Source organism: Electrona antarctica (assembly GCF_951216825.1).
Source record: "Electrona antarctica genome assembly, chromosome: 2".
Classification (NCBI taxonomy): domain Eukaryota; kingdom Metazoa; phylum Chordata; class Actinopteri; order Myctophiformes; family Myctophidae; genus Electrona; species Electrona antarctica.
The window spans coordinates 37,089,293-37,210,659 of NC_136807.1; the positions used below are offsets into that span (position 1 = coordinate 37,089,293).

The 121,367-nt window shown below is 42.3% G+C and overlaps 6 protein-coding genes and 1 pseudogene across 23 annotated transcripts in view; 3 read left to right on the forward strand and 4 right to left on the reverse strand.

The window, feature by feature from the left end:
* Nucleotides 1–11,105, forward strand: part of LOC306915009 (protein-glutamine gamma-glutamyltransferase 2-like) — a 15,175-nt gene extending 4,070 nt beyond the window's left edge. For 2 of the 5 annotated variants that reach the window (XM_079492255.1, XM_079492254.1), the window contains 14 exons: nt 59–244; nt 1,216–1,449; nt 2,103–2,221; nt 2,719–2,847; nt 4,672–4,843; nt 5,395–5,527; nt 5,786–5,889; nt 6,110–6,198; nt 7,275–7,428; nt 7,582–7,670; nt 7,806–7,989; nt 8,944–9,104; nt 9,404–9,540; nt 10,055–11,105. In XM_079492255.1, the coding sequence (XP_079348381.1) occupies nt 59–244; nt 1,216–1,449; nt 2,103–2,221; nt 2,719–2,847; nt 4,672–4,843; nt 5,395–5,527; nt 5,786–5,889; nt 6,110–6,198; nt 7,275–7,428; nt 7,582–7,670; nt 7,806–7,989; nt 8,944–9,104; nt 9,404–9,540; nt 10,055–10,208 (2,045 nt within the window). In that variant the 3' untranslated portion in view covers nt 10,209–11,105. Of the gene's footprint in view, nt 1–55; nt 245–1,215; nt 1,450–2,102; nt 2,222–2,718; nt 2,848–4,671; nt 4,844–5,394; nt 5,528–5,785; nt 5,890–6,109; nt 6,199–7,274; nt 7,429–7,581; nt 7,671–7,805; nt 7,990–8,943; nt 9,105–9,403; nt 9,541–10,054 lie in introns of all 5 variants that reach the window. The other 3 variants (XM_079492252.1, XM_079492253.1, XM_079492251.1) reach the window with 2 other exon arrangements.
* Nucleotides 11,106–16,762: 5,657 nt separating this feature from the next.
* Nucleotides 16,763–28,441, reverse strand: rprd1b (regulation of nuclear pre-mRNA domain containing 1B). Of its 2 annotated transcripts, XM_079492407.1 has the most exons (8): nt 27,730–28,441; nt 25,502–25,631; nt 24,978–25,108; nt 24,590–24,622; nt 21,248–21,375; nt 20,393–20,519; nt 18,660–18,835; nt 16,763–18,212 (listed from the first exon to the last, which is right to left on the reverse strand). In XM_079492407.1, exons 1-8 carry the CDS (start codon nt 27,878–27,880, stop codon nt 18,063–18,065), a joined length of 1,026 nt encoding a protein of 341 aa, XP_079348533.1. In that variant the 5' UTR covers nt 27,881–28,441; the 3' UTR covers nt 16,763–18,062. The 2 variants fall into 2 exon arrangements, with proteins under 2 accessions (XP_079348533.1, XP_079348534.1); XM_079492408.1 differs by lacking the exon at nt 24,590–24,622.
* Nucleotides 28,442–32,702: 4,261 nt separating this feature from the next.
* Nucleotides 32,703–37,766, forward strand: tas1r1 (taste receptor, type 1, member 1; the record flags this gene model as incomplete). The annotated part of the gene is made up of 7 exons (XM_079515306.1): nt 32,703–32,742; nt 32,923–33,079; nt 33,326–33,647; nt 33,840–34,604; nt 35,474–35,695; nt 36,033–36,153; nt 36,841–37,766. The coding sequence occupies 7 exons, from the start codon at nt 32,703–32,705 to the stop codon at nt 37,764–37,766; spliced, it is 2,553 nt and encodes an 850-aa protein (XP_079371432.1).
* Nucleotides 37,767–40,554: 2,788 nt separating this feature from the next.
* LOC306933198 (transcription factor HES-5-like) lies at nt 40,555–41,147 on the forward strand (the record flags this gene model as incomplete). Its single annotated transcript, XM_079515320.1, has 2 exons — nt 40,555–40,620; nt 40,776–41,147. The coding sequence occupies 2 exons, from the start codon at nt 40,555–40,557 to the stop codon at nt 41,145–41,147; spliced, it is 438 nt and encodes a 145-aa protein (XP_079371446.1).
* Nucleotides 41,148–43,464: 2,317 nt separating this feature from the next.
* Nucleotides 43,465–47,581, reverse strand: LOC306935814 (transcription factor HES-5-like). 8 transcript variants are annotated; one of them, XM_079519039.1, is made up of 4 exons: nt 47,289–47,581; nt 45,773–45,824; nt 45,181–45,223; nt 43,465–44,734 (listed from the first exon to the last, which is right to left on the reverse strand). In XM_079519039.1, the coding sequence occupies exon 4, from the start codon at nt 44,708–44,710 to the stop codon at nt 44,327–44,329; it is 384 nt and encodes a 127-aa protein (XP_079375165.1). In that variant the 5' UTR covers nt 44,711–44,734; nt 45,181–45,223; nt 45,773–45,824; nt 47,289–47,581; the 3' UTR covers nt 43,465–44,326. The 8 variants fall into 8 exon arrangements, with proteins under 8 accessions (XP_079375165.1, XP_079375163.1, XP_079375162.1 ...); XM_079519037.1 differs by having other exon boundaries at nt 45,181–45,245; XM_079519036.1 differs by having other exon boundaries at nt 45,181–45,269.
* A 2,655-nt stretch (nt 47,582–50,236) lies between these two features.
* LOC306940173 (transcription factor HES-5-like) lies at nt 50,237–51,640 on the reverse strand (annotated as a pseudogene). Its single transcript, XR_013792495.1, has 2 exons — nt 51,362–51,640; nt 50,237–51,240 (listed from the first exon to the last, which is right to left on the reverse strand). The product of XR_013792495.1 is annotated as a transcription factor HES-5-like (transcript).
* A 5,601-nt stretch (nt 51,641–57,241) lies between these two features.
* On the reverse strand, nt 57,242–118,692 carry ubr4 (ubiquitin protein ligase E3 component n-recognin 4). Of its 5 annotated transcripts, none has more exons than XM_079530169.1 (106): nt 118,566–118,692; nt 115,095–115,192; nt 114,227–114,330; nt 113,438–113,567; nt 112,558–112,703; nt 112,216–112,318; nt 111,893–112,034; nt 111,606–111,730; nt 111,267–111,391; nt 111,037–111,096; nt 110,650–110,840; nt 109,722–109,821; nt 108,995–109,132; nt 108,757–108,874; nt 107,470–107,511; nt 105,192–105,379; nt 104,480–104,636; nt 104,279–104,364; nt 103,794–103,963; nt 102,864–103,143; nt 102,029–102,161; nt 101,708–101,787; nt 101,349–101,477; nt 100,945–101,127; nt 100,521–100,643; nt 100,193–100,422; nt 99,661–99,779; nt 99,269–99,366; nt 97,998–98,155; nt 97,525–97,731; nt 97,204–97,305; nt 96,925–97,025; nt 96,269–96,656; nt 95,794–95,857; nt 95,471–95,662; nt 95,239–95,309; nt 94,732–94,879; nt 93,829–94,062; nt 93,359–93,529; nt 92,955–93,137; nt 91,904–92,062; nt 91,660–91,812; nt 91,274–91,501; nt 90,757–90,914; nt 90,017–90,191; nt 89,483–89,684; nt 88,601–88,764; nt 88,230–88,446; nt 87,899–88,115; nt 87,474–87,506; nt 86,923–86,986; nt 86,389–86,523; nt 85,880–86,054; nt 85,618–85,746; nt 85,159–85,280; nt 84,560–84,671; nt 84,219–84,346; nt 83,747–83,924; nt 83,111–83,215; nt 82,326–82,463; nt 81,992–82,160; nt 80,605–80,809; nt 80,108–80,221; nt 79,601–79,810; nt 78,837–78,986; nt 77,828–78,055; nt 77,504–77,582; nt 76,705–76,938; nt 75,936–76,104; nt 75,614–75,758; nt 75,356–75,441; nt 75,159–75,246; nt 74,371–74,564; nt 73,885–74,124; nt 73,513–73,651; nt 73,031–73,156; nt 71,860–71,988; nt 71,411–71,760; nt 71,128–71,218; nt 70,931–71,015; nt 70,641–70,768; nt 70,381–70,510; nt 70,110–70,267; nt 69,888–69,997; nt 69,521–69,662; nt 69,271–69,352; nt 68,791–68,964; nt 68,154–68,275; nt 67,656–67,853; nt 66,934–67,014; nt 66,659–66,746; nt 66,182–66,309; nt 65,523–65,630; nt 65,024–65,140; nt 64,353–64,543; nt 64,031–64,204; nt 63,815–63,914; nt 63,347–63,565; nt 61,510–61,623; nt 60,806–60,948; nt 60,424–60,549; nt 60,050–60,244; nt 59,553–59,777; nt 59,287–59,377; nt 58,831–58,993; nt 57,242–58,687 (listed from the first exon to the last, which is right to left on the reverse strand). In XM_079530169.1, the coding sequence occupies exons 1-106, from the start codon at nt 118,688–118,690 to the stop codon at nt 58,623–58,625; spliced, it is 15,537 nt and encodes a 5,178-aa protein (XP_079386295.1). In that variant the 5' UTR covers nt 118,691–118,692; the 3' UTR covers nt 57,242–58,622. The 5 variants fall into 5 exon arrangements, with proteins under 5 accessions (XP_079386295.1, XP_079386293.1, XP_079386294.1 ...); XM_079530167.1 differs by having other exon boundaries at nt 94,687–94,879; XM_079530168.1 differs by lacking the exon at nt 87,474–87,506 and having other exon boundaries at nt 94,687–94,879; nt 109,707–109,821.
* Nucleotides 118,693–121,367: the final 2,675 nt, after the last annotated feature.

A 121,367-nucleotide genomic window follows, 5' to 3' on the forward strand; every position in this document is an offset into this window, starting at 1 on the left:
AAGCAAGTTGAATTGCTTAAATAAACTTGCCTTGTTTTTTGTTCTGTCCAAAAAGAAGCTATGGACATCGAGCGCTGGGATTTGGAGATTAAAGCCAACAACATCAGCCACCACACCGAGCTGAATGGAGATGAGCGTTTGATCGTCCGAAGAGGACAACCCTTTATTGTGAACTTCTATCTGAAGCCTGGTGGGCAGAAGTTCACCCCTGGCAAAGCTAGCTTCACCCTCATAGTGGAGACAGGTACCAATGTGGCTCCCACAGAACATGCTATACTGAGAGAGAGAGAGAGAGAGAGAGAGAGAGAGAGAGAGAGAGAGTGAGAGAGAGTGTGTGTGTGTGTGTGTGTGTGTGTGTGTGTGTGTGTGTGTGTGTGTGTGTGTGTGTGTGTGTGTGTGTGTGTGTGTGTGTGTGTGTGTGTGTGTGTGTGTGTGTGTGTGTGTGTGTGTGTGAGAGAAAGAGAGCAACAATGACTACATGTTTTATATTGGTGTGTGTGTGTGTGTGTGTGTGTGTGTGTGTGTGTGTGTGTGTGTGTGTGTGTGTGTGTGTGTGTGTGTGTGTGTGTGTGTGTGTGTGTGTGTGTGTGTGTGTGTGTGTGTGTGTGTGTGTGTGTGTGTGTGTGTGTGTGTGTGTGTGTGTGTGAGGTCTGTTTAGTCTCTTGAGTGACAGGTTGCTGGATCATGTTGCAGAGACAATACTTTGTCCTTAAATGTCCACACACCTTGTTGAAGCTCCTAAAATATTTGAATCCTGTGGAATGTGTTTGGAAAAAACTTGTTGGAGTAAATAAAGAATAGAAAGTGTGTGTGTGTGTGTGTGTGTGTGTGTGTGTGTGTGTGTGTGTGTGTGTGTGTGTGTGTGTGTGTGTGTGTGTGTGTGTGTGTGTGTGTGTGTGTGTGTGTGTGTGTGTGTGTGTGTGTGTGTGCGTGCGTGCGTGCGTGCGTGCGTGCGTGCGTGCGTGCGTGCGTGCGTGCGTGCGTGCGTGCGTGCGTGCGTGCGTGCGTGCGTGCGTGCGTGCGTGCGTGCGTGCGTGCGTGCGTGCGTGCGTGCGTGCGTGCGTGCGTGCGTGCGTGCGTGCGTGCGTGCGTGCGTGCGTGCGTGCGTGCGTGCGTGCGTGCGTGCGTGCGTGCGTGCGTGCGTGCGTGCGTGCGTGTAATGATGCATCCGTATCCATACACAGTGTTCATCTCACTGCCTGCTCACTCCATCAGGTCCCTTACCCAGGAAAGAGTCTGACACAAAAGTTTGCTTTGGTCTGAGAGACTACACAGTCGACACGGAATGGAGTGCGTCCGTCAGTAATGGTCCCACAGAGGACGCAGTGTCTGTGTCCATCAGTTCCTCCCCCAACGCCCCCATAGGACTCTATTCTCTAACTCTGGACCAGGAAGGAACAAAAACCAGACTTGGGGAATTCATCTTGCTCTTTAATGCTTGGTGTCCCAGTAAGTACTAAACTACACACACACACGCACGTGTGTACACACACACACACACACACACACACACACACACACACACACACACACACACACACACACACACACACACACACACACACACACACACACACACACACACACTTCTACCACCAGTAAGACGCCTGAGGGCGAGAAGCGACCTCGCCCCGTGCACACTGCACACATCCGCCTCATTGACGGCAGACTGCTGGGCGAGCGCTGGTGCTTTGGCTGCCAGGCGCGGCTGCGCTAATGACTTTGGGGCAAGCCCGTCTAGAGTTTGAATGGACAGGTGGGCCTGTTGAGAACTCTAGTTTTCGCCGGCTGACCAACTCACCAACTGACGGGAAATGCGATTCTATAGTTAACTTTGGCCTTTGGCTTCCTGTGTCTAGGCACACTTCCTTTATTTTAGCAACAGCCCTTTTGGGCACTTTGCAGGAACAGCAGCAGCAGTGAGGGGTTAAATGTCTTGCTCAAGGGCGCCTCAGTAATTATAATGAGAAGAGGACAGGATCATCTGCTCTATTGATATTATTTGATGATATTGCAATTATCAGAAAGGGGATTCTTAGCTTTCTAATGATGCCAGTGTTAATGTTTGTGCTCAGTGCTGTTTTGTTTGTACTTGCTCATAGGAGATGCTGTTCACATGAGGAATGAGGAAAAGAGGCAGGAGTATGTTTTAGCTCAACATGGGTTTGTCTATAAAGGCACACCCAAGCGAATCAAGGGGACACCATGGAACTTTGGGCAGGTATTAAACAAACTCACTCACTCATCTAGATTATCATCATTTGTTTTATTTCATTTTTGTCACGCTAACCTAGGCTTGTAGTTAGGAGCCAGCAAAGCAGGAAAGCAGGCAGCGGGAGTCGTAGAAACGATACTTTTACTAATAACTTTAAAACACAGGATTCCGCCCGCAGGTCAACAGAAAGTAATACTCAGACACAAACCTAGGCTGGAACAGCAGTGACACGAAGTACAAACTGAGAAGTCACACAGAGAACAAGAAGGCAATCAGTTATATACCAGTGTCTGTACGGTGGGGAAACACAAACAGGGCAGGCAGGGGAGAAACAAGAGGGTGGCGGTCCAGGCAAGGCACGTTCTGGGACAGAGACTGACAATTTTTGGAATAGCAAAAGTTTTCATTCCATCATTTGTACTTTGATATTCAACTTTTAAAGTCTGATAGGGACACAAACTATTAAAGCGTTTTTATTTGCAAATGTGTCCATTTCTTTGCAGTTTGAGACCGGTATTCTGGATGTGTGTCTCAAGATCTTGGATGAAAATCCTAAATTTGTGGCTGATGCTGATCAGGACACTTCTGCCAGGAGGAACTCGGTCTATGTGACCAGGGTGCTGAGTGCCATGGTGGGTCTGTGTCTGGTCTGTGAAGGGTGTTTGGATCAGTGCCATGGTGGGTCTGTGTACTGTCTGTGAAGGGTGTATGGATCAGGGTGCTGAGTGCCATGGTGGGTCTGTGTCTGGTCTGTGAAGGGTGTATGGATCAGTGCCATGGTGGGTCTGTGTCTGGTCTGTGAAGGGTGTATGGATCAGTGATTGAATGGAATGATTGATGGATGCAAAGATAGACAGACAGAAGGCAAGGCAAGTTTATTTCTATAGCACATTTCAACATTTCAAGGCAATTCCAAAGTGAAAAATAGTAAGAGCATTAAGAAACATATTATAAAAAGAGCACTTTAATACACTTACAATTGTTATTAAAAAGTTCAAAGAATAGAACATTTGAATACATTCAAATAAAACACATGAAGATTGTAAAGTTACAGTGCAGCACAATAATCTAAATCCTCAACAAACTTGCAGGAGGTTGTATGGATTATCTGGAATGTGAATTGAATGTGCACCATAGGCTACTAGTCTGTGAATAGTAATTCTTTACAAAAAAAGAAAAAAAAGAAACGAAAACATTGCCAGGATACCCCATAAAATGCTGTTACTCAGATACACACTGTCTATGTGACCAGAGTACTGAGTCTGTTTAAACTGGATGGATGGATGGATGGATGGATGGATGGATGGATGGATGGATGGATGGATGGATGGATGGGTGGCTGGATGGATGGATGGATGAGTGAATGGCCAGTATAATAATTAGGGAGTTAGTGGCTAGACCAGTGCACTGGAACCATCCTGCACTTAGTGAGCCCCATGCAACCAAGCTGTGAATAGTCTTTTGAGTCGTTACAAAAGACGTTACCTTGGTACCACAGCAAGCACTCAGTGTCTGCCCTTTTACTACTGGATACACACTTCAGAGTTTCTCTCTACACCCTGTTGAAGTTGAAGAAAAGAGTTTAGATTTCTGGGGGTTCCAGCGGGTCCCCTGCAGCAAAATGAGGAACAGATTAACCATTTAAGCCCTATTTTATCCATCATCGGAAAATGAGTTGTGCGAGCTTGTAAATCGGAGACTATTTTTTGAGTGGTGCAACCACTCCCTTACGGACTTATGTGTGTGGGCAGCCAGGCAGCCTGCCTGCCTGCCTGGCTGGGTATGAGCATGAAAACAGCATGGTTGTTTTTCACCACCTGTGCGCAACCTAACACGCACACAAACCCCCACACGGAGTTGCACCACTCACTTCACACGGGTGTGATTTATGAAGATATTTGCCTATAATAACATGTCCAAAATAAGGACCCATATTGAAAGTGGTTAATTTCACTATTATTTCACTGGCTAGAAGTTAGTCCAACGTGAGAACGTATAAGAATGACTATTCACTTTCACCTTTGTACTAAATCAAATTTAACAACAAGCATCTTGTTTTTTGGGGTCCACGGCCTAACACGTATCGATTTGGGGGTCCTTGACGTGAACATGTTTGAGAACTAGGCTACTTCCTTAAGGAAGACCTCATAAAACATGACTCATGAATCATGATAGCCACACAGCTCCAGGGCTATTTCAGGTCAGCTTTGACAGCCATGGTGGTAATGTGCTCTATACTTAGACTGTTAGACTGAACTGTGTATACTTCAAAAACAATTTAACAAATAGATGTGCAGTATGAGAATATGATGAAGTTTACTTGTGATATACCAACATATTATCGTCTACATCTTTCCCTCTCTAACTTGCCTTTCAATCTTTCTGTCTGTCTATGTGTCTCGTTCTCTCTCTCTCTCTCTCTCTCTCTCTCTCTCTCTCTCTCTCCCTGCCCTCAGATCAACAGCTGTGATGATAGGGGTGTGTTAGTGGGGAACTGGAGTGGTGACTATGAGGATGGAGAACACCCAGGCCACTGGATAGGCAGTGGAGACATCCTGAGAAAGTGGGCCGAGAGTGGCTCTGTCAGCTATGGCCAGTGCTGGGTCTTTGCTGCCGTTGCATGCACAGGTGAGGGTGTGTGTGTGTGTGTGTGTGTGTGTGTGTGTGTGTGTGTGTGTGTGTGTGTGTGTGTGTGTGTGTGTGTGTGTGTGTGTGTGTGTGTGTGTGTGTGTGTGTGTGTGTGTGTGTGTGTGTGTGTGTGTGTGTGTGTGTGTGTGTGTGTGTGTGTGTGTGTGTGTGTGTGTGTGTGTGTGTCATTCCAATTGTCATTAATACATCGATCGGCTTTAAGGGCAATCAATAAATGCCACTTGCTCCTCCTCCACACTTTTCAAATCTGACTCCCATCATGTTTCACATTTTTCCTGTCCCTGCTCAGTTTCATGCTACACTCTCCTATCTAAAGAAAAAACACCTGCATGTTTCTAATCTTTGTTGCCTCATAAAATTACCCTTTATCTTGACCCTAAAATAGTATCTTCCCATTGGGCCTATCTGCTTCCTGTCTGTCACTTTATTTGATGTTTGTATTGCTTAACCTCCACAAGACTAGAGTTATCTCAAGTATCTTTTTCAATACCCCCATTTGTTGACGTGTGACTTTCCCTTCTCTCCGCAAGTGTCCCGGGCACTGGGTATCCCCTGTCGAGTGGTTACTAATTTTGGATCAGCACACGATACGAACGCCAACCTGTTAATAGAGAAATTATACGATGAGGACGGGAAACCACTTGATGATGATGATTCTATATGGTATGTGTTTAGTTACAGTATATTATTAAGGCAATGTATACTTTGTTGTACGGCCATTTTAGTTGTTGACAATCCATTATTTTAACCCAGGGGCACAATCGCATGACAAAGTATATGTTTAGTTACTTCTCAATCTCTCTCCATCTCTCTATCATCTGTCTGCCACAAACCTAACAGAAGAGAAATTTTCAGTATATTTCAAATTAAATAATCTATTAATGCATTGTTATGTACCTTATATCTTAAAAACATGAACAGGAACTTTCACGTGTGGGTGGATAGTTGGATGAGGCGACCTGATCTGGGTCCAGAGTTTGATGGATGGCAAGCCAGTGACCCCACCCCACAGGAGAAGAGTGAAGGTGACACACAAAACAACATTTTGAAATTATTTTTTTAAGTTGACGATATTTTGACTTTTGTTGCCTGTCCGTTGTTCTGTTTTATCTAATGTAATAGATAAAGTTAACGGATTTCTGTATGTCTGTGAGAATCAAATTAGAATACCGGTAGGACAGAATAGAGAGTTGCATTCTATGTTTGAACTTTGAAGTCTGTCTTTGGTCTCTGTGTGTCTGTCAGGTGTGTATTGTTGTGGACCTGTTCCTCTCAACGCCATCAAAGAAGGTGAGATGACCAAGAAGTATGATGCCCCCTTTGTTTTCGCTGAGGTGAGTTTGTTCCACAGCTTAAACACTTAACATTTAATCCTGCATATTTTGTCATGATAGAAATTAATTAAAACCTGAAACGTACAGTATTTCTTTTCCACTAACAAAAATTAAGTAAATAATCAATGTTGATAACATTTCAGTTAAAAACATACAGTACTGAGGAATAATAAGTATAACTGACATAGCTGGAAAATTTAACTACAAACGTAACATTGTAACATTTAACCACTGGACCCACTGAAAACTCTCCAATTAATTTTTCCCATAGAGATGTACAAAAATATAAATATAAATTATGCTAAGCCTAGAATCAAGCCATCCAGGATCGTTTTTAATTTTAATTTATTCATAGAATCAAAGGTTTTGTCATAGCTTGATTCTAGGCTTAAAATAATTGATATAAATATTTTTGTAAATCTCTAGGAAAAATGAATGGTCGATTTTTCAGTGGGTCCAGAAAACCACGCCCACGTCAAATAGTGAAAATAGCAGATCTTTAAGCTCACAAGGCATCTTGCTACATGTTGTGAGCGTGTACATCTGCTAGTTTTGACATAATGTTAAAGGAGCAACAGTGCCACCATGTGGAACAAAATGTATGACTGGTTAATAATTATGTTTATGCCTAGTAGTCCTCACTAGGAATCATGTATACCATGACATGATAGATATTGATTTTCATGGATGAATATAACGAACATTTTAAGTTAAACTTTGTCACAATGCTTGGAAGACATACAATTATCACAGCAAAAATAAGTATTGTTTTTCCACCAGCTTATACATACATGACATGTACATCCATCCATTGATGGATCATAGGCCTGTACAGTAGTCTACCTTACAACATAGGATTAGGCCTATATATTACATATATTTATATTTAGATATCCCTAATGCAAAGGCTGACGATCCATTTTGTATCCTGATTGAGTAATAATTTAGATAATGAATTAATTAATTAATTTAATTAATAATTTAGTTTATTTATTTTTTTGTTTTAAAATGTCTGACTGATGATTTCATCACTATCAGGATGTCATCTTCATGATTGTATTTGTATTTGAAACCAGGTTAACGCTGATGTTGTGGAAATGGTGCAGCTCGCAAGTGGAGAGCTTTATCAGTTCAGTACAGAAACCAAATCTGTTGGAAGGTGCATCAGTACCAAGGCTGTGGGCAGTGATACAAGACAGGATGTCACACACCAATACAAGTATCCTGAAGGTACCGTAGAGCCTACCACACACACACACACACACACACACACACACACACACACACACACACACACACACACACACACACACACACACACACACACACACACACACACACACACACTTATTTCAGCACTTTTTTTTCCAAAATGTTTTTCAGGGTCAAAGGAGGAGAGGCAGGTCTTTGAGAAGGCTCGACACACCAACAAGCTTCAGCAGCGAGGAGAGGAGCCAGGCATCCAAGTCAAGGTTAGTAGAGAATGAGATATATGAACACTCAGGAATTTGCTGTGCAATATTATTTATTTATTTTTAATTATTAAAGGAACTATGTTAGTACATCAGCAGCTTGGAAATTTATATTTGTTCCATTCTACCTTTAAGATCAAGCTGGCTGATAACATGACCTTGGGCTCAGACTTTGAAGTGCATGCTCGCATCGCCAACAACACCATGGAGGCCAAGGTCTGCAGCTTCATGCTATTTGCCTTCACCGTCAGCTATGATGGTAAACGAGGAGAGCCCTGTGGATTCACCTCAGAAAAAGTGGAGTTGTCAATTGGGGAAGGTAAGTTATGGATCCCACAGGGGTGTCGTTGCTCCGAGCCTCCGCTCCTTTTTTCCTCTTGACCAAATCTCTTTGCCGAGAATAGGTGATCTGTCACATCGCCTATTTTTGGCAGAGAGGTTTAATCCCTGCATGGGCAGGTCAGGCCCAGACCCAGGGGCCCAAACATCAGGGGGCTCTCTAAAATAATTGGGCCAACTGAGTGGGCAAGGCCCACTTTTCCAGAGCCTGACTCTTATTTTCAGAAGCTGAACTAAAAATACCCCACAGGCCCACACGTAGAGATACTTTTTATGAACAGGCAAAGTAAGCAATTCAAGATTGTCCAAAAGGCCCCATTGGATTTTTCTTGTGAAAGGCTAAACATTTAGTTTTGCTGTCCTTTATGGTTGCCCAGGGCCCTGGTCCTTCTGTATACTGGAGAACAAATTGGTTGTTGATGGCACATGGCCAATACATTCTCACATTCTTTGTGTCAAACACATGACGAGTTGGACAGATTTGACCATGCCGCACGCAGCACCCGTTTAACATGCCTATCGCATGGCGTGATGACAAGGACATGACGATTTACTGCCTGTCGGCAGAAGTGGACTTTGCACCTCTTGACAGGGCTCGGCTAGCAACTCGCTTGGGGATGCCTTTACAGGGCTCCAGTCCGTCTTGTTTTAAATGTTTTTTATCGGAGGCAACCTACAATATGGGAGTGAGTGAGTTGACAGTTCAGAGTTCTATTCTAATAAACTGTGTAGTGTTTAGTTAGTTTGAAGTATCATAACTCTTCCCATACTGATGTTCTTCTGATGTTGGTGGTACTGGATATCACAACCACACCGCATGCCTTCTCACTTCCCTTGTAATCTCTCCTCTTTCTCTCCACTGTTTAACTCTAGTAAACATGAAAGATTATAAGACCATTTCTATTAGTGATGCACATTTTTTGTGTTTCCTCAGAGAAACGCATCCCCCTCAAAGTGAAATACACCCATTATGGTTCAGCACTCACCCCTGATAGGATGATCAAACTGTCAGCCTTTGCCATAGACAAGGAGACCAGGCAATACCACAAGGCTGACAAGACCATTGTTCTGGATGAACCAGATCTAGAGATTAAGGTATGGAAGGATTGAAAGAGGCTAACACAGACTATTAAAACGTGAATGGTGGTTGAATCAGACGTAATAATGTATTGGGCGCACAGGTGTCCACTGTACCACAACATCAGAGACACATACTTCCCACAGCATCGAGTGAGCTTGGTACATAAGCAGATTCTGATTTTCAATTGTACATCATTTTTGTTTTAATTGTATTGTTTCACTTTTTGCTTTGGCAATGTAAACATATGTTTTCTCATGCCAATAAAGCCCTTTGAGTTGAATTGAACTTGAATTCTGATTATCTTAAAAAACAGCTCCTGGACGAAGCCACAGTGAACGAGTCTACAACAGCAGAGCTCTTCATGATGAACCCTCTACCAGAGCCCCTCAAGGACTGCTGCTTTAATGTTGAGGGAGTGGGCCTCACACAGGGCAAGATGCTCACAATGAAGTATGTCAGGAGTACTCAGTTCAGAGAACTTGAAAGTCAATCCATTCACTGTGTGTGTGTGTGTGTGTGTGTGTGTGTGTGTGTGTGTGTGTGTGTGTGTGTGTGTGTGTGTGTGTGTGTGTGTGTGTGTGTGTGTGTGTGTGTGTGTGTGTGTGTGTGTGTGTGTGTGTGTGTGTGTGTGTGTGTGTAATCTGTGTATGTGTGTGCGATATATGTAAATGCTAAATGTGGTTCTGTTACAATAACATGATTCACTGCACTGGTTATTTGCAATGCTTCCTGCCTCTATTATTTATCTTTTCCTACACACTTTCCTATACCCTTTGTTTATCTTTCCATTACAAATATTGATTGATATAGGCCTACTGTACTTTAATAATGATATCAATGATAATAATGTCTCTTCTCTTCTCTTCTCTTCTCTTCTCTTCTCTTCTCTTCTCTTCTCTTCTCTTCTCTTCTCTTCTCTTCTCTTCTCTTCTCTTCTCTTCACATTCTGTTCATCTTCCTCCAGGGTTGGAGCTGTGGGTGCCAAACAAGAGGCCAGGGCCAAAGTTGAGTTCACTCCAAGCAGTGCGGGAAACACTGTGCTTTTCGTGAACTTTGACAGTGACAAACTGAAGAACATCCAGAGCTCTATCAAAGTTGTGGTCAATGACACAGAGTGATGAATTGTATCTCAGGGAGACCCCAGACTAACACAGAATAGATCCAACACATTTACACTTAATTGAAATAATTAATCATTAATAACAAGAAATGTATTCATATAAATAGCAATACATCCACATATTCAGCCATTCTGACTTTAAGAGGTAAATAGTTTATCAGCTTCAGAGCCATACATGCAAATGCTCTCTTATCTTAGTCAGAGGGACAGATAAAGCCCTTGTTCTGATGATTAAAGAATAAATACATATTAAATGATGGTATATGTGCTATGGAGGGCCTTGTAATTAATTAAAATACTTTTAAAATGTATTCTAGAACAATGTAAGGAGACTAGAATAATGCTAATAGCAGACCATTTAGACTTTGTTAGAGGTGTCTGGTGGCAGAACTTTTGGACTAGCTGTTAAAGATGACCAAGTCACACAAGTAAAAAGACCATTGCAATATTCAAAATTGGAAGTGACAAAAGCATACATACTTTGTTTCTTGAAATGGCAGGCAAATGTCAGGCAAAACCTTGCAATATGCTGACTAAAATGCAATTAATCATAGCCTATAGATATAGATTGTTGTACTGCTTGTATAAATTGTACAATGGAGTCAGGAGTCAGGACCAATGACTACCTGTCCGATCAGCATTCATTTACCCAGAGGGAGTTATGGGCCGTTCACCCTTGGATTTCAGAAAGGCAAATTTGTAAGATAGCCTGCCTACTGTAAATACATTAAGGCTAAAATACAAGCAGAATAGAGGGTATGTTGTATGTGCATGACATCATCATCAAACCCGGAAGTTAAGCGGGAATGCCTACTGAGTGGCAAAAAACTACTTTCTGGTCATGACAGCCCATACATTCAAACAGAAAAGGCACCCCACATGAAATTGAATATTCAGCTGGGCCAGAGATGCCGGTCAGGGGTCTTAGTATGCCAAGCCACTGTTTCAATCTATTGATTAAGATGTCCTGATAGATACAAGAATACTAATACACTAAATAATACTAATCCTGGTCTTAATACTTAATACTTAATAAATACTGGTTGAAATAACGTGTTCCTTCCACACAGTATGTCCTACCAGGGAAACTCCTCCCGTCAGGTGAAACGGCCTGCCCGCTCCTCATGCATTGAAGAAAGCATGAGCTCAGTTCAGTACTCTCCCCAGGTTGGCAGAGGGAGAGTCTAGGATTGCAGCTTCGGCATTGGCACCGGGTGAAAAAAACAATACTAATACATAACAGCATCCATCAGAATGTAATTTCTGACAGGGATTGGAAAGTCTCAGTGATGTGGTGCTGACGAGAACCTGGGTGAAATTTAAAAATGTCCCTACAATTTCTGTCAGCTGCTGTAAGACCACTTTTTATAAGATTTGGAAATTGTTTTGTAGTACTGTATTACCTTTTATAAATAGTGAAAGAAGTAATGTGTGGGATGTTCATGTTGCCTGAACGAATACAAATATTATGACAGAAGAGAAGCTGTCTAGAGTGCTACTAGCCTACTCAACCCGCCCCCACCATGCCGTCATGGTCATACTAATAAAAATACAATTAGTTATTGTCTCCACCAGGCCGAAGGCATGGGGAGAGAGTATGTTTTGCACTCCGTCCGTGTGTGTGTGTGTGTCCGTATTTTTATTTTCATTGTTTTGAACAAGACAAATGCGGGGTAGAACAGTAAAGTTACAGCTATAGTTTTAAATGCTAAAGCTTAAAAAAAACTAATTTAAAGCTCTAAAAGAAAGCTCTAAAAAGTATTTCAACTTTACTACGGCTAAAACATAGGCTATACCACGCTTCTAGAGTGTAAAAAATATCTGCTGAGAGTGGATGATTCGAAACTGGCCCCCGTTTTTACCTCCTCTATGATGATTTCCTGTTTTTGGCTATAAATGTTTTGATGAATTGAAAATGGTGGGCCCTATTGTAAACAAGTGTAATGCTTTATGGTGTCACAGTTAACAGTTTTTGTATTGAGTTGTCGGGATACTGGAATTCTGCAAACTGTTAATAAATCAATCAATCAATCAATCAATCAATCAATCAGTGATATCACTCAGCACTCTCAGCAGATGTATGGTCTAATGGTCAGACTCTCAGCCCAGACATTTCATGTTCAAATCCCAGTCCTTTTACAGTTCATTGCTTTTAAACTTTACCTAATTCACTGCTAAAATACAACAGAATGCTTCAAGAATACAATAAAGATCTGCCAGGAGTGACTGAGAGATGGTGTACTGGTTTAATGATCAGGCTCTCAACCCAGAGATTCCGTGTTCAAGTCCCACATTTCCTTGTTCAATTCTGGAGGGAGTGGGCCTACTTTGAATTTATAAACATTGCACAAAGATGTTAATAATTATGATCTATTTTCTCTGCACAAATTAGCGGACGGCCACACAACGTCCAAGTCAGATGCATAGCATAGCCTATAATGACATTTAAAATTGTGTCCTATAAACCCAATGAGGGTGCCTGGGTTGGGCACCTGTGTGCTTGACACAAAAATTAAATAATCAATCGTAGCAAAAGGAGTTGAGTGAACGCCGTCCAGTTGAAAGTGAACTACGCCGACACGCCGTTCATACGACGTTGATACGCCGACCTCTCTCTGGACGGCGTATCAACGGCGTATCAACGTCCGCTCACGCTGTCGGACTGTTTTTGTGAAATTGAGAGATTTCAGACTGTTGAAAGTGAACTGACAGTGAACTACGCCAACACGCCGTGCATACGACGTTGATACGCCGTCCCTCTCTTGGACAGCGTATTAACGGCGTATGGACGTCCGCTCACGCCAGCAGTGTTAGTCTTTAGTGGATTTATTTGATGCAAGAGGTGGAATGAATAATTACAATACAATAGGATTTATTTAAACGGATGACAAACACAATGAAAAGAGCACTATTGAAATGATACATTCACATTCCTGTCAGAAACAGTTACAAGTGGTGATTGATGGTGATGACGATTGCCTGGATGAAAGAAGTCAAATGTCAATAAACATTTATATATAAATGTTATTTATATCTTATTTATTTATAAACCGGACAGTGAAACAAATCTCTGCCTAGGCTGGTCTCTTTAGTCGACTGGTAACGGATGCGCCTTGTTTACACGAGTTCCCGGGTTCGCCTCCCGGCCACATGTAACAGAGCGTTTCTTTCTACATTGATAGCAGTATTAATTATTTGACTAATAGGCTACAGCCGCTACACCAAAAAAATAAAAACATTTCCCCCACCACTGAGTGGAATCAAACCAAGGATCTCTAATCACTTAAAGACGGGAGACCATACTGTAAGATTTGCGAGTTCAAGGTTTAAAGTTAACTAAATGCCTACAACAACTTAAATATAGGCTACAGGCTAAACGACAGAAATATAGCCCTCTGAACACTGGCCACCTTCTAGTACAGCGAGTGGTAGGCTACATAAGAAATGCATTCATTCAGAATCATTCATAATTTGTTCCCCCTGAGATTAAATCCAGCTGGTGTCATCATAGAAGAACATATTGTCTACAGTCACAAGGGGGCGCTCTGTACCAAGACAATCTGACGACGAGTATATAACAGGAAGAAAAATAATGAGTGTGTGTGCTGGTCCTGCTGATCTCTCGAGCTGAGGCTGAGCAAGAGGACATCCATCCATGGGGAAGTCAGAAGCAGGTGAGAAGGAGGAAGCAGCCATGGCGTCACATTCCCTTCAGCTGTATGGATGTAGGGCCTATACAGTATGTGACAATCCACTCTCTGGAAGTGATGGAAAAGGAACACACCAACCCATCATCAGCCACACTCAACTGATAGGCTACAGGTCAACTATAGGCCTACTATCAGTATCAAACATGAATATCCAAACAAAGATTGAGTGTAATATTATTCACCTGTGATAATCTGTTCATATGTTCTCTTCACATATGAATATGTAGCCTAATTTTGTAACTTCATCATTAATCAAATGTTTTTGTTCGTTAAGGTTTGGCTTTATAGATGAAAATGTAGTCGTGTAGTCTGTTACAATTTTACAAAATAAATTTGTAAACGTTTCAAAACAATACTGTCGCTTGCGGCCCTTGGACTTTTGGAATTTTGCTGAGTGGCCCCTGAGCCATCTTAAGTTAGGTAGCCCTATTCTAGGTGATTTGTTTTAGGTACCAAAATCTTCCATTGACCTCCATTAGTTTTGCCAGCCAAACGACAAAAGCACTAAAAGACAAATTTGGAGAACAGTAAAGTTTTTCAACTTTACTAACTGTAGGTTACGCTTCTAATCTAGAGTACTAAGAAACATCTGCTAAGAAGGGCTGAGTGATGGCATTGTGGTCTAATGGTCAGACTCTCAGCACAGACATTCAAATCCCACTCCTCAGTTCAATGCTGGAGTATTTAAACTTCCCTTTACTATTACAAAAGAATGCTTCATTGACTGAGAGATGGTGTACTGGTCTGATGATCTCAACCCAGAGATTCCATGTTCAAATCCATGGGGCGTTTAAATGACTAAAAAAAAACTACGAAACATTTCAAAGTAGAAAGTTCCGGCATGTGTCTCCACAGTAAGCTGAATTATAAAAAGTGTGAATGGAGTTTCTAGGTGAAAGTGCTTTTTTGACGTGCCATAACCTGCCATTGAGACCCATTATACATTTCTCAAATTTGAAAGCACTATATCTCTAAAACTATGAAACATTTCAAAGATTCATTTTCAGGCAAACGTGTCCACCATAAGATGAACCTAAATAGGTTTGAATGGGGTTTCTAGGTGTAAGTATGTAGGACTAGTAGCTTGCCAAGGTTTGTGCTATTGCCATTGAGAATGCATTGGGTGTTTAAGTTAAATAACTCAGAAACTACAAAACATTTCAAAGTAAAAAGTTCCAGAATGTGTCTCCACAGTAAGCTGAATTATAAAAAGTGTAAATGGAGTTTCTAGGTGAAATTGCTTTTTTTTACGTGCCATAACCTGCCATTGAGCCCCATTATAAATTTCTCAAATTTGAAAGCACTATATCTCTAAAACTATGAAACATTTCAAACATTCATTTTCAGGCAAACATGTCCACCATAAGATGAACCTAAATAGGTTTGAATGGGGTTTCTAGGTGTAAGTATGTAGGACTAGTAGCATGCCAAAGTTTGTGCTATTGCCATTGAGAATGCATTGGGCGTTTAAGTTAAATAACTCAAACTACAAAACATTTCAAAGTAAAAGGTTCCAGCATGTGTCTCCACAGTAAGCTGAATTATAAAAAGTGTGAATGGAGTTTCTAGGTGAAAGTGACAGAAAAATCTGTCATTGACCCCCATTATACTTTTCTCAAATTTGAAAGGACTATATTTCTAAAACTATGAAACATTTCAAAGATTCATTTTCAGGCAAACATGTCCACCGTAAGATGAACATTTTAAAGTTTGAAGATACAAAGGTTTATTCAAATGGTTACGTTTTATTGGTATCCATTGAATCATTTCTTTACAGAAAAAAAAATATTTAACCACTAGTTATTATGCCCGATTCATACTGTCTTACAACCATGTCACTTGCCGAAAATTGCCAATCTGCAATCTCACGTATCTTTGGATGCTACGAATTGTGAGCTTGTAGATCTGCTATTTTTTGTGAAATGACAAGAGCATAAATATGGCATTACAATCTTGAAAGTTGGTAGCACAGTATGATTCTGCAGAGAAACACACACCACACAGTGATTGGGTAGGAAAATACCTAGAATCTACAGTAAAGCACATTGGGGTCAAAACAGGACCTTCCTAAAATCTTTTGTAATGTCAGTGCTTGGGATTCACCAATGCCTGCCTCTAGTGAAAGGTGAAGATGGAGAGCTGGTCATATCCCACTACTCAGATTTCATGGTTGTGGATGATTTTCCACAGCCATTTTAGTCAGATTCAGATGTCTTTGAAAGACAAGTTACAAAACTGCATTTGAGAGTTGGCTGCAAATACATTTGAAAGGGTTGATAACCTTTTAACTCAGGGTCAAACTTCAATCTCACAACCCAAAATGTGCTCATTTATAAAGATTATGCGACCTGCACTCATGCAAATCGACCGATTTTGTCATAAGAAATTAGCAGCCATTATTCTTACATTTTAAACAATTTTTAGGTTTCAATCTAATCAATTTTCTTAGAGAACTGTGATCTTAAGGAGAACAATTGTGATTCAGATTTTAGCAGCCCGGAGGACTATATTTATTGTCACAAAGTGGACACTGGACAGTATGGTAGGTCTCTAGCAGATGACAACTCATACCTGCGGTGCCACACTGGCAAAGACCCACCAACAGATCTATAAGGTTGTGCAAGCCTTTCAAACCTTGAGAAGACTTTACTACATAGCTCCTGGTTTTATTTTATAAAGTTCCCTATCAGTCAATTCATAAAAATGTCTATACACCTAGAAAACTGAAAATGCAATTTAGAGTCTCCAAACTATATTCTCCTGTTGTCTTGACAGAAAACTTAGAACATCTGGATTTCAAACTACAAAACTACTAGTAAACTGAAAAGGTAATTATCATGGATTGTCAACCGTTATTAAAAAAATATGATCAATCCAATGGACACCTGAGAAAAGGGCGTAACTGTGGAGGCTATTTGTTGCATACAAAGCCAAACAGTCAAAGATTTAAACCATTTCAAAATTCTCCTCTTAGAAGAGCAGACGAGTGAAGCTGAACATACAAAGCCCAATTTTTACACATTGAACAAGGGACGTTCAGGCCGGGTTTTGAAAAGCAACAATCTGTTTAATTTTCTTTCATGATGTGTGCCTTCACGGCAACCCAACTCTACTACTGAGCAAATACACAGTTGCCCAGTGAGTATAGGCTTAATCCTCATGCCCAAACGGGAGCACGAAACACTACTTAAATTATATGAATAACTTTGATTCATGAGTGACCTTTTGTGCTAGTTAATTACTTAAACCAAATGCTTAAAAGGAAGGACAGGGTAAAACGACTACATAATGTTACTGTCATATTAAAAAGAGGGGATAAAAAAATGATCCAGGCCTATCTAGTCACTGTACTTGAACTGCACTCAGGCTTATAATACAGAACAAGATCAATGACACGATGAGTATTGAATGTATGTTAAAATAAAGCAAACGAGGAGTTGACTAAGTCAATAACCCATCATTTACACAAATAATTGAGTTTTGTTGTGGGAGGGATAGTAACAAATATCTCAGACTAATGGCTAAAGTTGCTGTATTGAGTGTCTAACAGCTACTGACTGAACATTCAGGACAACAAAAAAAATGACACCCCCTCTACAAACACACAAACAACCCAGTGAGCTGCGTCAATTAAAAGCAACCAACTTAAAGCCAACTGAAGGAACATAACGCATATGATACATTATCATCTCAGTGGATTCTTATCAGCTAATACAGTGACAGCAAACGGCCCAGAGGACTTTGTCCACACTTGAACAGGCCATGAAGAAAATAACACATAACCAATAACAATAACAATTCTTTTAGCTTAGGTTATTTGCCTTCCCCTCTTCACAAACACATAATTGGATGGCTCACATTCTCGTAATAAAAATGAAAAGATAAAGAATAAAAACTAGACAAAACAGTAAGCTTTGATGATCCAGGCTGGTGATGTAGCATCTTTGACATATCAAACAAGAGAGCCAAACTCCTCCGACTCTCCTCCCAAATGTGTGTGTTCTATGTTGTCACCAAATGTCCCTTTCTTCATCCCTCTCTCCCCCATGTAGAGTTAATAGAGGTGGTGGTGGGTAGGCTTTTAGGGGGAAAGAAGAGTTTCAACAGTGTTTTCCTGGTTAGTGGACTTGGAGAATATCTCATCAATCTGTTGAGAAGAGATCGCCAGCCGAAGGAAGGGGGGCCAGACCCCCTGTTACATTGGGGAGAAGCGAGAGGTCTGGGAGACTCTGGATGTGAGACTTGAGCTCTTTCCGTACTTGGGTCACCCTTGCTAGCTTCTGTTTGTACTCCTGTTGAGGATAATAAAGAGGACAAGTCATGATTATATGCGAAATCAAAGTTTCTATAGCGACGTGTTTGCATTGCTGCCCAGACAGATTCAAATAAAAATATTTTAAGAACACATTTAATGAATACAATTGGCTTTTAATATCCACCATTTCCACTCATATGAAATTCAGATTAATCATATAAAACTTAAAACATTTTCCCCATCCACACTATGTATGGCAGAAGCTATTCAAATAATACTAATTATGTATTTTAGTTTATATTAAGCACAGGCAGTTTTCCTCGAATTTCACGTTATGTTTGGTGAGTTTTGGGCTACTACATCAAAAGTACAGTGAGATCCTTATACTAGCTTGAGCTACATTTTCAGGCCAACATCGAACTACACTGAAGTGTTGAAGAAAGTGGATGTGGCATTTCCAGTCATTTTGTGGAAAGTCCCTTACATCTAGTTTCTTTTCCCTCTCGCCGAGCGCCTCCTTCTGACTGCTGATATAATCTGTAAGCATGCGGGCCAGCTGTCTCCTGTCCTCCAGTTCGGCTGCTAGGCGACCATTGTACTCCGCCAACAAGAGACAGGCCTCGTCCACCGTCTTGGACAGTCTGTCTGCCGCCTCCTTGTCTGGACAGACAGAAGGAACTTTATGTCATTACACACACTCTTTTCATTTCACAATGTTGTGCCTCCTCCTCTTGTCCCTCTTGCATTATCCTGCCTGTGACCCGGAAATCGATCTCAGTGCACCTGTGGACCATCATGAAGTATGCTTCACTTCCTAAAATGCATTTTGAGGAAATTGTACAATATGCAATATACAATAGGAAATATACCCAGAAATGTACAACCATGGTGGGAGGCGGCGCAAGTAATGTATTTCATTCATCAGTTTTTTTTTGTGTCAAAGTTGAGAAAAGCTCACTATATTTCAGATAGAACAGCAAGCCAATCAGAAGCGCTCTGAAGTTGACATGGAGTAGGCATACTAAGTGTATATGGAAGTAGCTAATATTGATGAAAGTTTTAAACTAGCAATTGCAGATGTGAAATGAATCAAGGCTGAGCAACTAAATGGCCAATTTCTTACCTAAAATGTATAAATCCACCCAGCACCCCTAGTTCCCGTGGCTATGTGCCTGTCAAGGTGGGCAGTATAACAGACATACAGTATGTCTGAGGTATCCATTAAGGTACTTTCAAACGGGTAGCGATTAACGTGGCTACTGGCTATTAATTCATTTTCAATGAGACCTGCGTTTCTTTTTCTGTACACGCAGAGAAGTCGAAGGGTGACAAAACAACGCAAGCATATTTATGTGAGCGTGGTCCCGTGAAATTGTTGCACGTGTGCTCATTTCGTGCACACACCCACAACTGACTAGACCTGGATTCTGTTGAGCTTTTTTTCCCCTTCGCTTGCATTGTCGCGCCTCTCATGAGCAGACCTGTCGTTGATCCAGGCGACGTCGCCTGCGTTAATCGATGCCCGTCTGAAAGTAACTTTATACCGTTATAACATTCTATCTCATGATGCGATGCACATGGAGTTGCAGCTGATGTCTTCCTTGGAAGCTAGTTCCAACACAGTGATCTAAAACCTTGCCGACAACTTGACAAATAAACCCCCATTAAACCCCCTTATTCTGTTCTTTATGGTTCATACAGTAGTGGGGTGCGCGTGCACGAGGGAAGTTACCTCCTGTCTAGGACGTGCAAATAGCAAAGGACATTTTGTGCGGGGGAGAATAAGATTATTCACCCGCTTCGAATGTTATGAACCAATAATCACCAGTATGTTCTTATCAGGACCATGCAATGGAGTTATATCTGGACATTTCCACAATGCCTACAGCGAGTAGGCGACTAGGAAATGGGGAGGTGAAATTATTGCCACTGAAGCGAAAACATAGTGAAAATGACTTGGGGTTAGATTTAGGGTTACGGTTAGTAATTATCGGCCAACGCGGCCAACAACGCCACATCGGACAATGGCTGACAACAACGTCAATATGTGGAAATGTCCATACTGGCTGCATTGCATGGTGTTGATAAGGTCTCGCAGAGATGAAATCATCCGATAACAGCAGAAGCCGCTATTGCTAAGCTGATTATTGAGATAGAGAGATGTTTAACAGATGAGTACAAAAAGTACTCCGCTCAAAGTCAAGGCTTTGGTCTTACCTGTGATCTTCTCTAGCAGAGACACATCCTGGACCTCTTGGGGGAGCGAGGCGATCTTCTGTCGGACAGCTGCATCCCCCGAAGCAGCATTCTCCAGGTCCTGCAGAGCCTTCACCAACTCCTCTGTCTGGAAGCACACATGTACGTGTATGAATATGAACAGATGGAAAACATGGTAGAAGAGAAGAGGAAAGAGTTGAAAAACAGGGACAAGCATGAAGCAATGCTTTAACAACATTGTAGTCAAGATAGTCAAAGGGGCTCTGCCATTAGCCTGGGCAGCATTCCTTCTCGGGTTTATGATCCGGTTTTGTAGTCATAAGGCCGGAACCCTCAATCTGGAACTTCCTTTCCCTCAAACCGATCTTTCCCAATAAAAGCCGCAGGCTACGAGAGAACGAGTCATGATTTTATTGTTATTCTTCCAGTTTGAGGGAAAGGAAGTTCCAGAGTGAGGGTTCGGCCTGATGACTACAAAATGATGACTACACTCTGACATTAATGCTCTCATTACCCTCATACCTGACTAACTACCTCACCAAAGTGAGTAACACCCACAGCCAAAATACTAGAGGGAGTGACAATAATCTGGTACCACCCACCTACAGAACAAACGTGGGTAAATTAGCTTTCTATTGCACTGCCACCAAAGTGTGGAATGCCCTGACCCTTAAAACATGTGGATCACTGGCTTCCTTCAAGACAGACCTGAAATATTTTTCCCCCTTTTCTGACTTGAATACATGGAAACAAGTCCCTATGACTTGTTGGTGTTCTTTTTTTTGCTCCCTTTTATTCCCAGATTTTTTTATTAATATCCCCCGACTATGAACTGACAATTAATCTGACTCCTACCAGCTGCGCTGCCCCGGAATCTGTGTTGCGAGGGGAGGTGTGGCTTCTGTAGTCATCATCCTCATCCTCTTCCTCCTCCTGAATCTGAATCTTCTGGTAGCTTCGTTTCACCGGCTTCTTCTCTTCTACTAGAAACGCAATTCACAACACTTGAGAAACTAGTTTTGTAGGCTGTTAAAGCACAACCAGTACAGTGACTAGTCATATAACAAACGCCTAACTAAAGATTATTTTCATAGTCGATTCATCTGTCGGAGCAGCTGAGACGAATAACCAAAACCATATAAGTCCATAATGTATTCGGACCCCTCCCTGAAAAAAGGCCATTATGGATAATGAGTTATATGGTTATTCGTCTCAACTGTTTCAAATATTTGTTTAATGTGTGCAATACATTTTGACCATAGAATTGTGGTAAAATAAAATGCTCATAAATTATCTGAACCTAAACAGACATCGTTAGCAATAACCCAGCAGTAAATAAATTGTATTCATGGACAAGACAACGCAAGCATTCACATGATGAGTAAATGGGTATTGATTATTCTATTTAAAAAACAATAAATATTATATAGTCATATTTGTCAGGTGTAACAAACTCCGTCTCCGTTGTGCGTCTTTCCTGCTGTCCAGTTTGCTCATAATATTAGCCGGTGTCATCAGGCGCTCCGCTGCGGTATTTATTAGTTGGGTCGTTTACAGCAGTTCCGTTTCTCAATGGATTTGTCATCTAGGAGGGTTATTAAACAAATTGAGCCCCCATGTACCTTGCAAAAATGCAGGGGAAATTCATGAGGACCCCTAATCCATATGGTCACCATCAAAAACCTGTTAAGGCACAATAAGGCAAAATTACCTCAAATTCATTCCGCTTTCAGTAGCATGTGACATGTCAAACTAGAGGGTTTTCATGATTCGGAATCCATTCCAAGCATTAGTTTTGCACAAAAAACACCCCTTGGGCTAAAAACAGCCATAGCCGTCATCACAAACGTGATGAGGTCAGCACATTTGTGCAAAACTAATGCTTGGAATGGATTCAGAATCATGAAAAGTTTGACACGTCACATGCTACTGAAAGCAGAATGAATTTTAGGTAATTTTGCCTTATTGTGCCTTAACAGGTTTTTGATGGTGGTCATATGGATTTGGGGCTCTCATGAATTTTCCCCACATTTTTGTGAGGTACATGGGGGCTCAATTTGTTTAATAACCCTCCTAGATGACAGATCAATTGAGAAACGGACCTTTGCTCTCCGCGGTCACGGAACTGCCGTAGACAACCCAACTATATGTCTATGGTTGAGAGCATAGACATATGAACGTAGACACCCTTTCCGGCTCTGAGGCGCGTGTCAAAATTGAATGCACAATTTTCCCGAGATTCATTGCGAAGCTGCATAACACAAGTCCCAGAAAAGACGCGCTGTGATTGGCCAGTAGTCTCTTGAGTGACAGCGAGATACATGGAGGAGTCGCATGGGTGACGTCACTTGGGCAGCGACGCAGCGTGCCTTCAGCGAATGCCTTCAGCACTTCTAAATAAGCTGCGAAAACTGTTGCTTTGTGTTCACTCTTTAATGTTTTCTGCTCCCCTGGCTCTAATGTTGTATTAATAACTTTGTTGTTTGTCTTGTTTTGTATTGTAATGTAGGCTATTGTACCATGTCCATGACTATAGAGAGTATGCACATGCATGATTTTCCCATCAGGACACGCCCCCCTCATCTAGACTGAGTGGCAAAACATTGAGCAGCATGGAGTGTTGGAGTTTGGAGGTGCTCGTTGGACATCACTCAACCGTCCTGCGTACCACCGGTTTCTAAATGTCACATAATGCAGGAGGCAAACAAGCACTTCCAAACTCAGACACAGAAAAATAATCAAATGCAGGGCATTTCTTGACAGAAAGGAGCTCATAACGTTTCTATGGTGGATTTTCATGAAACAAAAACTTTGCAGATAGAGAGGATAATTCAAGCTTTTCGTTCAGCTGCAATGTTGGTGAGTTTAACATTGTTTAATGCAATCAGACAGGACTTTTCTGTTGGATGAATGGGGTTGTCAAGGCCAGAAAGTCGTTTTTGCCACTCAGTGGGCGTTCCCGCATAACTTCCAGGTACGATGATGTCACGCACATACCCTCTATTATAAAGATTTGTTAAAAAAATAATAATAATTAAAAAAAAAAAGCCTTAAGCACTTCCGCTTGACTTCCTCCCTTCATTGGAGACACGTCACTCCAATGAACTGCAGCGGCCAATGAGGCATCTACCGTATTTTTTTTTTTAGATCCATGGTTGAGTGTGGTCGGAGGCAGCCAATCATGACTAGGTCGCTACTACATGATTGGCTGGCGGCGTTTAGGCGGCATGGGGTCGACTCACATTACATTTCATGAGCTTTCACCTGACAAAAAACATTTTCTGTCGACTGATAATTGGACACCAAGTCACCAAGTTAAATAAATCAGAGGATATCATTAAGATAGGCCACCAACTGTCACCAGTATTATTCCCAGTACAACATTCGGCTTTGAGACGACACAGTAACTGTGATTTGTCTCAGAAATACTTGTACATTTTATCTGACATGTAACAATACAATTAGCATAAAACATTGGATAAGCAACATCACAGGCAGGGAGATTAGAGTGCAAGCATCAAAGCCACCGTCTCCATTCAGATTAATATAAGAATGACAACTAGGGGTGCAACAGTTAATCAAATTAATTAGTATCAATTATTATTTTTTAAATAACATTGAGAAAAACACATTCTTTTTTGTGGGGGTCAGTATAGGTGAAGAAATAATAATTAAAAATACCTAAAATAGCCGACAAAGAAGCTCACAACACCTTGTCTTGCAACATGTTGTGAACTTGTTAATCTGCTATTTTCAGTACTTTGTGCAACACCGTTACACAAAATCATGCATTTATAAGATCGTGTCAATTATTGTAAAAGATTTGTTTGGGGTCGATGATGTGATTCATAAAAATCACACCCGTGTCTGATAGTTACTGTACTGTACTGTACAGTTTTATTGTTAGTTATACTTGTATTGTTATAGTAGTCAGTGTGAATGGGCCTGTAGGCTGCTCAATAGTGCCACTTGAGGTCACCCAACGGTACTGTTCATACCCCAAACAGACAGACACACAGACACAGGGACACACAAAGCCAGGCATTGGAGTGGTGTGCACCACTCAAAAATTAAAATTGGAAAAAGTAAATAAGAAAATAATAGATGGTGGCAACCCATATAGTTAACTGTCAGTGAATAGTTAGTAGCCTTTACCAGGTGTGGTGAGAAACAGGTCGTAGAACAATGAAAACTCACCGCTGTCTTTGGTGATGACGGCTACAGCCGGATCTAACAGACAGTCAAAGGCATGTGTCACTTAAAAACACACACCAATCAAAAGCTTCACACACCTGGGTCTTATATCCTTCACCAATACCATGAAATATTTTGAACATTGAATGGAACAACATGTTCAACTTTGATTTGAGTGGCTTAACTGAACCTCAGCTATTTTAGTTTACTCTAAGAAACACCATGCTTTTTCAAAGAAAGAAAGAAAGAAAGAAAGAAAGAAAGAAAGAAAGAAAGAAAGAAAGCAGACAGATGGATGGAACAGACTCAATGAATGAATGGATTTGTACTGTAGTATATTACATTAATGAATGTCTAACAAACAGCATGCCCTTAAAGCCAGTAGACCTACCTGGTCTGGGACTGTTTGAGTCTTCTATGGCCAACTTGAGCTGCTGGATGAAATCACCTCTGTAGAGACTTCTCTCCTTCCAGATGTTTAGCAGCCTCTCCATGTGTTTCTTAGAGTTCTCATCTGATTCACTACAGCGAGCCAGGGAACCGGAATGGCGCACATAAAGAAGAACAGAACAAGGCAGGAGAATACAGTACAATAGATTGTTTATTTGTTTACAACAGTCAACAAAGCATTGAATTCAGGGAATTTTTGTTGTATAAGCAGGCTTCTATTACACAGTGCATTTAGATAATGACTAGAGAATAGTGTGTAACGGGTCTCCTGTTACACACATATCCCTCTATTTTCTCACAGTCCTTCAGTGACGGTGACAATCAATGACATATGCCAGCACCCCATATGCCCCCAAAGTACTTCCCGGCTCAGCCCCCTGCACCTACAAACATTTGCCCATAATTGTTCAACTATCTCAAGCCATGCAAACTAAAGGCTGCAAACATTACTAGTGGCTCACCTACCGTGCAACATGAGAGCAAGCATCAACGAGGACAGACTCAAAGTCTTTAGCAAACTCTGGTCCTTTCTTTTTACTGTTCTGGATGACGTCATTGGCCAGATAGAGGAATGTCAGCTTCCTGTTGCGTTTGGCTGAAAAACACATGAAGAATAAGAATTAAATCAATATGATATTTTCATCATCCTAAAGATTTTATGTTTGAATTTCACAACAACATTAATGCTATTTTATGTTGTGTGAGCCAAGCCATGGCTATTTGCTCTGTACTAGATAGATACTACAGTGGAGCCATCATGGCGCACGCACCATGATATTGAGAATTGAGTATGTCGGAACACCAATGGAAACAAGCTGAAAGGCTTTTTCCGTTTTCATCCTTTTAGCAGACCTTGTATTGTACTGTACTTCCCTAGACTTGTGTAGCGATACTAATATCACTGCGTGACTAATTGGATATTGCCGCCCCATATTTGCATACTGGGCCCTAGCTCTGGTCCATAGCCTTCTACTGCTTCTACGATTCTGCCCTGCAGTATAAGGCTATGGGACTTTCGGTTTCAGACCAGCCTCTCCTCTTTAGCGTATTTTAAAAGAACGTTTTGGCTACTTACCAAAACAAAGGCGGGTTGCGTCATTAGAAAGCCCACTTTCCTTAGTGGACGCATTCTGAGCCCCCCACCACACGTATAAACGGTACTTTTTGGCCAGAAAGGGATTTTTTTTCACCAGAGGAAAAATATTCTCTATGAGGCAGTTCTCTGGGCAATATCGGTAGAGGGCGCATTGGAGTAACTAAAAGTATTTTTTTCTCCGGTGGAAACAAAATCCCCTTTCGGCCAAAAAGTACCGTTTATACGTGTGGTGGGGGGCTCAGAGTGCGTCCACTAAGGAAAGTAGGCTTTCTATTGACACAACCAGTCTTTGTATTGGTGAGTAGGTTAAACATTCGTGAGATTTCCACTAAAGAGGAGAAGCTGGTCTGATTTTGATTTGAGATTTAAAACCGAAAGTCCCATAGCCTTATACTGCAGGGCAGAATCGTAGAAGCAGTAGAAGGCTATGGACCAGAGCTAACTGGGCCCTAGTTGGTTATAGCCTAGTTCCAGTCTTCCAGACGAATCTGGTTGGCTTGTCACCATTTCGGCCGTTTAGTCCTCCCAGTCTAGCCTAGCCGCAATTTGCAACTCTAGATTTGTTTACAATGGGATGAATCTAGAGTTGCAATACCCTCCATTGACTCCCCACTCATCCTATTTGGTTTGTGATCTGCGTGTCTTAAACAACGTTAAACTCACAAACATTGCAGCTGTAGTCCCAGCTTGAATTATCCTCTTTCAATCTGCCGAGCTTGTTTTTCATAAAAATCCCCCGTAGACATGTTATGAGCTACTTTCTGTCAAGACATCCTCTGCAGGTGATTCTTTTTCTAAGTGTTGCAGTTTGGAAGCACTCGTTTTTGTTAACGGGTCGCGCTGCTGCCTCCTGCATTATGTGCAAATTCGAAACAGGTGGTACGCAGGGCCATTCAGTGACTTATGACGAGTGCTTCCAAACTCCAGCACTTAGAAAAAGAATCACCTGCACAGAAAGTAGCTCATAACATGTCTACGGGGGATTTTTATGAAAAACAAGCTCGGCAGATTGAAAGAGGATAATTCAAGCTACAGCTGCAATGTTGGTGAGTTTAACGTTGTTTAAGACACGCAGATCACAAACCAAATTGGATGAGTGGGGAGTCAATGGAGGGTATTGCAACTCTAGATTCATCCCATTGTAAACAAATCTAGAGTTGCAAATTGCGGCTAAATCTAGCCCAGACATAATCTGCCTGGGGCAATATGCATTGCAATTGCAAAGGCAGATGAAGGCTGGCTATGCAATGTTAGTACTTCCCTGTGCAGTGCCTGTCCTCGCAAACTGTTAATAAAGTATTTAATCAATCAAACTCATTTTGGAAGCACGTACACCCATCAAAAAAAATCTGTCCATCTCAACAACAGCATCTCTGTGTGCACCTGCCACCTACATGCTGTGAAAAACACCTATGAAAAAGTTACTCTGGAGCCCTGGCTATGAGCCATGGTCACAGTCTGTGTGGGGGGGGGTCATTGGCTTTGCATACATAAATAAAAGTTTGAGAACCACAGCATACATGGCTTAGGTTGCCTAATCACACATATCGCAATGTAACAGTCACAAACACGCATTACAACAATCATCAAAACTTACATTTTTTCAGTTCTCTGTGCCAAACTTTGACAATGAGAGCCGCGTGTTTGCGGTGATGGATGATCCATAGCGACAGAGTCTGTACGCTCTGCTGCGAATTACTTAGCTCAGACAGCTTCTTCTCCAGAGCAGACTCGGAGAAGGACGACATGCTGATCCTGCCTCACCTCAACCTGCGGAGAACGTACAGACCTTCGGGGCTAGCTGGGACAATCTAGCACGGTCATCAAAAATAAAAGTTGTGACGCTAGCTAGCCTTGCTCGGCATGCAGCGTAGCGTGATGTCTCAAAAATGCCAAAATCCACCGTATTCCGCAACGATTTAAATGAACGTTTAGTAGATATTTTCCCCAAAGCGACCACGCTTACTTTTAACACTGTTTGCCAACAACAACATACACTATCAACACTGTTTGTTTACAGCCAGAGATAGCTAGCTAAGCTAAGCAGCCATCGCCGGACCAAACCAGCACCGAGCTAGTTAGCTAGTTAGCACCACAAAAGGCAAAATAACTCGGTCCTAAATAACACAAGCGGACCAATATCTGAAGTTATTCAATAAAATAAAGGTCAAACAAATACGCTCCAAAATGATGTTGAGATACGCTACCCTAAACTAATCAGGGAAAATCTCTGCGAAGATGGCCACTTGCCCTTTCACCTCAAACATGTGCGTCGCACAATCATTGCGTCACGACTCATCAGAGCGTGCGCACCATGGCTGCTGTGGTTGTGATGTGCGTTGCCATAGAAATAAGGCTGCTTGGAATCCGAATCAAAACAAACACACACACACACACACACACACACACACACACACACACACACACACACACACACACACACACTCGCATACCTTTTCTTTAAATTTGTCAGTAAAATTTGCTTTTGCTTGATATTTTCATGTTTTCAAATACAAGAATCAGTAATTGTGTGATCTTTTTTTATATGCAGTTTGCCAGTTTCAACAGTAGTACACTGAAACAGTGCTGTATTTACTGTGTAACTACCTGTTACTGGTATAAATAATGTATCATTATGCATTGGTTTCATGTATTATATTGGAATTACATTTGACTATAGGCCTAAATCTTTTCTTTAAACCAGTAGTTAATTTCAGCATAGCAAGTACTGAAAGTAAAATAATCTTTGAGACGTGAAACTTGTTCTCCAACATAATACATACAATACAATACCAAAAATAGATCTTAACATAGGCCTACATTTAACAATGTCCAAATAGGTTGTCATACACTGATCTGCATGGATCATGGTTCGATTGATTATAGGCTAAGTTTCATTTAATTACATTTATTATAGGCCTACATAAAGTATAATTTTATGTATTGAAGTTGTTTTTGTCAAACGTACGTATGTAAGTACATATAGGCTTTAGCCCTGTGGTTCAGAGAGACCCAGAGCAATGCAAATGTTTTTCACTGAAATCTTCATGTTTTTACAAACATGGAAATGCTACACCAGGCATGCAACTCTTCTTTACCTGGCCATTTGACTCCATAATACTGTGGTTGATAAAATGCACAATATTGCTGTCAAAACAATGGGTCTGAGTGGCCTTAGACAAAGGTAAGGCAAATAGTGTGTCAGCAGAGCAGGTGTGTTTACACATTTGGCAACAAATATCACCCAAAATGCAAATTTACACAGTAGGTAGGAAATGGTTGATTTCACCAGCACATCCTCTGTTTACTTCGTATTTACTGTTTTGGGAAATTATGAAATGGTAACTATAGGTTAACAAACACCAATGGCAGAAGAAGTACAACATTTATCCACTTTTATAAAAGTAGTAAACATCAGTACAGTTCTTTTTGGGAGAGCCATTTGCTCAGTACACTGACCATAACAGCCTAGATCAGGCTGCACATTCCCACTGACATTCAGAGCATCATGTAGACTAGAGTGACAAAAGATTGAAAACAAGGCTAAAACATAGAAAACACTGGGTACGTTTACATGAGGTCTTTCAACCCCTCTTAATTCCGAATAGAAGTTAAATCCTATTAAACGTTGTCATGTAAACACCTACAAAAACTTAAATCCGAATGAAAATGCTCGATGCAATTTAAAAACCATTCCGATGTCACTGGCCGGATTATTCCGATGTTCAATGCGATTGAAAGAAAATTGGACTCATGTATACACTGCTTCGGATGTAAATTCATTCTGGTCTTTCTGAGCATGCTCATTTCCAAGGCGCTCCAACTCCAAGGCGCTCATATCCAAGGCGCGCCGAGGAGTTTGCACATAGAGCGCGATATTTCGTGCATTTTGCAGATCCGAAATCCACAAAAAAAAAACGTGGAGCAGCAGCAGCAGTGGTGATGATCCCCCTGATCTGTGAGTGTTCAAAGATCCAACCGTCCCGAGTTGGGTATCACTCTGATAATTTTCAAACATGTTTGAAAGGCCTATAGGTTATATAGCCAGCCTATATGTATCTGGATGCTTCATGCTACTGTAGGCTAAATGCATCGGGGGACTCACAGAAAGACGGAGGAGAGAGAGGACTGCCGTCAGTCCGCTGTTCAGTAATCTCTCTCTCACACACACACACGCACACACACAGTCCCAAGAATACGCTATTATCGCTATCCTATGTCCATCCTATCCCTTTAAACTTTTATAACTTGCCTATTCCAAGTTGCAACCAAAACGTCATGAAACATAACGGCTTTGCAGTTTAATTGTATTGATGACCAGCTGCCTGCAATCAATCTAGTATTAAACACCCAATTGGTAGCCTACTTTATGCCATAATGATGCGGCGATGGTGTATCGTGCAGATAAGCTATGCATTATATGCTTTATGCGATGTACAGATGGGACACGTTGTCAGCCTGTAGATCAGCGCTTACAACGCTTGGCGTTAACTTTGGCGTGTGTTGTAGGGAGAGGGCACATATGGGGCTAGGCGTGTGTGTGTGTGTGTGTGTGTGTTCAACAGTCTCTCTCTCTCTCTCTCTCTCTCTCTCTCTCTCTCTCTCTTCACGTGAATTAACATGTATCATGTCTTATATCACATCTCCTTGTAAACGCTCATTCAGAATGACCATTTCCCATGTAAACACGCAGCAAAAAACATTACTTCGGATGCATTTTATTCGGAAGTATTTATTCGGAATGATCAGCCTGCATGTAACCGCGGCCAATGAGGCAGGTGTGACAAAAGCAGACTTTGATTGATTGATTGATTGATTGAAGAATTTATTAACAGTTTGCAGAATTACAGTACATTTCAAGCACAAACTCAATACAAAGGCTGTTAACTGTGAGTGGACGACCCAATTAAGCATTACACTTGTTTCCAATAGGGTCCACCATGTTCAAATCATCAAAACATTTAGAGACGTACAAATAGACACTTCTATAGACAGAACAGGAATTCATCATAAAGGAGGTAAAAAGGGAAAAGAAATATATACAGTGAGGGGAAAAAGGGGGGGGGCGGGGGGGGGGGGGATTCAGATTTTACGGGGGCCAGTTTCGAATTGCAGCCATCCGTAGGTGCCCTTTGAGAGCGGTTTTGAAGGAGTCAAGGGATTCGCATGTCTTAATGACAGTTGGTAGGGCGTTCCACATTTTGGTGGCATAGGAGCGAAAATAATTTAGTCCCTTGTTTGTGCCGAATCTGGGTTGTACATGGTTCGTTGCACTCCCTCTGGTGTTGTGGGTGTGGACTTCGTTAACATTAAGGAAGTATCTAGACAGGTACATGGGTATCTTGGTGGTGTATCGAATCTTGTGGACCAGACCCATTGCAAGATGCTGTACTCTGTCGTCGACCCTAAGCCATTCCAGCCTGTCGAAGTGGGCAGGGGTGAGGTGGGTTCGGGGGGCTAGATCAAGTAGGAGCCTGACCAGTTTGTTTTGGGAAGTCTGGAGCCTGGTTTTAAGGGCCTTTGAGGTGCTGTGGTACCAGGAGGTGCATGCATAGTCAAAGAACCCCTGTACAAGGGCTCCTGTTAAGGTCTTCAAGGTGTTTTTGTTGACCAGTGAGGAGATCCTGTAGAGGAATCTTGTTCTATGGTTGACATTTTATCACCGGAAAGATTAGCCTCCAGGATGGAACCTAGGTAGGTAATTTCATCTTTACGTGTGATAACATTGTCACCCACTCTAACCAAGAAGCCATTTGCCTTGCTGAGATTACTAATAGAGCCAAAGAGAATGGATTCAGTTTTTCCCAGGTGTAAAGATAGTTTGTTATCAGCGAGCCAGGTGCAGATTCTACCGAGTTCAGAGCTGAGGGCATTTTCAACCTGCAGTTTGTCCCTGTTTTAACCTGTGAGGCATGCCCAAGTGAGTCAAGAGCTGCTGCAAGCAAGTGCCCACACAGAGTGGTTGAGGACCGTGCTGTCAGTTGCATAGCTTAGACCGGGAATCAGATATAATTTTGTCATCATCAACATGATACGGTAAAGGGCATCCTCAGCGTTATCATCGAATATCAAACATACCCGACCAAACAGAAAAATATAGCATGTATGAGATGAGCCCTGGGTTATCTCTTCCCTCGCTTTTCTGTCTCTCTTAATTGTTCTATCTCAATAAATCAATAAGATTCCATCAACAACATTTGTTACTTTTTAGTTAATTCAATATATGCACACACTATAAATTGCTTGCTTCCCATTAAATATTATGTACATTTCTGCTGCTTATCAACCAAATAACAAATTATTACAGACTGGTTGAGTTGCTGGAAAGCATTCACTCAAGAAGAATTTAACCGGCAACCTTAGGAATAATGGAAAGCCTATGTACAACTGTGCCACAGGATGATGTTTGTTCTAGCTTACTGTTACATGTCACTTATCTGAGATTGATGAAAAAACACCGGTCTATCCCTTGTTCACGGATACCCTTGTTCATGGGTAATTACATTTGTGCATCTAATTTTAATGGGAGGGAAACTCTATGGTCAAAAAACAAAATACCTACACGTAAATATGCTTTGCTCGAATGACACTCTGAGGAAAGATGCAAAATGTGGGTGGCCACATTTCACTCTTTCCCTACTGCCCCCTCCCTCCGTAGAAACTCTTAATCCACCCACCACCCTGCCAAAAAACAAAATAAAAAGAGTGAAGTGTTCTATGCTATTGTGTCTGAGGTGTGGATAGGGAAGGATGGATTCCGGTATGTATAGTGTTGTGTTTCTTTCACTAGGTTGGCTGACACTGGCACTGGCTGTGAGGAAACCAGACTACATCTCCCGGAGAAATGGACTTCAGCTACTGGGTGACTTTTCCATCACTGGCCTCTTTCCCCTCCATTACACAGATTCACCTGATAATGGTTTGCCTGCCTTGGGAGACTGCAATAAGTGAGTCAACCTCAGTTTTCTCAAATGTATCTCACGTGGTTTGCCCTATGGATATGTTATTTATTTGTATTGGGTTCATATCAGGTGAATTAATTATATTCAGGAGAATAATAAACATTTTCCTGAATGGAATGAATTCACCTGATTAAGTACTGTAGAGTTGACTGTGCAATAAAAAGAGGGGGAGACCGTGGAGTGTTTGGAGCATGGGGCTTTTCTTCAAGTCGATATTGTTCTGTTCTCTAGGGGTAGATCCAACAAACATGGCTATCACCTGATGCAAGCTCTCAGATTTGCTGTGGAAGAAATCAACAACGGCACGAGACACCCACCTCTATTACCCGGAGTGAAGTTAGGATATCAAGTCTATGATATCTGCTCAGTGCCGGCCAGTATCCTGGCCACACTGGACCTGCTGGAGCAACAGTACCAGAGTCCTTCTACAACCAGAATCAACCCAGACTCAAGTTCATACTCAAAGCAAAAGGCAGTGGCTGTGATTGGCCCAGATAGCAGCAGCAAATCTTTCACCCCAGCTGCATTACTTGGGACCTATCTAGTACCACAGGTACATTTTAACCTGACCTGCAACAATATAACTTTAATGTAAACATGAACTTGTATTGTAAGCAAACAAAATATTGAAATATTTAAAAGTTCAAGTTCCTTTTATTTTACATCAGGGAACAAAATTATGTTGCAATGTTTCAGTATTAAAAACAGCATCCAAAAGTAATTCTTCCATTGTTCTCCCTTACAGATATCTTATGAAGCAAGTAACGAGATGCTGAGTAACAAGTACCTCTACCCAGCATTTCTCCGCACGATTCCCAGTGACAAGAACCAGGTTGCAGCCATGATCGAGCTTCTGGTTTACTTCAAGTGGACATGGATCGCTCTCCTCGGCAGCGACAACTCCTATGGCCTCCAGGGCATGCAGAGTCTGTCCGAGCTAGCCCCACAGCATGGCATTTGCATTGCATACCAAGCGGTCATTCCCGCACACACTGATGACACAGTCATGACAATGAAGAACATTGTCAAGGGCATACTGAAGACCAAAGTCAACACCATTGTCGTCTTCTCAAGCAAGAGCAAACTTAGCAAGTTCTTCCCGTATGTGGTTGACCGGAATGTGACAGGCAAGGTGTGGATTGGAACGGAGGATTGGTCTGTTGCATCTCTTGTGTCAGGCATACCTGGAATCCACACTATTGGCACGGTCATAGGTGTGTCCATTAAAGATGCTGCCATGTCTGGTTTTAAGGAGTTTGAGAACAAGACAGGTTCTGGACAGCGAAACAACACTCAGGAACTCTTAAATGGTACTCCGTCCCTAGGCACTGATTGCCTAAAGAACACAAATCTTTACAGTCTTGCAGGACAAGACTTCTCTTTGGAGAAGTATGATATCACATCTTCTTTCAATGTTTATAAAGCAGTGTATGCTGTGGCCCATGCTTTGCATCAGGCACTAGGCTGTGATTCAGGAGAATGCAACAAAAGAAGAATACAACCCTGGCAGGTGAGTTGAATGTCAAATATTACAGTTCCGGCCCTGAACATTGAAATGAGAATTGATGCTACACGGTGTGAGAGTGCTCTGTTTATCCTGAGGTCCGGGGGCATAATACACACACAGAGATTGCCCACTACCCAAAGCTTTGATCTTCTAAATCATCCCACCGTACAATGAAAGGCAGAACTCAGTGTTACCAATTAGCCCCACACTGGCATATATTTATTGGTTACATGGGGGCACTCCCCTAAGATGAATAAGAACAGCATTTGAATATGAGTAACATATATACGACCTGTTATTTCGCGAATCATATTCGCTCCATATCAGCTCGACGGTCGGGGCCCCTGGAAGCAGGACAGAAGGCTTGTTCTGTCATGGAGAATTCTGACGTGTCTCTACTTTCTCAGACCCTATATAGAAATCTTTCTGTCGCTCTGTGACCTTGCTTGAGCACATGCAGCTAGGGTGCACACTCTGTTAATTAATGGTACTGCTTAAAGGTCTACATTATTACCCACCAGAATATACTAAGAAAGAGATGGACAAAATGTATGCTGCATGAGTATGGTTAATGTAGGGGAGAAAATGTATATTGCCATGGTGGCCTACCCGGAGGCCTACCCTGCATTGCGTGCGCGTGTGCGCACACACACACACACACACACACACACACACACACACACACACACACACACACACACACACACACACACACACACACACACACACACACACACACACACACACACACACACACACACACACACACACACACACACACACACACACACACACACACACACACACACACACACACACACACACACACACACACCAGATTAGAGACATTTTTCCATTTTCCTTCCCTTCAGCTTCTGACATGGCTTAAACGGGTGAAATTCTCTCTCGGGAACACATCTGTGTACTTTGATGAGAATGGAGATCCACCCGCAGGATATGACATAGTGACATGGATTTGGAATGGGACAGACTGGTTTCTCAGAGTTGTGGGCTCGTTCACACAAGACCCCACTGTTCTTCTCACTGTGGACACTGCTCAGATTGAATGGCCAGGCACTGGACCCTCAAGATCAGTAAGTCCAGTGTTTACAAACTAACCAGCATTTACTCAAAGTATTAAAATGCTGTGTGTGTGTGTGTGTGTGTGTGTGTGTGTCATTCACTTAACAGATTTCTTTCAGCTTGAAGATTCCAAATTATTTTGTATTTATTGGAGAACGACACAGTTAATTAAATCAGGCTTAACTGTTTCTCTCTTTCTCTGTTTTTTTCTACAGTTAATTGGTTTACGCTATTTATTATAATGATAAGAGTATATCAGAGTATATAAGAGTATAGTCTTATAATACATGGATAGGTTTCCGTTTTGAAAGTAATCTTTCCCAGCACTTTTTGTACTGTTCTCCACAGGTGCCTCTATCCATCTGCTCCTCCGAGTGTCCTCACGGCCATAGGAAGCTGCAAACAGGACAGCATAAATGCTGCTTTGACTGTCTGGCCTGTCCTGCTGCCACCTTTCTCAACAAAAGTGGTAAGACGGCATATTACAGAATGCTTGGCGAATGGTTAAAACTGTCTGAAGAGAATATCCTGCCATAATGGTGGGTTAAAAAATAAGCAGGGAAATATATGCAGACTGTTTTGTAAATGGTGTCCCTCATTCAGGGGCAAACAAACTGCTGTCCAGGTTTGATAACAAAAATGCAACAACTTCAACAAGACCACAGTATTTTCAACTGTAGTGTGCAAGATTAACCAGCAGGGGGTGTAGGGGGTCTAGAAGAGTGTTCATATTAGGCCCCTGCTTATTAAGTGGCTGCAACTGTTCTTATTGTGTAAACTCAAGAAGGGATACATTATATGAGTCCATAAAATTACTGTTGTTTCTTCTCAGTTGTAACCATAAAATGCTCAGTTCAAACACCGTCATGCAGAAAACCCCACCGCAATCCAGTCTCTACACTTCTACAGTCTCTACTCTCTACCCATCATTAGTGTGGACTTTATTTAAACTATATCTGATTACCTGTGACGTCATGTGGGTCAATACATCATCATCATCATCATCATCATCATCATAATCATCATGTACTTTAGCGAGCTACTCGAGGGAAATTGCAACCACACTTGCAATTTCCCAAAATGGCAAATTCTCTAGTTTAAAATGGTCTCATCTCATTGTATCCATATTACCCCCATCCCCTCTACTCCTCCTCAGGATCAACTTCCTGCCAGCCGTGTCCCTCGCAGCAGTGGGCTCCCCCGCTGAGCGAGCAGTGTTTGAACAGGACCGTCCTCTATTTGGCCTGGGACGCCCCACTCTCTATCCCCATTCTCATCCTCCTGGTCTTCTCCGTCCTCCTGACCTCTGGCTCAGCGCTCATCTTCCTGTTCAACCTGGGAACCCCTGTGGTCAAGTCTGCCGGAGGGCGCACCTGCCTCCTGATGCTGGCCTCCTTAACGGCCGCAGCTGCCAGCGCCTTGTGCCACTTTGGCCGACCGTCTCGGGTGGCCTGTATCCTCAAGCAGCCCCTGTTTGTCTTCAGCTTCAGTGCGTGCTTGGCCTGCATGACCGTGCGAGCCTTCCAAATTGTCTGCATCTTCAAGCTCAAGTCCAAAATGCCACAAGCGTACGACATCTGGTCCAAGAACCACGGTCCCGAGTTTACAATCCTCCTGGTGTCTGCCACCATCCTGCTGATCTCCGTTTTCCGTGTGGCTCTCGACCCGCCTCACCCCTCCCAGGATCTGGCCTTCTACTCCGACAGCATTGTTCTGGAATGCAGCAACACCCTCTCTCCTGGAGCAGGCCTGGAGTTGGCCTATGTGTCGCTGCTCAGCGTCCTCTGCTTCTCGTTTAGCTACATGGGTAAAGACCTGCCGGCCAATTACAACGAGGCCAAGTGTGTCACGTTCAGCCTCATGGTCTACATGATTTCCTGGATCAGTTTCTTCACCCTCTACCTCATGAGCAGAGGCGAGTTTACCATGGCCATGCACGTACTTGCTATTCTGTCCAGCGTGCTAGGTGTTTTCGCTGGCTACTTTCTGCCCAAGGTTTACATTATTATTCTAAGGCCACAAATGAACACAACTGCCCATTTTCAAAACTGCATTCAAATGTACACCATGAACAAACAATGATGCCCTGTTTTGTAGAATTTTTGTAGAATTAGATTTTATGAAAAAGGGAGTGTTTATGCTTATATGCATAGTGTAAGCCTATTTATAATACTGGTAGATGTTATGATTAGAATGACCTTTATCATTTGACTGACGTCTATGCACAATGCTATGAGATGCATGTTCTATTCCGACTCATTTTGTTCTTTTCCATGCATCATATCTTCTGGGCACAGGCATGTGTCCAGTACTGTATTCTCTGTGTGTAATAAACTTCAGAAGAAGCAATCGTGTGATAACAACTGTCTGGTGTCATCATTTTCTCTGAGCTGTCACTCACCACCCTTAGTTAGAGGGAGAGTCTCAGGACCACGGACGGTCAACACTTATGTCCATCATAAATATATCTGTCTTGGCCCGGTCCGGCCGAGCGGTCCGGGCACCTATATAGGCTCCTCTAATGAAACCTGACAGCACATCGCAGGTTCAAGTCCCGTTCCTGATTAACTTTGCTGTATGTCACTCCCCGCCTCTCTCTCCTCGTCTGTCTCCAGCTCGGCTATTTTCGCCGAATGTTCATCCAGAGAATATGGACGCCTAGGGTTCATGTGGTAAAAGTCACTAATATGGGTGCGGTTACTGAAATATTCAAAATTAGAATTAGATCGACTGAAAGATAAGCCAGTGAGTTAGGTGAGACAGATCATTTCATTAGTACAAAGATAATCACATTTTATAAAATGTGTGATTTAGGAAGCAAGATACATTACATCATCCCGATGACAGAAAATAAGATTTAAGACATCAATGACTAAAAATGAGGGGGGGGGGGGGTTATGTCCTGGTGCGTACATTTCAATTTAGGGCTGGCCTGTAAAACATGATATGACATGTATAAAGATTAAGTAACAGACAGATGGTGGTCACACACCCCACCCCCAAACAGCCCAGAAAATGGTCTTGTTCACCATTACTGCATGACATATAATATAAATACCCAATTGGTCACACTTGCTTGTGTATGACACACACACACACACACACACACACACACACACACACACACACACACACACACACACACACACACACACACACACACACACACACACACACACACACACACACACACACACACACACACACACACACACACACACACACACACACACACACACACCTTGCTGTGGTCTGTTGTCTGTGGGCACAGGGATGAAAGGGTCTTTTGTGGCCAAGAGGTCAGCCTTATTGACCATGAGATGTGTGAGTAGAGGCCGTGCTTGGCTTTCCCACAGTCTCCTGTCCACTCCCAGCCTAATCCTCTCAGTGGACAATAGAAGCGTGCCATGGGTGAAGAGGCTGCATGGCCGAGTTTTATTTCCTTTCAGCCACAAGAACAATGTAAAAGGTAAGATTTTCCAAAATTTGGAAAATGTAAAAAAAAAAAAGAAGAAAAAACGTGCCCAAAATATGGACACCACAGTTAAAGTGGTTATATTGGGTCCATCACATTTCTGGATAAAAAGGCTCTATGTTCATTTTGAACATTTTCAACAAATTTTCACATGCAGTCGCCATTATACAGAACATTAACCATCTCTCTGTGTTCTTTTCACGGGGTCTAGCAGGGAGGGTTACTGTTATTTTTATTTATTCCGCCGTCACAGCATTGAGATACTCAGTACTCAGTAGATAGCGCATAGTGAACCATGCACACAGGGAACCCTGTACAGTGAAAACCTGGATGTTCAGGTGCAGTAAGTGATTCTGTTTTATTTGTTTGTTTCAAAAAATAAGTTTGTTTAGTAAAGTTATCCCTGTCTCCCTAGGTATTTACTTAGTAAACAGAAAATGCATTTTCAGGTCTGGGACCTGGGTTTATTCAATCAGGAGAGATACATCATACAGATTACATGATAAATTGGAAGTGATGAAACAAAGAAAGGAACAGACAATTTTTAAACTGAAACAATAAAATGGAGGCTGATAAATGGGTTCACTCTCCTGTATCGACTACATTGGCAAACCACCTGAAAATGCATTTTCTGTTTATTATAGGGCTGAAGAGACAGGGACACCCTTGGTATTGAACAATGGTTATCTGAATTAAATTATCTGAATATAGGTTTAAAAAAAATGTTCTAACCAAAATGTCACTTTCACTACCTTTAACTATTAAACTAACACCCAGGATATTGTGCAGTATGCAACAGTTCTGTGTATTCTGTCCACAAAGGCAGCTAGAGAACAAAAATGTAATAATACCTTGGTTATTCCCTTGGTCTTTGCTGGAGTGGGAGAGATAAGTCATATGCTCAGATAAGAGTTCAATTACAGAGATTATATTATTCCTGGTCTAATCAATATATCTTAAACAGTTATCTATACTGGCCACCCTGCAGATACAAACATTCAGTCATTTGACCCAGCTGAGCTCTCTTTAATAGCTCACCCCCATCCCACCCTCCTCAGGGATACTTTCCATGATGTAAGTGTGTCCCATCTGCTTGATTCATATCAAGGACTAATTTCATTCTCATTTCAAACTGAGCATATCATATGACTGACGATGATCAGGCAGATAACATGTTCATTACCTGTTGCATCTCTCATCCCTCCCATATAGCCTACTGCCCTCTGAGTTATTGACATGTCTCCCATTGTCGTGGTGGGCGGCCCACTGGTCTCAGAGTGTGGGAACCCCAGCCTAGACTGGCCACATGGCTTTGTTATGCTAATCTACCAGTATAAAATGGAGCAGCGCTGCTCTAGTGAGTCCAGAGGAGCTGATCACTATTTCCACACGGACATGGCTCCCTGTTCCACCACCTATTCCTCGATTCATCATATCAGATTACCTGAAAGAGACATCAAAGTGAGTATTGAATGGTCTTGTAATAATAATAATAAAAATACATACAATTTATATAGCACTTTTCTAGGTACTAATTTTCATTATTTGGAATTTGCTGCTTCAAATTCCTGACGATTGCTTTTGTTTAACAAACTCTCTCATCTTTGCACCCTCAGGTAAGAAAACCCTTTGTGGAGAAAATGCGACGGGATCGCATCAACAGCTGCATTGAGCAGCTCAAGCTCATCCTGGGGAGAGAGTTCCAGCAGCAGGACCCCAACGCCAAGCTGGAGAAAGCTGACATCCTGGAGATGACTGTGAGCATCCTGAGGCAGCAGCTGCAGTCTGGCCGCCACAGCCAGGGTTACTCTCAGTGCCTCTCTGTCAGCCCCAAGAGGGAGTCCTTCCACAGCACTGCTCCTCTCCAAGGACTCCAGCACCAGGAGGAGCAGTTTCATCAGGCCCAGAGAGCCAGCGGTTCCTCCAGCCTCAGAACTACCACCATCCAGGAGAACAACAACCATGATCCGGTCTGGAGGCCTTGGTAGTGACACTATAACAGACTGAGACACCATCAGAACCTGAGGGGAAACCCTTTCTCCCTCACTGAGTAGGAAATATGCATTTTCCATTCTGCTCAGTCACTGAGTGTCAAGGTATATTGATTCATCATATTGATGGACATGTATTGGGTTATTATCCAAACAAAACGTATCCAAACTTTTGTTTAGTAGTACATACTCCAGTCCTGACCCAGTCCTCAAATTGGCTATCTTTATTATTGGGTATTGAGTATTTAAATGAGAACTATGTACAATGTTTTGAAGCTATTGACTATGTTGATAATATCTCTCTATCTATTATGATTTGCCTTTCATAAAGGCTTCAAGTAATTGAATGTCAAGGACAGGTGGTGTTTGCAGCAACAGCTGATTCATTCCCACTTGCGTGTGTTGTGCACTTTGTACAGTCTTCCCAAATGTGATTGCCTATTATTGTAGGACAATGTTATTCACAACTCAGAAAAATAAACCTGTAACATTAAGTAGTAAATGTTCTGTTTTGGTATATAGCTTGTTTTTCACATCCACAAATGTCAAATAATAATAATTATTATTATATTTGAACTATCATCACAATAAATCACACTAATAAAGAAAACACAAAAGGTGTTGTGTGATGTCACTCAACAGAAATGGAACCAGGGCCTTGCTAAAGAATCGAAAGATTGGAAAGCTGTCGATTTTGGTGTGTGCATTCCCACAGCACACCAGTTGACCAACTGCCACTAACTTGGCACAAATAACGCTCATAGTTCTGGCCTTTTAACGGACTACTTTTCCCATTTTCAATTTGCACATAATTTGTACACTTTGCAAAAACAGTCCTCGATGAAGAAGGAATCCAATATCATGCTTGGTCCGTGCTGCACACCTTTGATCCCATGGAGATATAGATTGATATGTTAGTAATACCAGTTCAGCCTAAGCATCTGGCAGCACTTCATGCTTTCCTTTCCTGGTCAGCACTCAGTACTGGTCTTCTCCCAGGGCCGGAGACATTAGAATCTGAACCGACCTGGACTGGTTGACCATAATAAAATACAGACCTGATCCCAGGCATACGGGTCTTGGGCTTTGATGGCATGTTCTGTTTGTGTAGAAGCGTGAAGGCTGGGTTCACATAAGCGAGGACCTGGGTTGATCACATCATGTGGTCACCATTGTTAAAATGGCACTATGACGCTTTTTTAATTGAATAAAATGAAAATTCGTCCAATCTGTATAGTACTTATACAATTGGGGTGGTCGTATTTTGACCTCCCTGTTCTTCTATTTAGATATTGTCAAAGGTCACGTGACGTCTCACCTAGACACAGGATCTGACACGAATGATGGTCAAGATTCAATGTATCCCCTGAGCAAGCAGGCAGGTCAATGATTAGATCAATGGTAAAAATGTCAGCACTTGCACAGGAAACCAGGTTCAAATCCGGGGTAGAAGAGGAAAGTTACATAGTGCTTTAAAGTGGCGAGACAACGGCCAAACTGGTATGGATGGTATGGATGCTCTATTCACAAGGCTCTACAGAGCGTTTTTCTTTTTTTTTCCTTCTTTTTTAAAAATCTGAGAATCTTAATTTTCCTTTTGCTGATATACAGAAAGAATACAGAAGGCATATTATATTCCTTAATCAAATATTTGAGATACAGGGCCAGCAATGGCATCTTTGTATGAGGAATAAAATGAAATGAAAAGTGCACGTTTCTGTGGCTACCAAGGTGGGGGGACTTTTTTTTAACCGGCCCACATGTGCATTCATCGGCCACGCACACGCGGAGACCAATGATAGAACCTCGGAATTTTTGACAAATTGTTAACTGAAGAATTTCTTAACGCCAATTAATCGATTAAACTATTAACATCCCTACAATGGAAATAATTTGCAGACATTGTGTTTTATCCTTTGCCGTTTCTGTGAGAAGAATGTACCATGTGTTTTTCTTTTAAACATAATGTCTAATAAATCAAAATCAAACAACACATCACAATTCAAGCGCATTTGTCACATTTGTTTTGATAATAAAATGACATTCTGTATTCATAACAAATTCTGTACAATGTACAGTGTACGATGAGTTAGGTGATGGGGACATCTGTGTCAGGGGTACAGGTGTGTGTGTATATGAAGGGGCCAAATGTGGAGGGGCACCTTTTTCTATTGGATTATAGCATTTTAGCACGACACCACCAGAGCTCTTAACTGTTTGTTTACATTACAAGGCGAAAGTGATTTTGGAGTGCTCTAAAAGACACTCCACTCTTTTATCATGAAGGAAAAGTGCTATAGAACGAATGTTTCAATGATTGTATATCGTTTATTGATAATTGTCATACAAATGCGTTTTAAGAGCCAAAATGTGATAGCAATGTAACAAGAGCACCAATACATAATAAAAATACAAACGCCCACACACACAAACCCACACACACACACACACACACACACACACACACACACACACACACACACACACACACACACACACACACACACACACACACACACACACACACACACACACACACACACACACACACACACACACACACACACACACACACACACAATAGTGCAGACCATGTGCTCCTTTTGAGCTGCAAGGAACCGAGTTTGAATCCGACTCCCAGTCTTGACTTGCATGTCTCTCTTTTCTCCATCCTTGTTTGTCTCACTACACTCTCCTATCCAGTAAGAAAGCATAGAAATGCTGTAAAAAATAACTTTCTCTCACACATACACACATACCACATACCACAAACATGTGGCTTTAGATAATTCAAAACAGAAGAGAAATATTCTCAAAAACAGCTGTCAGTAAAAGTACAGTATTTGAAGATAGTAAGATACCATTACAGGCAGACCAAAGATTAACTTTGGAGTAAGAACTAGAGTAAGTGATCATGTTACAATGGTTTGGGTAAATAAAATAAAATCAACATCACAAACCAGTCTGATTTAAAATTAAGGCAAAAACAATCTTCAATAAGAAAAAGTGAACGCCTTTGCTTTCAATATTGCTATTTGTCCATCAATGTGATGAGACAATAAGATTAACCCACCAACAAATGAGCAGATTAGGGAATGCAAATGTCCTACACAATGAGGGAGAAAGGTTTCCCCCTCAGGTTCTTGAGGTTTATTCTTATACTAGTGTCATCATCACTACCAAGGCCTCCATACTGGATCTTTGGGGAAGCTCTCCTGGAGGATGGTAGTTCCGAGGCTGGAGCAGACTGGGGAGGAACCGCTGACTCTCTGGACCTGATGAAACTGCTCTGCCTCCTGCTGCTGGAGTCCCTGGAGAGGAGGAGTGCTGGAGGAGGGCTCCCTCTTGGGGCTGACAGAGAGAAAGTTCAGAGACTCTCTCCAGCAATGGGTGTAGCCTTGGCTGTGGCGGCCAGACTGCAGCTGCTGCCTCAGGAAGCTCACAGTCATCTCCAGGATGTCAGCTTTCTCCAGCTTGGCGTTGGGGTCCTGCTGCTGGAACTCTTTCTCCAGGATGAGCTTGAGCTGCTCAATGCAGCTGTTGATGCGATCCCGTCGCATTTTCTCCACAAGGGGTTTTCTTAACTGAGGGTGAAAGATGAGTGACTCGATTAGACTCGATTAGGCTTGTGATTACGCCCATGGTACTACCGTACTTTGACCTTTCCACCCTCACACTGATTGTACTTTTTGGTATATATATTGTTGAAGAGTCAGACCTTATGTGTGACCTTATGTGTGAAGAGGATTAAGTAGTAACTTTGTATACAAACGTAACATACTGTATGTATACCTGAAACATGACTCTATATTTCATTCATATTCTATGTAAATATATTTGCACAGACTATGAACAGTAAATAAATGTAAATAGCATGTAGGAAGCTTGCACAAAATAATGTAATCTTGTGGAGTGGAGTTTGATTGTAATAACAAAAACAAGCTTAAATTAAACAATCCATGCATTTCCTACCAGTAGATGCAAAACATTACAAATTCACTTATAAGCCCATTGAATCGTGAATACTCACTTTTATGTCTCTTTCTTGTCTGATATGGTGGATAGAGGAGTAGCTGGTGGAACAGGGAGCCATGTCTGTGTGGAAATAGTGACCAGCTCCTTCTGGAATACAATGTTTATCTGGGCTCACTGGAGCAGCTCTGCTCCATTTTATACTGGTAGATTAGCATAACAAAGCCATGTGGCACAGTCTAGGCTGGGGTTCCCACACTCTGAGACCAGTGGGCTGTCCACCACAACAATGGGAGACACAACACATCAATAACTCAAAGGGCAGTAGGCTATGCAAGGGATGTTTCTCATGATAAGCTAGTACAGGTAATGAAAAATGTTATCTGGTCAACACAGGTTAGATCATATAGCATTATATATATTTATTATTACATTTGAAATAGGAATTAGTTAGATGTTGATAAAAAAAGAATACATGATGACACACTTAAGCGACACAAGTCAGCGGCTATTAAGGAAACATCTAAAGCAATCAGGCCTAAAGAAACCCTTTTTTCCCCCTTTTCTTAAAGCATTTTAAAGCATCCAAATATCTGGGATTCACAGACCTTTTATTATGAAAACAACATACCGTACATAATGTTACATACCATCAGCCAGTTGGGTGCAATAATCCCCTTCAATGTGAAGCGCGTTGGGTATCTAGATAATGCATAACTATTATTAATATTATTATTAAACGTTCATAAAGTTAAACAGAAACAGAAGTGCCATGGAGCAAATAGAACCAAATGTGGGTCAAGGTGGTAACCCTTCGAAAAACACCAGGTTACAAGATAAAATAATATTCTAGCCTAGCTCAACTTTACCAACATGTTATGATGGCATAACAATGAATTGCATACGTTTGACAGGCAAAACAGTTTCATTTCCACTGCATGTGTTAATAATCTAATCTGTAGTCTTGAAGGCTGAGTTCTTGAGTGGCCCAATGGAATTCCAAAGGAGGAAGAATCAAAGGCCATTAATGACTCATGACAGTGTGAAACCTGGCATGGGTGCACATGATGGAGGTGCACATGAAAGAACCAGAGCATAAAATGCAACAAATGGTTTCAAGTGTCCATTTTTATGAACTGGTCCTTAACTGGACAAACAGCATCACCCAACAAACTGAACAAGCTGTTTAGGGAGGCTGTAGTTGGAGTTAAACTGGACAATCTGACTTGGACAGTCATTCATGCCATCAGGTTCCACAACCAAGCCGGGTCCCATAGATAGACGTGCAGTTCTGTTCACTGGTATTGCTGACTCCTGCTCGACTCCAGCACATGATGGACTACTATACACTACAGAACCGTGACAGATGCCTGTTAAGTCTAACTGTTTGTCGTGAGACTTTTATATATTCATTGACTGTTGATATACTGTAAATATATATTATAATATTCTAATCATTATATTCAATATTGCTTAATGTGACACATAAATCCCTTGTGGTCTGTTTATATCTTGGTAAGGTTGGCAGTGTATTCGGATTTGTTGGGCATTATTTGGATTTTAAAGCAATTCATGTAATGAATTGCTTGTAATTAATATAAAGTGTAATCTGACTGTGTCAAAGTTGTCAGACATATTAGCATACATTGTTTGTCTTGACTTAAACTCTAACAAGGTTTTGATTGACATTTGTTTTGAACTGTCATCTCAGTTATTTTTCTTCTTTATTCCATCAATCCCCTCGGGTGTGTGTGTGTGTGTGCGCGTGTGTGTGCCAAACGTGCCAAATTGACAATATATTCTATTCTAAAATGGAAAACCCTAATGGAAAAAGATGGTGTAAATGTAATTGAGTAAAAGAAAACATGCGTTGTGTGCACAGTGCACACTGCACAAGTTTTAGATAAAATTCTAGATGGAGTGTCAAAATTGGTTTTATTTCTTAGCATTTACCAGAAGCTGTCTATTTTTAGACTTTCACCTACAATTTACAGCTTTTCATTAGCCATTTGCCACATTTGCCCAGTCTGACCCAAACCTCAGAGTCCAGACCACCCTATCTATCACTATCAGTATCAGACAGTGATATGAACCATGGCTAGCTGGGGAATCGCTCGGGGATATAAATGTCAAATGTGCATGATGTGTGGGCTACAGGCTACTCACTGAAAATACGTTCTTCACATGAAGTCTGCCCAGAAGTCTCAGTGTGCGTGTGGAAGTTAAGACTGAATGAAAAGACAAACATAACTGTGTTGAATATGACAGTCAGTGGCGTTGCGGCGTGAGGCCACCACCTGCTGTCAGGAGATTGAGGAAGTGTGGCAGTAAAGCACGAGTTCCGTCCACATGCGTGCCGTGTCGTGCGCCACGTGGGGGAGGAGGAGAAGACTGAGGGAGATGGAGATGGGGAGGTACGTACGCTCGTGGAAAGCGTCCTCCACATTCCAGTCACACGACCAAACAAACGAGCACACCCCCCCCCCCCCCCCCCCCCCTACTCTATGATGGCACACACGCACAGGCGAAGATTGGCCAGGCCCTACGCCGATGCCAGCCTATAAACGCACGCGCGCGCGCCACACACTCTCTCTCTCTCTCTCTCTCTAGGGACGGTCGCGCGATGTTATGGCAACATACAGTAGAGCGTCTTGATAAAACGAGATAAAACGCAGATTTTGTATTATCTGTGATACGTTTGGGTCTATATCCACCCAAATCACAGCGCGACCGAGCGTTATTGCCCTGGCAATAATTCAGCCCCCACACACCCCGACTGGATGCTGAGTCGCTGACTGTGGGAAAGCTCAGGGCCTTTTGTCGTTAGAGCATTGGCACCACATGGCTATTCATCTGAATTTAGGGCTGTTGAGTTCCTCAAACCGATGTGGTTCTCCAGTCTACAGCTAGGGGATCTGTCCAAGGTTCTGACATCATGTGCACGACATAGCTTAGCCACACACACACACACACACACACACACACACACACACACACACACACACACACAGCCCCATGGGCACTGTGTGTGAGTAGCTCTGTGTTGCTAGTTTCCCACCAGTCGCCCCCCCACACACACACACACACATCAGGGTAAATAAGCTACAAAATCAGGCTGCTCCCTCAGTGCTCCACTGGGAATGTTAATTGATCCTTTGTTGCAGCACAAACAGGAACTCTATGTTTCAGACCATCTGGGAAAAATCAAGTGAACAGTCCTGGCTCATTGGCACAAGGGCCAGGACTGTCTGTCTGTCTGGCTTCAGGACAGTATTGAATATTTTGAATATGAGGTTTAATTTGTCCAGCCCAGGGAATTTGGTTACTATACGACTTTAGTGTCAACTTTTCCATTTACACATTCCAATTAAGGATTTGGTACGTCTTTGGATGCCAAATACGTACCAATTAAGACCAGGCCTTTGATAAGTGTGTGTGTATGTGTGTGTGTGTGTGTGTGTGTGTGTGTGTGTGCACGCGCTCGTGCGTGTGTGTGTGTGTGTGTGTGTGTGTGTGTGTGTGTGTGTGTGTGTGTGTGTGTGTGTGTGTCACCCACCCACAGGCTGAGCTGTCTGATTTCCTGCCATAAAGAATTTACCATCATCCCAGACCTGTTGCAGAGCAGAGCACAGTGGCAGTGTTCCCGTCAGCCATCTCTTCTCTGTGAGTGTGGTATCTCCTGTTTCCCACACTCTGTACCCATTCACTGGCCCCAACACAGGAACAATAGAAGTGTGTCTTGTTACACAGCACATTAGCTACGGTGTTTGATCTCTTGTCATGGGGGGTGGAGGGGGCACCCTTAGCCAGACCATCTGGCCTGGCTAGCCGGCTAAACCCTGAGAAACTCTCAGGACATACCAGAGTCCCAGCAACTTTTGCAAACGCAAAAAAGTTGTGAAAGAGGTTTTGTGACAGGTTTGTGATACAATACAGGCAGTTGACAGCGTACCATTCTCATCAATGCCACCACAGAAATGGGGGCCTGCATGGTGACAGTCCAGTGCAGCACCCCAGTAACTAAGGATGAAACAAAAATACAGGTAGGGTTAGAGAAGTATTTGGGTAACACAAATATAGGACCATTATTAATATAATAAAATACAGTATAAAAGACAATTTAAAGTCCAACCTGGCCCTCTGCACTGTGCTTAATGTAGGCCTATGCTTAAGGTATAAGGCATCAGTAAATAGAATTAGAGGCATAGGTACCATGTGCATTCTATCACCAGTAAAATCATATATAAATAGTCTTAAAGACCTAAAGACTACCCTGACCAGGTTAGCATATTGTATCATTATAGGTATAAATATGTGAAATCTATCATCAGTACCTGTAGTTGTTTGTAGTTTATCTTGTGCGTTGTATTATATTATTTATATTATATTTTATTAATTATATAAAGGGAAACCTACCCTATTAGTCAAATTCGTATCCTAGTATGAAGTCTTCAACCTAGTCTTTACAGACTAGGTTGTAACTATAAAAGAGGTTTATAGGTTTATATATTTGATTCTTGAGCTGTGAATATGAAAGTCACCTGTCGCCTGTCACTGTCAGTTACCTTGTAGCTAGCCTCGGAAACCCAGACGTTTAAATAACTTAAGGTGTTCTGGATAAGTATGTCAGCATAACTCTCTAGCCATTAGACACACTTGACTTGGCCCGGCCGAGCGGTCCAGGCACCTAGGCTGGTAATCCAGCCTGACAGCGTGTCGTGGGTTCGAGTCCCATTCCAGACAACCCCTTTCCAGTCTAACTACTGTTAATCTGTCAATAAAAGGCAAAAAGCCCCCAAAAGATCTTAATAAAAGATTAGACAGACTTACACGTGCACCTACAAATATCAAATACAGAATGCAGGATTTAATTATCCTTGTTGAGGCCATATATCTATATATCTCTATATCTATATCTCTCTATACAGTATATCGTAAAGGAATAGAAAAGCAAAACTTTTTATCATTTGCAAAACTTCGTGGGAAGTCTTCCATTTATTTTTCAGTGAGTTCAAAGGTATACTTCTCATTGAAGTAAAACAGGTTCTTTTAACAAAGAGCATATTGTGACAACAAAGTTCCTTTACAAAAGGTATACAATTCAAGACACAAATGTCATACTAGTCATTGACACATAAGCCAAATAATTGTTACTAGTAGTCATATTACAGGATATAATCAAACAAGATTTACAGTCGATCCATGGGATCCATGTATATGTGGATGCGCCAAATTCTTAACACCAAGCTGATACATTGTATCATTCGGTGATACCTCATCAGACAAATATAATTTGAACAAATCAAATCATTTCAAATTAGTGTCACAGACACCAAAATAAAATTCAGCCCACATGGGTCAAACAACAGCAGGGAAATATTGCAGTATTATCCATAGACATTCTTTTTCACACTCCCACAGGAGCAATGAAAATAATCTCTTAATTAAGTGTATAACATGTGTTGATACATATTCAGTATAACCTGAATTATTTCATTTCAGTCCTTCCAAAGGAATACCATGGCATGACGAATCATGCCCCTTCTTCACATTGATGATTACTCAACAATAACACAGAAGCAGTTCTGTCAGTCTTCAACTTGCAACCTATAAGGTTCATACGTAGACTGGATTCTGTACACCTGGTGTTGGAAACAAACGCCTCCATTTACCAGGGTCTCCAGAGAAGGCAGTGGCCTTGGCTGTCACCCTTTCTAGCGCTGGCCTGGTGGACTGGTGAGCCAGGTGGGGAGAGGTTGTAAGGACTTGGGGGAGACTTCCCAGGTGCATGCAGGTTCTGAAAGTGGTTCAACAGGCGTCCGTGGGACTGACTCCTGACCTCGCACTGGGAGAGGAAGTCGATGGCCTCCTGCGCGCAACGAGTGTAGCCGTCACAGGCTGCCATCGGGCCAGAGGTGGCTGTGGGCTGCTGAAGCTGATGCTGCTTCTGCTGCTGCCAACATCTCAAGTAGGAAACGGCCATCTCCAAGATGTCTGCCTTCTCTTGCTTGGAGTCTGGCTGCTGCTTGAGGAACTCGGGACCCAGCAGGGATTTGAGCGCCTCGATGCTTGTGTTGATGCGATCCCGACGTAGTTTCTCCACCAACGGCTTTCTCAGCTGGAGAGGGAAAACCAAAAGATTAGTCAACTTGAATGTTATGAATTTATAAAAAGAAAAAGTATTCTGTGAATACATATACCTGTAGATTTGTTAAAAAGCAACTGGAAGTAGTGTTTACCTTAAGAGTTGGGGTCAGGTGTTCCTTGGAGTAGTTCAATTGTCCAAAAACTGTTGGTGCCATAGCTGACTGTGGAGTGTGGAAGTCAGTGCTTCTCTAGGCTAGTGCTTCTCCTGCTCAGGCTGATAGTTCTTCTGGCCTCTGGTCTGCCGTGGCCCCAGTATTTATAGCGCCAAATCTCCATATGAATGTGTGGGTCTTGGGCTTGCTGGAGTTTCTCACAGTCACCAGCCAATAGCAGGGCTGGGAAGGGCTTTGAGGAACGCAGGGCTGCCACATGCTCAGTGAAGTGTTTATCGCTGTGTGGACAATGACCGAGTCTCTAGGGAGCAGGTGGAGGAATAGACTGAGAGAGAGAAAGAGTGAGAGGGGGGTTGGGCAGTGGAGGGGTGTGAGGGGGGCTCTGGGAGACTGACTCAGTGCTTCTGTTGATATGGGAAAGTGGTGACCCCGGAGGGAAGCATGCCGCTGTCTCTTGTCATCTCTGCCAGAAAGTAATTGAACACAAAGTGCCTCAGCCGCCCAGGCACACGTGGGTGAGACAGAGGGAGCAGCAATTAGAATAGCTCCACGTCCAGCTACTTCCACTGTCTTGACGTGGTGGTCCCCACTCCCAGAGTTACGCAACAATTAATGTGTTTTTGACCCGGCTATAAAGAAAATGGCCTCTTAATGCATTTTACGAAGAAAATAACTTTTTCTTTACACAAGAGAGGATGAATTGAACTCTTGTAGTGTCTTTAACACACAGAATGCTAAAGTGTTTCATGTTGAAATATATTGCACCATCTACATACCTATATTAGTAGTTTGTGTGTTTGAGTGCTATGTTATAAATTAAATACAGCTACATTAATAAAATAATGTCCCTACTCCAAACTCCAACACTTTAGTTATGTTTTCGTCTGGCCTCTCGTCCATTCGTCTGCCTCTTTTACAATGAGATTAAAGCTGGTCAATAGATAAAAATCACACCTGTGTGAACTGAGTGGTGCAAGGTCTTATATAGCCTGATCAGCTGTGGTCTGACGTAATGTCAGTGACCATAGTAACCATGCTCATTATTTTGGGTCCCACGTACAGGTACACACACACACATACACGGACACATACGTAGATACAGACAAAGCTGGTTGTTGGAGTGGTTTGCACCACTCAAAAATAAAGTATGAATATTAGGGACTTAGAATTAGATCCTCATAAAGCTGCTGAGGTTGGGATGATGGATCTGATTGAAATGTCACTTCTTCTCACTCACTCAACGCTCTTTCATTCACACACACACACACACACACACGCACCGCCCGCACGCACGCACGCACGCACGCACGCACGCACGCACGCACGCACGCACGCACGCCAGAAACATACACAGATACGTCGACACACATACTTACCAATGCACACAAGCACACCTGACACACTCACACACTGCTCAGCCACACTGCTCAGCCACACTCTCATTCTCACACGTGTTGCCTTGGTCTGTCTGTCTCACTCTTTCTCTCTTGCATGCATGCACGCACGCATGCAGACACACACACGCACACACACACGCCACACCCCTCTTTCACACACAGCTACACAGCTCACAGCTGGCTGGCCTGCGTGCCACCCCCCCCCCCCCCCCCCCCGCCACACACTCCTCTCCTGGCTCAGTGGAACGTGGGAGCCTGAGCGCTCCCAGGCTTCCCACACTTCAGTGTTAATGACACTGAGGCCGGCTGCACAAAGGAAGTGTGCCCTGTCAAAAGCCTCGTTTATACGACGTCGTATGACCGTGTTGCTCACAGCTAACAGTGGTGGGAAAAGTACTCACATTTCTTACTTAAGTAAAAGTATCAATATAATGCAATGTAGAAGTACTCTGTGACAAGAAAAAGTCCGGTATTAAGATTTTACTTGAGTAAAAGTACAAACGTATTGGCATTAAAATGTACTTAAAGTACCAAAACTAGAAAGTCGCGCATTATGCAAAATGTCCCGTTTAACAAGTTCTAGATCAAGATCTACTATTTTCAAAAGAACAAAATATATATAGGGCTGAAGTGGTTAATGTATGTTTTGTAATAATAATAATCAAAATCTCTAAATTAACTAGTTACTAAAGTTTTCAAATAATTGTAGTGGAGTAAAAGTACAATATTTGCCTCTGACATGTAGTGGGAAGTGGGGAAAAAGTAAATGCCACAGACGAAAAACAGTCTAAGTCCACACTATTTATCCATAATGTATAAATAATAGATAAGGGGTCAGGACAACGAGGCCTTTTCGCGGAGGGGGCAGAATGAAATTTGGACATAGACTGTTTTTCGTCTGTGGTGCTTTATTGGTAGCGACACCAGAAGTTATTTTGAGAAGTTTTCTTGAGTGACACCGTATAGTCCAACCATGCCTCCTCCCATTCCTTACTCACCCAGGAACATGGTGGTGGTGTGTGTGTGTGTGTGTGTGTGTGGGTGTGTGTGTGTGTGTGTGTGTGCGCGTGTGTGTGTGTGTGTGTGTGTGTGTGTGTGCGTGCGTGTGTGTGTGTGTGTGTGTGTGTGTGTGTGTGTGTGTGTGTGTGTGTGTGTGTGTGTGTGTGTGTGTGTGTGTGGAGTCAATATGCAGGGCTCCCAGGCAGGCAGGCCATCTGGACACATCGTACTACACTATTGTTGCCCAATCAAGCATGGAAGATACTTACCGTGAGAATTGGCTGAGTCTAAAATAGAGCCGGAAAGTGAAATAAGAAGTTTGGAAGAGTAGGAAGAAGTGTGTGTGTGTGTGTGTGTGTGTGTTGGGGGAAAGCATGTATGCAAGAAGTGAAACGTTGTGAATATTGAGATACATACTGATACAGCAGCACACACACACACACACACACACACACACACACACACACACACACACACACACACACACACACACACACACACACACACACACACACACACACACACACACACAGTCACACACACACACACACACACACCCCCCCCCCCCCCACACACACACACACACACACACACACACACACACACACACACACACACACACACACACACACACACACACATATACACCTGTATATATTTTGTTTTTACAGCAATAATGATGTTTTGTTGTTTTGTTTTGTTTTAAAGCTCAACCACAATGTATACAGCACCCGGATTCTTTAATAACACAATCCACATCTAGCATTACGTAAACGTTTGCAGCCTCTTACAAAGTCTTTAGGCAGATGTTTTTACTCTCAGTTCCCACCACATATCACTCGCAGGATCTATACAAGGCACATGGCATCATGCTGCCATGTCATGGCTCATGGGCCGAGTGACCGGAGGGCATCGTGGGGCCCCTACAACCTGTTTGTATATGTTGGGGCCCATTGTATGTCACAAATTCAACTAATTCATGCACGTCCCATTGTCATAATATCGCTCTGTGATTGGCCAAGCGTGGTGAGAACCAGCATCCCATTAAATCGACGGGAGAGTTATACTATAAGTAGTAGGTTGATTGAGAGAGCAAAGTCATAACCCAAAACATCTCTTCTATCGCTACGTAGGCTTGGATAACTGCTGGACGTCATATTACATACATTCACCATGAGGGACAACACATTCACCATGGGGGATCAGCAGACAAGGTAAGATAGCATCTCCACGAAGGAAACTCTACACTATGTACACTCTTATTGTCCTCAGTTCAAAACGTTTCCTCAGGTCCAATTTCTTTCCTCATACTTATTTATGACACAAAGTGATTTCAGGGTCACAGGAATATTTTGTTACATCTATTGTTAAGGCATTACGACTTGCTTGTAATGCTTGTGATTTAGGAAGTTATGATTCATGCGATATTTAGATAGTATAGGAATCTGAGTTACTTTATCCATAAAGTAGGCTACAACAGAGGTGCAGTAATTCTCTTTAATAGGACTGTTTCCTTACTTAAAATTGTCTCAGCAACACAATTACAGGAACATGTGGACACTTGTGTTCTGACAGAACTATACAAAAAGACATTGTGTAGAATTAACAGATTTTCTGTTCCTCCTTTACGCTTCCTTAGCCTGTCGAATATCATGAGCTTGGAGAGGATGTGCTCAGATGGCGTAGTGAGACTTCGTATGGCACTGGAGAGCCAGCTTCACACCGGAATCACCAGCGGTGACTTGTGGGACAAGACTGTCTCCTTCTTTGCCATCAAGAAGGTCCCACTCTTCCCCAGCGGCTACACCAAACACTCCAGAGAGGCAGTGCGTCTGTTCCCATCAGTTGCTGAGGATGCGGTACCACTGTGTTGCCAGTAGGGGTGGGAGAGGAGAGGAGACTGAGGATGCGGTACCACTGTGTTGCCAGTAGGGGTGGGAGAGGAGAGGAGACTGAGGATGCGGTACCACTGTGTTGCCAATAAGGGTCATGGGAGGAGAGGATACTGAGAATGAGTTTGTTACAGTGTAGAAGCTTTGATGATGCACTAAAGATATGGCACTACTTCCAAATGTATTTTCAACTTCAAAGTATATTTGCTTGTTACTTTTATTTTTTTTAAGAAAAATACTGAAATTACTGTTATTATTATTCTATATTGTTATTATAGAAGTTATAAATGATATTATCTTTTTAATCCAAAGTCTTACATGGTGGTGATGGAGTATTGGAACCTTTTTGTCAGTGGTGGACAAAGTACTCAAACCCAGGACTTGCTTTTCATATGGCCATCGAAACTGTGATCCAAATTGGTCGTCATGGGTCAAAAATAAAAGTGCATTGTTTAGTGTTACATTTCCCTATTATAACCTTTAATATGGTCATTTATAGACCACCTGTTTTTTTTAAGTGATATATTCCTTTGTAAAAAGGTTAATTGTTTATGCTTTTGCATATGTACACTGAGTGAAACATGCCTCTGACATCATGAGTGATGTGCTGATGTCTAGTTTCAGAGGATGAAACGTTTTTGATCAATTGATTGAAATGTGTAACCTGCATCATGGTGTTTATGGTAGTTAAAAAATAAATTGTTGAAGATATGAAATCTACCTTCTCATTTCTGCTTCATGTTTACATTCAAGTAAATAATGCCCTCTAGTGGTTGACATCCTGCCAGAATTTGTATTTAGTCAGTTCCTCACAAAATTAGTCTTAACAGACAAGCAGCAATAAGGGACAAGGGACTTTTCCTCTTCAAATCCTGATGCACAGGTGATTCTGATACTGCAGATGACTTTCTATACTTACTTGCACCTGTCAACATAAGGATAAATGAGAATACATTCTTACATGTAAAAGATATGTTGCATGAGTTACTTGAAAATTAGATTTTTGGCAAGGGATACAATTCTGTGATGAAATAATTTGATTTAGGTCATTAGTTATTACAGGCGAGGTGACTACTGCTTTAAAACATTTACTGAAAAATAATACCGCACAGATAATGTTACCCTGCATCAGACTTGGAATTATGACAGCTTTATTAAACATAGGCTACTCCAAAAAGCAGACATTTAGCAACAGTTGAACATTGTAGCAGCGGAAATAGGCAAATTAACAATAAATTGGGTAAACTGCACACCATGCATTCATCTCGAGCACAAGGAAGATGGCGGCCTAAACGGCATTACCATTAAATGTTAGAGTTGATTTTAAATCGCCAAGGATAAACTTGACGGCACCTTGCTTACCAGAAAACTACTGGGGGGTTAAGGGCAGATTGTTGTGAGTATGACTGATTTTCATGAGCAAGACCAGTAGACAAAAACAATGAGAGAAGAGAGACAGAGAGAAAGGATGGGTCAGTTGATCGTTGGGAAGCAGCCACAAATAATAATGTAAGCCTAAGTCAAACTCAAATGACAAAGTATTCGTAAAATAAATAGATGTGTTCGTGGGGTATGATGCAGGTCCATTTATTATTAATTTAGACAAGTCTGATATTTCTTTGCAGACAGAATCATTCACAAAGTCCAACACTTTACTTCGTCACCAAGGGATGTCTTTGCCAAAAAACAAATGGCAAAAAAGAGGGGGAGAAAAAAGTAAAATAAAATAACAAAGTTTCTTTTTTCCCAGTTCGCTTCTGTAAAATAAACCTGACACATGCACGCTAAATCAAAACACACCATTTCTTTCTTCTCTGCCCAGCACTCAAATTCCAGTTAGAACCTACATGAAGACCAAACACCAAAAGCCCAGGGAAAACATGACCGGTTGGCTTCACAACCCATGTGTGACTGACTCTGAAATCTTTTGCCATTTAAAAAAAAGAAAAACTTGACTGAAAAACAAAAACCGTGAACCAACAACAAAAAAGATAAAAACAAATCTTAAGCCACTCTTAATACGTGGTGGGTCAAATCCCCAAACCCTCTTTTCCTAAAATCTTAAGATTACACCTCCAAATACTGGGGGAGTTAACCTTAAAGCAAAAAACCCACCCTCAAGTAGAACTCATGTGTATCCTAGGATTTGAACCAGGGTAACTGATCTCTTTGAATAACAGATGCATTTGATAACACATAGTTAAAGATATGTTCATAAAGGCTGGTGTCATCAAAAGACAATCACTTGTAGTTACTTTGCTGGAATCAATTTGGACAACTTTTTTCTTTTTTTTTAAACTCACAGAAATATTTAAGTTTTTACCTCCAAATAAATGACATGGTATTGTGGCAGCTGACTTCCCCAAAAAAGAAAAAGAAATCCATCAAATGTGTCCTTGATTCAGAGTATTTCTTTCCTGGGCACTATCACCGAGTGTATACAATTCCAGTCCCTGTCCATTCAGTATTCCAGAATATTTATCTTGATGACATCAAAAAGGGTCTTGATTGAAAGACATCATCTTGCAAATGACAGCTTTGCTTCTTTGTGTTGCTTGGCTCGAGGAGAAGTGTACTTGATCAGAGGAATACAACACATGAATCCTGCTAAAGTGAGTTCCCCCCCCCCCCCCCCCCCCGCCATTTGTATTTTAACCAGCATTCGTTATTGTGTTAAATGTTACAGAGACGTTGCCATTAAGTGGATGAATTTTCTCAGACTACACATAGTTGCTGCTTTTAAGTTAATTTGAAAATGTCATATACTGTGGGGGTAAACGAAGTGAGAAGGAAGCATGGCATGTATACGGACTTGCATGAGTGTGTGTGCACACACACTGTGTGTACATATGGGTAAACATAGTGAAAGCCTGGGGGGAGAGGGTTTTCAGGTGGGAATTTGTAGGGTTGATGGGAGATCGGGGCTTATGGATTAGTGGGTGGGGCTTCCCATCAGGGCACAGAGTTCAACAAATCCTGCAGGAAGATGTCAGGGTCTGGAATTTCAGAGAGAAGACCTGAAAAAAAGAACAGTGTTTGTTATTCTACCATGAACTGCTTCTGTATTCTTTGTTAAATGTTCATACTACCTTGGTGTTAATTTAACTCTGAGAGTGTAACAAATGGGTATGCAATCATGTGTGCAAGTGTGAACACACACCTACAACATCCAGGAATTCGGAGAAAGATTCAGCAGGCATTAGTTCATCCTGGAAAGCTCTCAGCACGCGTTCGGAGGCCTCGAAGATGGGCATGTCGTTGTGACGCACATACTCAGCCAGTGAGAAGGACCAGCCCCCTTCTGTGGTGCTGGTGGCTACTTTCTGCAACCAAACAGGACCACAGAATCACATTAGCTTTAAGGTCTAGTGTAGATATCTCACATATCCTATGATTATGGTGGCATTACGTCATGTCTACAACACACTATTTAAAATATATTATAACAATACTATTAACATATGCTCAAAATAAATCCCGACAAGATACATAGTACACATCATACTGTACAAGTACATCAATTGTACCAATATCATTATTCAATGCAAATATCAACAGTAGTATTTTGCACTAGCATCGTTATCAATTTCCAGAGGTCTGAAACTGTGAAACCTACCCTGAACATGTCATAGACAAGATCCACCAGGCCCCAAAACAGAAGAGGGGAGCGATAAACTGCATACTCCTTTGGTGTTTTATCTGTGAGTCTGATTGAGGAGCAAAGGGTGACGCAGGGTTAGAAGAATACCACAATAATGTTAACGCAGCACCACTGAAAACCTTTTTGCCAGGTGTAAACCTGGCATACAACAGCTAATTTTCTTTTACCAACCTAGTCATGATTGGCTAAATTGTGAGAGAAAGTCAACAGCTGTGTCTTACTTGTTAGTGCACACTGCTGAGACTTTGCGGGTGTGTGCGGTGACCAGGAGCCTTCTCAGGAAGTACATGCGCGAGCACCTCCAGCGCTCAGGGGGCAGTATGTGCATGGCCAAGGTGGTGAAGTAGTGTGGCCCGTCCACCTCGTACGAGTTCTCCACCCACTTTTCACATGGTTGCTCCTGGAAACTTTGCAAGTTCTTCTCCTCCCGAGACGTGGCCCTCGTACTGCAGTGGGTGGTGTGGGAGAAGATGGAGTGAAGTAGAGCATTCAGAAAATAAAGTCAGACAAACTACAAACTATGTAAAATGTTCTTCATGATGTATCTGAACATAAGACATCTTGAAATTATTATGTTTACCTAGGAGTCAAAAACATAACTATTCATTTTACAATATGGAAAAAGACATTAATTTAATATTTTTCAACAAATGTTATTGTATTAATGACTTGACTGCTATTACTGTAAACCATTTGCGTGCAATACTCTGGTACATACGTGTTGAGGACATAGAGCACAGTGTGGATGATGTACGGGATGAGGTGGATGTTGCTCTCTCTCCCTCCACCACCTGTGTCCACGCTGAACGACTGCTCAGTGGCAAAGCGGAGGAACAGTAGCTTGGTGTCGTGGATGTTGAGCTGGTAAGTAGGCTCACGCTGGCCTGTGCACTCCTGTAGATATGTGTTGTGCCTACAAGTGAAGAGGGCAGTTGTTGGGTTTAGATTAATATCTTAGCAACAGATACACTATCCAGTACCACCAATTACCCTGCATGTAAGTACACAGTGTTAATTCTTCCATTTGGAAGTAACTAGAGTGTACAAATGTGTGGGTTTAGTGAGATTTGAAAATCCTCCGGGTGTCTTTACCTTGCTAAGCAGGTGGCGAAGGCTGATTCTGGAACATGCGGCCCCCACACGGGGAGCAGCCCATTGCACTTGGTGTTGGCATTCTGGAGAGCAGCGCTCTCCCACTCCTCTCGTCCACGAGCCAGCCTGACAGAGAGAGAGTAGGAGTGAGAGTGTCAAGTACAGCAGATGTACATTTTAGAAGCATGTTCTTAAGATAAGTGCACAAACATAGATATTAATTATACAAATCATAGATATGCACTCGGCATTCAATTTGAGTAGCTTAGGCAGGACATGTGATTGTCAGATCCAATGAAAAGTGAGATATTTCATATTTGCATGTTTAGGTTAATGTGTGACATGACATCTACTACTGCATTGCATGCGTCAGTTCCCATACCTGACAGCTGCCAGATGGCAGTCATAGTGGACTATGTTAAAGTGCGAGACGGTGCTGTAGCCCTGCTGCTTGCGAGGCTTGTTTTCAAAGTCCTCCAAGGCCACACGCTTGGTGAAGGTGTATATGCCTAGGACTTTAGTTGGCTGGAACAAGACAGAAACACACAGAACAGCATAGAGTAAAGGCAATAGTACACACAGTAAATAGTATAAATATTGTGGTAAAAAAGATGCAAAGACACCAACAGAGGAGAAGACAGATGCAGTGTTGTGTTGCCTCTGTGTGGTGTCCTCACATGATCAATCACACATATATTCCAGGCAGGATATTGACTTTCAATGTGTTCACATTGCTTGTTTTCATTTCAGTCTGTTTCTACTTAGCTAAATAACTTAGTAAGTGGCCAATCACTAAGTGTAATTGTCGGCATATGTGGTGAATGTTGTGGTTAGTGGGTTGAATTTTTTGTGTTTTCATAATAGGCAGTAGCATGAGCTCTACTGTTATAGAATTTGTTTTCCAAAATGTTGTCTGCATGAACATCATATGCGTTTATGTGATACTTGACCATAACATCAATAAGTAAACATACAGTTTCAAAAGTAACATATCTCTCGACCCAGTAACTGTTTATGTATGCATACAATACATGCCGTAATCCTACTACTTGTAATCCATTTCCAGGCCTGGTTGTGTTTGTGTACCTGGAACTTGTAACCCTCTCTGCAGATACAGCAGGTCAGGCCCGGCTCCTCTATCAACTCCTCCATCTGTTTCAGCAACGAGGTCTTGGTCACCACCTGACCCTTCTCATTGGTCTGAAACACAAGCAGACACACAGGGCTTCTTAGAAGACACAAACAACCACAGCAGGAGAATAACAAGGTAAGCTGTGGTTGAGAGACAAACAAAGAAGAGAGACAGAAGTTAAAGAAAGAAAAATGTAATCATATGAGAGGACAGGAGAAGAAGAGAGGGTAGTAGAGGATGAAAGGAGAGAAGATGGGAGTAGAGTCAAAGAATGGAGAGGTCATGATAGTAGGAGAGGAAAGGAATGGAGAGGACATGATAGTAGGAGAGGAAAGGAATGGAGAGGACATGATAGGAGAGGAAAGGAATGGAGAGGCCATGATAGGAGAGGAAAGGAATGGAGAGGACATGATAGTAGGAGAGGAAAGGAATGGAGAGGACATGATAGTAGGAGAGGAAAGGAATGGAGAGGACATGATAGTAGGAGAGGAAAGGAATGGAGAGGCCATGATAGTAGGAGAGGAAAGGAATGGAGAGGCCATGATAGGAGAGGAAAGGAATGGAGAGGACATGATAGTAGGAGAGGAAAGGAATGGAGAGGACATGATAGTAGGAGAGGAAAGGAATGGAGAGGACATGATAGTAGGAGAGGAAAGGAATGGAGAGGCCATGATAGTAGGAGAGGAAAGGAATGGAGAGGCCATGATAGTAGGAGAGGAAAGGAATGGAGAGGACATGATAGTAGGAGAGGAAAGGAATGGAGAGGACATGATAGTAGGAGAGGAAAGGAATGGAGAGGACATGATAGTAGGAGAGGAAAGGAATGGAGAGGACATGATAGTAGGAGAGGAAAGGAATGGAGAGGACATGATAGTAGGAGAGGAAAGGAATGGAGAGGACATGATAGTAGGAGAGGAAAGGAATGGAGAGGACATGATAGTAGGAGAGGAAAGGAATGGAGAGGACATGATAGTAGGAGAGGAAAGGAATGGAGAGGACATGATAGTAGGAGAGGAAAGGAATGGAGCAGAGTGTAGCGGGGAGGACAGGACAGGGTAAAAAGAAAGGAGAGGATGAGGAGTAAAGTAGGGCTGCAACTATCAATTACTTTCTTAGCGACTATATTCTAGATATTTTTTTCAATTCATGGTATAATATAATCGAGAAGCAAGTTTTTTTATTTTCTATAATTTGTAACATTTTGTATACATCAATAAATCAACCCAAATCAATAGTTAAAATCTTGATTTATTTTATAATCCATTAAATCAGAGGTTCTCAAACAGTCTTATATCATGACCCACTCGGTAATGTTACATCTAAGTGATCTAACCTTAACACCAACCCATGGTCCATGTTGGTACCACCCGCTCATATTGATGAATAAATACACATGAATAAATTGTTTATGAGCGGCTAAAATCAGTGCTGCTGCTTGTTCTCGGTCGGTGTTGGAACCGGAGCTGTGTGTATGATTGAGTGGGCGATCAAGTGAGCGTCCTCTTTACGTTGGTCGCGACAACCTCACTTTTTATTTTTACCGTTTCTTGATAAAAAAAATCTTTTTACCTTCCCATGACACCACTTTAGTTTGAGAACCGCTACATTAAATCAATTAGTTTGATTAACTGTTGCACCCTAGAGGAAAGGATTGGACAGTAGAGGTGAAGAAAGTGCAGGATTGTAAGGGACATTCGCGGAAAGGACAGGATAGTAGCAGCGAGGCAGGGAAAACAGAAAGCCAAGAACAGAGCTGAAAAGCATAAGTAGAAGAATCATTCCTTCCAGTACCGTCATTCCCAGGGTGCCCAGGGCTTTCTGTCTCATGGCCATGGCCATGCGTTTCTTCTCGGACCTGGTCTCCCTGCGGGCGGCGTCTATCTTCAGGTTGACTTCGGCATGCTCCCTCAGCGCCTCCAGCAGGTTCTCTGCCAGCGTACCGATGCCCTCGTCACTGGATACCTGCTCCAGCTTGTGTAGGTTGGGGATTGAATCGGTACCTATCAGCGCCTGGATGGGTGAGACGAGGGGGGGACATTCAGACAGGTTTGGATATGTTTTCTTTGAACTTGTGTTGGTGTGTATGAACAGAACTGAACTATGACTTCACAGAAGTAGCTAATTTTGAAATATGCTATATTTAACTCTCTTAGCCATTAGGAAGGCCACTTAAAATATTCAACAGGCCACATTTCTAAAGATGTTTTAAGGTTTAACTTTGATTTTCTGCACTACAGCACTGAGTATGCTGATTATTACCTGTGTGGGGGGATGTTGGGAGGCCAGTCCACGGAGCAGTCTGAGAATGAAGGGTAACGCAGGTCGAGACAGGAACTTTTTCCAGACATCTGCATCCAGGCTGAAGTAGAAACAAGTCCGTAAATGAAGAGGTACTATACAGTAATAAAATAAATGATATGCTACTGTAGTCTATGAGTATTATGATTAAGACAAATAAGCAGCAGAAAATCCTACTTTTTGGCATTGGGGATATGTTTCTTCATGTAATCCAGCGCACTCTGTGTGATCGCCTTCTGGAGAATGAGGTCTTTGAGCTGATGGCCATTGCTGTTGTTTTTGATTCCAGCAGCAATCTTACAGAAGCAATCTAGAAACACCTTGTCGTCTGCACTGTGCTCCTCGTCGTACCTTGGACACAAACAGAGAGGTGAGGTTTAGTTCAATCACAAGAAGCAATGCAAATACAGTATTTACCCCTTTCAAGACTTTTGATATTTTACATAATTGTGTAGGAAGTGGTTATTCTGGAGGTGGGGGTTAACCGTAAGATGCCTACTTGTCAAAGCTGCAGCAGGGCTTGAAACGTTCCACCAGGATGCGCATCTTCTCCAGCTCTCCAAATGACAGGTAGGGGATGATGCGCAGGAGGCCCTGCAGGACATTGGGGTTGGAGCGGACGAAGGGGGTGTTGATCTGGTCCAACAGCATCACTAGCTGGTCCTTGTCTCCTGTCAGCAGCAGGTTACCCTGGGGGGAAAAAAAATCACAAATGGTTCACATCAAAATCTAAATCTATGAGCACAATTAGGGGAAACACCGGATGGGACAGATGGAATAAAGCAATGTTAAAACACTTGTGTGAAGTGAGGCTGCCACATAACATGGCTTCTCTTCTTGAGTGTCTTGTCTTTGTATTTTGTATCTTGTATTTTAGGTCATTACTTGGCCTTTTTACTGCTGTTTTGTCTCTCTTGTTTGTACCCCCTTGGTAATGTTTATATGCACTCTTATTGTTTTGTTGTTTTCTGTTTGTTTGGGGACTACAGAATGAAATTAACATCCTTTCTAAATCCGACATTATATTTGCATTGCATTGTGTAGTGTTCATTAATATGTGCTGTCCCGTCCAAATAAACATATAAACTTGTATTTTGCTCATTGTCAGCATGTCTCACTTTTCTTTCAACCAATGGCACCACTAACTTTATCTGACTTTAGGTGGATCACCTTGTCCTCTGAAATCTCTGCGTTGGCTTCGTCTAGGATGATCTCCATGATGCTCAGGACCTGCTCAGCTATGGAGGCTCCACCACTGTCCTTACTCTCCTGCTCAGCCACCAAAGCCTACAGAAGGAAGACATTTTAGATAATGACACTGATAACTGACAACATTCTTGGTCAAATTCTGGATGGAGATCTTCTCAATGCTCTGCCTTCAAGTTCCTACAATCTCTACTAAAGCCACTCTAAAACCACACACACACACACACACACACACACACACACACACACACACACACACACACACACACACACACACACACACACACACACACACACACACACACACACACACACACACACACACACACACACACACACACACACACACACACACACACACACACACACACACACACACACACACACACACACACACACACACACACACACACGAGAAACATAAAATGATGTGTTAACCGGTGTCGAGTAACCAACTACTGACCAGGTTGAGAGTTCCCAGCATGACGTTGAGTGTGTTCATCTCCGGTTTTACCAGCTGCTGCCTGTTCACCTTCACCTTGACACAGTAGCTGAAAAGCTTCAGCAAAACCTAGGGAGTCACACACAATCACATATTATAACTATAGTTATACTTTCAGCTTTTTTGTTGTATTTTGCCTTTTTGCACAAGTTAAGTGTGTTTTCGTTATTTCAACCACTGCGCTTCAGTGTCAAGGACTGAATTGACATTCAATACTTAAAATCGATTCTGCCTCATGAACTTAATGATCAACAAATGTACATGTAGAGAACCGAGAAATGTCTTTTAACCATTTAAACCCTAAACTGGTTCCCAGCCTTTTCTCATCTCACAACAAGGAGAAAAGCCTGGTACAGAACTATAGAACAAAGTGTCTATAGGGCGTGACTTCTGTTGTATGTACAACGACCAATCACAACCGTTTTCATGCTCTGGGAATATAAAGAGATCCGCACAGCACTGATGGAGCATCCTTGGGCGGTACTTCCTGTACGTCTGCATACACACTTTCAGTTGCCAGTTCTTGTCCAGATCGGCTATAATTTTTGCTGAATGTTTGCCCCAGAAATGAATAGAGACGCTAGGGTTCAAGTGGAGAATGAGGATGGATGAGGCCTTACAGTAAGCAGGTGTCTTCCTTGCTTGAAGTCTTTGATTCCAGACAGCCGGTTGAGCATACACTCCAGTCCTCCACACTGGGCCATCACTCCTGCCATCTTGTACACCTCCTCGTCATCCTCCTCTTCATCTGGAGAGAGGTGAGGTGACAATGTATTTACTACCTTCATCTTTCAAGTTCTTTCTATTTGGTTTTGAGTCCGTTCCTTACAAGGTCAAGGTACTCCTTCATAGATATTATGTTGGAAAGTGTAGTCAATACAGCATATATTACAAAAATATAGCATTATATAAAAGTATGTATCCAGCATTAGCATACATCCAAATTAGTTTGAAATAAAGCAAACTTGCTAACAAAACCCAACAAAAACTGAGTGAGAGACACAGAGCTTATTCTTTTTATAGTGTATACAGTGGCATTGGAGAACCCAAAACAGATTATTATTTGGTGCAATCTTACTTTGATGACAATGTCTCACCTGTGGTTGAGTCCAGTGACTCGATGAATTCCTCTGTAGCATCTCCCAACAGGCCCCTCATACGGTAAATAATTCTCATGGGCTCACCCTGGGAAAAGACAGGTTCCACAAGGTGTAGACATTTTTTAAATGGCTGAAGCATTTGATTTATAGAACAGTATTGAAAATTACGCGCTATATTTGTAGTTATACTTATCAATAAATTAATATACAGGACTAACACAAATTCTAAGTCAACTTGGCCATAAAAGTATCCCTTATGTTCCAACTCTCACCTCATTTGTGGGGCACCAGACCTTCTTGTACACCTCAACCACTGACAGATCCAAACTGATGATCTTGTTGTTGACCAGAAGCTGAAGGTGAAATGAACAGTGTATAAAATTAGTAATGTTCCAATGATCCAATCTGTGATCATACAATTATCTCAGCAAACATTGTCAATAACAAATATAAGTTTGACAAATCAAATAATTCTTAATAGAAATGGTTGTTAAATATCCCCAAATATTCAGCACAACAATTTAATGGAGTGCTGAATTCCACCCCACCTCTTGGGTGGGGTGGAATTGGCAATGATCGTGTCAGATAGGATTGAATATTTTGAACTCTTGGGCCCAGGTATTCGTAATTTCCTGAGGTTAGTTGCTTAGGCCTTAGGGCAACAACAAATTCTCAGGCAATAATATGATCTCATATCCATAACCTGGATTTGATGCATGCAGAGTTCCTTCTGTAGTGAGTTTGCTCACTGTGACCTCTCAGCACACAGTATTTCTTTAGCTTGAACCTGTTGGTCAACTACTGAAGTTATCAGACTCTCTTGTCCTTTTGTCTGACCCAGGCAAATAAAGGCTGGGTATGTGATATAACTCAATCCTATGTTTGTGCGTGGACCTTAGATGCAAGTGGAAGTAGATTTAGACAAGACAAAAGTCTCCAAGATTGATGCAGTTGCATAGTTTAATATGATTTCATGAGATTGTTTTTTTTTTACCTCCATGCCACTGTCATCCTCCAGTAGCGCCACCAGGTCACAGTCCTGGCAGATCTTGTTCTTGATGTCCCTCATCAGGGGGCCAATGCCAGGCTCGTTGCTGCTGTAAGGATTCCCTGGCATGCGGCCCTGCAGGAAGTCCTCCTGCTGGGGGTCTTTCTCCAGAGTCACAAAGAACTCCGTCACCTCATTCTCCTCCTAGACACACACACAGACAAACAGGGCCAAGTTCAGACTTCAGCTTTGACGCTAACCCTAAGCTACATTGAATCATGTTCGCAATAATCATTTTCTGGGACATTGTTACTCCGATTATGCTCCAATTTGAAATGTTAATGTCATTCAGCCACAACCATGTTAGGACTCCAACCAAATTCATGTTCTACAAACAGGGCTCTGCATGTTTTAAGAACCTCATTTTCCCGGACATTACAGAACAATTACAAGGCGAGGAACCCTAATATTTCTTTTGGAATATGATAAAGGAAGGAGGCTCACAGGATAGATGATACTGCATAGTCTTTCAAAGATGAAGACGGGTGTCCTGTAGTCATCCAGGCTGTAACGCTTGGCCGTCTCTATGCACACCGCCATGAAGGCCTTGGTTTCAGACTCCGTTCCTGTAAAATAGCACAGATGAGATTTAATTTTCAATACGGATGATACAATATGACAATAAAAGCTAAGCTACCTACTACTACCAGAATCCTTGTTAAGCCTTACTGTATGTTGCACTGTGACGCTTTGAGCTTACAGATCATCGAATAATAGAACACTTTACTGTAAATATAATGGCTCCGATAATGTTTATGGCCTATAATGACATGCCCAACTGCACTTTTTGCAACATGGTGAGAATCTTTGAGCGGTGCCAACTGCTCCAACATGTGAGTGTGTGTATGTGGGTGTCTATTAGTCGGTAGCAGCACGGTTACTGTGGTTACTACGTCTATACATCATCCTCATACAGTACATCATCATGATAAAAGGTATCGCTCACTTCACACGATCACACGTGATTTTGACTAAATGAAATGGCCCAATGCTGCCAATATGCCATTAACGGTTATCGAAAAATATGAAACAATTACAAGAAACAAAAACATGTATTATCATTATGCATTTGCCTACAGACCTGTCGTCATGTCCTCCAGCATCTCCAGCAGCATATCCTGGGTCTCGTCAATGAGTTTCGTGCGCTGAACCACCAGCTTCCTCAGGCACAGGTAGCCATTCAGCACCGTGCCCACTAACCTGCTCTTAAAGTGCCGTTTGATGGAGTCAACCTCCACAAAGGATGACAGTAGTCCTGCAGGGCCCAAAGAAAAACATATAATCTTGATGTTGTAAAGCAGGAATACACTGCTCAAACGCTGTTTTTTTTTCTTTTTGAATGCAACAAGCCGTAAGCGTGCCAACTTCCGAGTTAATCCTGTCTCAATAAATGTATTGTTGGCACATCCCTGAATAGTATACGGTTCAGTGTCCAGCAGCATTTTTGGGATAGTTTGTTATTGTCAAATCTATACTTGCGTTATGAGTGTTCACCATTACAATTCAACATGGAATAGCACAATCGACACAACCAATAAGGTTAACGCTAACAGATACGTACCAGTCAAACTCTTGAGTGCATAACCTTGCTGCAAGTCTGTGCTAAGCGTAGCCTCTTCCAGAGACAAGAGGTTGGCAATTTCCTAAGTAGAGAGAAATAAAAAGGTAAAATTTTAGTCTGGGAATCAGACTCAATCATTGATCATCACCAATACCAAACATTGTGCTTAATTTCAACATAGAAAGGCACCAATGAAATAACCATAGAAATGGTTGTAGTTTAATAATAAATTATTCAACAGATAATTTACCTTGGTGATCAGGTTACCGATGTAGGGCAGGACTCCACGAGCTGCTAGGTACACCTTCCAGTGAGCAGGTTTGATCAGTTTCTGGTACAGACCCAGGTATTCCACCGCACACTCCCCCGCCACACTCAACTCATCCAGGTAACTGACCCCCACACACAGAGAAAGAATAATTAAATAAAATGTAAAGATTATAGGGATATATGGTCTTATTTTTCCACTAAAGTGCAGTGTAAACTTTTACAGCAAATCCCGATTTAGTCTTAGTCTTCTGAATAACACCGTTTGATTTATGTCCCATTTAGTCATCTGAAATTATTTAGTCTCAGTCAATTAAAAACTAAACTACTGGTCGGTCTTCCCCTCATACCTGGTGAGCAGGTCGAGGACCTGTTGTTTGCGGCTGGGAATTGTAGTCAGGGCCTCCACGATGGTGCAAGCTGCCTGTCTTGCTGCCTGAGTGGCAGGAGTGAAGAGAACCTGGGGGGGGGGGGGGGGGGAATACAACGTCAGTCCACCGAACTCTTCTAGACATCATGCACAGTAACGATCACTGTTCTAGAATGAATGATACTTTGAACTAAAACCTTACCTGTCGCAGCCAGTTGTTGTGGCTTAGCTTGAGCAGCCGAGGGAAAAGTCCCTCTGTCCTGGCTCTCATGAACTGCTTCCACTTCCATACGTACTTCTCCAGCAGGTACTGTCTCCGCAGCTCAGTCTTGCTCTGAGGCTTTGACACCGTCTCCTGGCCTGTTGTGTCATCAAGACAAAATTAGCATTTTTGGGGTACACTGAAAACATTTCAAAGGCACACTAAACCTTTGGGGTACATTATAAATACTTTTTCACTAAGGTTCACTTACATCTCGCGGGGAGACACTTTTTCCAGGCCTCATACGATGCTTTGGGGTCCTTCTTGAGCCAGAGTTGGGCCTGGGCATGGATTTCATTGCTGTAGGGCTTGACTGTAGTCAGGGACTCAACAGCAGCATCCTTTAAATAAACATACAGGGAAAGAAAGAACACACATCATTGGGTGAGTAAGCATGAGAGGAAACACAATGAATCAAATTAATCATAAGAGACACACGCCCTACAGCATCCCAAATAAATCTAAAATTACCTTGTTCTTTTTGCTGGTGGGAGCAGGAGGTTTGATCAGCTTCTGTAGGATCCTCAGGCACATTAGAGTGATGTTCTCCACCACAACAGGAGTCTTTATGTTCACCGACATGAGGAACAGACTTAGTGCTAGAAGAGAGACAACCACAGAATGGTTTTAGAACCAAGCCTCACTAGCGCTCAAGCATTAAAAAAAGATTCAGAATAGTAAAAAGGCTACAAGAAACATTAGGGCAAAAAATATGGTAGCACTATTACACTATATTAATAGATTATGGAAAAGTGGCTCACCACAACGCAGCCTCAACTCCCAGCATCCTCCCTCCTTGGAAATGGAGTCGGTAAGCAACAACATCTCATACTGCAAATTGCTGACCTGATGGAGTAAAACACAGACAATTCAGTTGGGTAATGCTTATTTATGAAAATATCTTTAAACAAAGATTTATTTTTGTCACTCGTTATGTTTTCAGTTGGGGAGGACATACCAGGTCAGGATTGGCCCAGTGACCTTTGAGAGCAGACGAAACCTTGGCGATGATGAGGTCATTCATCTGCTGAGTGGCCTCCGGGTGATCTCTGAAGGAGAGAACAGGGTGGGAAACAAGACTTAGGCTATGGGAGATAGTGATTCAATAATGGCTAAAACATAAGCTCAACCTAGTCTCAATGGTAATCAAACCTCCTGCCTCGCTAGTGCTTTCATTATGGACAGACAGTGAGGTAAATCAATAGCTTGGTGCATGGAGAAACAGAGCCTGCGATGTATACCTGGTTAGGAGGCAGACCAGCTGACGCACCTCCTCCCTCATGGAGGCCGTGCCTCGCCGCAAGTTATACTCAAACAGCTCTCTGATGAGACCCTGCAGGACCAGGATCTGCCGCAGGGAAGGGTTGGTAGCCAGGGCACGGAGCAGGGTGATGCAGTGGCCAGTGACGGCCGAGGCACAGCCATAGCACTTATTGGATGAAGTGTGGCCACAACCGAGCACAGAGTTGGCGCGGTACTGGCTGGCCGTGATGGTGGGCTGGCTGCTGTTGCTGCTGCGTGAAGACTTGGTGGCGGCTTCTCTCTGCTGGAGGTCGTACTCCAGGAGCTCCTTACGGGACGCCAACACTTTCTGCAAACAGAAAAGACACAAGTTGAATGTTGTTGTTTTTTTATGTTAGGAAAACAATACCATAACCCGCAAAATCTACACATTCCTTTTCTCACTAACCTGTATGATCTTGGAGAGCTCATCAAACGAGGTCTTGCAGTCTCCACTGTATTCCTGCGCCAGCTGCTGGATGTAGCGGTTGACGTTGGCCGAGGATGTGCCAAGCCCTGCCCCCGCATTAGAGTCATCCTGAAAGAAGACATACATAGAGGATGTGATGAGACTTTTGAAACGGGGTAAGATCTCAAATTAATCTTCCTTTTTGGTGTTTGGTTACTTTACGGGAAAACATTTTTAAATGGAAAAGCCGGCCTCAACGCAAGGCCCTGAGCGTAGCCATTATATCGTGACCTGCAACCACAATATCTTATGTTATATAGCTCAAATCTAAAACGACGCTTTCCCGGATTTAATGGGTAAAACCCCATGAACCCATAAATTCATGTCGATTTTTTTGTTGCATTCCTGAGCCATTTGATGACTCAACAGTCAAAGAGTCTCTGTGCGTTTTAACAGCAGGAGAACAGTGGCGAGCGACACGTGAATTTCATTGGCTATCGCCTAATCGCCCACTATCGCCGGACGATGTCACCCAAAAGATGAATTATTTTCAGCTTTTCGGCCGACATTCCTCTGCCCACTTTTCGACCATCGCCTGTTCACCTCCTATCGCCGGTAGTTGCCGTCCCATTTGTCAATGGGACCCATTGACAAATAATGCACTTTCCGGAAAATTCGGCTGGCTGTCAGTATCAAAGAGTACTGCGTCTCCTGTCGCCTGATGATCCGGTCAACGAAATATTGGTTTAGGAATGCAACAAAAACAAATGGATCTCCATGAATTCAAGGCTTCATGGGGGGTGTAATTGATAGAAGATAAGTCATTTTTTGGGTGAACTACTCCTTTTAAGGTATGAAGGTGACAAAAACCAGGAATGGTGCTTTTTTGGAGGGGCTATGCACAGCTTTGTGTATGAGCACGGAAGGGCCTGGAATTCACCATTTTGTGTGTTTGTGTGTATGAGCACGGAATGTGCTCAGCCGATTGGCTGAGAACGGAATGTGATGTATGATGATAAGAGCGCCCCTCACTTCACACGAGTGTGATTTGATTTTAAACAGAACCACAGTGTGATTTGTAAACTCTGAGCTTTGTTTTATAGGTAATCAGGTTCATGCATGGGTTCCTTATCTAACCAGGTTCATGTATGTGTTAGTTTGAGGGACTGACCTGTGGTTTCTCTGGCGCTGCCTCGTTGACTTTGGACAGGAGGCTCTCCAGCTGTGGCCGGTGGCCCATGAGCTGGTGGTATACCCGGTCAGCTTTGTCCAAAAGAGTGTTGATATTGGTCACCGCCTGCACAAACACACACAGCAAATACAAGAGGTGCATGAGAGTAGTGTTCAGATTCGGTTCAAGGCTTTACTGAGCTAAAAAGGAGATCAGAACGTGTTATATTTGAGCATGAAACATCCCTTCTATATTTCTACTTCAATCTTATTTCTCCCACTTTTTTCCTAGTACTTTTCTGACTTTAATCACAGCACTTACTACTGCGGTGAACCAGGAATTTAAACATTATCATTGGCAACTGCCCATGATCAGTGTCATGGGCAGTGTCTAGGATGTAAAATCTAAGTTGATTGTTTATTGGTCCCCTCCTCGTCTCACCTTCGTTTTCACTGTCTTCGTCTATTAGGTTAAGTGCTTACCTTTTTCCTGTCCTCCTCGTTCTCAATGGGATCCACAGCACAGCACGGTCTAGCATACAGCATGAAATCAAAGCGGGCGTATTTGCAGAAACCACAGGCGTTGCAGAGGAAGGGGTCCTTCTCATCATAATTGATGGACCTAAGAGAGTGGACAGCCAATGAGCATAAGATGTAATTCTCTAGGCGTGCAACAGTTAATCGAACTAATACGGTACAATAATTGCAGCCCTAAAATGTTGACATATTATTTTAATATTTTTCTGGTTAGACCTAGACCAGAACATCTCGACATTCTATAATGTTTCTGTAGACTTTTCAAGAGCTGCAAACTTCCCAATTTAGTTTCCCCGTTTCATTTTCAAGATTCCTGACCTGCACTTGTGGCACTGGTAGACGTTCTCGCCACAGTTCCCACACACCCCTGGGTTGGCGGGCACTGACGCACTGCAGCGCGGGCACTGGAGCGTCTCGGTGGAGGCCTGGTAGTTTTCATAGAAATCGGAGAACTCGATCATCAGGTTGGATGCGACAATGGGCAGGGGGAGGTCAATCTTCACCTCCGTTTGTCCTGGGGTCAGCTGGACCTTCTTAGCTTTGTGCCAGCGTGCAGGTCTGGGTTTTCACACAGAACATGGCTTTCATTTACAAATATTCAATCAACTTAAAGGATACACACATCGTTCCAGAGAGAGATTTACATTTATTAACACAATTTAGTGATTATTCATCTTGTTTTTCTTGGCTTTAATATCTATTAATTAACACTTTTTCATGTTTTCATGGCGCTTTTTGAAATTCAAAAATGTGCCCATGGGGAGTTAAGGACCAAGAAAGACAAAATGTAAGTAAGAAACATACTTGTTCTTCAGCTCTACGATAGCCTGTACTGTCCTGTTGTTGTAGTACAGGTTGATGGTGCGGACCATTTTGGTGCGTTTCAGGTCACCGATTTTCACGGTGACCTTGCTGATGGTGTGGCTGCCGATGAGCTTGACCACCTGCTGCGTGGTGGTGTAGCGCGTGTCCACTTTGATGGATGACAGTTTGATGTTCTGAGAATAAAGAGGAGTAAAGTAACATGAGGTTGAGAATAAAGAGGAGTAAAGTAACATGAGGTTGAGAATAAAGTGGAGTAAAGTAAAATTAGGTTGAGAATAAAGAGGAGTAAAGTAACATGAGGTTGAGAATAAAGAGTAAAGTAACATTAGGTTGAGAATAAAGAGTAAAGTAACATGAGGTTGAGAATAAAGAGGAGTAAAGTAACATGAGGTTGAGAATAAAGAGGAGTAAAGTAACATGAGGTTGAGAATAAAGAGGAGTAAAGTAACATGAGGTTGAGAATAAAGAGGAGTAAAGTAACATGAGGTTGAGAATAAAGAGGAGTAAAGTAACATGAGGTTGAATTCCTTTCTCAACTAACCAGCCCGCCTGAGGTTACAGGATGCTCCCAAAATCTAAACCCTTGGCAATTCTGAAGCTATCTTGATTGGATTGGAGACTTAAACACCGACATGTTAAAGAAAGATGCCTGCATCTTTTAATCCTTCGAGTAGGTTCTCCAGAAGTGGTGTTATAGGGTGCAGCACAGAATCTTGAATCTATTATCTTTAGAAATTGAGGGGTTGTTATTGTTGAAGGTCACGTACCGAGAAGGGAACCTCAGGGTTGTTGCACACCAAGCAGGGGTCACTCTCCAGGAAGAAGCCATCAAACTCCACCAAACCTGACAACGTGCTGTGACAGAAACACAGCAGACATTTCTTAGTATCCGATTTAATCTGCGTTTCGTTTTTCCTTCCACTCTGTAATGAGTGCATACTGTATACTGTATGTGGAGTCGTACTTGTAGATGTTGGAGTTGGGGTGGTTGGTTAGGATGTGATTCTGTGTCCTCAGAATCTCCACAGCTTTCTGAGAGTATTCCTTCAGCTGGAGGAAGGGAAATGATCACATTAAGTCGTTTTCTTCATTGCAACAAACAAAACGGTATACTAATGACAATACTTCAACATCAACTGCATTTCAATGCAATTTGTGATATTTAAAAATGGAATGGTGCAACTGTGTGTGCGTGTAAGAAGACTGACAGTTTCTAACTAACCTTTTTCTCAGTCTGTGGGGTCTTGAGGGAGAAGTACCCAAGCAGGTCAACAAATTGGGCAGCTTTGCGTCCGTAAGCTGGCAGCTCTGGCCAGATAGCCCAGGTGAGCTCCAACAACAGCTCCTGCTGAGTCTTACTGGAGTTCCTACAGAGGGGTCAACATCAGAAACAAACTCATTCATGTATTCCAATTGTATTGTGTGACTGCCTTATACAGTAAGGATAAAGTAGGATTTCACTGTGTGAATCAGTGCGTGTGAGAGACTTATTTAGCAGAACAAATCAGCCTTTAAACTGTTTTTGTTCATTGTTTAAACTGTACCTATAGATATGCAGTCCCAAGCAATGGGCCTGCCAGCGCAGGGCAGATGAGTTGGACTCGAGGAGAAAGCAGCGAAGGAACTGAATGAGAGTCTCCTTGTCTGCGAACTTGTTGAGCTGGCTGACCAGCGCCATGCACAGCTGGTCCTCTTGGCTGCCAACCCCATCACCTTTCCACCAACAGAAGAACAATCTCGATCAGATAACTGGTTTAAACTCACACAATTCGGTACACATAATCTCTGGGGTGTGATCATGTGATCAAGCCGTTTCAGGCAGATTTGACAGATTCCATTCCAATTGGCAATGACTGCCTTCCATTACATAGGCCTAGACCCGGCCTAGTCTATAAGGTACCGGCCTGGTCGGAGACATGCACTCAGAGCGCACTTTTCTAGTTATTGTACAGTAGTATGTGATGGACAAATGGATAGAGGTATCTATTAAGTACTAATTTGACAGAAAATTCCATGTCATCACATACTATGATTTGAATTAGAGCCCGACCAATATATCGTCCGTTATCAAGGTTTTTTTTAGGACTATTTAGCAGATCTACACGTTGTTTTAAACGTTTTGGGATTATTTTAATTCATTTATAAGTTAAATGTACCTACATAGAAACTAATCAAATCTAAAAGAATTGAATACATTTCAAGATTTTTCCCATTTTTCCCTAATATTCGTCAAACATCGATTATTGGTGGTCTAGGACTTTCCAAAAAAAATCTGGCTCTGTTGAAAATGATTGAACTCTATTGCTGCCTCACCCTCCTTGTCTTTCTCCTTGTCTTCCTTTTTGCTCTTCTTACTGGAGGACTTGCTCTGGGAAGACTGGGAGGCTCCTGCCTGCCCACTGCCGCCCGAGCCTCCCCCCGAGGAGGAAGAGGAGGAGCTGGCAACAACCTTGCTGCCGCACAGGGCACAGGAGAGGAGCTGGAGCAGGACTGGAGAGACACCTTCATCCACCAGGAAACTGACCTGGAGCAGGAAGTACAGCACGGCTGGAGGAGGGAAAGGGACCGGAGAGGACGGGACGGGAGGCAGGATGAGAGGGGAAGCATGGACAGGATGAAATACAAGACCGGGTCATATTGATGGCGTCACTCTTGCACAAATATGAGGATGCCGGCCGGGCATTGGGCGTCTGAGATTATGAATTCATAAAATGTGAAAGATATTCACCCATTGAATACAGTTTGCATACAGTACCATACTGAAATGAATGGTAACCAATCAATGGCTTCTTAGTATATCAAGACAACGGGAAACTGTCAGCATTAATGTAAAGTATACAGCACATGACTACTAGACAGTGAGCTGAACATGGAAAAAAACATATTGCCCTTTTAGTATACATTTATGTAAACGTGAAACTAGTATACTGGGCAGACTGAGGCAAACCAGTGACCTCACCAGATGTCTACCCACTAAGCTACGGCTGCCTACAGGGCTCGCCTCCTAAGAGTCATGCCATAAACCATTAACACTACAGGGTTTTTTTTTTTTTAAGTTGTTGAAAAAGCCAGAATCAAAGAAAATGTACACAAATCATGTGAAATAACTTACAGTCATCCTTCATACAGAATTTCTGCCAGTTGATGGTCCTCTGGGTAGCGATTTCAGCACAAGCCTTCAGATGTTCCATCTACAACAAAGGGAGAAAAAATAGTTAAAGGCAAGGTGGCAGTTACTTTTGCTGAAGTGAGGGGCGCTCTTATCATCATAAATCACATTCCGTGCTCAAACGAACAGACAGACACACACGCATACTGTACACACAAAGCTGTGCATAGGAGGGGCTAGCGCCCCTCATAAAGTGGAAACGGTCCCCACTTGTTTGAGGAAAAGAGTTACACAACAGATGTAAACGTGTGCGGTCCGGGTGCTCACCAGACTGATGAGCGTGTCGTACTGCAGCGCAGAGCCAGACGTGGCTGTGACCACGCCGGATCGCAGGAAGATGCCCTGATCCTCCAGCAGCTTCTTGATGCCACGCATGTGAGAGTCCAACGTGTGCAGATCGCGCAGCTGCCGGTACTTCTCCTTGGAACCGCAGATAAACAGCAGCAGCTTGCGGACCTGCCTCCTCACAAACGGCGTTTGCTGGATCATCAGATACTGAGGGGGAATAGGAGACAGGAGTTGCAGCGTTTTACTGTGTGGAGGAAAGTGAATACAGATGAATTGATCATATGACAATCCAACTATAAATGCACCGAGTCTCTGTACGTCTAATCCACGTAACTTGAGAACCGTTCGCCCCACCGACTTCAAATTCGACACACGCGTTCCACACCACCACAGGTGGAGTGCAGTGCCCGGCGTGGAGTCGGTCGGACCCACGGTTGTGCAGAACCGCCCCAAAAGGGCCTCTGCTCGGGCTCTGGAACGGGCCCCTGCCCATAGCCAGCTCCATATATGGAGCTGGCTATGGAGCTGGCCTGTTCAACTTCTGACCTCACAACACTCCATATTTGGGCATGGCTGACACAGAACTCCATATATAGGAATAAAGGGACAGAGACATAATATCTGGGTGGGGCATGCATTTCAAACTTGCATCATTCCAAGTAGGTCAGTGCCCAACGGTCACCGCACCGCCGCAGAGACCCCACGGGCACCTCTCTAGTAGAGATAATGTGAAATGTTTTGTGTGAGGTTTGGTCAAGTAATATAGGAGTAGGAGTAATATCGATCGCAGACAATTGAGTTTCAGGTTCATCGGTCCAACTGTGCCGGAGATGAGCTCCGACACACACACGGACAAGGGCGAAAACCGAAAACCCAGTCTCACGCTTGATTATGACTTATTCCATGGTGAGATGATCCGATAATTAAAATGAATGCTAGAAAGAGAAGTCTCAGGGAGTGTAGTGCTAAATGTGTCCGATTTTCTTACCTCAGACAGGAAATAGAACCAGGAGTGGTCAAACACAGGAGGTGGGATGCGTGGGTTGGTGTCTGCGATCTTCTTGATTTGGTAGGGAAGCCGGAGCACCATCTCAGTCAGAAGCTGGGAGTAGGCCTCAAAAACATCAGCAGCATGACCCTAAGGCAGAGACAAACACAATCTTCAGTCATCACTGTAACTCAGTATTCCTATTATATGAATATATATATATGAATGGTAGTAAAAGTATGAAATAAACTTGACAATTATAAATTCGGTATTGAGAGTTTGAGAAATATTGAATATTGAAAACTGACTAATTAAATAGCCTTTCTTTGAATCTATTCTATTTTTATATTTTAGTGTTTTATATTGATTCAGTTTGAGATCACGCTATACTACCGTCTATCAGCGTCTCCGTGTCTAGGCGATAAACCGGAAGTGGTTGGTCCGTCGTTGACTTGAACCATAGCCGAAATCTTAACACGTTCTTTTTAATTCATTCTAATCTCAGATTCCAATTCTACTCAAAACAAGCTTTATTTAGACATCTGCAGGGGCAAAATAATGAATTAATTAATACCTGGCAGGAGACGTGTTAAAGTGTGGTGATATGAGGAAGATAACTGACTGATAACAGACTTTATTACTGACAGATCACAACAGGTAAAAAAAGAGAGAGAAAAAAGAAGATCAAAATGGAATCTGATCAAACTAAACCAAGAAATGCAGGGAGCAGAGGGACAGGAGATGTTAACCGTTCCATCCTCTACCTTGACGTATTGGCGCAGGAAGAAGGGGCTCATATCGGGTGGAGAGGAGGCGGTGTGTGGGCGGAGGAGCTGGCTGGTGGCCACAGGCTCCTCCTCACCCTGCTGGCTCTTCCAGTACTCCAACAGGGACTTCAGCACATGGAGACAGTAGTCGATGGAACCCAAGCTGAGCAGGGCTGTTGCTGTGGCGTTGGAAATCAAAGAGGACGACTGTAAAAAGGAAAAGAGACATAGATTTGACATGGGAAAGACTCAAATTGTGTAACAATATTAGCATTGGAGTGGGTGGCTTTTCTGCAGAGTCTACACCAATAGACTACACCAAGTCAAGTATCACCAAATACCTCTGTGCTAGAACTGAATTTTGCCCCCTGTGTCTTTCAGCAATACCACAGCACTACTTGGCTACATGGCTGAGTACTTCAGCCATGTATCGTCAAGTCAGCAAGTCTTTGAGAGCATGATATCTCTCCGAGGTACACACTGCAGGGGCAGGAGAGGACGTACCTCAGAGGAGGATTTGGAGCCAGACTTTGTTCTAGACATGAAGACGCTGAGCAGCCTCATGATGACCAAGTGGACTTCGTTGATGGAGCTACGCTCGTTCTTTTTGGACACGTCCTGCCAAATGAGACCCAGGTGGTTAGAGCAATGATCAGACAGTTAACAGAGAGTTAATCACACATACACATGCTCCAGTTTCAAACCCGACTATCTCAAAAGAGAATGCACCAAGTTGTCCAACACAATAGAATACATTGAGCAATGAGCATATTGTTCTCGCTGTTAGCTAAATGACAGGAGAGCAAGGGATGGATATAGCCATCTGTTCCAGTTGATCAGTTCTGGAGCATAAAATAAACAAAAACAAACTCATCTAATTTTGAAATATGAAATATAATATAATATTTATGGTCAACAAATGAGGAAATGGACCTTTTGGATGCAGTTGACCATTACACATTACACAATCAAAGACAAGGCAGACACATTCCAGTCCACACCTTTTTGTGCATGCCAAGCTCAGCAATTAGCTGTGCCAGGAGGTCATCCAGGGCACCCTTGTCCTTGTCGTCCTCTCCGTCCAGGTCAGAGGTCAACATGAGGATGACCTGCATGTACGGGATGGCGTGGACTCCGCCCACGTTGTGCAGCTGCGGCAGATGTTGCAGCAGGCGCTCCAGGAGCATCAGACGCACCATGTGCAGCCTGTCCAGAGTCGCATAAAAATAATAAACACAGACAGATAATGGGCTATATGCACACATAACTCTTCCGGGCTGCAGTGTTTCCAGTGAGCCAACATGCACAATAGCAGCACCTTGACTCTGTTTGACCAGAATGGAACATAGCCTTTGTTAGTACCAGCGGTAACACCTGTGAAGGAAGTAGGGAAGGGGCCCAAGTTCTTTCCAAAATGGCGTGTGCGCATAGAGTCCACTGAACACTATATTGGCGCGACAGCTTAACTAACAATACTGTCTAGAGCTCAAGACCCTGATGCTAGACAGGACTACAGGAGTGTGGAGGGCAGCGATTCGGGAGTTCAAGGTGTTGGCTAGACCGCACTCTTTCATCGCATTTCTTTAGCAATTATCATTTTGTTTTTTATCACCCTGTAAACAGAATGAAAACCTGTGCACTGTGTTATTTTTCCTAATTTGGGCTCTTTTGTCCGTTGTATTGCTTTGCTATCGCTTTACTATGTTGCTTTTACGTTATATGCAAATAATCTCAAATGATCTGTGACTAAAACTAACCTGAACCTTACCTAAGCTAATGAAACAGTCTACAGGTTCTGAAGGAAGACCACCTTTACACGAGAACGGTCGCCAGAGAAAACGATAAAGTCCCGTTGCGTTCTCACTATTTACTGAGCCTTTACACGAAAGCGACCATTTAATGAAAACGCTGTAATGGCAATTCCAGGTCGCCAGACTGCCAGATGGACCAGTCACCCATGTAGAAGAACCACCGTTGCCTGTTTGTTTACATCATGGTTTACATTCACCATCGCTAGTCACTACATTTGTATTTGTAGGATGAGCGGGGCGAGGGAATACTTGCTCATTCTAGGAACTCCAAATATTGCCTAGATGCATCAATGTAATAAACATATGCGTTGTGAGCCCACGTGAGCCATGATGTCACACGTTTTGCGGATTCATCGTTTTATTTTCCGTTTACATGGACACGGGAGGATAGGGCGTTTTTAAAGATTTCCACCCTGGAAGGTGTTTTCACTTTGTAGCGATTTCACCGCCGAAAACGCTGTTCTCGTCTAAAGTTACCCCAGCAAACGATTATTTTACCGTTTTCTATGAACACCGTTCTCGTCTAAAAAGGGGCCTAAAACTAAACCTTAGTGTTTAGTGTGGAAGTACTGCTGACCTGTTGCTGGTGTGGATATCTCCCTCGTTCTCCCCCTCTCCCTCTGAGCCGTCTCCCTCCTGCTGGGCTGTGGTGGTGCTGATGGCCCCGGTACTGGAGCTCACGCTGCCTGGACCTGCAGGGTGGCCCTCCACCGTGGTGTCCCCGTATGCACTGCTACGTCCTGACACTGCAGCATGCATGGACACAGGTACACGTACACAAGCAAACTTTATTAGAATCACGAACATTATCTGAAATGGGAAATTTGCAATTTTTTCAGCACAAGAGTTCTCATTCAAAACCACTGGATGCGACCGCACGCACGCACACACACACACACACACACACACACCGCTGTGTTCCCCTGCTACAGAGTCGATGGCAGATCCTCCACTCTCCGAGCCCACGCTGCCACCGTGTTCCGCTGGAGATGTCCGCAGTGTGGAGCCGTCTGTGGCTGCAGTACTGCCCTCGTCATCTGATGCCGGGGCTGAAATGATAGCAACAGCTGCAACAGTAAATACACCTTAGCCTCTTCATCTGGTCACGATATTACAGGTTACTTTGTGTATGATGAAGCCACGCAAGAGACATTACAGGTTACTTTGTGTATGATGAAGCCACGCAAGAGATATTACAGGTTACTTTGTGTATGATGAAGCCACGCAAGAGATATTACAGGTTACTTTGTGTATGATGAAGCCACGCAAGAGATATTACAGGTTACTTTGTGTATGATGAAGCGACGCAAGAGATATTACAGGTTACTTTGTGTATGATGAAGGACATTACAGGTTACTTTGTGTATGATGAAGATATTACAGGTTACTTTGTGTATGATGAAGCCACGCAAGAGATATGATTAATTGGTGCAGTTGAGATGAAAAAAGTAGCTCATGAAAAGATACAAAAAAAGAAAAAAATGTAAAAACAAAAACAAGCCTCAAAATGAAGGCAACTTCAAACTTTTGCATTGAAGTACAGTTATAATATGTTAAAGGAAGAAAAAGGTTATTCCTCAAGGAATCAAAACAATGGATGGCATGATTAGCAAAACCTTGATCAATGGAAGGGGCTGGAGAGCACAAGGCCATGCGTGGTGGTGTGGCAGTAGTGTGTGATGAAATGTCTCACTACCTGAAGCTGTGGTGTCGGAGAGTGTTCCAGCATCCAGGGAGGAGGAGCTGGGGGCCTGACCCGACAGACCAAGGCTCTGGAGCCCAAGGGCGCTGCTGCTACTGCCTGAAAATGACAACATATGCAAAGTTACTCTTTGCATGAAATTGAGTCACGCAATCCACATTCCCTAAATCGTACAATTTATACAGCGTACATAAACAAGACATGATTAAAAGCACGGCTACAGGGCGCCCGCTGGCCTAGTGGTCCAGGCGCATGACACATACAGGCTCTGGCCTTTTGGAGTCCCGTTCATGACGACGTTTGCCGCACGGCCTTTGCTGTGTTTGTCACTCCCTAGTCTCGCGTTACCAGACTGTTGACTCTCGCAATTTCCAAATGCTTCATCATACAGTCTGGACCAATGGAAGAGCTATCATGCGTAAGCAATGAAGCGGAAGTGGAGCCTCCTCCCCACTTCCGTTTCGTCTTTACAGTCGCGCAAATTAATTGGCTATAGCTTGTTGCTTAGCAGAAAAGAAAATACAAAAATAAAATGTAAAGATATTATAACATATATTTTCCTGTCAGCCTACTGACCTATCAATAAAGGCATAAATTCCCCCAAAAAGCACGGTGAGGAACAGAGCCGACCTTGTTGGTCCTGCTGCAGGCTGAGAGCGATGGCCAGCTCCACCATGGTTTCATCGTCTGCGTCAGGAGGGATGTCCAGCATAGGAGGGAAGCCCTCTGCGCCTGCCAGCAGAGCCTCTAGCGGGGATGGGTTACCGTTGTTCACATTCTCTGCTGTTTCCAGCACCATGGACTCAGACTGAAAAAACAAACAAAAAACCAACAACAATGATCAAATGTTTTCACTATGGTAGATGGGAAGCAGCTAGTCACTGAGATTAGGCCGTGATGGAGGTAAAGAAAGAAATATCAATCTAATATCTACTGCAAATTCACTGGTCTTAAGCATACCTCAAAGAATCAAAAGTTACTTGAAATTATGCCTGTCTTATAAACACCACCTTGCGGTGCCACAAAAGCAATGTCTCCAAAATGTATTTGTTGCCACAGATGGACTGCGGCATCCAAACTCAGATGAAGAAGATTTACTCACCACCATCTCAAAGTCTCCATGGTCCACTTCATTGTGGTCCTGACTCTCCCCTCTGTGCTCATCCACGGTCAGCACTGAAGACTGCATCTTGTCATCGGCATCATCATCATCGTCGTCATCTTTGTCTCCTGAAAAGATTATGAATTAAGAATAAAACTCAATGCATTTCCATCATCCATGTACTGGTATTGCTTGAAATATACTTTGCATACGTATACATTTTATGCTGGTGTCGTGTGCTGAACATTTCCGTAAGCTTACAATGCATTGCAGCAATAAAGGATAAATCAAGCTCTAGCATTTTACAGGATGTAAAAAGAAGCAGAGAGTATAGTGCTTACCCATGGGAGTGTTGGAGCGTGGTGGAGAGGGAAGGGTCACATGGCGCCGTTTGTTTCTTGGTCGAAGCACTCTAATCAGTGCCTGCTTACAGGCAAAGCTCACAGATGTATCCTTGTTGGTTGAAAAAGAAAGAAAACAAATGTAAGTGTTTCTCAGAAACATGCATATATTGTGTTTATTTGTGTACCAGCGACTATGGCAGACAACCAGCTATCATTTGGATGACCTATTCTAAATACGTTATTCACAAAAGTTTCCTTCTCTTTGTCTATACAACATCATATCTTAGCTAGACAGTCCAGGGGTTGACACTAACGGTTGCCTGACTGCCCGTGGTAAGTAAATAAAATGTGGAGTTTGCTTTCAGGTTGTTTTTAAAGTGTCTGTGCCACTCTGCAGTTAGATTGGATTTAACATTAATTCAATTTACTTTTCAGGCATGACCTTTGTGCAAGTAGAACTTGACCTAGAACTTGACACGTGCCCGTCTGGCAAGTGTCTCTGAGACCTTAGTGTCAACCAACTAAACAACCCCTGGACACATTTTAATAACTCACGTCCTCCAATTCCAGGGGATGTGACCATTACAGATACTTACTGGGCACAGCAACATCTGCATGTAGATCTTGGAGGCTACATTGATGTAGTCCAGTTCACAGGTGCAGTATCCATGGATAATGTCCACCAGGGCATTTACCGTTGCTTCTACATGGGTCAGACCTGGAAGAGCAAACATTGACATTGTCTTTTTTCCTCTTCTTTTTTTCCATTTAAATTTATAGACTAACAATTTCAGAGAGAACAACTTGATATATTTCTGTTCATGTAGACAGTTCACGGCAGTAAGAAATATTAAATAAATAAATAATATACTTTTAATTATGTCATTATTTAATTCTAAAAAAATAATTCAAAATAATCATCAATAAATCATAATGCTGTACCTTGCAAAGCAACTATGATTTTCATTTGAGCCACATTAGTTCAGTCCTTCAGACATCTGCTGCTCTCACAGGACGTGAGCAGACAAGCTACCCATCAAGCAGTTTTCATTTACCTGGCAGACAGGCAGGAGCCAGGAAGGCGTTCTTTGGTTTGAGTGCGTGGAGTTTCCAGAAGTTATTCATCAGCTGCATGATGAAGTTACAGGTGTCGATCTCCCCTGGCTTTGGGCCATCCTCCATTTCTGGTTAACAATTATACAAAGTTAAGAATGGAAATGTTCAGGAGCGATCATTGGTTTTCCACTTACATTTTACCTTATGATAAATATAAACATTAATAGAGCACTCTTGGAGATGATTCAAATAGTCTCCTACCAGAGTCAAGAAGCGGTGGCTTGTTCTCTGTGAAGTGGACCAGGTTGTTGGGTCTCATGATGGCGATGGAACGAGCCGTAATCACCAGCCTCTGGAAGACATCGGGGTCCAGCTCTCTGCCCTCACGGCTGCAACTGTTCAGACACTGCACTGCATTACCCAGCAAAGACTGGTCCTAAAGAAGGGAAACAGCCATAGCAGGGATGCACGATTAATCGGTAGCATAATCGGAATTGGCCATATCGGTATCGGAATGGTCTCAAAATAATACAGATTATTGTTTAGGGCTTCCGATATGGGGTCTGTGAGCTATGCTTGTAGCATTAGCCCTGTTACCAGTTGGAATTATTCAGTTGAATTTGGTTTAGGACGTTATGGTCTTCATAGGTTGTGGACATCTTCTCAGTTAAATCATCTGTATTTACCCCAGATGATTTCTTCTGGAGTAAATACAATCAATGACTTTGAGCCAACTCCGACCAACGTTGTTTTATTATTGCAGTTTGTACCTTGTGGTTGTGGTAGGCCGTGCGGCTGGTATGCAAGCTGGCCAGAAGTCCTTTGGTCTGCTGCTGTACACCAGCTGGGGTTGGCATGGAGAGGAGCAGGGTCGCCAGCTCTAGTGCTGCAGACTTGTTTTTTTCCTGTACAAAAAAAAAAAAAAAAAAAAAGATGGAGAGAGCCACAAAGTCATACTGTATAGGCCCCTTTCCCACCAAAATAAATTAGAACTGGTTCCGTTCTAGATTCTTGGAACCTTGAACCCCATTTTTTGGTTCTAGTTCCTAACAAACTTTTAGGGTTCTGAAGCAATTCATTTTCAGTGGAAACACTCTGAACTGGTTCCATATTAGGCGGGAAAAAAGAACCAACCCGATTCAACTTCAACCCCGGTGGAAAATGGGCCTACCGACAGGTGGTAACAGACAGTCACACAGATCACTCTCCCTACAGATTTGAGTAGCAATATTCACTCTCGCTCATTTCATTTAAGAAATTAATCCAAAGAAAAAAGTCAAATATCAGCCAAAATCTCCGTATACCTTTTCACTGGAGGAACACACGGCAAAGCAGCTTTCCAGAGCTTCAAGGGAGCTGACCACCAATCTGTAATAGACAAATGGTCAAAATCTGCCTACACTGCAGAAACAAATTTAAAATTACTCAGTCAAAGAGTCTAAAACACATAAAATCACAGCCTGATGCAATCTGTGCAAGTGCTGTATAATTAAAAATAATTGTAATTTAGACTTTCAGTCAACAATGTTTGCATCACCAGAAAAAGCTCAAACGTATGGGAGACACTTTATTTTAAAATATCCTTCTTAAAATGTGTATATTAATTAATATACAAAGATGTATAGAAGTGCACAATAATTGGTATTAAAATACAAAGGACAGTAAAGGAGAAGTGCTTAAGCTAAATTTGAACACAATAAACATCATTGTAAAAAATAAAATGTCACCCTCTTAATTTTAAAAGAGCAAACCTTTTGATGACATATGACATGTTCACATTAACAAGCATGGACACACAAAACTGGCAATCATGCACAAACCAGACACACAAGCAGAGAAAGGGCAAGTTACTAACCGGTCCAGGGTGGATAAGGACTCAGTTTCACAACTTTTTTATTGTAAATTGGAGGGCAAAAGAAAAAAAAAACACAAAAGAACAAAAAAGTGTGAGGTTCACAGAAAGAAATACACATGTGAAAGAATAAATGACTCTGTTTAACAGAAGAGAGGCATGCGAGAAAAGATGACATCGTGGTCAGTAGCCATGCATTGGACACTCGTAATAATAATGTAACATAAACAGACTCGCTGCGGAAAGCTACAATGTGTCTTTAGTAAAAGCCTGCTAAATTCTGTATTTAGATAGGTGTATACATATATACATTTACTCTATAAATATACACATAACAAATGAATAGTTTTTAATTATCAGCATAAACTGACTCCTGGATGACTCCTGGATGCCAACCATTTTTGGTCCTAAAACATGCAGCCCCTTACCTCTCTAGTACGCTGCCAGTGGTGGTAGTGGGCGTGGCTACGTCGCCATCCGATGAGCCGTTGCCCTGGTTGAGGTTGGGGCTGCAGACGTTGTTGACGGAGGCGGAGGAGAAGTCCTCGGGCGGTTCCTCAGGCCAGCCAAACTGCTCCTTGGTCTTACCGTAAATCTTGATGGAGTCCAGCATGGTCACTCCAGCCGGGTCGACGGATGCTCCAACTTTGAGGGAGGAACGAAAGAAATAGAAGATAAATTACGTACTTTTCAAGTCTCACGACGCGTTTAAATGTCTTATATGAAGGTATACCGGTATGAGGTCTCTGCCTTTCTTACCAAAAATGGAGAGCTTCTTGTCAGCCTGCAGGGCTTCCTCTCTAGTGAAGGGCAAGTCGAACCAGCGGGCCCGAGTCAGGTTAATCTGCATGGTGCGCCCAAAGAGCTCCAGGTAGGACGGAGCCCGTTCCATGGCCTGAGTGCCGACCTGTACCCGCATCCCTGTCATCACCATGGAGCTGTTGTTGTTGACCGCTTCTATGGTGAACCCGCCGGGCTGCACAGCAAGGACATGATGAAGACAGAATGAATGGTTTTCTGACAACAAACACCTGACTAGGGTGGATGTGAAGAGTCATCTACTGTGATGACTGTAATGACAAGCCATTCATTAGCAATTTAACAAACTCAGTTAGTGTCAGTGCTCATACCTTGGTGTTGGCGACATACATCCCAGTGGAATTGAGTCTGTGTTTGATCTGCTGTCCGTTGTAGACCTGCAGTAGGTCATTGCCACCAAACTCCACCTCTGTCAGTTGCTGATTGTGCTCAAAGAAATCCACAGGGAAGGTCACCTGACTGGAGGTCCGTGTGGCTGCAGTCAAAGTCAAAATAGTTAAACGCACTGAATCTACATGTGTACTAGTATTGAATAACTGTCAAAATGGTCAAATCTACCTTCAACGGTTAGGAATTTCTAAGATTTAGGACTGGGTTAACGAACGGTCACTAACATTACTTTATTTCTTTATATAAACGGGACACTGCATATTAATGGATAACTATGAGATACCAGTCATTTAACTTTGGCTATTCTGCATTCCGAAGGCGATTGAGCATTGGCATCGAACGACTTTCTACTTTGACTGTCTCTGGTAAACAGTTAACCCATTTTGGGTGGGAACTCTTTTAGCGTTTTAAAGCATTATGTTATACTTTAGCTATTGAAATATAGCAGATCTACAAGCTCATAGCGCGGCACCGAGTGCCGCGCTACGAGCTTGTAGGTCTGCTATTTTTTTTTATTGTGAAAATTTGGCACAAAGTTTGAATATACTTTCTAGTAAACGTTTTTAACTCAAATCTTTGCTTCTGGGGTGTCCCCTGGAACAACATATTTTCAGATGGGGGTCGGCGGCCAATTACATATATTTTTGGGGGTCCTCGACATGAAAATGTTTGAGAACGACTACCATAGAAACAGAGTTTTTCAGAAAACTGTCAGGACTTAGAAGACATTTGTAGAATGGTTCCCAGGTCTAAATGGATCTAATGGGAACCTAGGAAATCATCATCGTGCCCTGTTAACTCACTGGTAGCAGCTGCCTTGCGCTTGCGTACTGGCTTCATGATGCTGATACCACAGCTGGGCTGCAGTGAGGGCTGGAGCCAGTAAGACGTGTTGTCCACATTGGCCATGTAAATACGCAGGCTACCATCCTCACACAGCAGAATCATGGTGGTTCGCTGTTGCTCATTGCTGGCAGTATGGCGGATAGCCACCATGTCTTGAATCTGAGGATAAGGGAGAAAAGTGGTATATTAATTCTAAAGAAATGACACTGCAATGAGTCCAATCCATAATTAAACTCGACATGCAAATTCATACATGGTTTCCATGATCAGTGTCGTGTGTCATATTGTGTTTTATCAGTCAGTTCAGTGAAAACCAAATGCTCATCTTTAGTGGCCTCTTGGTAATCCCTAAAATAAGTGTGTAAAATGTATATGTTGTACGACACGTTTACAACTATACACTCTACTAAAATCATGTTATATATTTGTTCTTCTCACAACTATGCTCCAAAAATGCTCAGTGACATATCAGGCACTGATCTGACCCTCACCTTAGCCTTGGCAGGCAATGTCTTGATCTCCTGGATCAGGAAGGTGTCTGGTTTGACCATGATGACCAGAGGAATGCCCGTTGTCTGCTGCACACAGCACACCAGCCCTGGGTGGTTCATTACCTCAGACCACTGACACAAAGCAGGAGACATCTTACTGCTGCCACCATTTGAGCTGTGAAGAGAGGGACGGAGTGGAGAGAAACAGAATGAGTGGTTGTGGCCACCGGCCAGTATGTCTATTGTACTCGTCTGGAAACCAACCATAAACCACTTGAACCCTAGCTAGCGTCCGGATTTTAGGCATGTCATAATAGGTGAACATTCTGTAAAAAAAAATCACACCCGTGTGAACTGAGTGGTGCAGTGACGTCACACACTAACCATAGCAACCATGCTCACCTGTACGTGGGGCCACGTACAGGTACACACATAAATAGATACAGACAAAGCTGGTTATGCACCACTCAAAATAGGCAATCATTCTACGAAAACAGCTGAGAACATTTTTAATTTAATTTAGGTTCACTACGGCTCAAAAATGTAAAGCCCGGGGGAACGTAAGACATTTCCTGGTCTAGGAGTGGTAGTGATTTCTCCAGCTCTTGCTCCAAGCGCGCCCGCCCGCCTGCCTAGGGGGACCCCTGATCAATGAAGTATATAGGCTAAGTGGTTTATACCAAATCTCGTTCTAGTATTGAAATCACTTATAAATGAAATGGTTGATTAACTTCAGTTACCCTTTGATGTTGATGGTGAAGAGTCTCTGGACATCGGTGGTGCTACGGCTGATGGTGGCGGCAAAGGACTTGCCCTGGCTGTAGCTGAAGAACAGCATCTGGAGCACATGGGAGTAGTAGACCGACACACCGCCTCCAGCTACCTGACCGTTGCTATCCTGCAGTCACGTGCATAGAAAATACAGGAAGAATGTTTTGTGGCAATCAGCATTTTAAAATGACAATGTGTGTTTCTTGTCTGTCCTCCATACGATTGTGTTTTTTTACACAATCTTTTCCAGTGTGAAATTAAATTAACCAAAGCACGGGATGCATGAAAGTGATTTTTCTCAGCTACTTAAGACTTTTGGCCATAATCAACAAAAATCTCTATTTTTGCATTCTATTACCAATGCCTCTAAAATAAATCAGTACATTAGTTATGGCTGAGGTGTTTGCAAGGAGCAGTTTCTGCTTCTCTAAAACTTCAGATGAGAGCCAATATTTCAGAGTTGGTGTGAAACTAGTGTTAAATAACCTTTAGGTCTTCATGTGTGATCTCCAACACATTGGTGACGTAGAATGGGCCGTGTTGGGCACTGCTAGACTCGTCCATGACCTGGGTGTACATGTAGCCTGCCGAGGACATGATGACGATGGTGTTCTTCCCCTCTTCATTGAAGAGGAACGTAGCGTCCCGGATCTTGGAGCTCGGGAGCAGAAAGTAGTACATGGGACTGAGGGCGTCCATAGACAGGTCATAGATCTGATCACAAAGGATTAGGAAACAAAGATAATCGGCACGTTACAAATTTGAAATGTTGAATTCCATGGCAATCCAGCCAGTAGAAGACCAATATAGTGTAGTTGTACTTAGGAAACTCTGCTGCTAGTAAGGCTAAAGGTACACTAAATCCTACATACCTTAACAAAGTCAGCTGTGATGATGGCGAGTTCAGTCTGAGAGCCAGGCAGCCAGATAGCTTTGATGATAAAGTTGCCAGTGGCTAGCTGTGGATGCAACACCAGGTGGTCCGACACAGAGCCTGTACTGCTGAACGTCAGAACATGACAGTCCTGTGAGTGGAGAGGAGATTGATGCAGAGAAAGTGAGGTCGGGGGAACAACATCTAAATCAATCTAGATGAATCCATGAGTAAAAGCTGACCTTGAGACCACACACGGCCAGGTAGTCCTCATTACAGGGGTTTCCTGTCAGGCTTAGGACGGTGAAAGGGACGGGTGCCGAGGCCAGGCGGGTCAGTGTCAGCTTCCTCTTGCTGGAGTCAGCCTGCTTCAGGAGGGCAGACAGCTGCAGAACCGTTATCTGTCAAGTAGAGGAAAAACAGGAGGAAAAAAGGAAGATTTAAGGGGATATCAGACCTTGGGAAACCGAACACTAGGTTAAGGAGCTCGCTATATGTACGTTTATGAAAGTAATATGAGTCTATAGCCTGATTATCAGACTGAAGCTTCCTGAAGCTTCACTCATGGAGTGGGTGGGGTCTATGGGCTGGATTCCAGGCTAATGAGTCTATGCTTTGAAATAAACTTAAAAGGTGAAATAACCCTGAAATGCAATCAAGTTGAATGAATCCATAGCATATTCTCATTGTAACTGAAGAGCAGTTACATTTTTGAATATATCCTCTTTAGTGCTTCTTAGAGATCCATGAAGACCACTGACAGAAAAGCATCCGTGTCATTTTAGTCTTTTGTGTTGGCTATTCAAAAATAGCAGATACACAAGCTTCGCTTATACATCTGCAACATTTTTAAAAAGACTTGATTTAGACGGCATTTGTAGAATCGGCCTCATGTCTTAACCCATTCAGGATGGGAAACCCTTTTGTTTTTTTAAGCATTATGTTATACTTTAGCTATTGAAAAATAGCAGATCTACAAGCTCATAGTGCGGCACTCGGTGCCGGGGTATGAGCTTGTAGATCTGCTATTTTTGAAAAATCGTGAAAATGTGGCACAAATCTTTGAATATATATTCTTTCATTTTTAACTAAAATCTTTGCTTCTGGGGGTCCCTGGAACAACATATTTTCAGATGGGGGTCGGCGACCAAATACATAAAATTCTAGGGGTCCTTGACATGAAATAGTTTGAGCACCACTGATATAGAAACATGAGGTTTTTCAGAAAACTGTCAGGATTTAGAATCAGCCTCATGTCTTAATGGTTTAACAACTGATTTCAGTCACACACACCTTGCCCTTCTCGTGGCTGACGGCGAGGTGCTGGCGGCGGCCGTGGGGGGATGACAGGACACACATGGCCACACGGCGCAGGACATGGGCACTGATGAGCTGCCGGATGGTCTGGCCCTGGTCACCGCTGTAGTTCATCCGCACATTCTCAAAGGCTCCTTCCTGGGAGCCCAGCGTGGGCACCTTAGAGAATAAACAGGACATTTCACTAAGGAGACCAATATTCGTTTAATGTGCGCCCTTTGTAATCTAGTCTTCAACATCATCCATGGTTAGGGGTGGAACGATTATGGATTTTGGTGTAAATATCAAACAAACTTCATAATACTACAAGAATTACAATGATTTGACAAATGACATGGAATCCAAAAAAAGCACAAACAATACCCATTATGTCATCATACCATTAACTGGTCGGTCATCTCCACAGCCTTGTCCTGGGTGTGCAGTTCATTGAGGGCCTGCTGGGCACGACTGCTGCTTCCCACAGCGGACGCCTGCTGGAAGTTTGTCTGGATGGCATCCATCAGGAAGATGATCATTTCCAGAACGACTGCTGCAGTGGACGACCCCAGCTGGAATGTAGGAAGAAGAGGACGAGTCAAAGAGAGCCAAAAGACTGGACTCATGCGAACCAGGAAGACAACGTGGTTGTGGACCAATTACTGATCATGATTAGCAATATATTCTACAGTATCTATAACAGCCTGGACAATATTTTCAGTCACCAAAGAAAAGCAGAGAGACAGTGATTAATAACTAACAGAGAGAAGCTGCACAGAGTGACAGTGAAAGAAAGAAATCACGCGCACACACACACATGCACAGAAATCTTGCACGACTCGGACTGATATACAAGGACCCTGCCCCTCACCACTTGTGTCAGAAGCTCTTCCTGGCAGCCCTCGATGCTCTTGCACACGCTGCTTTTCTTCGGCCTGTCCTCATCACCAGATTTGCCGTCACAGATGGTGACTTTTCCCTTGTCGGAGGGCGAGGCATTCTGGTGGCGAATGGCGCTCTCGGGCATTCGCATCTCGCTCTGGAACGCCGACGACTCTTTGAGGGTGGATCCCATTCCACTGCTTGGGCTGCGTTTGACCAAGGCCTGTAGGGATGACGAGACCAAGAAGGCAAGGGGCCAGTCACGAGAGGAATATGGTAGAAAGAAATGCATGTACACAGTTTGTTGTGTCAAACAAGCTTTTCATACATGGATAGTTACGTTAGCATCTCTGTTTTGCTGTCTTGACTATATTTAAACATTTCTGATTAACCAGATAAAAAGGCAGGTCAACTGGATGGTGTGTGAGGATGTGCTAGATGGCAATTCAAACTACAATTCAAACTATGATAAATAAGATCATGAATTATCAGACTTTTTACACAAGAAATGACAGCTATTATTGTGAATTAAGGCAACCAACCATCAAGTCAAAACAGATGTAATTTATTTTAAAAGGCACAAGGAGACGGAGAGATCTCCAGAATGCCATAGCCATGAATGTAAACATTGTAGTGGCTATTTTATGTCATTTACAACTTTGTACACTAAGCAGAGCAAAATTATAAACACAGAAAGAGGATGTAGACCTCAGACTAGCACTCTAGTAAGAATTTCTCTGAATGAAATCTGACCTTAACGTGTGACACTAGCTAGGACCCTGATCAAATGAAATGGGACTGTGATGGAAATCAATGAATGGGGGAATGATTTGCAAGCCAAAGTTACCGCTGTCGTTCTCTTCCCATGGTGACCTGAGGTATTCGGTCTCACCTGGCAGCTGCCATCCTCCTTGGCACCGCAGTCGCAGAAGAAAGAGCCGTATTTGGCATAGGAGATCTCATGGTCTTTGTGACAGACCTTGGCGCACACTGTGCACACACCTACCCCATCCACCATCTTACATGTGTGACAGTGGTACCTGTGGAACAAGAGGAGCAAGGCAGAAGACTGAGCTGGGCGCCCGTGGTTGGCTAGGACTCCAAACTAAGCTAAATCCTTCACCAGGTGAAGGGTCTGCACGATAAAGCCAAGACAGAACACCTTACATCTTCATTGATTTGTTTCCTTACACAGCCTTGTATGTAAATAAATGGACAAGAAAGAAAAGAGTGGAGTTATTATGAGGATACTACAATTTGTGTTGGAAAAATTGTTCAGAACAGGTAAAAAAAAAAACTGTTTCGGTTATGGCAGAACTACAGAAATGCTGAGAAAAACACTTACAATATAAACACACTTAAAGGGAAAAAAGGATCTGATCTCAATCATGTGTTTTACCAATGCTGGTTCATGAACTCCTTCTGAGTGATGGTGAAGGTGCAGAGTTTATTACACAAGGAGTCTTCATCCTATCAAAGCAACACAAACATGTTCCACATTCATTTACATGCTACTTTTAAACATTAGAATGTTTTTTCGTACACAATTTCAAAATATCCATTTTAATCATGTTATTTCATGACTCTGCCGATGCAGGCAGACAAGACAAATTGAGTTTAGCGATTCTTACAGAGTCTTCAGCCTGAGAATCGTCCTCCTCCACAGCGAGCTCCTCTACCCAGTCCGAGTCCACCTCCATGGCCTTCTCCTCGCCCTCCACCAGGAGAGCAGAGGAGCCCTGGCCACTGCTCTGCCTCAGGGCGTTCATCACATCAGCCAGGTAGGAGATGATGTGGCACGAGCACTCCAGCATGCTGGCATGCTGAACATATAGAACGCAGAATAGAACACAAACTTGAGATGTTAAACAAACACCACAATATATGGGAATTGATTGAACCATTAGAGGTATTGTAAAAGATTAACAGTGTAGTGCTGGACTAAATAACCTACCTTGCCCTGAGTCAAATTTGCGCTCACTTTCTCCACAACATTCTTCTGGGTCAAATACTTCTTGCTGCAAAAGTTAGATCTTGGTTATACACATTAACAGTCTAAATATTTGATGTTTCAATTAAGTTAGTAGGTGAAAACATTGTTGTGCAAATACGGCTGACAAACGTATTCTGCTAAAGCATGTGTAATTGTGTATAGAAACTGGACCTATATTTATAGAATATACCCAATGTTGCACTTTTACACACCTGCACGATGAATCTAGTTATGAAAAAATAAATCACCAATCGCTTCTCTTTCTTTTGGCTAAGATCAAGTGGGGTAAAATATATCACCTACATACTGCATATATCCCTTATTTTATCTATATTTTCTTTTAAATTTTTATTTATTTAGTGTTGTATTTTCATATGTACCAACAATATTCTTCAAATCTGCCACCCTAAAATTTGCACCATTTCTGACTGCTTACCATCTTGTCAGCCAATCAATAGCAGCCCTGTGCAGCTGCAGGTGACCGGCCCCTTGGCCAGCACTGGCCAGAGTGGCCATGATGACCATGAGCTCAGGAAAGCCTGTTCCGTCACCATTGGCAAGCATGTCTGTTGCCATGGGTATGAGTGTACTGAGGAGGACCGTGCACACTCCCTCTCCCACCTGGCTGTTGTCACGCACAATATGGGTGGTGAGCACCTGCAGGAGCTGTCGGTTTTCCTGGACAATCTCCAGCTGCTCTGAGTCTTTGGGCGGGGTGGCTGTCATGCGTGTGAGCCAAGACTGGAGGCGTGATGGCTCCACGCACGCCAGCTGAGCCAGGGATCCACATAGGCAGAGCAGGCTGGGGTTTGGACTCTTCTCCGCTGGGGACGACAGCAAATACATCACGGTGAGAGGTTACATGCTTGAGGCACCATATTATTTACTTTTAGTAACCAACTTATAGTTCACACAACCCCTGTGAAAAGCATCACTCGGCATGTATGATGCACTTTTCTACTGAATTTGTAGAATCAACACTTTTAAGTTGAAAACACATTTTGTTTTTGTTGAGCACCACATCACAGTATTACAATTTCTAGGATTAGAATTTCCCACAAATGTACAGAATTTCAATAAGAGTAAGCTTACCGAGTTGGAAAAGTTTGGTGAAGAATTTCAGCACCCTGTTGCAGAACTTTGCAGATAGGTTCTCATTGGCTGTTGCCATCATAATTTGGACCAGCTCACCACTGGAAAGAAACAAACAAAAAAAAAAATGAAGCAGTGGAATCAAACTATAATGTAACATGTGAACGTCTTTTATAATGACATGAGTTAAGCATGTGAGGAATATTTCTCACAATTGATCGATAACGATCAGAAATCAATTAAATGGTAAATGCCCAGTGCTGTGGTCTAAATAGTTACCTGAATGAGAAGAATTCCTCCATAGCCTTGCGGGCGAGACTGCTTTCAAGCTGCTTTTCAAGATATTGTAGACATTCCTCGAGCACTGATTCATCCAAACCACTGAAATAAGAAAGATTGGAATTGTATGGCCACCATAAAGATTTGCATTTTGACTACACAGCCAATTTGACTGAAACTATTACAGGGGGATCATAAACCTGTGGGCGATAAGCTGTTCTCAAACCAGAAGGAAAAACGCTGCTAAAAATCAATACGATACCAATATAAGATTGGGAACACTTTTCTGAGGTCTGATGGGCTAAAAATCCAGGTCATTACCTATTGGGGTCCGAGTGGTTGGCGATGATGTTGTAACAGCCGGTGACCAGGCGTTCGTAGATGCGGGCCAGGAAGGCGTCTGATTCTGCAGGACCCAGGATGCGCTCCAGTGACGTGCTGCTGATCTCAGCTACACTCTCCGTGCTGCTCTCCAGGAGAAGAGGCAGCAGTGTGCGCACCACCTGCGAGGGGGTCAACTCCTCAGTGCTGAGGTGATGGAGAAATATTATCCAAGATTAAAAAAAAGTCACTATGACAACCTTGTAGCCAAAATACCAACTTGTACAGTATATGTTCCAATTTCCAAAGTAGTCGATTGCTGTAAAGACGTGCACAAACATTTGGAGTGACAAAAGCTTTTCGATTGGTGTATTGTTGAAGTGTATAAAAATGGATAAAGAGCAGGGAGATGTTTATCAACATACAGTATAGGTTTAGTATAGGTTTGGAAGAGGTGCTGAACAGACACTTACACAATAAGGTCCCCAGTGAGACGAACCAGCGAGAGGAGGATGTGCTTGAGAGAGGAGGCCAGGGCCAGGGACTGGCAGCTCAATGTCCCTAGGTGAGCAGCCTGAATGGCACTGATGTAGCTCTCTGATGGAATGGTGTCGTTGGCAAATGCATTACGCTGAGGAGGAAAGAGGAGACAAGCCTCTTAATAATGTCAAGATGACTGATACCAGTTTCAGAACTGCAGAGTGGCTAACTAGGAAAAGTGCCCCTCAGGAGCACAGGTCTCCACTAGGCCAGGTCAGGTTATTGTGGCCTCCTGGTGGCGCTATAATAGGCCAATGTGAAAAGGGTGCCATTTCTTCTTACGCCTTGTTGGTGACACTATAACAGGCCAATGAGAAAAGGGTGGGATTTATTCCTCAGTAGGAAAGTGTGTGAAAGATTTCACATAAATTGCACGCTGCGTTCATGATTTGAGGCAAAACGGGCCAATCCTGCAAACTTTGGAAGCCAATGTTAGCCAATTAGGATGGAATATGAAATATCGGACACATGACTATAGAGATACTGTGTAACGATTTGCAGGATTTTGACAGAACCTGGAGGAGTAATATCAACCAGCAGGGTCAACTGCCCACCTTTAGTCTGCCATCGTGCTGATTGATGTGGTTGTACATTTGTGGTCTTGTTGAGAACGTCTGCGTGGCCCAAATGTTTATGTAGAACAGATGTAGTAATTTCCATAATAATTGTAGTTCCTATTTATTGGTATCACAATAAAAACTCCTTTCAAAGTTTTGAAGTATTTTTTTTTAAACATACATTCTTTAATGTTAATGTTGTGAACTTGTGATATTATCATTACAATCTTAGCGTTTTGCCAATTAGTTGGGGGCCCACTTGCAATACCCTCAAGGCACAGCAGTGGGGCCCAGCACATACTGTAGGTTGAGGTTTATTCAACTAAATAAATCCAGAGATCCAGAGTCCAGGATTTCCAGCAGGTGCTGTGTAATGGTCCAAAATGACTATAAACAGGCACAGCCCAGCCCAGTTAAAGCAGAAACTATTTGGGGCGCCTGGCGGCCTAGTGGTCCAGGCACATGCCACATAATATAGACTCTGGCTCTGTTCGGGTCTCGTACATGACAACCTTTGCTGCATTTTTCTCCCGTTCTCTCTCCCTCTTTCCTGTCAATCTTCACTTTAAACTATCAATAAAGACAGAAAAGCCAAAAGCAACAAAAAAGAAAAGAAAAAGAAAAGCAGGAACTATTTCTGCACATACCCATGATCCAATGTTGGGGAACTCATTGGTGTGGATGTTATTCCAAGTCTCACACAACGTCTGCACAGCTGAAGGCAGGTTCTGCATCACACTATGACCTGTGACAATGTATCAGAAATGAAGCTCATGTTAAAATGGTGTGTGAAGATTTTCATAAGCTCAAATAAAATAAAACTATAAAAAAGGTAAGAATAATGTGGTTTAGTGACAATTATAAAATTCACAATTAAAATGTATTTGTTTTACAATTGTTCTTTGGGGGAATGCCTAATTATTATCATATCTCACAAACTGTCAAATAACTCACAAACTGAGATAACTTTAGCTGTAGATGTGCTGCTCTACTGATCAGCAAAAGTATATTTTAACAGTGTGAACCAGGCTGTACGTACCAAGCGTGTTGGCCTTGCAGCGCGTGGAGCCGATGGAGAGAACTGCTGCATAGCCTTGGAGTTTGGCATCTGTCAGCTTGTTCTCTCCTTCTTCTGGGAGACTCATTAGCAGGTAAGACCTGGTTTGGATGAGTCAAGGCAGGTTTGTAGTGTGAATTCATTAATTTACAAATATCGGGCCCGGGCCCTATTTTCGCCTTATCCCTAAACTTCTTTGCCTTTTTTTTGTACCATTTTCAAATCATTTTAGAATTGTTCAACTATCCGATCCGATCGACACGTTGTGAGCTTGTAGATTTGAACTATTCAAAAATGTTCTTCAATATAGTAAAAAAGGAAAAGAAGTTTAGCACTGGCAAACATAGGGCCCTAAAACTATATTTTCCTTATTTTAACAAGTGGTCATGCAACTAAAATTCAGAATTTTATCAGACAAATTCAACCAGTACAGCAGCTTTAGAGAAATGTACTAGTAATGGTTACAGGGTAGAAGAAATCGTCACCCCAAAGAATGTAGAATTTCTTATCTCACCTTGTGAAGGCAGTGTATACATCAATCAACTGCAGCGTAGCAGGCAGCAGGTTTTTGGTGATCTCAGAGGCTTTCAGGGTGTCCGCCTCTATGGCCACCTTGGACAGATGCTCATCTAGAGACACTTGCACCTTGGAAATGACCGCATCCAGTGTATAGATAGCTTGTAGGGAGGGCACCTGATGAAGCGGCAGGATCACACTTGGGTCCACGGCGGAAAAGGACGAAATCTGCAAAATTAGGAAGTCACAGGAAGAAATTTGTGCTTGATTTAGGAAACGATAAGAGTGAATACCTGGGTTGTCACCAACATTGTGATAGTCCTTACCTGCCGGGCGATGTATTCCTCTGCTAGCTCTACATCGTACTTCACAGTGCTGCATTTGGCTGCTGTCGTCTCAACCAGAGAGGCAGCCTGGTCTGCTTTCATCCCCTGCTTGACCAAGTTTTCCTGTGAATTAATAACATGGCATTAGTAAAACATAAAAGAGGACCATCACACAAAAAAGATTTACAGTAGCACTGAAAGCTTTGCTGGTGAAGTGATAAATACAATTTAAATCTGGGTCCCCAAACCGGTAATATGCACCCCAATAAAATTCCCATTGTTAATTTAACTCTGAGTGTACAAATGGAACTGTCTATTTTATTTGTACATTGTTCTGAATTAAATAACACAAAGGATTTTACTGTTAAAATTGATCTTCTTGAGCCATTTGCCACAAAGCTATCAAGAAGCTAAAAGTCCAAACCTTGATCCAGTTCACATAGGTGGGAACACGCAGACGAGAGGACCACCGTAAGGTGTGGAGGATGTCACTCTCACTTGGGTCACTGCAGCCCTCCTTCAGCTGTTCCATGTAGGCTTTGGAGGGCGGCAGCACTCCCAGAATCCTCCACAGCACCAGGAAGTAGTACTGAAGGGAGCAGGCCTCCTGCAGTAGAGAAATACCCCAACTTGTTAAGCAGATGGGCAGTAGATTACAGATGACATTTGTTACCCAACACAAATAATGTTGTTTTGACATCTCTTAGCCACACAAGTACACACAAACTCAGATTACTAGTGAAATTATGTTAAAAATAAATATTATACACACATTATAATTAAGGTAATAGTGATGGTTAATAATTGTATCCATATTGTGGTTCTCACCATAGGAGTGATTGGTTTGTTTTCTTGTCTCCTTGCTGTGTCAAACTGAGACCCCGCTGCCAGGAGCGAAATGAGCATCGAGTAAAGTCCATCATATGTCACTGCACCATTAAATAGCTTGGGAAATACCTGGAAGAAAATCAAAACCTTTAAGGACAGTGTCCAAATGCCTACACACAGAAATTAAAGGATATGGATGGATATATTGCAGGGAACTACTTATATTAATATTTCATGATACGATGTAAATGTAACTAAATATACCTTTTCATCACAGCATTATAAATATTTTCCCATTTCATTCAACATAATGAATAAAAACAATGTTATGCTAGATAAGATGACAGATGGAGTCTCACCTTGCTGTCTAGTCTGCTAATGTCGTCTTCAGACACCTCGGGGGACAGTACGCAGTAGAACTTAGGCTGTGTGGTGGAATCTACGAGAGGGAAATGTATGCAATTATTACCTTCACTACTAGCAGCTCCAAGACTAGCTATATTCACCAACAATGAGGCTCTATGACAATATAAACATGATGCAAGTTCAAAATGGTTGGTGTGTGAACATGCAAGACTTTAATACTGTTCAACTAGGATTAGTTTTGGTTGCGTTAAAACCTGAACTCTAACAGAACTACAAACAACTAACTTTCAAACATTGTCCTACACTGGTCCTACCTGCTGAGCAGTGCTTGGCCCAGTTGTCCTCAACCTCCTTAAACCCATAGTAGAGTGGGAGACTGTTCCGCTTGCCTCCATCCTGAGCAGAACTTGGCCCAGAGGACGGTGGGGTGAGAAGATTGTACTGTACCTGGAAATCACAACTTGGATTAGTTCAATTACAAGTCGTTTCTGTGAACTGCAGTGCTGGAATTGGTTATGTAATAAAACAACCAAGCCAACAAATGGGTGAATACAAGAAAGGGGAAGTTAACATTGCAGACCTTATCACAATTACATTTGACAAATTGTTTGAGTAACAAATCGGTGTACAGGCTTTCGTTTAGACATACTATTGGTCTGACTGTCAGTAGACCGACACCCTACCTCAAACCCTAACCGCAAGCACGGGAGCAGCGCATGTTCGAACGCATGTCCGTATTGTCTGACTGTTTCCACATGTCGGTCCGTTGGTGTGTCTAATCTGCGTGTGCATCCCCAAAACTCAGACCCGTCTGAAGGACTATTGGTTGTCTGAGTATTGGCTGTCTGACTATTGGTTGTCTGACTATTGGTTGTGAGACTGGCCATGGACAGATAGACACAGGGGGGTGCAGTACTCAGTTTTTGGTTTAGACTAGTCATTGGTTAGACCAGTCATTAGTCCTACAACTACAACCTATCTCAAACCCTCACCCTAAACCTAACCTCCCACAGGGCAGCACACCTAAACCTAACCCATGATTAACCAATGACTAGTCTAAACTAAGTATGCACCCCAACATGATCTCCCTCCTGCCTTTGGCCTGGCGGAGAGAATAAATGAATACAAAAAAAACAATAGGACTCAAACCTGTTCAAACAGGTACATGGGTGCCTTGGAGAAGTGCTGCAGCAGGTAATCCAACACCAAAAGCAGGCGCGCCAGGTTGAGGGGTACAGCCTTCAACTGGGTGTCCTTGCTCTGGGCCACCTCTTGTACGGCCTGGGTGACTAATGTGAGAACAGTGCGCCGGCCCCGCTCGCACAGGTTGTGGAAGAGCAGCAACAAGAGCTGCAGGTGTTCCACGTTGAGGTCCTCATCAGCGTGAACGGAGCCTTGGATGGTGTGCTGCTTCAGTGTTCCCAGAAACCTGTGAGATAGCATTGGGAAAGGTGTGAAAGGAAGAGTAAACTAGAAAACGGCGCTCAGGGCAACACATATCTCCGCCAGAAGATGTCCGATATCATTAGTATGACAATGATATTGAAATCCCTGCTCCACACAGCTCCTTATTTGGGCAAGACTGAACGTCAATGGTGGTTCAGTGGGACCGGCAGGACGGTGGGTCTGTGATTATGAATTTCCAAAATGTAAAAGATATCTGCACAAGCTGTTGATCAGTGTCGTGGTTTTCAATATTAGCCGAAGAGACTAATATTTCTCTTTTGTTAGTTGGGAGGGGGGATTACCATCTACTTTCACCAGCAAAATGAAAATTTCAGCAATGAGTTCAATATAAATATAATATATTGGTATTGGAATTGTATCGGACGATATGTCCCTGCAAATAATTGGAGATCGGATATCAGTCATAATTTCAATACCGTGCATCTCTAGTTCTAAGCATCTCAGAGTATGTACATACAATACTTTAGGACAGAAGTGCCATGAACCACCAAGCGAATCAACTTGTACTTTTGGAGCTGCAGATTTATGAAATACAGGTCAGTAAGGGCAAATTTGTGGTACATCATTGACTTGAGTGACTTATACGAGCGAGTACTGGTTGCCATAGCGTACCTTTCCCAAACCTTCGTGCACTCGGGCACATCAGGTTCTCCTTGCAGGCTGGCTTTATGCTGCCATATAAGCAGAAGTCTTGAGAGCACTGAGAGGGACTGAGGGTGGATGTAGAGAGGCCATGGACCCTCTGAAAAGGGGGCAACTCCCAGCTGCTGAAGAAGGGTGGTCTGAAAGGGACAACAACAATACGGCTGTAAGCCAATCCAAACTTATCTTCACTTTAGCTCTTGTTGGATAACGAGGATGATGGTTGCAGTTTCACCTCAATGTTGTGCTTTGAGAGGTATTATTGATTAACAACATCAAATTATTATTACTTGATGTGTTATTGTATGTGATAATGTGATAAAATGTTATAGATCCCGTGCTGTACTGTTGTCAACTTAAGACAAAGCCTGGGTGTACTGTAGACAAAGGTTAACCTTCTACTACCATTCTTTTTGGCGTAAAAGTAACCTGCTGTAAATCATCTAATTTCTTACCTGCAAGGCTGGGGATGGGAGGTCTGATGTCACCAGGGTGTGGTTGAAGTGATAAAGCGCCAGGGAAAACACTTCATCTGAGGACCCTGCAAAACACAGCATGCAGCAGCCATGTTTAAAGAAATCCATTATATATATATACGTATATGGAGATTAAGTGTCAATGTAGTTTAACTATAAACAGCTTTTTTTCTGACCAACCTTTGACATCTTTGTCTACGTCTTTGATGATGCTGGCCAATGTAGCCATGTGCTGTTCGGTAAGAGACACGCTCAGGTAGTTGCGAATGAAGTTGTTCCGAGACTTCAGCATGGAAGTGGTGATGAAGTTCAGAATGCTGGATGCCAGACTCAGGAACTGAGGAACAGGAAAATAAACAACAATGAATTGTAGAGGTATTCAGAGTTTATAACAGGAAACGGGTAACGGAAAAAAGCCTATGTGCCTTCACAACAGAAATTAACATTATGAAAAGCTTTTTACTTTGAGTTTTATTATAAAATAATATAAAACCAATTCAAAATGCTATTACCCCTCAATAGCCAACTATTCAGCATTTGAGTAATTATAATGTTAGTTTTATAGTAAAATGTAAACAAGGTTTGTATTTTATTGTTTTGCCAGTGTTCGTGGTATAGGTAACCTGTGTGTGAGAGAGTCTATGCACGAATGCGTATGCATGTATGTGGATGGTGTGAAGGAAAAAAGATAAACCTTTGTGTGGGAGGAGTTACAATGTCACTGCTAAAACCTAAATACAATGCCTAATGTATTGAGAAACCAATCCTTTGTCCCTCTTTGATTTGTTTGAGGACTATGTCTAGGGTTTTGAATTGTCAAGAAGCATGTTGTACATTGTACTCAATAAAAAATAATACATTTAAAAAATAAATGTAGTGTTCAATGCCTCACCAGCTCTGGGTCCTTACGGCCAGCCAAGATGTTGCCGTTCTCACTTGTATTCTGCTTGCTGGGGCTCTTCAGTCTAGGGGATGTCTCCAGGGGTGGAGGTGGTGGAGGAGGTGGTGGAGCCACTTTGTCTTTGGTTGGAGAGATAGTCTCTTCAAACCAAAGGCCCAAGATAGGCTCACTGTCATCATCTGAAATGACACGCAAATCATTAAAATGCATTCCCTAACATAAATAAATGTATATGCTCCAAACATTAATGACACAATGTTGATTGTGACACCAACAATGCAGTGCGGCTGGTAGACCAAAGTGCCAAAGTCTGCTATTAGCTTAAGGGCTGTGACTGACATTTAATTGGGTAATATCCACTTAAAGGGCAAAAGCAGTGAGCACAGTGAGTGCCTATCACAATAGAGGGTATGTGCATGCATAAAGTGAGTGGCAAATGGAGTGGCAAAGTGGGTTTAACGTTTAATGCAATCAGATAGGACTTTTCTGTTTAGATGTATGGGCTGTCAAGGCCAGAAAGCAGTTTTTTGCCACTCAGTAGGCATTCCCACATAACTTCCGGGTATGATGATGATGCCACGCACACACCCTCTATGTTAGATGTTTGCATACAGACATGCTCATATTGCTCTGAAAACAATAATTTGGCTCTTCTACTTCAGTTAGTGTAAAAATTATCTAGCATCTTTATAAAAAAAAAACATAGAAACAACCCATCACTAATGCTTTAGAATCTAGCTTCTAGCTCCGACATGTTCTGTGACCTGTATTTGATGCTGTCCAAATACATAAATACATTTGTATTAAGATTTCAATGGCATTATTACATTTCGGGCCATTGTCAAATGTGATTAAATAAGAAATTACACTAGCATCATTGGCCCAATTCCCTTCCACAATTGTGCATCGGCTACACAATGCAATACACAGATGAGCTGCAGCCAACTCGGTTTAAACTCAACTCGTTTTCCATAAACAGACATTGCAAATATCAATAATCCGATTCCTCCATTTTAAACAATGCGATGTGTAATGACTATGACTTACAGCTTATCATATGCATTTTAAACAATGCGATGCGTTATGACTTACAGCTTATCATATGCATTCTGAAGCTATCCAGGGTACAGTATGTGGTTATATTGTAAATACCGGTTTTGATAAAGCCTCTATTTATGATCTGAAAGCAGGTTAATCCTTAACTCCCATCTGGATCATCACAAGCAAAATCCAACAACAACCCTCTAATATAATACTTGATTGATACACCGGACGCAACACTTGGGACAATCCGTGACAGTGATTTAGTTCATAAAGAATATTCACATCTACTATAAAGACAACAGCATCACGTGAAATATAATCATGTGTTTAAGCCTATGGCTCAAAGCACAGCCGGGAGATGAGATGTTATGTTGAAGGGTCGTTTATGCTCATTCTTGCTTTGATAGGAATTAACTCTTCAGGCGTCACTATTCTGCTCCCCAAAAGTCAGCATGTGAAAATGAATAATTCATTCTTTGTAATACAATGTTCACTGAAAATAATTGATTTTTAACCCATTTAGGCCTGAGGCCGATTCGAAAAACGCCTCTAAATCCTCTGAAGGTTTCTGAAAAACTTCAAATATTTATATAGCAGCATCAAAATTTTACATTTTTGAATACTGTACATACTGTACAGAACCCAAAAATGGGTTCCCGGCATGATGGGGTAAAACACCAAAAGGGGTTCCCGTCCAGAATGGGTTAAACTGGAAAACATTATGTAATAAACGTAAACGTACAAGTAACGCACGGAAAAAGGTTGAAGGAATAAAGAACTCTTCTCACTCTACTGTATATGTTTGATGGAGGAAAACATTCCAGAGAAAATATAACTGGGAGATTAGGTTTGTTTTATAATAAAGTAATGGATACTGGAAGTCAATGGCAGTGGCTAATCAGTATGAATTGGCTACAGAAGACTGCGGAAAATAGTCTGATGAAGTATTCCTATCAAGCCAAGAATGAGTACCACTACCTACACACATGAACCTACTGGTAACTATTCACAGTACTACTCCCAGCTACTCCCAGCCGTGAGAGACATCTTGCTAAAGCCTGCTCATCTGTAGTTCTGTTCTTTTCCTAAACTAAACATGGCCACAGCATAAAGCCTAAATTGTGGGTCACATACACCAAAATAAATAAATAAAAAGAAAAACAGATCAATCTAGGAAAGTGAGGTGAACACCAAGTCTTTGACCTGAGGACAGAAAACTGCTGACCTGAGACACAAGCTGCACTTGTCTTCTCCTCTCTTCTTTCTGCTGAGATAGTAGACACTGTCAACTACACTGGCATTGTGCAATGGAGTGACAACAACAACAATATGGGTCAGTGTTGTTGTATGTATGACTGCTTGTGTGGTGTCCCATTGTATGCATTTGTTGCCCACGCACGTGTGTGTGTGTGTGTGTGTGTGTGTGTGTGTGTGTGTGTGTGTGCATGTGTTTGTGTCTGTATGCATTTCTTTAGACACATGAATGAGTTTTATTCCAAAATGCTATACAACCAATTGCGGGAGGTGAGATTTACAACATCATCATGGAGGTGAAATTTATAACATCATTACAAGTACTTTGTTAATATTATTATTATTATTATTACAGAATGAGTCCACAGAACTGTGCCAATTATTCTCTAGTATGAAAGTGGTCAAGACCGCCAATTTTGCAGACCCCATTGGTTACGGTGACAAAATCAAACATTTTTTCTGCCGAGTCAAACAGCTGCCATCAAGACCGCTAATTTGAAAACTGTTTTAGTGATGACTTTCTTTGTGTGTGTGTGTGTGTGTGTGTCTGTGTCTGTGTTTTAGTCAACTCAAAAACTTTGGAACAATAGTCCCTCAGTCTGACATGAATGTACCGACCTTTCTATAGGCTGCCACCAGGTGGCCTGACTCAGTCAATTACTCACTTTCCCACAGCCTTCATATAGCCTGTCCTACACAGCCTAAGCTATTCAAAGCATCCTTGATGCATCTCAGCCCTAACACTGCGCTCATATCAGAACACAGGAGAAGACTGTACTTTCAGCACAAGTTTAGACACACACCTTGTTATTAGGAACATAAGGCCATGTTATATGCATTTTAGTCTTAGATAGGACAGATGAAGGGCATACATGTATCTGACTGTCTGAGCAGGTAATCTCAGGCACCACTGGCTGAGACCATAAATGGGCCACTGATTGCAAGTTACCCTGGATAAGAGCATCAAATAACAGCAAGTAACACATTCAGAATTGTATTTTAAGGTGTATTGTATATAGAGCAGATTATGATTGTTTGCATTGAATAAATGATCAGTATGGTGATGAACAACAACAGGGGAAAATGTATCAAGTCCATTGTCTTTGTTTAACATTTGATGAATGCTTTTATCCAAAGTCCTTCACAATTAGCCAAGTGCAGAGACTAGTAGCATGAACCTCACATCCTTCTCCAGTATGGATGGCTGCCTGCTACAGTGTTCATGCATCAGATTATCATACAGAATAACGCTCATTACCTTGACTGCTATCCTCCTCTGTACTGCTGAAGTCGTCTTCATAGTAGGTGTTTGAGTCAGTGGAGGCACTGGCATCACTGCTGACTGAACCCTTCCTCTGGCGCTGGAGGACACATGCCTGATGGACGAAGGACATGAGGTCAGCATGATGACTGTAGGGCTGCCCTCTGACATAATTTTTTTTACCGGACACAATGTCCGGAGAGAATGATATGTTCCGGTCTTTGTCAATGACTACCTTCTTGTATGACGTAGACAGCAGGGTGAAGAGCAGGTTGGTCAGCGGTACAGAGTCTATGAGCCTTTGGACTCTCTGGATGGAGGTGCTCTGAGCCATGATGTTGAGCTCAGCTGGGGGTCCATCACTGGCCCAGCCCTGTTGGGAAGAGAGGATAAAAAGGAAACTTAAATGGTTATTTGTGATTTTTGTAACATTGTAACATTTTCTAAAATGTTTTTGGGTGGGCCTAACATCAATGCTTAACTTACTCTGTTGAATGATGGTTTTGCACACCAAAAATAGCCAATCTACAAGCTGTATGGCTGTTTTTGGTAAGCAACACCACCGCAAAAAAAGAGAATTCTGGATTGCTACAGAAGCCCTTTTGGGACAAAACACTGTGCAACTACTTTGTTCATTATGAAAGACAGATGTGTTGTCTCTCAGAGCAATAAAAAAAAAAAACGATTTAGCCCCAAGACCCAGCGTGCACGGTCAGAGCTGCTCTGTGGATGTTATGTAATTTCTTTTTTCACCTGTACCACTCGTCATTGGTTTATAACAGTCAGATTAAGGTAAGAAAACGGCCAATCCAGAATTATCCTTTAATTTATAAATTCATTTCAGACTTCATTTCAGTAAATCACAGGTGGTCAGGCCCACCAATAATATGCATCAGACGTTAGATATCCATCGTATTACCTGGCTGCGAGACTACACTTCAACTCACTTGATTGTTGCTTACCCGGTGCAGGGCCTCTACCTGAAGGTCCTGGAAAAGCGATGTCAGGAGTTTGATGGAGTGGTTAGCCAGGATTACAGACAGAACTCCAAAGCCTTGGTGTCTTTGAAAAAAAGAATCATTCATCAATGACAACTAAGTGATCCTAACTGTAAAACACAAATCACCAACTCGATAGCCTTGTGGTTAGAGTGCCTGAGATTGGGAGGTTGGAGGTCAATCTCAGGCTGGTGTAACACCCGAGAATCGAACCCGGGTCTCCCGTGTGGAAAGCCAACATCTTAACCACCAGGTTGTGACTTGTGAGCCACTGCTAACCTATATTAGACTTTCTTTAGGCCCTCAGGCTGAGGTTGTGAGCCACTCTGCTACACTCACGCCCTTTTTGACCACAGGGAAACAAGTTCCGGCACCATCGTAATGACCGGGAATTAAACCTGGGTCTCCCGCGTGGAAAGCCAACATCTTAACCACTAAGCCAAAGGGGAGATACTAGGCCATCAGGCTGAGGTTATGACTTGTGAGCCACTCTGCTACACTGGGGCAGACTATACAAATTATACCCAATGCTTTTCTCTCAGCATCAAGGTTTGGATTGGGGTGTGGCTCAGCAAGGGTACTTACTTACAAAAAACAATATATTTGGCTTCAACACAGTGAAAAAACTAACAATTTGCAATTTGGGGCCATGTCTGCATAGTGAAGAGCTGTTTTAGCACTGCCCCCTCCAGTACTGTGCTTCTTAGATGGACTTAGTATGTCTACGTGGTTTATGTAAGCAGAGCCAGGGATACTCTCCTAAGCAAAGAAGTGTTTTCTCATGTTAGCATACCTAGCTAGCATAATGACTCCCCAAACTCTGACATGACAGGTGTGGTCTGACTAATGTAATCATATCATTTCATTCATGGGAGTATATATCAACTCTCACCCTTTCCCAGGGCCAAGTTTAGGGGACCCAGCTCCATCTTTGGTGCGTGCAGCGATGTCCCGAACACGCAGTGCAGCCAGAGGATCCTTCTCTTTACCTTTATCGGCCAGCGCAGTGGGGCTTAGGTTGAGGATCAGGTACAGACTGTTTAACAGGCACCAGGCTCCCAGCAACTGGAAATTCTGATAGTGCTGTTGAAAACAAAAAAGGAAAATAGCGTGTAACTAAACTACTACTACTACCACCACCATTACTAGAATTGTTCAGGGCTTAAAAGGAAAATCTGAAATCATGTTTTGACAGATGACTGCAATCAATTGTTGATACAGTATGGTAAATTAACAGTTTCTGATCTGCATGCACTGCGCTTTATGGTACAGTACTCACCTCACCGCCCGCTCTACGAGAGTTACTGATGGCTTGTCCAATCATCTCATAGATTTCCAGCTGTTCACAAACACAAATATTGAACTTATTTATTTTTTCCATGTCGTCTACCATGCAAAAAAACACTGCATTGGCCAATATGACCAATGCAATCTGAATTAGCAGGCTAATCTGTGTTCTTTTGTTTGAACCAGTAAACAATGCCATAAATCTGTTGTGGAAATACTCACACATTTCTGGACGATGGTGGCTGCATCATTTTCATAATCTTCCTCCTTTGTCCCTGTAGAGGCAGAGCGAAGCTGCACGCCACTGCCTACCTGCAAAATGGCCATGCAAGTAGCCACACTGACACCTGAAGAAAAGGTTTAAAAAAAACAGGTTAATACAACTATACAACAGCAGGCTATACAACAGCAGACAGCTGACAGAACAGGTCAAATTAACGGGTACAGGCTTTAGTTTAGACATACTATTGGGACAACTGTCATTAGACCGACAACCTTAGTAGTTTTCATTAAAAGATAGTGATGGTTATGCTTAAATCCAGTTACTACTACAGTACGTACCAGCATAGAGACAGCTCAGAGCCAATACGGTCATATCTAGTAGTCTGCCTGGTGTCAGGGGCTCCAGGACCGGTAGGGACAGTGTATCCAAAGCCATAGTCACATCAATCACCAGTGAATGGAACCTGAACACGGATTTTGACGGAAGTACAGAACAATTAAGGACATTGGTACCTTCGGTATCTGATTATGTAATTTCTTCTTTTATTTTTCCCAACTAAGAACTTAATGAATCATCAGGACAGAGGGAACAGCAAACAAAGACATGGCGAATTTGCTTGACGTACCCATTGCGGACTGCAGTGGCATCAGCCACAGTTGCAGGCATGATGAAGAATGAGTTGGCTGATACAGCATCCTGGAAACGGTTGATATAGCGAAGAAAGTAGGGCAGGTTGAGGCACACTCGTAGCAACTTCTCAGACCCACCTGAACACATAAATCATAAGGAATGAACAGAATTTTAAAAATGAACAAAAATGGGAGTACTTTCACTAGGTGCTAGCCAGGGCAAGTACAGTTAACCATTAACATGAAAATAATTCACTGTTCATGTAGTACTGATATATTTAAAATAAATATAATAAATGAAACTCAAAGATCTATTCACCTAGTTCCTGTAAGCTTGACACATTCTGAGAGACAAAGGCATTTTTCATCTTGGCCTGAATGGCCTGATCTGTTGTCGTTTGGTCATCACAATCACTCTCAGCCTACATGTAGTGAGGTAAGCACAAAAGGGGGGAACAGGATTATGTTAAAGGTAACAGACATTAAAATGGATTACTGCAACTTCAGTGTAATAATTACTTGGTCAAGCTATGAGAGAGATTAAAGCTGAGTTTGCTGGCAAGTAAAACAGAGCTGGACAAGACTAGCTGTGAACTTTGGTTCACTATGGAGGCTCAATTAATTGCAATGAGCAGCTGATTCATGCATGGATTATACAAACCTGCATGTGCGCTGCTGACGGAGAGGCCAAGATGGTGGTAAGGTCAGGGTTAAAAACCGAAGTCAGCTGATTGAAGAAGTTCATTTGCACTTCCTTCTGTCGGAGCTCTGGGTTCACAGCACTGGGCAGCTCCTTCTGGTCTTCCACTGTTATATTAATAATGAATTGCATTTTATAGCGCTTTTCCAAGTGCTCAAAGCGCCTTACAATGGTTCATTCATTCATACATTGGGAGGCGAACACGCCGAACAGTCGACGCCAGCGTCCTCACTTGCCAGTCACACACCATTGGTGGCAAGCTCACACCGACCAACTCATTGGAGGCAATGTAGGGTTCAGTGTCTTGCCCAAGGACACTCTGACATGTGGACAGGGGGAGCCGGGATTCGAACCGCCGACCCAGGGATCATTGGACGACCTGCTCTACCTCCTGAGCCACAGCCGCCCCATATTAAAAAGAAGACAAAACCCTTACTGGCATGACTTTAGCAACATCAAAGCCTGTGGTCCCGAGCTTTTACTGTAGACCCAAATTTAGAATTTCGCAGTGTGGTTTATCTTTTCTACTTCTGAATAATTTGCTTGTTTGCTCTACCATAATTATGAACTAACAAATTACTACATTGCCAGTAATGTTGTGACATACACAGTATACTGCTCTATAAAGCCAACTAACTACCCTACCTAGTCTGAGAAAAGTACAGTCCGTATCCACACGAAACTGTTGTCATGGGCAGTTACGATAGTGCTGCTATACTTGTATATTTTAATTTGTTGTGACTACCACAGTTTGCCATGACCTCTGGCATGTTATCGCTCTTTGCATCTGTAGGCCAGTGTTGCTTTTTAACCTTTGCAAATCCTTTTAAAGCAGACTTACCATCTGAAAGCGTCTTGACAGTTTGAGGCAACTTGGCGGACTTCATCATAGCAGTGAAGGTAATGATCTCTGTGCGGTCTAGTCTGCTGCAGCCAGTGCACAGTCCTTTTATCAAAAGGATCAGGTGTTTCTTAAGGGAGGAAGAAACAACATAAATAGTTTAAATTCATTCAACTTTAAATTAAAGAAAGGCTAATGTCAAAATAGATTCCCATTATAACAGTTTACCATTTAACTCTGTCTGATCGTGGATTGCATTTTGGTTTATGTGCGTACATTAAACTGTGTAATTGTTTTGTTGTGTTGCTATACTATGCCAGTTTGATTTAACTCAGAATATTGCATTTATTTGTATTCAACATGTTAACATGTAAATTTGTGGATATATGGGAAATAACATTGGTATAAAAGCGTGCAGAGCAAGGGTAAATCCCATATTGTCTGTCAAGTTCAACAGTTACATGATTCTACATACATCATTGTATGTCAAATTGCAAAAATACTACCCCATCTACAAGCTCAAAACAGCTCAGAGCGTTGCGAGCATGTAGACCTCAGATTGAGGTGAGATTGCACCTGCACACTCCACCATTATGTTGTTGTTGCTTGTAATTGTGCAAGAAATCAAATACCTATTATTGTTCACACATTTTTTTCCGAATGTTCACCTATTATGATATGTCCAGAATAGGGATGCTAGGGCTCATGTATGTACTCTTCTAGCATCAATACAGCCACAGCACTATCCTCCATTAGCCAGATTTGGTTAAAGGGGTTCATTTGTCTTACCTGTGACACAGCACATGCTTCGTCTGGGTTCTCCAACCTCAGCAGGGAGAATTCTATCAGTACTTTGCATGCTGCAGCTACCGACAGCAACTGATTCCTGGGAACTACAATAATAAACAGAATATTAAGTGAACAGAATAGATAGATTGGCCTAATTAACCTTAGGTTAATTTGGTTTGTTTAATGGAACAAATATGTATAGCCATTATGAATTCTGGAAAGAAAAAAAAAGCTCACGAATGAATTATAATTTTCACAAAACTGTTCTGTTTTACAAATGTGTATTTATAGGAGCACAAATGAATACTTTTATCATACAGATGGTAATATTTGTATTCATCTTTTCCATCCAATTTAGTCATGATACCCCAAATGTTAAGGCCTTATGTGCCACAAGGCACGAAGTGGATAGGTAACAGGTAACCAACCCCAAATCCCACTGCTAAGTGCTAACCCCTACCGTTTTGTTTTGGGGAGGGTGCAGACAACTACGTCTCGCCCATTACACGTGACACTACTACCCCCCGTTTCTTTTCACAGTGACAATTTCACTGTGAGCACATTTACGCATGCAGAGGAACACTCTGCATGCGTTCCCACAGTTCCATTCCATGCTGAACAAGCACCCCAACTAACCTGGAGTAGCTAATGCAGGCAGTGAAAGATGGCCCACCCCCCCTGGGTTCCTCCCACCCATGAACACAAACACAGCCACTTGTTGGGAGGATTTTGTTTAGGATTCAACCCCCAGTCTCCACGACATGAGCATGAACTTTACCCCTACACCACTCAGGCCACACCATGTTTCACATTTAAAATGAAAAGTGAGAAAACAGAATACCAATGAGGAAATGAAACTGATACTTACTTTGTCCACATACTGTGGTGATGTAATGTGCAGATAGTGCCACGAATGATGAGTAGAAAGGCTCATATTGTTTGTCATGATGAAGAATCTCAGATTCACTGCAAATGACAATTAGAACACATTGTTTGTACTGTTAAATGTCCATTATCATATATAATAATTAATAAATAATTACCATATAGGTTTTAGTAGTTTGAAGTGGTTGTATCAAACTTTTATGGATATTTTCATAAAAAACAATCTATATATTAGTTTTAACAGCATGCCAGGAGTAATCTCTGTCCATAGTACTCCAAGGCTGAAAACATGTATCAGATCAGAGGTCACACGTGACGTCATGTGTGACACATGTCATGTGTGATAAGGGTTGACACACTAACGGTTGCCCGACTGGCCGTTGCAAGTAAATAAAAGTTCAGGCAAGTGGAGTTTGATTTCAGATTGCCCGACCAGCAAGTGAATGCCGTCTTCATTAAATATTATTGGCTATTCATGAAGAACAATGCAACCTTTTTACAACTAGCAGTTGTTTTTTTTTCTTAAAGTGACTGTCGCCACTCGCAGTTATCAATTGGATTCAACATCAATATTTTCTACAAGCACAATTTACTTTTCAGGCAAGTGGGCATGACCTGTGCGCAAAACATGACCTTCCCGACAGCCAAGTGCCTCTGAGACCTTAGTGTCAACCCCTGTGTGTGTCATATCATATTTGACACGGATTTGACAATCATGCATGGAACAATACTTTTAGTCACAGCACTTGCACACTCAAAGAATGTTTCCCCTTTTTTGTCTGTGCTTGTGTGCCTGGCACATGAAGGGTAATAATTATGCTACTGATTTCAGGTCTAGTAATAAGCAGGCATTTATATTTGATTTGCTTTCTCGTGTGTGTATGTATGTATGTATTTGGTTAAAATGGGTAAGGTTTTAAAAAAGGCAAAAGCATGCTCTGTTGCACTGGCCTAAAAGTGGGTCCTCTAAAACTGCTCCAACTTCTGAGAATGTGTGTTTGGTTCATTAGCCACCAGATGGCATACCTTATAAGTATGTATGTATGTCTGTATGTATTTAAAAGAGGCCTTTTTTGTAAAATCCCAGCCTATAATACCTTAATATATTAAAAATCCAAAGTAAGGTTACCAGTGAAGGGCAACCTGCCTATTCACTGGGGACTATACATATGTATGTATGTATGTATGTATGTATGTATGTATGTATCCTATTCTATCCATCTGTCTGTCTGCTAGTCATAACATGTATTAGGTGCAAGAACAGCTGAAATAAATTCAGAGAGGCCCTGCCCCTGCCGAAGTTCTGAATTACATCCTTTTGAAATTATAGCCTACCCAATACCCACCCAAAAAAAGGCTGTTTGGATGAACTAAGTAGTCACCTTAAGTGGTGACTGGTGATAAGTAATTATATGACTATGGGTGATTATTAGGCTGAGCTTTGAGTCACGTTTGTAGTCTGCTTAGCCAATATAATATGTCAACATTTCATACGACTACATCAATTAACTTGCATTGTTCCCGAGTAGGCTGGTGCCCAAAAAGGGTACCAGTCTAAGATTGTCTTAAATGAATTTCCTTAATATCGAGTGCGTGTGTGTTAGATTTTTCCTGAATTTGGCATGCATGTCTGATGACAAAATAGTCTTGCGTAGCCATACAACTATTCCACAGTCTCAGTCTGCTATGTACTACAGTAAAGCTGGTGCGGTACAAACTGGACAAACCGAGGCGAATATATATATATATATATATATATATATATATATATATATTCAGGTCTGACTCTGAACGCAGCTTTAAAGTATAGTCTGGAACTACACCTCCCATTTCTGATATGCAGCAAGCTATATAGGCTTTGAGTATTTTGAATTATATTATATTATATTGTTTCTTTTCCCTTTTTACCTCCATTATGATGAATTCCTGTACTGTTCTTTGTCTATATAGAAGTGTCTATTTGTACGCCTCTTAATGTTTTGATGAATTGAACATGGTGGACCCTGTTGTAAACAAGTGTAATGCTTAATTGGGTCGTCCACTCACAGTTAACAGCCTTTCTATTGAGTTTGTGCTTGAAATGTACTGTAATTCTGCAAACTGTTAATACAATTTTCAATCAATCAAAAAAAGGACAAATTGGTGCAAAAGACAAAATAGAAGCGGGGAGGAGGTATCACATCGTTTTCAGAGCTTCTGTGCTCCAGACTGTATGAAGGAAGCGTTTGAAAATTGTGGCAGGCAACAGTCTGGCTCAGGAGACTAGATGACAAATAGTCTAGTAAACGTTTAGTTAGTTTCATGGGCGAATGGCCTAATGCTTGAAAAGGTTACAATTCAGGAACTAATTTATTCCTCACAATCTGTAATGCATAGCAACCAGGTTACAATGAACGTACACCCAGTTGTATTCATCTCAATTCACCCAGCTGGCCAGTTCATGATTAACTATCTGACTCGGGGTGTCAAATGACAACCCACTGTACCTAAGTGACCTGTCTGAATTGACTTGATGCACACGGTGTATGCGTTTGCTAAGCAGACAGACAGCACTGCAGCTCACACAGTACAGTACACAATGCTTGTACAAAGAGTTCTCAGGCAAAATTCAGGACTAGATCACTGAACCTAATCCCTGCTGTTGACATTGACAACTGGCCCCGACAACAATAATCAACCACGTTCTCACGAGTTTGACACTAGTGCTGCACCACCCCTTTTATCAATAAGCAGTATCCGCATACAAAACTTCCAAACATCCACTCTATAATGTGATCCATTCTCTTAACATCGCCAATGTAAAGTTAATCATTTCGTCTTATTCCAATATCCGAGAACCCTGGTCTCCGCCTACATTTTCCGTCCAACCAAAACCACCCACACACCTGATGACCGTCAACTGACTCGCCAACACCCTAATGATTTATTTGCAACGCTAACATAACAATATTAGGCCAACAACAATCCATGTGGCTGTCTCGGTATGCTAACCGGGTTAAATACTCTAAAAGTGACGTTAATGAAACTGTGTTGCTGTTCCTGGGCCTTGGCAACTTACCTAACGTTGGGCAGCTGGGTCCAAGGCCCATTAGCTAGCTGCTTGTTTGTGTTAGCTTGCTAATGATAAAGCAATTTTTCGTTCTTACAAACGTAAGTTAACATTTGCCACGGCATTTAAATGCAACTTCAGTCTCAGCCACATGTTGACCGTGTCTTGTTCGCAATTGGCTTGCGAGTTACCAGAGAGTATAGGCGTTATAAGCCTTATAAGTTAGTTAGCTAGCACGGCAGCTAACGTCAGTATACCACTGCCAGTCAAACAGCAGCTACCCAATGTTAGTCATCCAAGTTGACTTAACAAGCTAGCAAGGTAGCTAGCCAGCTGACTGCAGGTGCGTACAGCTGATATCCAAGTAAACAGCGGCCCGTATTTCACTGACATGTAATAGAATACCTGTTTATTATAGATCCAATAAGCTGAGGTAGCTCTTTCGTTTCAAAAGCCGTATACGAAGCAGATAAAAGCGGTCGGACAGCCGCTGTCCATTCGTGTTCTCCGTCTCCTCCGCTCGACGCCATCTTGAAATTCTGTAGGAAAAAAAACAAAAAAATGAGCTACAGGAAGAAAAACCATTGCAACCGAATGTGAACCACAGGGGGCGCTCACAGTCTTTTGACTTTACTATGTGTACTGTTAACAATCTTGTTAACAACATTGCACAAATCTATTTATAAAAGAAATACACAGTGTTGTTGACTATTTTCTGTATGTGGAATGAATTGTGGATAGGCCTATATAATAATCCAAAGAGAATATTCGTTATGTATTCTGTAAATTCTGATTTGTGGCAGCATCACCTTTGTGGTTGGCATGGAAATATATACAGGTTTTGATTGATTGAAGAATGTATTAACAGTTTGCAGAATTACAGTACATTTCAAGCACAAACTCAATACAAAGGTAGCCTATGCCATTCTAGCCCTAGGCCTAGCCCAAAATTTGAACTCTCGTAGATGTATTTATCGATTCTGACATTTGTAGATGTATTTAATCGATAATCTACGAGAGTTCAAATTTTGGGCTAACCCGGCCCCTAGGGGCCTAGGCCTAGAATGTCTGTGATCGTACATATATTTCATGTATTCCCAAATACATCCACCTTATTATTAGATATATTTGCATTATAATAACTAATTTACCCGACTACATTTTATTTGACACAAGACATAACAAAATAAAGAAACTTGACCTTGGGCTTGATTTGAATAGAAAACATCGGAACATGTCATTTTAAGGTTATTGGAGAAGAAGATGGTTAAAACCAATAACAACCAAATGGTCTGATTTCCAGGATATGGTGGCTGAGTGATCGCATAATCGCATACCAAGTTCAAGTAAAGTTGAAATCACGGTTGGAAAAAATGCTGCTTCACTTGCTTGGCCTGCGCACATGACACCCTGGCCTGTTGGTGGCGCTGGCAGCAGGGGTGGAAAGAAAGGCGATGAACAGTGTTGCCATGTCCGCTTATTATAAGCGACCTTGGGCTTGTTTTTCTATAAAGTTGTTTGTAAATATTTGTTGTTGTTTCAAAAGTGTAGTGGCTTATTTGGGCTTGTTCCAAATGCTGTTTAAACCAGTGATTCTCAGGTTCTCACCCAGTGACATTTCCATGTCAAGGACCCCCAGATTAATGTATTTGTCCAAGGACCCTACAACATCGTCAAAACATATTTTGTGCCAGGGGACCCCATGCCAGCTTGTTGTTAAAACATTTAAGGGATTGTGACATTAAAAAAAAGTCTTTGTATTTTTTCTTAATTTGTTTTGGTTTTCTGAGCTCAATTGCACTACAAAGATTTGTTCTGGCCTTTCTGCCTCCATTGATTGATTGATCGATTGATACTCCCAATCTTCCGCCGTAGTCTGAAAACCCACCTTTTCAGACTCCATCATGGCCTCACCCCCTTAGATAGCATTTCTGTAGACTTAGATATCATTTGTTACAGACTTATAGCATGTTATGTAGACAGCACTATAATTGCATTGTATGTAGTCATAGCACATCATAGTACATGTGTATAGCATAGTATATGTATAGTTTATATGTATAGTTTCATTATATAGATATTCCACTGTTACGTTCTTAGCTTACGGCATGTTTCATGATAAATGCTTTTTATGTGATGTATTCCCATGCTTTTTTTGTTCTTGTTTGTTTTTTGTTCTTAATGTAAATCGCTCTGGATTAAGAGCGTCTGCTAAATGCTCAATACAAAAACTGTTAACTGTCTGTGAGTGGATGACACCATAAAGCATTACGCTTGTTTACAAGAGGGTCCACCGTTTTCAATTCATCATAACATTTAGACATACAAATATACACTTCTATATAGCCAAAAACAGGAAATCATCATAAAGGATGTAATAAGAGGGGATAACATATACAGTGAGGGGAAAAAGGGGTGGGTGGGGGATTCAGGTTTTACGGGGGCCAGTTTCGAATTGCAGTCGTCCGTATAGGTGCCCTTTGAGAGCGGTTTTGAAGGAGTCAAGGGATTTGCATGTCTTAATGGCCGTTGGTAGGGCGTTCCACATTTTGGTGGCATAGGAGCAAAAATAATTTAGTCCCCTGTTTGTGCCGAATCTGGGTTGCACGATTTGTTGAACTCCCTCTGGTGTTGTGGGTGTGGACTGACATTAAGGAAGTATTTAGACAGGTAGGTACATGGGTATCTTGGTGCTGTATCGAATCTTGTGGACCAGACCCATTGCAAGATGTGCTGTCGTCAACCCTAAGCCATTACAGTCTGTCAAAATGGGCAGGGGTGAGGTGGGTTCGAGGAGTGAGGCCAAGTAGTAACCTGACCAGTTTGTTTTGGGAAGTCTGAAGCCTTGTCTTAAGGACCTTTGAGGTGCTGTGGTACCAAGAGTTGCATGCATAGTCGTAGAAACCTTGTACTAGGGCTCCTGTGTTCAAGGTGTTTTTGTTGACCAGTGAGGAGATTCTGTATAGGAATCTTGTTCTTTGGTTGACGTTTTTGATTATGTTGGTGGCCATTTTATCACCAGAAAGATTCGCCTCCAGGATGGAACCTAGGTAGGTAATTTCATCTTTCCGTGTGATAATATGTCACCCATTCTAATCAAGAAGTCATCAGCCTTGCTGAGATTACTATTTGAACCAAAGAGAATGGATTCAGTTTTTCCCAGGTGTAAAGATAGTTTGTTATCAGCGAGCCAGGTGCAGATTCTTC

Coding starts and splice junctions, on each gene's coding strand:
- ubr4 (XM_079530166.1), bottom strand. CDS start 118,690: ATGGCGTCGAGCGGAGGAGACGGAGAACACGAATGGACAGCGGCTGTC. Junction 114,331..115,094: donor CACCACAGTATGTGGACAAA/GTAAGTATCAGT, acceptor TTATTATTGTAG/TTCCCAGGAATCAGTTGCTG. Junction 68,965..69,270: donor TGCACTCAAGAGTTTGACTG/GTACGTATCTGT, acceptor TGGGCCCTGCAG/GACTACTGTCATCCTTTGTG.
- LOC306935814 (XM_079519037.1), bottom strand. CDS start 45,243: ATGGCTCCCTGTTCCACCAGCTACTCCTCTATCCACCATATCAGACAA. Junction 44,735..45,180: donor GACAAGAAAGAGACATAAAA/GTGAGTATTCAC, acceptor TTTCACCCTCAG/TTAAGAAAACCCCTTGTGGA.
- rprd1b (XM_079492407.1), bottom strand. CDS start 27,880: ATGTCGTCCTTCTCCGAGTCTGCTCTGGAGAAGAAGCTGTCTGAGCTA. Junction 24,623..24,977: donor CTCAAACAGTCCCAGACCAG/GTAGGTCTACTG, acceptor ACTGTCTGTTAG/ATCCGGCTGTAGCCGTCATC. Junction 20,520..21,247: donor ATTCCGGGGCAGCGCAGCTG/GTAGGAGTCAGA, acceptor GTGTGCTTCCAG/ACAGAGGAGTTGGTGAAGGC.